Below are 135,886 nucleotides of genomic sequence, written 5' to 3' on the forward strand. Positions count from 1 at the left end.
GCCTTAAGATTTCTCCATCCATACAACACTGATAATAAAACTTCTAGGTTAATGGTGAAAAGATTCGCCACAGTGAGATACATGCGGAGAGACATACATGAAGAAGAGGCGAGGGAGGGAGCAGATAGAGGTGAGCAGGAGGGGAAAAGGGGGGATTCAAGAGGAGAGAGACAGATCTACACAGTACTCTGTTCCCTAAGTGTTCTCCATAGCCCAGAACACCCACAGAGATTCACAGAATTGAATTGAAGAGAGAAGGGGAGGGAGGAAATAGAGGTGATCTGGGGGAGAAAAAGGAGAGTCAAATGGTGAGAGAGTGATCAAACCAGTAATCACACTCCTGAGTAAAAATGGGTACTGAAGGTTGGATTCTTAAATGTCCAAAATTGATATCAAATACTGAAAATCAAAGATTAAAATTCTAGAGTAGAGGTTAGACCCTGAAAAATACAATATTAAAAAAAAAAAAACTCAACAATTTAAGAAATATATATGAAGTTTGTTTTAAAAATAGGGTCTTGTTTTTTTTTGCCAGGTTATAGTGGGTTATAAAAATGAAAATTAAGGAGTAACGACTAAAAGAAAGAAAATTTTTTAATTAAAAAAATAGTAATAGTAAAAGTATATCTAGGAATTTCTCTGGAGCCGTTGCAGGCAGTGTGGGTTTGTGTCAGTTTCACATAGCTCCTTGTTCCAGCTTACACTACTCCATATCTATAGGCCCCTTCCACTGCAGCCAGTGTTAACTACAGGGATTTTGATCTGTTGCACCTGTCACTTCTAAAGTGGTTCTGTTTGTTTATTTGGCTTCTGTTTGCAGGTCTCTTCAGTGTCTAATTTCCGCCCTGAAACAAGTGGGTGGAGGTGGTCTCTTGTTTAGGTTCGCTTGTTCAGTCGTGCTGTGGGGAGGGAGGGGTGCTGCAGACAAATGTCACTGGCGTGTGTGGGGACCACTCGCAGCCTTCCGGCCACACTGGGTTTGCCCCCGCTCACGGCGTGAATGCTTTCCCGTCTACACTGCTCAGGATCCTGGTTGCTCTCCAGGGAGCGGGCCCTGAGTTGCATGCACTTCCCAGGCCCAAGCCGCTCAGGTTCAGGTTCTCGGGTACTCCACGAAGGCGCAGACTCGGTTGGGCCTGCGTTTCATGCCTTCCCCATCTGAGCAGCTCAGGGAACCAGGAGCTTGAGGAGCGCACTCTCCCCAGGTGCAGCGCGCCTTCTCCACTCCGCGGTCCCAGCCTCAGTTTCCAGGCGCGCCCTTGGGTGCGCCTTGGGTCTCTGCTGGGGAGCTGATCTCTGGCTGCGACCCTCCTGGCGGATGTCAACCATCCAGAGTCTCAGGAAGTCTTGGTTAGAAACTGAAGCCGGTTTGCAGTTTGGTAGGGGATGCCGTCTCTGGGGCCGAGTTTGCCCCTTTCCGGCTCTGCCTGGAGCCCCTCTCCCCCTGCCTGCAGCGGGGGATGGGCCGGTCTGCAGCCCAGCTAGTTCTTCTCTGGTACTGCTCAGTCCTTTGTTCTGTGAATGGGCTGGCTGTGCCTTAGGTTGGGGCTTTTCGCAGGTTAATTCTCTCTCTCTCTCTTGCCATCCCACAGTTTAAGTTGCTATCTCACGTTAGCTCCCTGAGATGGCCCTCAGGGCATTAAGGTCTGGTCCTTACCCCAAGCAATGCTGCCAGCTTCTCTCTGTTCAGCCCCCCTTGCTGGTGGCGGATGCGAGCGTCTGGGATACTTTTCTGCTGCGAGTTGCTTTTAGGCATATAATCTGTGGGTTTTGTTTATTTTTCCTCCTGGTTAGGATGCCCTCCGAGATTTGAAAACTTCCCCCAGACCCGCCCTTGATAGGGTTTCCTGTTGTTTGGAGACTTCCTCTATTAAGCCTCCCTTCCCTGGACGGATCCCCATCCCTAACTCTTTTGTCTGTCTTTTTATCTTTTGTCCTACTTCCTTTTAAAGACAGTGGGCTGCTTTTATGGGTGCCTGATGTCCTCTGCTTGCAATCAGAAGTTGTTTTGTGTAGTTTCCTCTGCGTTTAAATGTTCTTTAATGAATTTGTGGGGGAGAAAGTGGCCTCCCCGTCCTATTCCTCTGCCATCGTAGCTCCCTCCCAAGTGCTCAGCCTTCTTTATGGTCCAGCTCTCACATCCATACATGCCTATTGGACAAACCACAGCTTTGACCATGTGGACCTGGCTGGTTTACACATTAGGGGCCTGCCGACTACAGCCGTGGTGCCCTGACCAAGGGAACGTGTGACCCCAGTTAGGGAGGTCTGGGGACTGAGCCTCACCCCATCTGCATGGGCCAGAATCATGTGCAGAGGGAGACCATACACTCGAAGTTTAGAAAAAGGGAAGAACACATGTGAGCGTCACTTGACTTGTGTTTAGGAATCAATGCTTTACAGTATCGTTTTATCCATATCTTTGCCTATTTCCTCTTCACCCCTGAGCGGTTCCCCATCCCTGGGGCTCCTGGAGACTCCTCAGGTGAGCTACCTCGTAATTATTCCAATTCACCAGCAAGAGCATGGGGAGAAGGGAGCAGGTTTATCTGGGCAATTGATTGCAGAGCACATGGAACAGCAAATAGCCACTGAGCAGCAGGTGAGGTTGCAACTGTGTTCTCCTTCCAGTAGACGTCATACTCACTCAGCAGAGACCAGACCTGCCCCGCCTCTTCCAGCCCAGCATCTGGTGTGTTTTCACAGAATCTCAGTGGGATAATAGAAGACCCAGACTGCTAGAACCAAGGTAGTGTGTTCAACATTATTATGATGGCTGTAAAAACAGTTAATATCACACAGAACAGAAGGGAACGTGGGAGAGCAGGAGGGGGAAGCTGGGTCCCCAGTGAGACCCTCTCAGCAGAGTTGGGCCTGGGTCAGGCTTGGAGGGTGTGACCGAGGGTTTGCTGCACAGGACGGCACATTTAGAGGGCCTCCTGCAGTGCAGGATTCAGGGCTACATAACAGCTAAGTGCAGAGCATGGTGGCTGAGCTGACGGCTATAGATCCTGCAGGCTGAACGCTGGGCCCTGAACGTTGGAAGGTTGTCTGGAGTCAGAGGACGTGCTTGGTCTCTCTGCTGAGATGATCTCAGCGGGGACCCAGGTTCCCCCTCCTTCTCTCTAGCAGCCATTGGAGTGCAGCCACTCCCCACAGGAGCCCTGAGGAAACTCGGGAAGGAAAAGACAGGATACTGGCCGCAGATGGCGAGGTGTGTATCAAAAGGAATAATTTCAATGAGAGGACTCTTGCACCTTCCCGTACATTAAAAATGCCAAATTCCTCACCTTTAGATGCTGCCTGCATTTTTGAAGTCCTAAAAGATTCTCACTGAATAAAATTTAACTCTCAACACCTAGATTATAAATATTTTTATGTCTACACATATGAAGTAGACACTTTCCAAAGAGCAACAAAAGACGACAAATCTCAGCATTCAGCACACTGGCACCAATGGTGGACACACCCCAAAAGATGCAACTGATGGAGCGATTAAAACAATCATCACCCCTTTTCCCATAAGACTGTGGAAGGGACACTGAGTCTGGGGTATTATACAGGGAAGAACAAAATCTGACTCCATGTTCAAAAAATATATATTTTTTCAAATTATATCTTTTATTTTAACCTTTGCTTCCTGTTGGTCTGCTTGCTAAGAGGATACTGTCCATACATAATGGCCTGCCTCAGGAAACCCCGCCCCTCTGCCTCTGTCCAGGACCTGTCCACCTGTGGATGGCTACAGGAAGGACAAAGTAATACATCTCCTCCCGAGGCTCGCCATTCCAGGAGAAGTTTGCCAGATTAATGGCCTTTTTACTGTATTTCCTCACCTCCCAGCTCTGTGTTCCATAAAAGACACTGGCATCCAGACCCTAACAAGATGGTTTCTTCGAGATATTAGTCTGCTATCTTCTCAATCTGCTGGCTTTCCAAGGAAAGTCATATTCCTTGCCTCAGCACCTCGCCTCTGATTTATCGGCCTGTTGTGAGGCATGCAGAGCGAGCTTGGACTTGTTAACAATCCCACATGCCTTGCAGTCAAGATATCAAAACATAAAATGGAAGCAATGTTGTAACAGATTCAATAAAGTCTCTGAAAATGGACCATATTAAAAGATCTGAAACCAAAAACCAAAAGGAGCTCAGTGGTTGTCTGAAATTTTTAGAAAGGAGTTCGTGCCCCTCTTGCCCATACCCCCTGAAGCCACACTGACCAGTTAGGCCCTGTCCATTCAGGACACCCTCTCCAAACCCCAGCTGGAGGTGCTCTGCCCCCAATGCCCACCTGGGTCTCAGCAGGTGGCAGGGACCGACCCTGGGGGGTCTCCTCTCTGGTTCAGGGGAGCGTCACACCAGCCACCCTGTCTCCCTGCCCATAATAAATAAGGAGCATTGTCAGCACCTGGGCGAGTGATGCTGTGGGCACCTGGACTGCCTCGTCCTTGTGAGATTTGGTGTGAAGACAACACAGAAGGGGAGCCAGCCAAGAGGGATCCAGGCAGCAGTGAACCCCTCTTCACAGGGACCCTGTGAGACCAGGACTCAGTGCCCACCCTGCTCCCACTTTTGGGAACTGGCCTCTGTCATTCTCTGGGCAGGAGGTGGGAAGGTCAACCCGGTCTCTCTTCCACCTCCTGAGACCCAGGTCGCCACCTGGGGTGCAGAGAGGGTGTCCCGAATGCACAGGGCCTAACCGTTCAGTGAGGCCGGCCCTCGTCCACAGTGCCCTGACCCGCTGCCGGGTCTCGGGTTCCCTGGATCCAGCTCCCCCATCGCCAACCCCAGCTTGGTGTCTTGGGAGCCCCTCACTGGCGGGCACCCCGGAGGTGAAAGCTGCATGCCCAGTGAGAAGGAGGAGAAGCCGGTGGGGCAGGGGTCCAGCATGGAGTGTCCAAGGCCCCTCTGCTCCCCCAGGAACACCCAGCCTTTCTCCTCTTCAGTATGTCTCTTTGTGGCTGATGTTGCCAAACACCTTCCTCTGGAAGAGAAGGCTCCATGACCGTGGAAGGGGTGGAGGTGAGGAGGCGCTGTAGCCCTAAACCCAGGGAGCTTCAGAACTAACTTCCCTGAGACCTGAACATACTGCCTGTTACATCTGTACCAACCGAGGCCAGATCCAGGCAGACTCTCTGTAGAAAAACTTTCCATGTCCAATGAGAGAACCAAACTAGGCCAAGATCTGTGAGATTCTCTGTGGAAACACTTTTCTGTCCAATAAGAGAGGACTTGTTAACCCACAGCTGAACCCCGAGACGTGGGACGTGCTGTAACTCTGGAGACTGCAGGGAAGGCGTTTGAGAGGCTTCTTCCCAGGCGGCTCTCCGAGGCACCTGGAGTTACTGGCCCCAGAGGCGGAGCACTCGCGCTTCTCTCCTCACTGCAGGCCAGACGGTGCCCCCAACCACACAGCCCTGCTCCTCTGCCTCCCTGAGTTCAACAGAAACCCCTCGGTCACGAGGCCAAAGTGCAGTCTTCTTGGTGAGCAGAGCAGAGGTCAGTGGGAAGGTGGGTGGAGGCTGAAAGCTTCTTTGTAGAGGAAAAATACGGACGTGTGTTCCCGTGTGTGGTTTGGCCGGATGCTGCAGTAATTGGTGTTCTCCACACATTTATGGGTGGGTTTTACTTTCTGTATTTTCTAAATTTCTTCTTTTTTAGACAGTTGCATATTATGAGAAACTTTTGCAATCAACCACGAGCACTTGCAAAATAAGATCTTTTGGTTTTTTCTTTTCCTAAAGTGTTGCAGTTTTCTATGATGACAGATGAACAGCCTCCTACTTTTAAGTATTCATTTAATTGGCTGCGCTTGGTCTTAGCTGTGGCATGCAGGGGCTTCAGTTGCCGCATGTGGGAAATAGTGCCCTGATCAGGGATTGAACGTGGCCCCCTCTGTTGGGAACTCAGAGTCCTAGCCTGTGGATCAGCAGAGAATGCTGCGATCTCCCGCTTAAAAAAAGATTATATATTTATTTTTGGCTGTTCTGGGTCTCTGCTGCTGTGCGGGCTTTTCTCTGGGTGTAGGGCGTGGGGGCTACTCTCCCGTTTCTGTGCTGAACTTCTCCCTGTGGAGGCTGCTCTGGTTGGGAAGCAGAGACTCTAGGCTCTTGGGTTGCAGTAGTTGTGAAAGGACTTAGTTGCTCCACGGCACGTGGGGTCTTCCCAGGTCAGGGATGGAACCTGTGTCTCCACGGGTGTGGTTGACCTTAAGAACACCACGGACTTCACTCTGTGTTGGAGCTCAGTTCCGGGTCTGAGCAAGCGTGGGTTCCTGGTGCTGTCCCCACCCTCACTCACCCAGGGTGGGGGGCTTTGTGTCCACCTTGTCCCCTCGTGCAGCCTGGTCACCCCGGGACCCGTGCTGTGTGAGCGTCTGCTCTGCTCACAGCGCACCCCGGGGCCCATCAGACTTCACTCATGAAAGGAAAGTGTAAGGATGAACTATTCCATGGTTAAGAATTTCAAGGTCGCGACAGCGTTGACCAGAGCGCTCAGGCACAGGTACCAGGCCCATGCATAGAGAAGCCGCGGTGTGGGATTCAAGGACCCTCCGTGTGGGGGTGGGATGGGGGCCGGACGGGGATTTCCTGCAAACGCGGCTCCAGGCTCTGTGCTCGGCAGGGGGACGACTGTGGCACTGCCTGTCTGTGGAGGGGCCCTGGGGCTGCCCAGGTCAGCAGGAACGGCAGGGGTGTGAAGCGAGGTCGCCCTCCCTTAGCGCCCCTGACCTAACACCCGCTCATCAGGGCAGCCCAGTGCCTAAACGGCCCCTTCCTCACCTAGCTCTGAAGACCTGGAAGGTGTGGGGGCTGGAGGAGATGCAGAAAACAGATTCTGTAAAGCAATTATCCTTCTATTAAAAATTTAAAAAAAAGACTAAAGAAGAAAACACAAAAGACAGCAAAGATGGGGATTGCGTTTTCAGCCAGACTCTGCCAGATTCCGCCTGTGCTTACGCATCACACCAAAATGCTGGTGCTCCCACCCCGTAAGACAGATGAGAATACAGACAAAGAGAGGTTGAGCATCTTGCCCCAGCTCACACAGCTGCAGGGGGCAGGGCTGAGAACTGGACCCCTGTGGTCGAATCTGGAGTCCAGATGCTGTGATGACCCCGAGGGAGCGGCAGAGACCAGACGGCCCATGCTGAGTCAGGCGCGCGCACACACACACACGCGCATGTGGCCTTCACCTTTGCGGCCACAGAAGTCAGAGGGAAGCAGAGGGCCACCAGGAGAGGCCAAAGGAGAGCCGGGGTCTATAAGGAGGAGAGGCCACACTTCCCAGGAGGCCAGGGAATTCCCTTCCCTGGTGAGTCTGACTCCACTCTGCATTCCTCTCCCTGGACCCAGGACTGACTGTCCAGTGACCTAACTGAGTTGGCTCCAGAATTATGCCTTCCCAGGGGTTAAGCTAACTGGACCCCACTGCTGTCAGTAATAACGGGGAATGAATACATAGTCTGGGATTCAGATTTGTTTGGAGAGAAAATTTATTAGAAAAGGAGACCTAAAAAACCACGAAGACAATTGGCATGAACATCTCCAAAACACTTGAGAAACCCTCTGCTGTTTATCTACCTCCTCTCATGTCATGAAAGTGGAAGGTCTATTTAACAAGTAATTCTGTGCTTATCATACTCTTTCTTTAAAATATTTATTATATACTTATTTATTCGGCTGTGCTGTGTCTTAGTTGCAGCATGTGGGAGCTAGTTCCCCAAGCAAGTATTGAACGTGGGTCTCTGCATTGGAGTTTTGATCCCTGGACCACCTGGGAATTCTCTCCTCATACTCGTGGGGACAGTAACGGGTCACAGGCCTCCTCTGAGGCGCCCTTAGAGCTGAGGCATGGGGTGGCTGCAGAAATCCTCCTGTGGCTAAGGTGTGGTTTGTTGGTCATGACTCACTCACACTCCCTTCAAACATAGGGCTTCTCCCCTGTGTGTGTCCTCTGGTGGGTGATGAGGAGGGCCTTCCGACTGAAGCTTCGCCCACACTCCCCGCAAACATAGGGCTTCTCCCCTGTGTGTGTCCTCTTGTGTGAGATGAGATTTGACTTCTGGCTGAAGCTTCGCCCACACTCCCTGCAAACATGGGGCTTCTCCCCTGTGTGTGTCCTCTGGTGTCTAATGAGGGCGGACTTGTGACTGAACCTTCGCTCACACTCCCTGCAAACATAGGGTTTCTCCCCCGTGTGTGTCTTCTGGTGTGTGATGAGATGGGACTTCTGATGGAAGCTTCGCCCACACTCCCCGCAAGCATAGGGCTTCTCCCCTGTGTGTGTCCTCTTGTGTGAGATGAGGTTTGACTTCTGACTGAACCTTCGCCCACACTCCCCGCAAACACAGGGCTTCTCTCCTGTGTGTGTCCTCTGGTGTCTGATGAGGGCTGACTTCTGACTGAACCTTCGCCCACACTCCCTGCAAACATGGGGCTTCTCCCCTGTGTGTGTCCTCTGGTGTCTAATGAGGACGGACTTGTGACGGAAACTTCGCCCACAGTCCCTGCAAACATAGGGCTTCTCCCCTGTGTGTGTCCTCTGGTGTCTAATGAGGGCGGACTTGTGACTGAACCTTCGCTCACACTCCCTGCAAACATAGGGTTTCTCCCCCGTGTGTGTCCTCTGGTGTGTGATGAGATGGGACTTCTGATGGAAGCTTCGCCCACACTCCCCGCAAGCATAGGGCTTCTCTCCTGTGTGTGTCCTCTGGTGTCTGACGAGGACTGGCTTATGACGGAAGCTTCTCCCACACTCCCCGCAAACATAGGGTTTCTCCCCCGTGTGTGTCCTCTGGTGTCTGATGAGATGGGACTTCCGATGGAAGCTTCTCCCACACTCCCCGCAAGCATAGGGCTTCTCCCCTGTGTGTGTCCTCTCGTGTGTGCTGAGACTTGACCTGTCCTTGGAGCCTTGCCCACACTCTCCGTACGTGACCCTCATAATCCCTGAGACCCCTGCCCCCGTGAGCAATGTGCCTGTGTCCTCTGGATTCAGTTTCTGGCTTGTGCTGGGTTCGTCTTTCATTCTCTCATGCACCCCAGAAGCCCCCATTTGTCCTCCGGGTGAGTAGGAAGAGGCCCTTGAGATCCTCTTCAGCCTTACGCTTTTCAGCAATTGTTGGGGCCTGTCCTTGGCCTCCTGACCCTCAGGTTTGTCGCTCGGGCTGTGTGGATCTGAATATCGCTGATTTTGACTGCCTGGGCAGGGATCCTCTGGTTGGAGGAGGTCTCTTTCAGATGGTCTCAGGAGGGTCTGAGAGGGGTGACTGCGTTGGATGTGTCGGCTGAGGAATTTCTGGCTGGAAAAGGCCAGAGAGCAGGAGGCACATCGGTGGATCTTGGGCTTCGGTTCTGCTGAAAGAGGAAGCTTTTGGTCAGGTAGCTGGTTTGCCGTGATCAGGCCCTCCCCACTCATCATCTAAGTGTTGACAGTGCACGATTTCTGTCCCATCAAGTGTCTTTACAGTCCACTTTTCCATTCCACTGTTATTCTCTACATCTACAGAAATCCAGGAAGCGGGTGTCAAGGGCCTTTTCTACATACCACCCAGATAGGGACCTTCCAGCTGCAACAAGGCAGCGTCTGTCCTGATAGAGATGGATCTGCAGGGACTTTCCCTGCGTGTAAGTGTCTGAAAAGTCACGTCACAGTGGCCCCAGGTATTCACCCTACTGAGGGATAAGACTTGGTGACTTAGGTGAAATGTCCTGAGTGGCTCCCTGTGAGGGGATAGGGTCTATTAAGTTAGGGGTGCCTGGCCTGGAGCTCTCTGCATATGGGAGGCAGCACAGGGGGTGGTTAGAGCAGGTGTGGCTAAATCTGACTTTGTGGCTCCTTGTTCAAAGAGCAGCCTTTGTGCCAATCTCTGCAGGAAGTGGGTTTGAGCCTGGACGAGACCGAGCGGCCCAGGTCCGACTGGCTACAGGTCTGGCTCCTGCTGCCCAAACTGGTTCACAAATTGCTCTTCTTTCAGTTTCCCATAAATCATAAAATAAAGGCATATCCCTTCTCAACCTCACCAGTACTCATACCTCATTTATTTCATTCAGGCTTAATCCACTTAACATGCACTAGGAATCCCTGTTTAAAATGCATGTCCAGCCAGACTCTTCACACCCTCACTCCCAAGCATCTTCAGACAGCCCACTCTCCCCTCATGTCGGGCAATGAACTGACCTCTGAGGGGACTCCCCGCTGCTGTCTCTTCCCAAAAGTGAACCAAAGCATCGTCTTAGCACAGAGAACGTGCTGCTTGCAGCTGAAAGCCTGCGGTTGTTCTGTGTCACCCAGGAGGACCCCTGGGGCCTGCACGTGGACACAGGCCCTGAGTCTTCCGTGTCCCGTCCAGCCCCCATCCTCTGCCTCTGTGCTTCCTCCCGCGACCCCTGGCCTGGCCTCTCTTCCCGGCCCTGGGGCTGAGGCACTGGCTGCTCCCCTGCCTGGAATCCTTCCCCGCAGGTGTTGTCTCTGCAGAGGCCCTGCCGCACCGTCCTGCACCATACCCCACCTACTGCTCACGCTGACCCGAGGCACGTTCCCTGCGCTGGTTTTCCTCAGAGCACCAGCCCCTGTCTGGTGTGAAGCCCCTGCTGCCCTAGGGCAGTGGTTCTGTTTGTTTCGGTGCGTGGAGCCCCGTCTGGCACAGAGCGTGAACTCACATGACAACAGACTGGAACAGTGACTGAATGCGCATCACTGTACACGTGTCGCTTAGAAATGGGAAGAAATGAGGGAGAAACAGGCAAATGGGAGAGAGCTGGTAGGTGCTAGAAATGTTGCTTTTTGCTTCTCAGCCTTTTAGCAGAAGGTGATGTTGCACATTTTTTTGCATGAAATATTAAAAATTAGAACTAACATTTTCAATATAAAATTTCTCCTAACAGTCATATGAAAAGAATCAAATTCTGAGGCATTTTAATTGCAACTCAACTCACTTTGGACTGGATTGTCCTCTGCTTCGAAATCGGACCACGAGGCTCCCAGGATGGGGTGGGGGGCTGGAAGAGGGGAGACACTCACCTCTCCCGGCCGCGAGCTCACTCTTCCCCCTGCTGTTCCGCTTGATGCCAAGGTCCTGACCATACTCGTCCCCGTACCAGACCAGCAGCTCACAGCCCGGCCTGACCACCTGGCAGGTTCGGTAGAAGATCTGCCCGTGATACTGGAAGGCCACCAGGTTCTGCTCCTCGTCGTCCCGGGCACAGTTCACATACCTGGGGTCGAGGCCGGGAAAGGGAAAGAAACCTCAGGGGATGAGTGCTCTCCACTCTCCGCCCATGCCCAGCTCCGTGCATTCCGCCTCTGAGACCGCCCCTCATGTGGACCTTCTGTTCACACCTTCGACCAGGCCATGTGAATTCCCATGCTTTTCTCTCCTTACCTAAGCAGCCATTTCCCAGAGCCCAGTTCCAGACTCATCTCCACCTGGACTGTCCGTGAGGTTGGTGACCTTCAGCTCCTCTAAACTCTGAATTAAGTTCTCTTTCATCCACAGGACTTGGGGCTCCTTGGCTAGCACGCAGCCCTCAGCACTCACCCCAGCCTGCCTTCTCTCCCGAGGCTTTCTCCCATCTCCCCACGTGGATCCAGGGTCTATTAGCTTGCCCACCCCCTCCCACGGAAACTTGGAGAGAGCTATGATATAGCTTGGAACTCGGAACAGTAATAGTCTGTTCACTCTCTGTCTGCCCTGATGAAAGGAGAGGCCCTAAGAGGCTGCTCAGGGCCAAGCTGCCCCCATTCCTTCTGAGGCCTCAGGGCCCGCTTCTCACTGGAACCAAGCCTGAGGAGGTTGTTGCCCAGAGAGAGTCAAGGTCTCCTGTGTTAGGTCATCCTGGCGTGTGCAGTTGCTCAAAGATTGAAAAAATAAGGTTACTGCTCCTAAAATCAATTGGCTAATGTCTGTTTGCAGTACGTTCTCCAACAGGACATGGCCTGTGTGATCTGCTTCAGTACCGATGTTCACTGTCTAAACTGAACCATCAAGGGAGTGGTCAGTGTCCATTAAGTGAGTTAAAGTGTCCCTGGTGAATCTAGACTCCTCAAGTTGTTTTCAAGTCCACCAGTTTTGTTCAGCTTATAGACATGTATCTTGATGGCATATGCCATATTTTTATTTCCTTCTCTCTAGTGTTTTCTGAAATGAAAGGGCATTATATGGAGGGAAAATAGGAAAGGAGATATAAAAGCTGTTGAGGGAGCCGGGTTGAGAAGGAAAGGGGCGTGGGACGGAGGGCGTCTCAATGTCTACACACTGCAGACTCACTGCACTCACCTCATCCAGTTGGCCCAAGACGTGTCCTTTCCATCCACATACTCGTAGCAGTTCCTCCCTTTGGTGATCTGAGGGTCAGAGAAAGAGTTACAAGCTTTCCTCTTTTTTTTTTTTTTTTTGGTAGGAAGCAATAGAAGAGCTATTTCCCTGTGTAGTCATTGGTGCTTTTCAGCCTGCATGGATTCAACTGCCTGTCGGACCACACGGTGAGCTCCTTACTCATCATTCCAAGTCTGAGTCTCTTGGTTCATTGAAGGCAAGGGCTCCACAAGGGAGCAGTCACTTCTGTGTGTCTGTACATTGTGTTCCCACCTCCCCTCTGACCTTAGAGAGAGGTCTAAGTGTCTGTACACTGTGTTCCCACCTCTCCTCTGAGCTTTAGATAGATGACATGAGTGTCTGTACACTGTGGTCCCACCTCTCCTCTGACCTTTAGATGGAAGTCCTCTGTTCACGCCCAGGGCACACAGTACACAGGGCTGACTGTGTCTTTGCCGACCGTGTTATCACCATCTGTGTCCTCCCATGTAGACATGAAGTACCCCCCACCACATACAAGCGGTTAGAGGCCAGAGGACAGGGAAACGGGTGCTTCTCACCAGCCAGGCGTATCCACTGTTGGCGGCCTCTTCATCGTCTGTGATCTGGCCCTCATAGGGGCCAAAGTGCAGGCCCAGTGGCAGATCGGATGCCTCGTTCCACACTCCAAGCCCAGCGTCAGGGATGCCCGACAGTCTGATGCTTAACCCAGGGGGCAGAGTGAGGACTGAGCGATTGGCATGCCCCTTTTCCACTGCACAGTCCTTTACAAAGGTTGGGGGCCCATGGGCAGCACAGCTGTCGATGAAGAAGTTCTGACACTCCTCACAATCTGGAGGTGAGAACAGGGAGTGAGAGGAGGTACAGTGATGTTGCTGGTCACAATGACCTTCAGAAAGAACTGGAGAATTCATGGCATTTGGCCTCGATCTTGTACCCCAAGTCATAGAGGAAGGGGATGATTGGGGGACCAAATAGTTACGTGAGGTTAGTGGATCAAGGGCTTGTAACCCCTTCTCCATGAGTGGGCCAGCGGGGTCACTCACAGAGGTAGTCGTCATCCTGGGGCTCGCTGACCTCTTGGTACACGTGGCCCTTTCTTTCTCGTAGACTGTACCTCTTCACTCCAGTCTCCTTTCCTCTGAGTTCTAAGATGGAGAACAGAAGTTGAGCAAGGCTGGTGGGGTCTGGGGAGTTAGTCCCTGTTTTATCAGAAAGTGTGAGATCTCCTACCTGTCCATCTCTACACTTTGTTAAAACTTTCTTACATGTAGTTTTCAAACTTTACTTTTGTAATTTTATGCTTTTATGATGTAATATTAATTTCTTGGCCAGACTGCATGGCTTGTGGGATCTTAGTTCCCTGACCAGGAATGGAGCCCACACCTCCTGCAGTGGAATCGTGGAGCCTTAACCACTTAACCCGCAGAAAATCCCTCTCTATACTTTGTTTCTTCTCCCTTTAACTACAGGTTCAGGAGACTGAAGCTCCACTGACCACAGATGCCCAGTTCAGTGATAGCATCTTACACTTCCTGTTAGTAGGTTTAATTTCCAAACCATCTTGCTTAGGAAATAGTTCAATGACACCTCTACTCAGAAAATATATGGTAAGGGCACATGATATGGAAGGCACTGAGCAGACGTCTGGGCATAAACACTAACAAAGCTCGGTTCCCATTATCACAGCTGGATTTATTGAACTCCTTGTAGGTGTCAGACTTTTGCATTTAATGTAAGGCATTTAAGCACTGTATGAATTATGTATCCTTATCTTCACTTTACAGATAGCAATCAGGACATCAGAAAATGTATAAGATTTTCCCAAGGCCTCAGTGCTAACTTCATGTCTCAGATTAGTCCAGCTTAAACCCATGCATACCCAAAGTCCATGCCACACACCTAGGCCATACCTATTAGTTTTTCTACAGGGATTAGAGGAATTAATTAGAGGAACTTCCCAAATTTTCTCTTACCGACTTTTTGTCTGGGGTGCTGTCCAGGGGTCCTTGCTTTTCTGGAAGGGGGGACCGGTTTCTGAGCCTGTTTGGAGCCACTTGTCTTCAGCGATTCTGCTGCTCCCAGCAATTCCTTCAAACCAGATTCATTACTTAATGCTGCCCTGGACATTCTCTTCCATGTGAGTAAAAGACAACATGCATTTCTTTAGTTCTTTAAGAATTTATGAAGTGTTTTCACATGCATGACTTCAGTTAATACTTTGACAAATCTTGGAAATACCTGATATGGGGGGAGGGTCTGAACACTGGAGTGTAAAAAAGGGACCTAGGCGGATAGGGAATCAAAACTAGAATTCATATCTTAAGGTTCTTCCCCTTCAACTTTCTGCATAAAAGTGACAGCAAGGCAGGGAGAATAGCTGGAAGCCAGGGAAAGAAGAGGGTAAGGGCTCATAGAGAGATCCGGGGGGTTTCTTTAATTAGTGGCCCTTTGATGGACGAGGAACTATGGTAAATTACAGATGGGACAAAACACATGTGGAAAATAAGGTGACAAAGCAGTGAGATTAAGAGGAGAAAAGACGATCGTCAGAAACACATTTATACAATAAAGAAAATGAGATGAAAGCTGCAGGTTGCCATGTCCTAGCGACAATGCTTGGAATTAAAGTAGCTGGTCTCATCAGTTCTCCTTGAACAAGGCTGTATGACCAGCTGGTTCTACTCAGTTTCCTGATCCATGAATTGGTATACAGGATAATTCTTAATATTACAGTGGACATGAAATTTAATAACCTCCAACAAATTGTTGTGTGTGCTATTTAATACAGTAAGAACATGCGCATACATCCCTGGTATCAATTTATTCCCTAAACGGCATCTATATTTCAAGTGCAGCTCACAGATTCTATCTTCAGCATCCTTTGACCTTTCTACTCCTAGATGAATGCTTAAATTGGAGTCACTCATTCACAAAACATTCATGGGGCCCTCAGGGGCTTTGAGGTGGGCCTGGACTTCTGAGAATGAATGGGTGTGGGCTAGGCTCTTAAAGGTCACAACACAGGGGCAGGCTAAACAAATGATTACAAACAGGAGAGTTGCCTAATTAGAGCTCAGGAAGGAGTTGTTACTCCCTCCTACAAGAATGAGCATTTGAAATGATGCCCAGATGATGAGTTTCTACTCAAAAACAGGTAATCTATGTGAAGTCCTTCTGTTATTTTCTTATTTGTTGCTTTTCAGTCATAACCTGAGGCTTCTCAGGGTTGCGAGTTGCTTCCTCATATTGGAGTGGGAGGCTCTGAGGTAGGGATCCTGTCTCCTTCTTCATCTTGGACTGTCCACTCTACAAACTGCCCAGCATGTCCTTAAGCTTCTTCATCTTGGACCATCCACTCTACAAACTGCCCAGCATGTCCTTAAGCTTCCCTTAGTCAGATGTCTTAGCATATCCCTCCCTAGCAAAGCACAAAAAACTGAGGTTGAAAGCATCTCTCAGATGAATGATATAAAGATGTATGAATAAGCTTCATAGAACTATGGAAGTTTTAATCAGTTTGTCAGGGGTTTAGAGAATGTGCATTGGCTTAGATTACACTATCAGTGATACTGTGATCTCAGGCATATAATCAAATATTTTTACCCCTTTTTTTGAATCTATAATGGTGATAGTTATATACCTACTTTTAGGTACTGTAGGACTGATTTAAGGTTTAAGTAAGTTTATTCACATAAAATGCTTAAAGTCTGAAATATTATGAAAATAATGTAACAACACAACCGCCTACTACTGTTGTTGTTCTTACTAACTGTAAAGATGGTGATATCAGACATTGTGCAAAAGATTCAGGACAGGAAGACCGCAGTTTCCAGGATCTCTGTGTTTTCTCCTATTCTCACCTGTGACTAGATCCATGAGGAGGATATTTTGGCAACAGGATTTGGGCAATACTCACCTTCTGGTGTTTACTGTGCTCCACTCGGAAGGGCATCGAAGAAGGTTTACCTAAAGAATGATGAGATTCAGTGTTTTGGTTGGTAAATGCTTCTAAACTCTGGGTATTCTAATTAAGGACACGTAATTCTAAGCCAGAGAGGGACAAAGACAATGATTACCAAAGGAGGAATGGAGAATGGTTTCTGTATCATCAACTCCCATGGTTCTACTGGTAGCACACATAATTTTCTTAAAATTATAAAAAAATATGAAACTTCATCTGTGCCTCATCTGATGTTCATAAAGTATCTAATAAATTTACTCGTCTTTCATGACAAAAGTACTCAACAATGTAGAAATAGGAGGAAGTGACTGCGATATAATAAAGGTCATATATTGAAAGTCAACCTCTAACATCACCGTCATCAGTGAAAAATATCAAGAAGAAAAGCCAAGGATGCCCATTATCAGCATTTCTGTTCACCATAATATTAGAAGTCCTAGCCAGAGCTTTAGGTTAGAAATGGAAACAAAAGACTTCCTTTTGGAAAGAAAGAAGTAAAATTATGTCTGTTCACAGGGGCATGGTTTGATGTGCAGAGAAATCTTTAAATCCACACACACAAAAATCCTCCGCAGAAAGTTGCACGGTACAAAATCAACATTCAAATATCTTTCCATGAATGAAGAATGACCATTCCACAAATTAAAATAAGAAAATAATCCTATTTATTTTTTATTGTTTTAAATCTACGATCAAGAGTTAAATTAAAAAAAACAATATTTCTTTTTATTTATTTGTTTGTGCCAGCACTTTGTTGCAGCATGTGTGATCTAGTTCCCTGACTAGGGACTGAACCCAAGTTCTCTGCACTGCGAATGTGGAGTCTTAGTCACTGGATAAATAATCTTATTTATAATAGCATTGAAAAGAATGAAGTAATTAGGAATAAACATAAGGAGATGAAAGACTTATATGTTGAAAACTACAAAATATTGCTGAAAGGAATCCGACAGAAATAAATAGATAGGCGTCTCATGTTTATGGATTTGGAGGCTTAATATTATTAAGCTGTTCATACCACCCAAAGCAATTTAAAGATTCAATGCAATTCCTATTAAAATCCCACTGGAATTTTTTTCAGATATAGAAAATCCATCCAACAGTTAACACGTAATCTCGGAGCACCCCAAACAGGCAAAGCAATCTTAGAAAGAACAGCAAAGCTGGAGGCCTCTGATTTCAGAACACACTACAAAGGTACAGGAGCCAAAAGAGTGTGGATTTGGCAAAACATGTGTGCTTAGCCGCTCAGTCTTCTTGACTTTCTGTGACCTTTTGGACTGTAGCCCACCAGGCTCCTCTGTCCAGTGGATTTCTCAGGCAAGAATACTGGACAGGGTTGCCATTTCCTTCTCCAGGGGATCTTCTTAACCCATGGATTGAACCCGCATCTCCTGTGTCTCCTGCACTGAAGGCAGATTCTTCACCTGCTGAGCCACTGAGGAAGCTGGCTGGCATAAAGACAGATATGTCAATCAATGGAACAGAATAGACAGCCAGAAATAAACTCTTTGGATACATGGTCTAATGATCTTCATCTAGGGTGTCAAGATAATGGGGAAAGTTTAATCCCTTTAATGAATGGTGCAGGGGAAACAAAATAACCATATGCAAAATAATGAACATCTTACATCTTGAAGAAAAATCAATTCAGAATGGATGAAAGACCTAAATGCAAGACTTGATAAGACCCTTAGAAGACAACAAGGGTGAAGCTTCACGACACTGATTCAGCAATGATTTCTTAGATATGGTACCAAGTGCACAAGGATTAGTAACAAAGTAAAAATAGACAAATGAGATTAATCTTAAAACCCCTGTGCAGCAAAGGACACTGAACAGACTTGAAAAGGCCACTTACACGATGGTAGAAAATATTTGTAAAATATGCATCTGATAAAGGGTTACTAAGCATACACCAGTATGAAGGCTACCTATAAGCCAGGAAGAGAACCTGATGGACCATGATGGCACCTTGCTATCAAATTTCCAAGTTCCAGGATTGTAAGAAAACAGATTTCTGTGGTTTAAGGAATGCAGTCTGCTTTGTTATGGCAGTCTGAGCTGACTAACAGTGAGAAAAGGAATTGAATAGACATTTCTCCAGAGAAAATACACAAATGGCCAACAAACATATGAAAAGATGCTCAATATTACTAATCAATAGGGAAATGCAAATTGAAACCTTCTGTGATGGGCAATATGTATAAGAAGACAATAGCAAGTTTGGTAAGGATATGGAGAAATTGGAACCCTTATACACTTCTGTTGGCAATGTAAAATGTTGCAAGCTTTCTAGAAACAGTATGGAGTTTCCACAGAAAGTTAGAACTGCTGTATGGTCTAGCAATCCAACTCAAGAGTTTATTTCCATAAAAAAGTGAAAGCAAGATATTGACTAAATAGTGGGCACATGTATGGTCCTTGCCGCATCATTCCCAATGGGCAAGATGTGTGAGCAATCTAAATGTCCATTGGGGATAAAAGATAGAGATTATATATAAGATATATGTTATACTTATTATATCCACATGCACACACGGAATGTTTTGAAGCCTTAAAAAAGAATTCTGTCACATGCTATGTCATGGATGGGCCTTGATGATATTATACTAAGTGAAATGAACCAATCAAAAAAGGCAAAGATTGCCTGATTCCACTTCTCTGAGGTATCTAAATTAATCAAATCTATGGAAACAGAAAATATAATCGTGGTTGCCAAAGGCTATGAGGAGGAATGATTGGAAAATTTTTCCTCAGTGGGTTAGGGCTTCAGTCACGCAAGATGTAACACTTCTACAGATTTGTTGTACAGCAATGTGTATATATATCCCCGGTGGCTCAGCAGTAAAAAATCCACCGGCAATGCAGGAGATGCAACAGATGCAGGCTCAATCCCTGGCTTGGGAAATCACCTGGAGCAGGACATGGCAACCCACTCCAGGATTCTTGCCTAGAGAATCCCATGGACAGAGGAGCCTGGTGGGCTCCAGTCTCTGGGGACGCAGAGTCAGCCATGACTGAGCGATTAGCACTGTGGCCACTAACACTAACGTGTACATAGTTAGCAGCAGTGTGCCATACACTCAGAAACTGATAAAAAGGTAAATAAAGACGAGCAGGCGTATGGTGAACCGAGGCCTATGTATTCCCTATGAAGAGTCTCTCCTTATGTCAAAACCTTTGCAGACAACCAAATGTTTGGTTTTCATGTCCGTTTCGCTAGTTTTAATAACCTAAGGGGACAGAGGGACATCCCTGGTGCACAGTGGATGAGAATCTGCCTGCCAATGCAGAGGACACAGGTTCGATGGCTGGTCCAGGGAGATGCCACTTTCTGCGGGGCAGCTGAGCCTGTGTGTCAGAAACTACAGAGCCTGCACGTGATCTGCAACGAGAAGACACTCACCGCAACCAGAGAAAGCCCGTGCACAGGAACAAAGACCCAGTGCAGCCAAAACTAAATAAGTAATTTTTTAAAATCTGGGAGAACAGAAATCCATATATGGAGAATCATAGATGTACCTAAATTGTTTTCTCCAGTCAGGCAGATTAACTCTTTTAAACTGTTTGAGCAGCAGAAGAGGAAGTGAGCTGCTCACTTCTATTTTATAATAAGAGTACTTCATTCCTGATGCCATCTCTGGCCAGTGAAATGTGGGAAAGATCATGGAGAATAAATAGTTCTCTCCAACCCTTTCCCATAATCAAAATAAAGAATTAGTTTAACCTTAGGCTAAGATGATCACAGGTTTTGTTTTATATACATACATAAATAATGTATCTTGACATAATATGTTAATCATTTCCTCTTTGAAGAGACTTAATACAATAACCAATAACTAATCTGTTTGGTGAATTTATTTCAAAAGTTTGTTTAACTGCCTTTCACTAAGAATGTTTAGCAAGATAATTCTTTTTTAAAAGAGTGATAAATTTTAACCATAAAACTTTTGAGAATTACACTGGAACACCTATACATTCATCTTCATTCAGGATAATGTCAATACTCAGCCACAGCCACTTGGGAATGCTGAAAATTATGTTTTCCTTGCTACTGGCTGAGATGTAGTTGAGACCTAAGCCCAGGCTGGTTTCAGAAAGACACGTCCACATCCTCCTGGCCTCTCACCTTGCTGCCTTGGTGTCCACTCTTCATCAGAATCCTCAGTGTCATCTCCCTGGGGCTTGATGGCCTGCCTGCGGGGATGCATGAAAGTTGGTCGAGTGGCTCTGAAACCTGGAAAGAAGCAAAACATTTGTTCTAAGGAGGGGAAACAAAGCATAGAAGCAATGGAAAGTGTCACAAAGTCAGGGAATCAGTAGGATGTGCTGGGGGAATCTAGAACAAGGCAAAAGGTGAGCTCTGCACTGCAGGTCACCCTCCCTCTGGTATAGAACTGCAAACATTTCCTCCAGGTTAGTCTCCACACAAAAGGGAACTGTGAGCAGGTGAAGCCACCTAAGAGCAGGCCAAGTGAACACTGAGGGTGAAGACTTCTTTCATGTTTCCCAGGCTCACAGGCACCCAGCACTTCCTGTTACCTATAGCAATCAGCGCTTCGTAGTTTCTTTTCACATTCCTATATCGGATTTTTTCCCATTCTCCCATCTCTTCCCATTCCTCCTTGGAGAAGTATACAGAGATGTCTTTGAAAGCATCTTTGGCCTAAGGGAAATAATAGATTTCATCAGTGATTTACTAATTTAAGTCAGACCTTAGAGCTGAGCCTTCTCCTCCACCTTTTGTGCGGGGAGTAGCCTGAAGCTCCTGTATGGTGTGTGTGAGAAAGGGATGAAGACTTTCCTTCCCGACTGCGTCCTGCTTAACTGAACAAACACTGAGCATTTTCCTAACTCTCTCTGGACACAGAGCAGTTGAGAAGCTAGTGTCCTGTTTTGTCCCACTCCACCCCACCATCTCAGACAGGACCAGGCATTGCCATCCTGTGTACGGTCACAGGGAAGTTCACTCAGCTGCCAAGGCAAGCAGTCTGTGGTGCTTCAGGGACCAGCGCCATGTCCTTCCTATAGAGCTGGCTTAGAGCCCACTTTTCTGCCTCCACCTCTCACCATGGGCTTCCGCTCTGTTCTCCCAGCATCTCCCTCAGCGCTCTCCTCTGGAGACCTGTTCGGCCTCATGGCCATTGAAGTGCTCAAGGCCAAGGTGCCTGTGGAAGAAGAAGGTGCTGAGATAGCCCAGACCACTGTCCAGAGCCTGAGCTGCCTGCCTTGGGTGGAGTGTCCAGGGCAGGAAGGTGAGGGGAAAGTTGGGGTGAGGGTGTTTGTGAGATGGATGAATCCTGACTAGATATGACAGATCAGCCTAATGTGAATTAGATTTGGTTTCTTTGGTTCCCCTACAATTCAGCCCCTCTGAGGGAAGGCACTGGTAGGGATGTGTCTGTGGGTGATGGAGGGATTCTTGAGGAGACCCGAAACCCCTACTGCTGGACTGGGGTCAGGCTGAAATCAGGGCTCTGTTCCAGTGAAGCAGAGGGAATGTTTCTCCAAGAAGGGTTTTCAGGATCTCCTCTGGGGGACTCAGAAAAATCTGGGCATAACGTAGGTTCTACGTCTAAGGGAGAAGTCGCTCGGCTTGAGGAGATCTGGGTCCCACGGGCTGCAGTAACTGGGGTCGTCAGACAGAGGGGACTGGGGATCTTTTGTCTGATGCAGAATGCGCAGGGTGAGACAACTTGGGGTCTGTGAGGCTGAGCAAATCGGGGGTTTCTTATTAAGGGACTTTAGGGCTCCGATAGGCAGGACAGTTAGGGTCTTGAGGAGGAAGAGTTTTAAGAGCTCCCAGGCGGAGGTGTTCAGGGTCTCCGAGGTTTAGGAAATTTGGTCTCTCTGCGGGTGTTATTTTTAGGGTGCCTCAGGCTGAGGGGAACTGGGGTTAATCTAGGTATTTGAGGGTCGCAGCACTAGGGGATTGGGTCTTTCTGTGGGTGAAGGGACTTGTAATCCCTGAAGCTGACGAGACGCAAGCCCCCTTCAGATTAGGACTCAGGTTACTCAAAGTTGACGGGATTTCGGGCCTCCCACCCTGGAATTTGAAGCCATCAGACTTATCAGGTTTATGAGGGCTGGGCATGACGCGTTCCCTTCAGCCTCCCCGCTGTCCTGCCGCGCTGCCCACCCTGTCCCCAGGAGCGCTAGATGTTCAGCGAAGTCCAATCCTTCGGCGCTGAGGTGAAGTGAAGGGCCAGCAGCCTGCCTGTACCCTGTCAGGAGCAAGCGACCAATCGGCGTTGTGACTGAGGCGGTCTGGCCAATAGGCGCCCGGGGGGTGGGGAGCGCGATGGAGGCCCCGCCCCACCGCTCGGGGATTGGCTGCTCTGTGGGCGTGTCTGTCAAGCCTCCAGTGCGCAGGCGCAGCTTGGCTGGTCTGTTTGTTTTCAGGCATGGCCTCTGAGGCCTGGATCCTCAGGTGGGCGGGCTGTCCTCAGGCTGAATGTTTCTTTCCAGTGCCCTCAACTGGTATATCGGCTCCACCAGACTGTAACCGCGCTCCCGGAGTTTATCCTAGGCCCCCCTGTGTCCTGCCTTATCAAATCCAGTTTTGGCGAGAACTCTTATGTGGTGAGTACTGCATTATTCAAGGGAAACCGTGCAATTAACTACATTCTGATGAGATGCACGATAAACACCGTATGGTCAAAGATTTAAACACAACGCATGGAATATGTATGTTAGAAAAAACTTGGAGGATTTTTAACGTGAAAGTAGAAGTGGCACTGATGAGCCATCTGTTTATTTAATGTAGGTATGAAAAGCCTTCAGAAATGAGGTATAAGAAAACCTCAAAGCCTTGCAAGTGTTTTCTGTAAGCCAAGGCATCGATCTGGAGGACTGTGGATCCATAGAGCTGAGTTTGCCTGACACCTACTGGCCTCACAAGGTAAAATAGGGACACTGGTTCTGGCCCTTAGCTAGCTTTGCTCACAGAAAAATAATGTGATTTCCATGTGTTGGAAGCAAAGCAACAGATTTTAGAATTAGTACCAAGTGGTGGTTGGGAGTCTGGATGGAGAAATGTTACCAGAAAAGCGAGTTTACCTCTAGGTGGGTGTAGAGCCAAAAGGTACAACGCAGCCAAAGCTCATGGGAAGGAAAAGTGTATTACTTGCAGAACTATGGAGAACACCATGGAACTTTCCAGAACGCTGTCTCTGTAAACCACAAAGTTTGATAAGCTTTAATCCATGAGTACAGGCATGTTCCGGCTTCTGTGGTGACTCAGGTGGTAAACAATCTCTGCATAGCAGAAGACCCGGGTTCAACCCCTAAATGAGGACGATCCCAAGAGGAGGGCGGGGCAGTCCACTCCAGTATTCTTGCCTGGAGAATCCCATGGACAGAGGAGCCTGGTGGTCCACGGGGTTGCAAAGAGTCAGACATGAGTGAGTGACTAACACTTGAACTTTACAGGCATGTTCATTATGGGTCTTGGGTTGTGGGAGACTCCAAGCTTCAGTTGCTTGAAGTCTTGAGAGTCAGAACCAGTCACCATCAGCATCCCTTACATTCCAGCTGGTCTGGTATACATATAGCTATCTATTCTTGATATAGATATAAATATCTATTCTTCTTCATATATTTTCCCCTTATCAGTTCAATTCAGTCACTCAGTCGTGTCTGACTCTTTGCAGCCCCATGGACTGTAGCACGCCAGGCCTCCCTGTCTATCAGTAACTCCCGGAGTTTACCCAAACTTGTGTCAACTGAGTTGGTGATGTCATCCAACCATCTCATCTTCTGTGGTCCCCTTCTCCTCCTGCCCTCAATCTTTCTCAGCATCAGTGTCTTTTCAAATGAGTCAGCTCTTCACATCAGGTGGCCAAAGCATTGGAGTTTCAGCTTCAACATCAGTCTTTCCAATGAACACTCAGGTCTGATCTCGTTTAGAATGGACTGGTTGGATCCCCTTGCAGTGCAAGGGACTCTCGAGTCTCCTCCAAACACCACAGTTCAAAATCTTCCATTCCTCAGTAGTCAGCTTTCTTCACAGTCCAACCCTCCCATCCATCCATGACCACTGGAAAAACCATAGCCTTGAGTAGACAGACCTCCTTTAGCAATGTAAATCTCTGCTTTTTAATATACCCTCTAGGTTGGTAATAACTTATCTTCCAAGGAGTAATTGTCTTTTAATTTCATGGCTACAGTCACCATCTGTAGTGATTTTGGAGCCCCCACAATAAAGTCAGCCACTCTTTCCCCATCTATTTGCCATGAAGTGATCTGACCCGGTGCCATGATCTTAGTTTTCTGAATGTTGAACTTTAAGCCAACATTTTCATTCTCCTCTTTCACTTTCATCAGGAGGCTCTTTAGTTCTTCTTCACTTTCTGCCATAAGGGTTGTGCCACCTGCTTTGCTGATATTTCTCCCGGCAATCTTGAATCTAGCTTGTGCTTCATCCAGCCCGGTATTTCTCATGATGTACTCTGCATAGAAGTTAAATAAGCAATTTTTATAGCCTTGACAATATATAGCCTTGATATGCTCCTCTCCCTATTTGGAACCAGTCTGTTGTTCCATGTCTGGTTCTGACTGTTGTTTCTTGACCTGCATACAGATTTCTCAAGAGGCAGGTCAGGTGGTCTGGTATTCCTATCTTTTGGGAATTTTCCACTGTTTATTGTGACCCACACAGTCAAAGGATTTGGCATAATCTGTAAAGCAGAAATAGATATTCTTTCTGGAACTCTCTTGCTTTTTCAATGATCCAGTGGATGTTGACAATTTGATCTCTGGTTTCTCTGCCTTTTCTAAAACCAGCTTGAAGATCTGGAAGTTTACCGTTCACATATTGGTCAAGCCTGGCTTGGAGAATTTTGGGCATTACTTTGCCAGCGTGTGAGATGAGTGCAATTGTGCAGTAGTTTGAGCATTCTTTGGCATTGGAATGAAAACTGACCTTTTCCAGTCCTGTGGCCACTGCTGAGCTTTCCAAATTTCCTGACAGATTGAGTGCAGCACTTTCACAGCATCATCTTTTAGGATCTGAAATAGCTCCACTGGAGTTCCATCACCTCTACTAGCTTTGTTTGTAGAGATGTCTCCTAAGGCCCACTTGACTTCACATTCCAGGATGTCTGGCTCTAGATGTGTGATCACACCATCATGACTGTCTGGTCCATGAAGATCTTTTTTGTACAGTTCTGCTGTGTTTTCTTGCCACCCCTTCTTAACATCTTCTGCTTCTGTTAGATCCATATCATTAATGTCCTTTACTGAGCCCATCTTTGCATGAAATATTCTCATAAGCATAAGTTTTAAGGTTGCTATTGCAGGGAATGGCCACAAGGCGTCAGGACTTTTTCATGCCCAGTTTTGATTGCCTTGAATGTGAAAACTCAAGTTTTAACTCAAGACTGTAATTCAATATGGAATGTACCTGAAGAAACACACAAAAGCTTGTGTGTTCTTTCTGAACATTTTTATTTATTTATTTTAATAATTTTTTTTTAGTTTACTGGCAGATCCATGTGGCCTGTGGGGTTTTTAGTTCCCCGACCAAGTGTCGAATCCTCACCCCCTGCATTTGAAACACAGGATCTTAACCACTGGACTGCCGGGATGTCCCCCTAAGCTTTGTTTTTTTAAAGTAACCTTTATTTCATATTGTAGTAACATTGACATACCATGTGTTGTTGGTGGCAGGTGAACCAAATGTATTTTCTATTTTGTTGCTGTTCAGTTGCTGAGTCAGGTCTTTTTGTAGGAGCGTTTCCTTTTCTACAGGCCCTGTTATACTGCTAAGACATCTATTTGTATAAACATAAGTGTACATAAATGTAAATATCTAGGTACATAGATATGTAAATTTCCAGAGAGAAATACAAATGTCTAGGTACATAGATATACAAATGTCTATATGCATAGAAATATACATTCTAGGTACATAGATGTATAAATACCTAGCTTCATAGAGACATAAGTATCTATATGCATAGGCATATAAATATGTATGTAGATATAGACATAACTTTCTATGTATATGCAGATATAAATATCTATTATTGATACATATAGGCATAGATATCTATATACATAGACTTGTAAATATCTGTATACTCGGAGGAGGGTTACACAGTGGACAATGAAGGAGACCACCTTATAGACAAAGTAAATGATACAGATAGTGGCACTTATAAGAGCATACTAGGAGAGAGAAACATAAACCATTTCAAACAAAGAGAACACAGCTAAGCAAGATGCATGTGACTAGTTTTAATCTAATGGCAATAAACCAACAAGTCCACAGGGGGTCAGTAGCTGATGGCAAAGTCTGGAAGGGTGAGATAGTGAAAACAAATTAAGTGTTTCATCTTTGTTTACAAAGCATACCTTATAAATTTTTGGATTCATACTTGTTACCTCCTTAAGTATGTATCACCTATATCCTCCTATGCCCACAACCAAACTGTTTCAACTCAAATCAAGCATAACTCCAACTTGATGCAACTCTCATTAGTCAATTGTTGCAATTTCATGAAAAAGACACAGTGTGATTCTTTTGTATAGACCAGTAATGGTTAGGATTTCTGTCTTATTTTATTTTATTTTTTTTAGTGTCCTTAGAGATCATTTAAAATTTCAACACTTCTTGCTTCACCTTGTTCTGATTCAATTTATATTGGAAAAGTTATGGAAAGTGTGTTTAATATAATCTGAACTCACCAAGTATCTATTGTTTGGTGTACATAAAGATCTGAGAAGTAGACTTCGATGGATGTTAAAATAAATATTGTGGATATAGAACATAATTAAGATTGCAAGAGTCATTTGACCAGAGAGCAATCACAATGGATCCACTTCATCTCCCACTCCCATGGGGACAAGTTTATCTTGGTAATAATATCAGCAACTGAAGAGTTAAATTGTTGAAACGTTGTTGCTGAAAGATAAGACGCTGGAATTCTTGGTCTCCAGAGGAGATGAATTCAAGCCAGGGCCAGAGAAGAGGCTGGGTAGCTCAGAGCTTTTGTGTAATAAAGTTTTATTAAAGTGTAAAGGAGAGAGAGAAAGCTTCTGACATAGGCATCAGAAGGGGGCAAATAGTACCCCCCTCCTTGTCTTTAGCTGTATGTTATATAGTCACTCAGTCTGTTAATGAAAAGAAAGTAGTGTCATAAAATTTAGAATGGCACCAGATATTTCATCCCTGGCCATAAAACGATTGACTTGAATCTTGTAGAAGGGCAGAATACTAACAAATAGTTTTGTTTACATAGATTAGGGGAATAATACCTGAGTAAGTAGGTTGGGCCATTTGCCTGAACCAACTTGGAGATAGAATCTGGGATACATTAACATAGCTTAAGACAACATTTCCATAAGAAAAACCAACATATTGGTTAACTCAAGGTTTGAGAGTAGTTAGCTTCAGGTGAAACCAGGTGTCATGGCAACACAGTATTTTAAGAGAAATCTCCTTTTAAATTTGTATAGAGAAGCAAAATATCACTGTTTTTTTTTCCTCCTGCCGCTTAAGAGAGATAAAAATGTCTGGCACTTGCAGCCTCTTTCCTCCATTTGGAGACCCCTGGCCTTCCTGCCTGTTACCCTCTCAGTGTTACCACTGTGAAAAATGATTATGAAAAGAAATCTATGGAATGTTTTCATAGATAGGATGCAACTTTCCAAGAGGCTTTAAATTTCAGGTGAATGTTTTATTATGTGAAATCTTGAGTGGATTACAGACTCTGTAAGTTTTACAGACTGTTCAAAGTTACATTCTGTTCCATCCCGGAATGAATGCATTACCTTTTGGTTCATGCACTTGTGACAGACATAATCAGCTTAGAGACAATCTGTGTTGGAGAGCATACTAAACCAATGTGTGCGTACCAGCTGCAGGTCTGACAAGAAACATTTACTCTAATGTTGTTGTAGTTGCTGTTCAGTGGCTAAGTTGCGTCTGACTCTTTGTGACCCCGTGGACTGCAGCACGCCAGGAATCCCTGTCCGTCACCAACTCCCGAAGCTTGCTCAAATTCATGACAGTTGAGTCAGTGATGCCATCCAACCATCTCTTCCTCAGTCATCCCCTTGTCCATTTCCTTAAACCTTTCCCAGCATCAGGATCTTTTCCAGTGGCTCGGCTCTTTGCATCAGGTGGCCAAAGGATTGGAGCTTTGGTTTCAGCGTCAGTCCTTCCTATGAATGTTCACGACTGACTTCCTTTAGGATTGACTGGTTTGATCTCCTTGCAAACCCTGGGACTCTCAAGAGTCTTCTCTAGCACCACAGATCAAAAGCATTAGTTCTTCAGTGCTCTGCCTTCTTTGTGGTCCTCCTCTCACGTCCGTGCATGACTTCTGCAAAAACCAGTAGCTTTTACTCTCACATATGGGATATCAGATTTGTTTTTACATATTGCCTGCTATATTTAGACCCTTGGTTCATACTTCATGTACCCATGTAGTGTTGTATTTCAATCCAGTTTGAAAGAGAGCTTTGTTTGAAGAACGTTTTGCCCACCAGCAGCGTTCTATTCTCACCAGCACCTCTTGCCTTGGTGTGACATCTCAAAACTCAGAATTTCTTACATGCTATATGAATATCAGTTTCATCTTAGCAGAGTTTAAACAGAGAAGTGACAAAATCAGGGTGCCTATTTTATCAGGTTTCTCCAGGCAGAAAATTGAAGCTTGATGTTGTTCCGTTGCTCAGTCATGTCCAACGCTTTGCAACCCCATAGACTGCAGCATGCTGGGCTTCCCTGTCCTTCACCATCTACCAGAGTTTGCTCAAACTGCTGTTCATTATGTTGGTGATGCTATCCAAATATCTTGTCCTCTGTCATCCCCTTCTCCTCCTGCCCTCAGTCTTTGAAATTGAAACTCTTAGAAGGCAGAGTTCATACAGCTTGTGGGCTACTAGACTCAATTTTTTTTTTCCAAGAATTTTCTTATGTATTTTTTTAAGTATGGCCTTTCATTCATATAATAGCAAATAACAGAATTAGAAGAAACCAATCTGAAACAATGGATTGTTTCTACCCTGACAATGTGAACACAAAGGAACCATAATGAACACTTTGACTTTTCAATCCTGTCTGCACTGATTATGTTTCGACAAGACTGTTTGCTTTCTGCAATGAGAATATTGACACCGACCATGTTCTGTGTGCTCGAGGACGTGGAGACCTGGGTGCGGACTGGGCCTGGCCTCCGTCCTGGAAAACTCCGTGCCTGTTTCTGAATGTCAGTGCTCAGAGGTCTGGGGTCTGGAGCCGAGGTGGGCTTCTCTCGGTAATGTGCCTCCACTGAGAGGGATTCCATGGCCCTCCCAGGGGTCAGTGCTGCAGTAGGGCTCTTAGTCTTTCCTCCTGCCAGGCTGAGCTGCCCTGAGGCTCATGGAGACTCCTCAGGTGGGCTACTTGGTAATTATTCCAGTGTTTCAGCGCATTCAGTTTGAGTAGGGAGGTAGGTTCACGTGGTTCACTGATTCCAGGGTACAAGGATCAGGCAAAAAATCAACGGGCAGCAGGTGAGGTTGCTATGTGATCGCCTTTCCGTCGGCCGTCCCTGCTCAGCAGACACCAGACCTGCCCCCCGTCTTCTAGCCCCGCGCCTGGTGTGTTTTCTCAACACCTCAGTGGGAAAACAAAGAACGGAGCCTGCTGGAACCAAGACAGTGTGTTCAACATTATCGTGACAGCTGTCAAAACAGTTAGTATTAGACAGAACCAAAGGGCAGGAGAGGAGGACTTCTCTGGGACAAGAGAAGCTTTCAGGAACTCAGGAGGTTCCAGAAACCCACTCGTTTCCGCCTTTGGGGCCCAGCCATCAGGGACCTGGTGTCCTAACCAAGAGTCATGCGGCCCCAGATGCAGAGTTTGGGGACCATGTGGGTCTCACCCCATCCACACGGGTCCGGATCCTGTGCCCAGAGACCCCGTGTCTGCTCTTCACTTCTGTGTGTCTTGCCCCTTGGAGATTCCCAACATCTGATTTGAGGGTGTTGACCTGATTAACCTGTGGTCTTTCTTCTCTTCATCTTGGGACATTCACATGAGGTCAGGCACCTTTGAATGGGTTGCTGCTCTGTGTTCTGCTGGGTGAAATCCTTTGGCGGTGTCATATTAAGATCATAGTGTATCACAGACCTAATCTGTAGGGTCGCCACTGTCTAGGGACCCCTATATGGATCTTCTGTAATTTAATTTTTGTTTTCTATTGGAATCAGGTCGATTTCCATTGTTTTACTAGTTTTAGCTGTATAGGAACTTAGTTTGATTTTACATAGAAGTGAATCTATTCTTTTTCCATTTTTCTCCTCATATAGATTATTACAGTCTCTCTAGTAGAGTCCCCTGTTTTCTTCACTAGGTCCTATTTACTTATCAATTTGTTAGATCTTAGTGTGTATATAAATCCTAAACTCTATCCCTTCTTTCCTTCTTTTGATACTCATAATTTGATTTTCGCAGGCTGTGAAGACCGTTTTGTACATTAGGTCATTGGTATGAATTTATAGATTGTGCCCGTAAGTGATATCTCATGATATTTGTCTTTCTATCTCTGAGTTTCCTCACTTGGGGTGATGATTTCTTCGTACACCATACTGCTGACAGCATCCTTGTTTCACTCTGTTTTACGGTTGAATGGTGTTCCAGTTATAGATGTACCGCCTTGTCTTCAGTTTTCTTCCACTGGGCCTTTTGCTGGATTCCGTGTCTTGCCTATTGAAGGAGTGCTGCCCTGAAAATCAAGGTGCACGTGTCATTTTGAATGGTGATTTTCTGTGGACCACGCTTCCCTGATAGCTCAGTAGGTAAAGAATCCGCCTGCAATGCAGGAGACCCCAGTTCAATTCCTGGGACTGGACGATCCGCTGGAGAATGGATGGGCTACCCACTCCAGTATTCTTGGGCTTCCTTTGTGGCTCAGCTGGTAAAGAATCTGCCTGCAATGCGGGAGACCTGGACTTGATCCCTGTGTTGGGAAGATCCCCTGGAGAAGGGAGAGGCTACCCACTCCAGTGTTCTGGCCTAGAGAATTCCATGGACCGTATAGTCCATAGTGTTGCAAAGTGTTGAACACGACTGAATGACTTTCACTTCACATTCTCTGGACCTAGGCCCATGAGTGGGAGTGCCGGGTCGTAGGATACCTCTATGTCTTGTATTTCTTGGAAGCTCCATGCTGTTTTCCATAGTGCCTTCACCATTTACATTCCCAAAATGATTGTAGGAGGATTTCATTTTCCGTATATTGTTTGCAGATGTTTTATTTTATTTATTTGTTTAATCTTTATTCTTTGTAGATCATTTTGATGATGGGCACTGTGACCAGCGTGAGGTGATACCTTATTGTAGCTTTGATTGGCATTGATTTAATAATTATTGGCGTGGAGTATCTTTCTGTGTGCTTTTATTATTTTATACTTTGTGAGTACAGTTTATCTCTTGAAACTGGCCTCTTGAAACTTGATAGAACTTGATAGAAACTTGATAGAAGAAAGGTTCGATGCTATCAAGAGCAATATGGCATAGGAACCTGGAATGTTAAGTCCATGAATCAAGGCAAATTGGAAGTGGTCAAACAGGACATGACAAGAGTGAACATCGACATTCTAGGAATCAGCAAATTAAGGTGGACTGTAATGGGTGAATTGAACACAGATGACCATTATATCTACTACCGTGGGCAGGAATCCCTTCGAAGAAGTGGAGTAGCCATCATAGTCAAAAAACGAGTCTGAGATGCAGTCATTGGATGCAGTCTCAAAAACAACAGAATGATCCCTGTTCGTTTCCAAGGCAAACAATTCAATGCCAGAGTAATCCAAGTCTATGGCCCAACCAGTAATGCTGAAGAAGCTGAAGTTGAACAGTTCTATGAAGACATACAAGACCTTCTAGAACTAACACCCCCAAAACATGTCCTTTTCATTAAAGGGGACTGGAATGCAAAAGTGGGAAGTCAAGAAACACCTGGAGTAACAGGCAAATTTGGCCTTAGAGTACAGAATGAAGCAAGACAAAGGCTAATAGAGTTCTGCCAAGGAAATGCACTGGTCATAGCAAACACCCTCTTCCAACAACACAAGAGAAGACTCTACACATGGACATCAACAGATGGATGACACCGAAATCAGGTTGATTATGTTCTTTGCAGCCAAAGATGGAGAACCTCATACAGTCAGCAAAAACAAGACCAGGAGCCAACTATGGTTCAGATCATGAACTCCTTATTGCCAAATTCAGAGTGAAATGGAAGAAAATAGGGAAAACCACTAGATCATTCAGGTATGACCTAAATCAAATCCCTTATGACTAACAGTGGAAGAGAGAAATAGATTTATGGGACTAGATCTGATAGAGTGCCTGCTGAACTCTGGATGGAGGTTCATGGCATTGTAGAGGAGACATAAATCAAGACCATCCCCAAAAATACAGAAAAGAAAAAGAAATACAAAAAATCAAAATGGCTGTCTGAGGAGGCCTTACAAATAGCTGTAAAAGAGGAGAGTGAAAAGCAAAGGAGAAAAGGAAAGATATCCCCATCTGAATGCAGAGTTCCAAAGAAGAGCAAGAAGAGATAAGAAGGCCTTCTTCAGTGATCAGTGCAAAAAAAAAAGGAGGAAAACAATAGAATGGGAAAGACTAGAGATCTCTTCAAGAAAATTAGAGATACCAAGGGAATATTTTACACAAAGATGGGCTCAATAAAGGACAGAAATGGTAGGGACTTAACAGAAGCAGAAGTTACTAAGAAGAGGTGGCAAGAATACACAGAAGAACTGTGCCCAAAAGATCTTCATGACCCAGATAATCATGATAGTGTGATCACTCACCTAGAGCCAGACATCCTGGAATGAGAAATCAAGTGGGCCTTAGGAAGCATCACTATGAACAAAGCTAGTGGAGGTAATGGAATTCCAGTTGAGCTATTTCAAATCCTAAAAGATGATGCTGTGAAAGTGCTGCACTCAATATGCCAGCAAATCTGGAATACTCAGTAGTGGCCACAGGACTGGAAAGGTCAGTTTTCATTCCAATCCCAAAGAAAGGCAATGTCAAAGAATGCTCAAACCACCCCACAATGCACTCACCTCACACGCTAATAAAGTGATGCTTAAAATTCTCCAAGCTAGGCTTCAGCAAGACGTGAACTGTGAACTTCCAGATGTTCAAACTGGATTTAGAAAAGGCAGAGGAACCAGAGATCCAATTGCCAACGTCCACTGGATCATTAAAAAAGCAAGAGAGTTCCAGAGAAAGATCTATTTCTGTTTTATTGAGTATGACAAAGCCCTTTACTGTGTTGGTCACAATAAACTGTGGAAAATTCTGAAAGAGAAGGGAATACCAGGCCATCTGACCTGTCCCTTGAGAAACCTGTATGCAGGTCAGGAAGCAAGAGTTAGAACTGGACATAGAACAACAGACTGGTTCCAAATAGAAAAAGGAGTACATCAAGGCTGTATATTATCACCCTGCTTTTTTAACTTGTCTGTGGAGTACATCATAAGAAACGCTGGGCTGGAGGAATCACAAGCTGGAATCAAGATTGCCGGGAGCAATATCAATAACCTCAGATATGAAGATGACACCACCCTTATGGGAGAATGAGGAGAAGAACTAAAGAGCCTCTTGATGAAAGTGAAAGAGGAGAGTAAAATATTGGCTTAAAGCTTAACATTCAGAAAACTAAGATCATGGCATCCAGTCCCATCACTCCATGTTAAATAGATGGGGAAAGAGTAAAAACTGTGGTTGACTTTATTTTTGGGGGCTCCAAAATCACTGCAGATGGTGATTGCAGCCTTGAAATTAAAAGACACTTGCTCCTTGAAAGGAACGTTATGAGCAATCTAGACAGCATATTAAAAAGCAGAGACATTACATTGTCAACAAAGGTCTGTCTAGTCAGGTGTATTTTTTTTCCAGTGGTCATGCATGGATGTGAGTATTGGACTATAAAACAAACTGAGCACAGAAGAATTGATGCTTTTGAACTGTGGTCTTGGAGAAGATGCTTGAGAGTCCCTTGGACTGCAAGGAGATCCAACCAGTCCATCCTAATGGAGATGAGTCCTGGATGTTCATTGGAAGGACTGATGATGAGGCTGAAACTCCAATACTTTGGCCACCTGATGCAAAGAGCTGACTTATTTGAAAAGACACTGATGCTGGGAGGGATTTAGGGCAGGAGGATAAGGGGACGACAGAGGATGAGATGGTTGGATGGCATCACCGACTTGGTGGTCATGGGTTTGGGTGGACTCCGGGAGTTGCTGCTGGACTGGGAGGTGTGGTTTGCTGCGGTTCACAGGGTCGCAAAGAGTCAGAAATGACTGAGCGACTGAACTGATCTGAATTAGTGTTAGAAAAATTGTTTGATATAGGTGCCCTGGGATCGCATCTAATTTTCGCCCTAGAGAAGGCACAGCTCATGAGTGTAGCACATCTTCTGTGGAAATTGACATTGGTTTAACTATCGCTATAGGTAAAACAACCCAATCATCTACTTCCAAATACCCTGGCTTTAACTCTGCTGTTGGAATTATATAGGAGTCAAAATTCAAGTCTTCATAATCCGTATATTCATGGCTTCAATATCTTGGGTGAGTGATAGTTTATACCATAAGGCATGGAGTGTTAATTTTGTCTATTTTATATAAAATCTATAGGGATAGAAAGGCAATTAAGACAAAAATAACCGCTGGTAAGATTGTTCGGATAGTCTACTTCTTGCGTGTCTATAGTGCTAGTGTGTGTGAGTTTGTTGCCAGAATAAGTGAGATAATATAAACTTCTAGTGAGCTGATTAGGAAAACAGTTACTAATGTGTTACCATGAAGTGTAAGAATTCTTCTATGATGGCTGGTGTTGCATCTTGAAAGTCTAGTTGTAGAGGATATGCATTGATATATACAGATTTTTCACCTATAACTTAACTTCAACAAAGTGATATAATATTTTACTAATATCTCCTTAATAGAGAAAGAAATCATGGTTATGATTTTGGCTTGAAATCAGTAGTTGGGGGTTCGATTCCTTCCTTATTTATTTTAAAATGATATGCATAGTTTCTCTGGGTGTGTGATATGGTTGGTCTACTGTTAAGACCTCGTCTTGATGGAAATGCTTCTCGGGTAATAAGCATTATTGGTATTACTGTGGTTAAAGAAATCAGTGGGCCTATAGAAGAAATAGTATTTCCTACTGTGTATGCATCTGGGTAGTCAGAATATTGTTGTGGTATTCCAAACAGGCCTAGAAAGTGTTCTTGGAAAAGGTTATGTTAACATCTACAAATACATTTCTGAAGTGAATTTTTGCTCATGTCAAGTTGAGTGTAGCCTGAGAATAATGAGATTCAGTGCAGAAAGCCCCCTATAATAGCAAATCGCCCACTGAAAGTACATAATGCAACTATGTAACTACATAGTGTATATCATGAAGAAAATATCTGAAGATGAATTAGCCAGGAAAATTCCTGTTAACCCTCTGACTGTGAAAAGAAATACAAAACCTAGGACTCACATTATAGCTGGGGATCATTTAATGTTACTGTCAAGAGGCATTGCTAATCAACTGAACATTTGTACTCTTGTTGGCCTAGTAATTATAGTGGCTGATGTGAAATAAGTTTGGGTGTCAACATACATCTTTACTGTGAATATACAATGTTCTCATATAATAAATCCTAAGAATCCAGTTGACACTATAGCTCAGACCATTCCCATGCACCTGAAAGGTTCTTTTCCCCTAAGTAACAGGTTACAATATATGAAATCATCCTAAATCCTGGCAAAATCAAAAGATATACTTCAGAGTGTCCGACAAATCAGATCAATGTTGATACAGTATTGGGTCCCCTCCTCCTTCAGGATCAAAGAAAGCTGTATTTAGATTTCAGTCTGTTAATAGCATGGTAAAAATACCAGCTGCCAATACAGTTAGTGATAGTAATATGGCTGTGATTAGGACTGGTCATATGAATAATAGTGTTTGATATTGGGATATGGCAGGGGTTTATATTAATAGCTGTAGTAATAAAATTGATAACACCTAAGATAGAAGAAACACCTGTTAGTTGTAGAGAAAAAATAGCAAAGTCTACTTAAGCTCCAGCATGAGCTAGATGTCTGACTAAAGGTGTAGACAGCTCAGCCTGTACCAGTGCCTGCTTCAACTCTTGGTGATGCAAGTGGTAAGAGGAAAGAGGGAGGGAGAAGTCAGAAGCTTATTTATTCAGGGAAAACTATGTAATTAGCTCCAGCTGTCAGGGAAACTAATCAGTTACCAAAGCCTCCAATCATAATAGGTAGCACTATAATGAAAATTATTACAAATACGTGAGCTGTTACAATTACATTATACATTTGGTCATCTCCAAGTCGAGTTCCAGGTTGGCCCAAGCCAGCACAGATTAACAACCTTGGGGCTGTGCCTACTATTGCCAGCCAAAATCTTGGCCTTCTTTGCCCACTGACGCTGAACGAAAAATATGGAAACCGGGTTTGGAGGAAATAGAATGTTGACTTTTATTCTTAGGTGGCAGAGAGGAGAAACGCAGTAGGCTTATGCCTCGAGAGCTGTGCCCTGCCCCCCATGAGGAATCTAGGGGCTTACAGAAGGCAAGAGCTCACAGTCAGGAATCAGTGATGAGGAGCAAAGGGAATAGGATCTTGATTTCTTCCTTTTGCATTGTTTCAAAGACAGTAGGAGATTCACGTCTATAACCCCGTAATTGAGTCTGGCATTCGGTGACCCTGTGGCCTTCTTTCTGACACGTAACTACAAGGGGAAGAGTGTTCTGAGGGTAAACACCAGATAGGGGATATATTTAGTGCAGAGTCAAAGGAAAATAGGTGACAAGTGTAGCTTCTGCAGAGTTTAGGGACAGAAAAGCAAACTTAGTCACAGACGTTCAGCGTGAGGAGCAGTTACAGGAAAAAGAAAAGTTAGGGATGTTCAGCCCTGCTGACTCTTCTCTTTATCTTCTTTGTTGTCAGAAAAGAAAGGAGAAAAACTCATTCCTCCTTTCCCCTTTCACTGCAACACTGTCTTCCCGGCTCAGGCACCAAATAGTAATTATATAGTGCCAATATCTTTACGGTTAGTTGAAAACAATAGGCAGTTAGTGAACATAGGCTGAATGGCTGAGCAAGCTTTAGACTGTAAACCTAAAGACAGGGGTTTAATCCACTTTTTCTTTTTACTAAGTCCTGTTTGAATATTTCACGTTCAGTTGCAAATTCAAAGAAGCCGGTTCAATTTTCTGGGACTTATACCGCTTTTTTTTTTTCTTTTTTCCTTTGCAATAGAAGTAGGTTGAAGTCAGTTGACCAGGATATTTAGCTGTTAACTAAAAGTTCATGGGGTTATAGCCCACCAATCTAGAGAGGGTTTAGCTTGAAGTGGCTGGGTTGCATTCAATTGATGTAAGATATTATCTTGCAAACCTTATGAACAGGAATTAAGTAAATTGTACTTGCTTAGGGCTTTAAAGTATAAGGAACACCCTTGTAGTACAGGAAATTTCCTGTAGTTCATACAATAAAGAGTCTGCTTGCAATGCAGGAGACCTGGGTTCCATCCATGGATCGGGAAGATCCCCTGGAGAAGGGAATGGCAATCCACTCCAGGATTCTTGCCTGGAGAATCCCACGGACAGAGGAGCGCGGTGGGCTACAGTCTATGGGATCGCAAAGAGTCGGACATGACTGAGCGACTAAGCACACAGCACACAGGGCATTGAAGCTCTTGGTCTAGTTAACCTAAATTCCTATTTCAGTACTGAGAGAATTGGAGTTATGGGTAGGAGTATTGTGGCTATTACAGTTATTGTGGATAGGAGTGTTATTTGTTTCACAGTTTAGAAACATCATGCTTTCTCTGTTATTTGTGGAGAGGAATAAGGTTAGTGCCATGGAGGCTGTGAGTCATATGTTGAAGTACGGTAGTGCCATGGTTGCTATTACTGTTGGTAAAATGATACTCTCTTTGGTTGTTGTTATTTTTCAATAATTATTCACTTGGGTCTGAATCCTAATAGTGGTGGGAGGCCTCCTACTGATAATAGAATGATGAGAATAAGGGTTCTTATGATTGGTATTTTGTTGCATGTATGTGATAGTGATAATGTGGTGGTGGTGGAGTTGGTTATGAACATTCTGAATATGGTGGAAGTTAAGATAATATAACCAGGTTCAGTGGAGAAGGCAATGGCAACCCACTCCAGTACTCTTGCCTGGAATATCCCATGGATGGAGGAGCCTGGTAGGCTGCAGTCCATGGAGTTGCTAAGAGTCGAATATGACTGAGCAACTTCACTTTCACTTTTCACTTTCATGCATTGGAGAAGGAAATGGCAACCCACTCCAGTGTTCTTGCCTGGAGAATCCCATGGGCATCCTTTGTTCTGGAGGCTGCAGTCCCTGGGGTTGCAAAGAGTCAGACACGGCTGAGCGACTAAGCCCAGCACAGAATACACTATTAAATTAACTGATGGTGAAATTTGGTATAGCACAGACATGGGTGCAAGTTTTTGTCATGGTCATAGGATGAAGCCAGATGTTAGTAAAATGTATTGTATACCTTCTGGTACTCCAATGTGAAATGCAAATATTCCCAGTTTTATTCATAAGGCTATCATTATTAATATGGATGCTGTTGGATTGAATAGTTTTGTGACAGTCCATTGGCCTGAGAAAAATAAACAATGACAGCTATCATGAGTAATGTTGATGTGGTGGATTGTGTCAAGTATTTAGTTGATGCTTCTGTTACTCCTGGGTTGAAATTATTTATTATGATGGGGATCATGCCTAATATATTTCTTTCAAAGCCAAATAGATAAGTAATCAATTGAGATAATTATAATGACAATAAATCCTGAGACAATAGTTGATAGGATAATGATAAATGATGGGACTTGTTAGTACCGAAAGGGTATACATGATCATTTTTGGGGTACAGGCCCAGTAGTTTAATTAGCTGACCTTACTTATAGAATGTTGTGTAATTTGGTAGCACAAAGAACTTTGGATTCTTAGGGGTATGTTCAGTTCCTATAATTCTAGATATAAGAGGATTTAAATATCTATTATTTACTCTCTCAAAGTAACTCTAGTCAGACACATTTTTTATGCTTGTGGAAGAGTACTTGATAATAGGATGGATAAGGATATGTGTCATGTGCATAGGGCTTAGTGTTAGGGATTGAAAATATTTGAGAGTAAATGTATTCACTGGTCATATTGGAATCAGCGGTATAATTCTCAAATTGATAGGAAGGAGACTGTTAATGATAGTGATTTCGTTCAGTTCAGTTGCTCAGTCCTGTCCGACTCTTTGTGACCCCGTGGACTGCAGCATTCCAGGCCTCCCTATCCGTCACCAACTCCTGGTATCCACCCAAACCCATGTCCATTGAGTCGGTGATGCCATTTCACCATCTCATCCTTTGTCATCCCCTTCTCCTCCTGCCTTCAACGTGTCCCAGCTTCAGGGTCTTTTCAAATACGTCAGCTCTTCGCATCTGGTGGCCAAAGTATTAGGGTTTAAGCTTTAGCATCAGTCCTTCCAATGAATATTCAGGACTGATTTCCTTTAGCATGGACTGGTTGAATATCCTTGGAGTCCAAGGGATTCTCAAGACTTCTCCAACACCACAGTCAAAAGCATCCGTTCTTCAGCACTAAACTTTCTTTATAGTCCAACTTTCACATCTACACATGACTACTGGAAAAATCATAGCTTTAACTAGACAGATCTTTGTTGACAAATAATGTCTGTGCTTTTTAATATGCTGTCTAGGTTAGTCATAACTTTTCTTCCAAGGAGCAAGCCTATTTTAATTTCATGACTGCAGTCCCCATCTGCAGTGATTTTCAGTTCAGTTCAGTTCAGTTGTTCAGTCCTATATGACTCTTTGCGACCCCATGAACCGCAGCACACCAGGCCTCTTATCTATCACCAACTCCTGGAGTTTAGCCAAACACACGTCCATCGAGTCGGTGATGCCATCCAACCATCTCATAATCTGTTATCCCATTTTCCTCCTGCCCTCAGTCTTTCCCAGCATCAGGGTCTTTTCAAATGAGTCAGCTTTTCAGATCAGGTGGCCAAAGGATTGGAGTTTCAGCTTCAGCATCAGTCCTTGCAATGAACATTCAGGGCTGATCTCCTTTAGGATGGACTGGTTGGATCTCCTTGCAGTCCAAGGGACTCTCAAGAGTCTTCTCCAACACCACACTTCAAAGACATCCATTCTTCGGTGCTCAGCATTCTTTATAGTCCAACTCTCACATCCATACATGACTACCAGAAAAACCATAGCTTTGCCTAGATTGACCTTTGTTGGCAAAGTAATGTCACTGCTTTTTAATATGCTGCCTAGATGTGTCATAGTTTTTTTTTCCCAAATAATAAGCCTCTTTTAATTTCATGGCTGCAGTCACCATCTGTAGTGATTTTGGAGCCCACCAAAATAGTCTGTCACTGTTTCCACTGTCTTCCTATCTATTTGCCATGTAGTGATGGGACCAGGTGCCATGATCTTAGTTTTCTGAATGTTGAGTTTTAAGCCAGCTTTCTCACTCTCCTCTTTCACATTCATCAAGAGGCTCTTTAGTTCTACTTCACTTTCTGCCATAAGGGTTGTGTCATCTGCGTATCTGAGGTTTTTGATATTGCTCCTGGCAATCTCGATTCCAGTTTGTGCTTCCTCCAGCCCAGCATTTCTCATGATGTATTCTGCATATAAGTTAAATAAGCAGGGTGATAATATACAGCCTTGACATACTCCATTTTATGTTTGGAACCAGTCTATTGTTCTATGTCCAGGTCTAACTGTTGCTTCCTGACCTGCATACAGGTTTCTCAGGAGGCAGGTCAGGTGGCCTGGTATTCCCATCTCTTTCAGAATTTTCCATAGTTTATTGTGATCCACACAGTCAAAGGCTTTGGCATAGTCAATAAAACAGAAATAGATGTTTTTCTGGAACTCTCTTCCTTTTTTGATGATCCAGCGGATGTTGGCAATTTGATTTCTGGATCCTCTGTCTTTTTTAAAACCAGCTTGAACATCTGGAAGTTCACGGTTCATGTATTGCTGAAGCCTGGTGGACCCCCTCCCCTCCAAAAAAAAAAAAAATCTGTCACTGTTTCCGAGTTTTCCCATCTATTTGCAATGAAATGATGGGACTAGATGCCATAACTTTAGTTTTCTGATTGTTGAGTTTTATGTACACATTTCCCAAAGAGGGTGTTTGCTTTCACCAGTGCACTCGCTTGGCAGAACTCTATCAGCCTTTCCTTGCTTCACTCCGTGCTCCAAGGCCCAACCTGCCTGTTACTCCGGGTGTTTCTTGACTTTCTTCTTTTGCATTCCAGTCTTGCAGGTCTTCATAGAGCTGTCCAACTTCAGCCTCTTCAGCAACACTGGTCAGGGCGTAGCCTTGGATTACTGTGATATTGAATGGTTTGCCTTGGAAATGAATAGAAGTCCTTCTGTCGTTTTTGAGACTGCATCCAAGTACTGCATTTCAGACTCACTTGTTGACTATGATGGCTACTCCATTTCTTCTGAGGGACTCTTGCCCACAGTAGTAGATATAATGGTTTCAATAATACGTGAACTGTCAACATCAAAATGTTCATGGTGCTTTTAGAAAAGGTAGAGGAACCAGAGATCAGATTCCCAACATCCACTGGTCACTGAAAAAGCAAGAGAGTTCCAGAAAAATATCTATTTTTGCTGTATTGACTATGCCAAAACCTTTGACTGTGGATCACAATAAACTGTGGAAATTTCTGAAAGAGTTGGGAATGCCAGACCACCTGACCTGTCTCTTGAGAAGCCTGTATGCAGGTCAGGAAGCAACTGTTACAACTGGACATGGAACAACAGACTGGTTCCAAATTCGAAAGGAGCGTGTCAAGGCTGTATATTGTCAGCCTGCTTATTTAACTTATATGCAGAGTACATCATGAGAAATGCTGGGCTGGAGAAAGCACAAGCTGGAATCGAGATTGCTGGGAGCAATATAAATAACCTCAGAGAGGCGAATGACACCACCCTTATGGCAGAAAGTGAAGAACAAATAAAGAGCCTCTTGATGAAACTGAAAGAGGAGCATGAAAAAGCTTGCTTAAAGCTCAATATTTAGAGGAGAAGGTAATGGCACCCACTTCAGTACTCTGGCCTGAAAAATCCCACGATTGGAGAAACCTGGTAGGCTGCATGGGGTCACAAAGAGTCGGACAAGACTGAGCGACTTCACTTTCTGTTTTCACTTTCATTCATTGGAGAAGAAAATGGCAACCCACTCCAGTGTTCTTGCCTGGAGAATCCCAGGGATGGGGGAGCCTGGTAGGCTTTCGTCTATGGGGTTGCACAGAGCTAGACACGACTGAAGCGACTTAGCAGCAGCTGCAGCAACATTCAGAAAACTAAGATCATGGCATCTGGTCCCATCACTTCATGGCAAATAGATGGAGAAACAGTGTAAACAGTGGCTGACTTTATTTTCTTGTGCTCCAAAATCACTGCAGATGGTGATTGCAGCTATGAAATAAAATGACGGTTACTGCTGTTAAGAAAAGCTATGACCAACCTGGCCAGTGTGTTAAAAAGCAGAGACATCACTTTGCCAACAAAGATCTGTCTAGTCAAGGGTATTGTTTTTCCAGTAATCCTGCATGGATGTGAGAGTTGGACTATAAAGAAAGCTGAGTACCGAAGAATTGATTCTTTTGAACCGTGGTTTTGGAGACGACTCTGGAGAGTCCCTTGGACTGCAAGGAGATCCAACCAGTCCATCCTAAACATAATCAGTCCTGAAAGTTCATTGGAGGGACTGATTTTGAAGCTGAAACTCCCATACTTTGACCACCTGATGTGAAGAACTGACTCACTGGAAAAGACCCTGATGCTGGGAAAGATTGAAGGCAGGAGCAGAAGGGGACGACAGAGGATGAGATGGTTGGATGACATCACGACTCAATGGACATGAATTTGAGTAAACTCCGGGAGTTGGTGATGGACAGGGAGGCCTGGTGTGCTGGAGTCCATGGAGTTGCAAAGAGTCGGACACGACTGAACGACTGATCTGACTGACTGATGTTTCTCTCATATGCTGGAGAAGCAATTGCGTCACACTCGTGTGACTCTGAGGAGATACCCCACGTCCAGGGGCCAAGGAGAAGCCCCAGAAAGATGATACGAGGGGCGCAGTCACATTCAGAATCAAACCCCACACCTGCCAGAGACACTCAGGGGGCTCAAACGCACCCTGTGCAAACCAGGACCTAGACCCACACAGAGACTGAGACAGAACTGTGTCTGGGTGTGTCCCGAGGGATACGGGTCAGCAGGGGACTGCCGCAGGAACAGGGACTCTGGGGGCAGCAGACCTGGGTATGGCATAAGCCCTCTTGGAGAAGTTCACCGTTAACCCACCACAGAGCCGCCAGAACGTCCACAGGACTGGGGAAACAGACTCCTGGAGGGCACAGCAGAACCTAGTGCACACCAGGACCCAGGAGAAAGGAGCAGTGACCCGCAGGATGCTGACCAGGACGTGCCGTGAGTGTCCAGGGGTCTCTGCTGGAGGCGTGGGTTGGTGGTGGCCTGCTGCAGGGTTGGGGTGCTGATTGTAGCAGGGCCTGCATGGCATCTTTAGAAGGAGGTCGCCATTCTCTTCATCACCTCCACCATAGTTTGGCCTCAGGTCAAAAAACAGAGGGAACACAACCTCGCCCTTCAACAGAAAATTGGATTTCCATCAGAGGGCAGACAGACTGAAAACCACAATCACAGAAAACTAACCAATCTGATCACACGGAGCACAGCCTTGTCTAACTCAATGAAACTATGAACCATTCTGTGTAGAGCCAGCCAAGACGAGCGGGTCATGGTGGAGATTTCTGACAAAACATGGGCCACTGGAGAAGGGAATGGCAAACCACTTCAGTATTCTTGCTTTGAGAACCCCATGAGCAGTATGAAAAGGCAAAAAGATAGGACGGTGAAAGATAAGCTCCCCAGGTCGGTAGGTGCCCAATATGCTTCTAGAAATCAGTGGAGAAATAACTCGAAAAGAATGAAGAGAGGGAGCCAAAGGAAAAGCAACATCCAGTTGTGGATGTGACTGGTGATGTAAGTAAAGTCCGATGCTGTAAAGAGCAATATAGCATAGGAACCTGGAATGTTAGGTCCATGAATCAAGTCAAATTAGTGGTCAAACAGGAGATGGCAAGAGTAAACATTGATATTTCAGGAATCAGCAAAATAAAATGGACGAGAATGGGTGAATATAATTCAGTTGACCATTATGTCTTTTGGGCAAGAATTCCTTAGAAGAAATGGAGTAACCCTGATAGTCAACTAGAGTCTGATGCAGTACTTGGATGCAATCTCAAAAACAACAGAATGATCCCTGTTCATTTCCAAGGTGAACCATTCAATATCACAGTAATCCAAGTCTGTGCCCCAACCAATCAGGCTGAAGAGCTGAAATTGAATGGTTCTATGAGGACGTACAAGACCTGCAAGAACTAACACCCAAAAAGTTGTCCTTTTCATTAAAGGGGACTGGAGTGCAAACGTAGGAAATCAAGAAATATCTGGAGTAACGGGCAAATTTGACCTTGGAGTACAGAATGAAGCAGGGCAAACCCTAATAGAGTTTTGCCAAAAGAATGCTTTCACCATAGCAAACACCCTCTTCCAACAACACAAGAGAAAACTCTACACATGGCCATCACCAGATGGTCAATACCGAAATCAGGTTGATTATATTCTTTGCAGCCAAAGATGGAGAAGCTCTATACAGTCAGCAAAAAGAAGACTGGGAGCTGACTGTGACTCAGACCATGAACTCCTTATTGCCAAATTCAGACTTAAATAGACGAAAAATGGAAAAATCACTAGACCATTCAGGTATGACCAAAATCAAAACCCTTATGACTATATAGTGGAAGTGACAAATAGATAGAAGGTATTATATATGCTAGACAGAGTGCCTGAATAACTACGGATGGAGCTTTGTGGCATTGTATGGGAGTCAGTGATCAAGACCATCCCCCAAAAAAAGAAATGCAAAAAGGCAAAATGGATGTCTGAGGAGGCCTTACAAATAGCTCTGAAAAGAAGAGTAGTGAAAGGCAAAGGAGAAAAAGAAAGAGATACCCATTTGAATGCAGAGTTGCAAAGAAGAGCAAGGAGAGATAAGAAAGCCTTTCTCAGTGACCAGTGCAAAGAAATAGAGGAAAACAATAGAATAGGAAAGATTAGAGATCTCTCCAAGAAAATTCGAGATACCAAGTAAATATTTCATGCAAAGATGGGCACAATAAAGGACAGGAATGGTAGGGACCTAACAGAAGCAGAAGATATGAAGAAGAGATGGCAAGAATACACAGAAGAACTGTACGAAAAAGATCTTCCTGACCCAGATAATCACGATGGTATGATCACTCACCTAAAGCCAGACATCCTGGGATGTGAAATCAAGTGGGCCTTAGGAAGCATCGCTATGAACAAAGCTAGTGGAGGTGATGAAATTCCAGTTGAGCTATTTCAAGTCTTAAAATGATGATGCTGTGGTAGTGCTGCGCTCAGTGTTCCAGCCAATTTATAAAACTTAGGAGTGGCCACAAGACTGGAAAAGGTCAGTTTTCATTCCAATCCCAAAGAAAGACAATGCCAAAGAATGCTCAAACTACGGTACAGCTGCACTCATCTCACATGCCGGCAAGGTAATGCTCAAAATTCTCCAAGTCAGGCTTCAACAGAGCATGAACCATGAAGTTCTCGATGTTCAAGCTGGATTTAGAAAAGGGAGAGGAGCCAGAGATGAAATTGCCAACAGCCATTGGATCATTGAAAAAGCAAGAGAATTTCAGAAAAACATTTACTTCTGCTTTATTGATTATGCCAAAACTTTTGACTATGTGGATTACAACAAAGTGTGGAAAATTCTTCAAGAGATGGGAATACCAGACCACCTGACCTGCCTCGTGAGAAACCTGTACGCAGGTTAAGAAGCAACAGTTATAACTGGACATGGAATAACAGACTGGTTCCAAATAGGAAAAGGAGTACGTCAAGGCTGTATATTGTCACCCTGCTTATTTAACTTATACGCAGAGTACATCATGAGAAATGCTGGACTGGTTGAAGCACAAGCTGGAATCGAGATTGCTGGGAGAAATTTCAATAACCTCAAATACGCAGATGACACCACCTTTATGGCAGAAAGTGAAGAAGAACTAAAGAACCTCTTGATGAAATTGAAAGAGGAGAGTGAAAAAGTTGGCTTAAAACTCAACATTCAGAAAAGTAAGATCATGGCATCTGATCCTATCACTTCATGGCAAATAGTTGGGGAAACAGTGCAAAAGGGGCTCAAAAATAACTGCAGATGGTGATTGCAGCCATGAAATTAAAAGAAGCTTGCCCCTTGGAAGGAAAGTTATGCACAACCAAGACAGCATATTAAAAAGCAGAGACATCACTTTGCCAAAAAAGGTCCGTCTAATCAAGGCTATGTTTTTTTCGGTAGTCATGTATGGATGTGAGAGTTGGATTATAAAGAAAGCTGAGCACTGAAGAATTGATGCTTTTGAACTGTGGTTTGGAGAAGGCTCTTGAAGAGTCCCTTGGACTGCAAGTAGATCCAACCAGTCCATCTTAAAGGAGATCAGTCCTGAGTGTTCATTGGAAGGAGTCATGGTAAAGCTGAAACTAATACTTTGGCCCCCTGCTGCAAAGAGCTGACTCATTGGAAAAGACCCTGATGCTGGGAGGGATTGTTGGAAGGAGGAGAAGGGAACAGCAAAGAATGAGATGGTTGGATAGCATCACCAACTCAATGGACATGAGTTTGCGTAAACTCCGGGAGCTGGTGATGGATGAGGAGGCCTGGTGTGCTGAGGTTCATGGGTTCGCAAAAAATTGGTCACGACTGAGCAACTGAACTGAGCTGAGAATAAAGATTTGTTGTAAGTGTCATGCACTGAAGCTAAGTAAGAATCATGCTGTTGTTTTAATAAAAGCTGTATCAGCATAGGATTTGGAGAAGGCAATGGCACCCCACTCTAGGACTCTTGCCTGGAAAATCCTATGAATGGAGGAGCCTGGTAAGCTGTGGTCCATGGGGTCGCGAACAATCAGACATGATGGAGTGACTTCACTTTCACTTTTCACTTTCATGCATTGGAGAAGGAAATGGCAACCCACTCCAGTCTGGCCTCTGGTAGAGTTTCTGCTCCCCAAGGACTGGGGATATTGTCTGTCTCCTCACGGTTGTCCCGTGCCTGGAACACGACCTGACCAGAGGCAGGTGCTAAGCAAATATCTGTAAATGAGTGGACGGTCCGAGTGTGGAGATGCACAGGACAGGCGGCGTCAGGCTGCAGAGTGGGGGTTAAGTAGATTAGGAGGCCGAGCCGGGAGAGAGGCGTACAGGATTTCTGAGTCCGGACTCCCAGCCCCTTGGGCTCAGCTCCACCCAAGCCCGTCTGTTCCCCAGATACCCTGTTTTCTACGGCACATTCCCTCTGTCCTTCACTCACCTGTATGTCCTGCCCTGCATGACTTAACAGCAGCTCCAAGGCTGCTCCTACCAGCTGTACCTGAAGCCTCTTTATGCTGAAACTGGGATCCCAAGGGCGCCCCCTGAGAGGGGGCCCCTTCCCTGCCCGGGGCCGGGTGCACCTTGTCTGTGCCGTGGGCTCTGCTCTCTGCAGTTGTCTGCCTGATCGGGTCTCTGCCTGACCCAGGGCCGGGAGTGCTCATGGGTCGGTGTGTCCCCGCTGAGTCTAGCAATCCGCCAGACCGAGTCCTGCTGGCCTGCATCGTGACACTACAATTTACTGGTGACATGGGTCCCACCCTGGAGCACCGCTGACAACGTGCCCACTGGTCTCAGCTAGACCTCGCTGTTGGGCCGGGAGCCAGATGGTCAGTGCTGTTGGTGGCTGTGGGCATGGCTGCCATCACAAGCCTTCTCCTTGGGGCTCAGCGGCTGAGCCGTCAGGGTGTGTGCAGAATGCTCTGCAGACCTGCACAGGGGGTCAGCGCTGGGCCTCAGCCAGAGAGCGGAGACACCGACGTGGGGCGTGCCCTCCATTAGGACACTTTCCGGCCTCCTGGGCTGTTTTGTTCCACCTTCGAGGAACGGGCGGAGCTGCTGCGCTCATTCTGCCCACCCGCTCCAGAGCTGCCCTCACAGACCTCCCCTGCATTGGGATCCGACCAGTACATTCCTGGTCCCAGCACCAAGCCAGGGCGCCCCGGGGCCCCGTCAGTTAAGGGGTCAGGGGAAGCAGAGCCGCTTTGTTTTGAGCTGGAGGGGATTCGTGTGGGTAGATCTCTCATTTCCTCCAGCGACACTTGTGCCTCACGGCGCCCAGGGCTCCCAGCCAGCCTGTGGGCCGCCGTGGGACCCCGTCTGCTGTCGGCCCCTCTTCTGACTGGTTGGTCCATGTTCTGACTGCTCGGGGCTTGGTGCTCCTGGGTTGAGTGTCTATTGTAATTGGCTAGGGTCTGTTCTTTTTTTTTTTTAACCAGTATTTTTTTTTTTTCTTTGAACTATGGCTGGCTTACAATGTGTTAATTTCTGCTGCACTGCTCAGGGATACACTTGTACACATATATACAATCTTTTTAAAAATATTCTTTTATAGTTTATCATTGGATACTGAATATGGTTCTCTGCTATGCAGCAGGGCCTTCTTTATCCATTCTACTTATGAAAGCTACATCTGCTGACCACAGCCTCCCACTCCGTCCCTCCACTGCCCCTCCTTCTCGGAGAGCGCCAGTCTGTCCCCTCTGTCCCCAAGTCCATTTCTGTTTCATGTGTGTGTGCTCGGGTGTTCAGTTGGGTCTGACGCTTTGTGACCCAATGGACTGTAGCCCACCAGGCTCTTCTGTCCATGGGATTCTCCAGGTGAAAATTCACCGCTGGGTGAGTGCATGCCTGTGGTCACTCTGGTCTGTCACAGACCTATCAGAGGCTGTCTGCTGAGTGAATGCATGCTTGTGGTCACTCTGACCTGTCTCAGACCTCTCAGAGGCCATCCACCAGGTGAGTGCAAGCTCGTGGTCACTATGGCCTGTCACAGACCTCTCAAAAGCCATCTGCTGGGTGAGTGAAGGCAACTGGTCACTCTGGTCTGTCACAGACCTGATAGAGGCTGTCTGCTGTGAGTACAGGCTCATGGTTGCTTTAGTCTGTCACAGACCTCTCAGAAGCCATCTGCTGGGTGAGTGCAGGCTCGTGGTCACTCTGACCTGTGTCAGACCTCTCAGAGGCCATCTGCTGGGTGAGTGCAGGCTCATGGTCACTCTGGCCTGTCACAGACCTTTCAGAGGCCGTCCACCAGGTAAGTGCAGGCTCGTGGTTACTCTGGTCTGTCACAGACCTATCAGAGGCCATCCGCTTGTTGAGTGCAGGCTCGTGGTCACTATGGCCTGTCACAGACCTCTCAAAAGCCATCTGCAGGGTGAGTGCAGGCTCGTGGTCACTATGCTCTGTCACAAACCTCTCAGAGCCTGTCCGCCGTGTGTGTTCAGGCTTGTGGTCACTCTGGCCTGTCACAGACCTTTCAGAGGCTGTCCGCTGGATGAGTGCAGGCTCGTGGTCACTCTGGTGCACAGTTTCCACAGGCCTGTCGAGAGGCACCATGTGGCTGCCCCAGCTAGGGGCCACTTATTGCACTCTTGCTGCCCCGAAGTTATGTCTGGAGAAGGCTAATCCCAATGAGAAACTACTTTCAGACTTCAGCTCACATCCCAGGAACTAGTCTTCCAGCCTTAACAGGTCACTCGGGGTTTCCTGTGTTAGTGCTCACAGCTAACAACCCCTAGAGAGTGGCCCGTATCTGGGGACACATGTCCTCTGCTGCTAAAAGTGACATTAGACTGTGTTCCCAGGGATGGACCACAAGGGGTGATGGGAGAACGTCTGCCCTACATGATTGGAGGCACTGTGCCCCCAGCCCCTGCCTTCTCCCCACTCAGGTACGGAATGTGGGATAGCCGGAGGGGGAAGCTGGGTCCCCAGTGAGACCCTCTCAACAGAGCTGGGCCTGTGTCAGGCTTGGAGGGTGTGACCGAGAGTTTGCTGGACAGGACGGCACATTTAGAGGGCTTCCTGCAGTGCAGGTTTCAGGGCTAGATAGCAGCTAAGTGCAGAGCATGGTGGCTGAGCTGATGGCTGTGGATCCTGCAGGCTGAACGCTGAGCCCTGAACGTTGGAAGGTTGTCTGGAGTCACAGGACCTGCTTGCTCTCTCTTCTGAGATGATCTCAATGGGGACCCAGGTTCCCCCCCCCACACACACACACTGTCTAGAAGCAATCAAATTAAAGCCACTTCTCATGGTGAACCTTGAGGAAATTCAGGAAAGAAAAGAATACCTGCTTTCCAGCAGCCATCAGGCTGCAGCCATTCCCCACTGTGATCCCTGAGGAAACTCAGGAAAGAAAAGAATACCTGCTTTCCAGCAGCCATCAGACTACAGCCAGTCCCCACTGTGAGCCTCGAGGAAACTCAGGAAGGAGAAGACAGGATGCTGCTCCCAGGTGATATGGTGTGTGTCAAAGGGATGATTCCAGTGAGATGGCTGGTGCATCTTCCCACACACAGAAAAGTGCTAAGTTCCTTAACTTTAGATGCTGTCCCCTGGTTTTGAAGTCCTAAAAGATGTGTAATGAATAAAGCAACTCTCAACACCTGTATTATAATATTATTATGTCTGTACATAGGAAGTAGAGACTTTCCAAAGAACGACAGAAGACAAATCTCAACTTTCAGCGCACTGGCACCAGTGGTGGGCGCTCCCCAAAAGGTGCAACTAGTGGAGCAATTAGAACACTCGTCACCCTTTTCCCATGAGATTGTGGAATGGACGCTGACACTGGGGAATTGTTACGGGGAAGAACAATATCTGACTCTATGTTGAATGTTTTACTTTAACCTTTGCTTCCTGTTGGTCTTTTTGCTACAGAGATGCTGTCCATACCTAATGGCCTGCCTCAGGAAACCCCGCCCCTCTGCCTCTGTCCAGAACCTGTCCACCTGTGGATGACTACAGCAGGGAGAATGTAACACATCTCCTCCCGAGGCTGGCCATTCCAGATATTTGCCAGATTAATGGCCTTTTTAATTTATTTCCTCACCTCCCAGCTCTGTGTTGTATCAAAGACACTGGCAAATAGACCCTGACAAGATGGTTTCTTCGAGATATAAGTCTGCTATCTTCTCAATCTGCTGGCTTTCCAAGTAAAGTCATATTCCTTGCCTCAGCACCTCGCCTCTGATTTATCGGCCTGTTGGGAGGCATGCAGAGTGAGCTTGGACTTGGTAACTACACCACATGCCTCGAAGTCAAAAAATCAAAACATAAAATTGAAGCAATATTGTAGCAGATTTAATAAAGACTATGAAAATGGACCATATAAAAAGATCTGAAACCAAAAACCAAAAGGAGCACAGTGGATGTCTGAAATATTTAGAAAGGAGTTCGTGCCCCTCTTGCCCATACCCCCTGAAGCCACACTGGACATTTAGGACCTGTCCATTCAGGACACCCTCTCCAGACCCCAGCTGGAGGTGCTCTGCCCCCAGTGCCCACCTGGGTCTCAGGAGGTGGCAGGGACCGACCCTGGGGGATCTCCTCTCTGGTCCAGGGGGGCATCACACCAGCCACCCTGTCTCCCTGCCCATAATAAATAAGGAGGGTTGTCAGCGCCTGGGTGAGTGATGCTGTGGGCACCTGGACTGCCTCGTCCTTGCGAGATTTCGTGTGAAGACAACACAGAAGGCGAACCAGCCAAGAGGGATCCAGGCAGCAGTGAACCCCTCTTTACAGGGACCCTGTGAGACCCAAGACTCACTCTGCCCACCCTGCTCCGACTTTTGGGAACTGGCCTGTGTCATTCTCTGGGCAGGAGGAGGGAAGGACAACTCGGTCTCTCTTCCACCTCCTGAGACCCAGGTCGCCATCTGGGGTCCAGAGAGGGTGTCCTGAATGCACAGGGCCTAACCGTTCAGTGAGGCCGGCCCTCGTCCACAGTGCACTGACCCGCTGCAGGTTCTCGGGTTCCCTGGCATCCAGCTCCCCCGTCGCCAACCCCAGCTTGGTGTCCTGGGAGCCCCTCACTGGCCGGCACTCCGCAGGTGAAAGCTGCATGCCCAGCGAGAAGGAGGAGAAGCCGGTGGGGCAGGGGCCCAGCATGGAGTGTCCAAGGCCCTTCTGCTCCCCCAGGAACACCCAGCCCCGCCTGCCGTGGCCTTTCTCCTCTTCAGTATGTCTCTTTGTGGCTGATGTTGCCAAACACCTTCCTCTGGAACAGAAGGCTCCATGACCATGGAAGGGGTGGAGATGAGGAGGCGCTGTAGCCCTAAACCCAGAGAGCTTCAGAACTAGCTTCCCTGAGCCCTGAATGTACTGCCTGTTACATCTGTACCAACCGAGGCCGAGATCCAGGCAGATTCTCTGTGGAAACACTTTCCATGTCCAATGAGAGAACCAAACTAGGCCAAGATCTGGGCAGATTCTCTGTGGAAACACTTTTCTGTCCAACAAGCGAGGACTTGTTAACCCCCAACTGAACCCCAAGACGTGGGATGTGCGTAACTCTGGAGACTGAAGGGAATGTGTTTGAGAGGCTTCTTCCCGGGCGGCTCCCTGAGGTTCCTGGAGTTACTGGACCCAGAGGGGGAGCACTCTTGCTTCTCTCCTCACTGCAGGCCAGACGGTGCCCCCAACCGCACAGCCCTGCTCCCCTGCCTCCCTGAGTTCAACAGAAACCCCCCGGTCATGAGGCCAAAGCTCAGTCTTCTTGGTGAGTAGAGCAAAGGCCAGTGGGAAGGGGGGTTGAGGCTGAAAGGTTTTTTGTAGAAGAAAGACACGGACGTGTGTTCCCGTGTGTGGTGGCCGGATGCTGCAGTAATTGATGTTCCCCACACATTTATGGGTGGGTTTTACTTTCTGTATTTTCTAAATTTCTTCTTTCTTAAACAGTTGCATATTATGAGAAAATTTTGCAATGAACCATGAGCACTTGCAAAATAAGATCTTTTGTTTTTTTCTTTTCCTAAAATGTTGCAGTTTTCTATGTTGACAGATGAACAGCCTCCTACTTTTAAGTATTCATTTAGTTGGCTGCGCTGGGTCTTAGCTGTGGCATGCAGGGCCTTCAGTTGCAGCATGTGGGAAATAGTGCCCTGGCCAGGGATTGAACATGGCCTCCTGTGTTGGGAGCTCAGAGTCCTAGCCTCTGGATCAGCAGAGAATGCTGCGATCTCCTACTTAAAAAAAGGTTGTTTATTTATTTTTGGCTGTGCTGGGTCTTCGCTGTTGTGCGAGCTTTTCTCTGGTTGTAGGGCGTGGGGGCTGCTCTCTCGTTTCTGTGCTGAACTTCTCCCTATGGTGGCTGCTCTGGTTGGGAAGCAGAGACTCTAGGATCTTGGGGTGCAGTAGTTGTGAACGGACTTAGTTGCTCCACGGCACGTGGGGTCTTCCCAGATCAGGGATTGAACCTGTGTCTCCACGGGTGTGGTCGACCTTAAGAACACCACGGACTTCACTCTGTGTTGGAGCTAGGTTCCGGGTCTCAGCAAGCGTGGCTTCCTGGTGCTGTCCCCACCCTAACTCACCCAGGGTGGGGGGCTTTGTGTCCACCTTGTCCCCTCGTGCAGCCTGGTCACCCCGGGACCCGTGCTGTGTGAGCATCTGCTCTGCTCACAGCGCACCCCGGGGTCCATCAGACTTCACTCATGAAAGGGAAGTGTAAGGATGAACTATTCCATGGTTAAGAATTTCAAGGTCGCGACAGCGTTGACCAGAGAGCTCGGGCACATGTACGAGGCCCATGCATAGAGAAGCCGCGGTGTGGGCTTCAAGGACCCTCCGTGTGGGGGTGGGATGGGGGCCGGACGGGGATTTCCAGCAAACGCGGCTCCAGGTCTATTCTTGTCAGGGGGACGACTGTGTCCCTGCCTGTCTGTGGAGGGGCCCTGGGGCTGCCCAGCTCAGCAGGAACGGCAGGGGTGGGAAGGAAGGTCCCCCTCCTTTAGCATCCCTGACCTCACACCGCCTCATCAGGGCATCCTAGTGCCTGAACGGCCCCTTCCTCATCTATCTGAGTACTTGGAAGGTGTCAGGGCTGGAGGACATGCAGAAAACAAATTCTGTAAAGCAATTATCCTTCTATTAAAAATAAAAAAAAGATTAAAGAAAAAAACACAAAGGGCAGCAAAAGTGGGCTTGCGTTCTCAGCCAACCTCTGCCAGTTTCCGCCTGTGCTTATGCATCAGACAAAAAGGCTGGTGCTTCCACCCTGTATCACAGATGAGAATACAGACACAGAGAGGTTGAGCGTGTTGCCCCAGCTCATGCAGCTACTTGTGGCAGGGCTGAGACCTGGACCCCTGTGGTCGAATCTGGAGTCCAGATGCTGTGATGACCCCGAGGGAGCGGCAGAGACCAGACGGCCCATGCTGAGTTAGGCGCGCGCGCACACACACACGTGCACGTGGCCTTCACCTTTGCGGCTACAGAAGTCAGAGGGAACCAGAGGGCCACCAGGAGAGGCCAAAGGAGAGCCGGGGTCTATAAGGAGGAGAGGCCCCACTTCCCAAGAGGCCGGGGAATTCCCTTCCTTGGTGAGTCTGACTCCACTCTGCATTCCTCTCCCTGGACCCAGGATTGACTGTCCAGTGACCTAACTGAGTTGGCTCCAGAATTATGCCTTCCCAGGGGTTCAGCTAACTGGACTCCACTGCTGTCAGTGATAAGGGGGGAATGAGTACATAGTCTGCGCTTCAGATTTGTGTGGGGACAAAATTTATTAGAAGAGGAGTACTAAGTAACCATGAAGGCAATTGGCATGAACATCTCCAGAACACTTAAGAAACCCTCTGGTCTTTAACTACTTCCTCTCCTGTCATGAAAGTGGAAGGTCTATTTAACAAATAATTCTGTGCTTATCACACTGTTTCTTTAAAATATTTATTATATATTTATTTTTTTGGCTCGGCTGTGTCTTAGTTGCAGCATGTGGGAGCTAGTTCCCCAAGCAAGTATTGAACGTGGGTCTCTGCATTGGAGTTTTGACCCCTGGACAACCTGGGAATTCTCTCCTCATACTCGTGGGGACAGTAACGGGTCACAGGCCTCCTCTGAGGCCCCCTGAGAGCTGAGGCATGGGGTGGCTGCAGAAATCCTCCTGTGGCTAAGGTGTGGTTTGTTGCTCATGACTCACTCACACTCCCTGCAAACATAGGTCTACTCCCCTGTGTGTGTCCTCTGGTGTTTGATGAGGGCGGACTTTTGACTGAAGCTTCGCCCACACTCTCTGCAAACATAGGGCTTCTCCCCTGTGTGTGTCCTCTGGTGTCTGATGAGGGTGGACATCTGACTGAAGCTTTGCCCACACTCCCTGCAAACATAGGGCTTCTCCCCTGTGTGTGTCCTCTGGTGTGTGATGAGGACTGGCTTATGACGGAAGCTTCGCCCACACTCCCCGCAAACATAGGGCTTCTCCGCTGTGTGTGTCCTCTGGTGTCTGATGAGGACTGGTTTATGACGGAAGCTTTGCCCACACTCCCCGCAAACATAGGGCTTCTCCCCTGTGTGTGTCCTCTTGTGTGAGATGAGATTTGACTTATCACTGAAGCTTCGCCCACACTCCCCGCAAACATAGGGCTTATCCCCTGTGTGTGTCCTCTGGTGTCTGATGAGGGCTGACTTCTGACGGAAGCTTCGCCCACACTCCCCGCAAGCATAGGGCTTCTCCCCTGTGTGTGTCCTCTCGTGTGTGCTGAGACTTGACCTGTCCTTGGAGCCTTGCCCACACTCTCCGTATGTGACCCTCATAATCCCTGAGACCCCTGCCCCCGTGAGCAATGTTCCTCTGTCCTCTGAATTCAGTTTTTGGCTTGTGCTGGGCTCGACTGTCATTCTCTCATGCACCCCAGAACCCCCCATTTGCCCTCCGGGTGAGAAGGAAAAGACCCTTGAAATCCTCTTCAGCCTTACGCTTTTCAGCAATTGTTGGGGCCTCTCCTTGGCCTCCTGACCCTCAGGTTTGTCGCTCGGGCTGTGTGGATCTGAATATCGCTGATTTTGACTGCCTGGGCAGGGATCCTCTGGTTGGAGGAGGTCTCTTTCAGATGGTCTCAGGAGGGTCTGAGAGGGGTGACTGCGTTGGATGTGTTGGCTGAGGAATTTCTGGCTGGAGAAGGCCAGAGAGCAGGAGGCACATGGGTGGATCTTGGGCTTCGGTTCTGCTGAAAGAGGAAGCTTTTGTCAGGTAGTTGGTTTGGCGTGGTCAGGCCCTCCCCACTCATCATCTAAGTGTTGACAGTGCACGATCTGTCTCCCATCAAGTGTCTTTACAGTCCACTTTTCCGTTCCACTCTTATTCTCTACATCTACAGAAATCCAGGAAGCGGGTGTCAAGGGCCTTTTCTACATATCACCCGTATAGGGACCTTCCAGCTGCATCAGAGGCAGCGTCTCTCCTGATAGAGATGGATCTGCAAGGACTTTCCCTGCGGGTAAGTGTCTGAAAAATCACGTCACAGTGGCCACAGGTATTTACCCTACTGAGGGATAAGACTTGATGACTTAGGTGGAATCTCCTGAGTGGCTCCCTGTGAGGGGAGAGGGTCTATTAAGTTAGGGGCGCCTGGCCTGGAGCTCTCTGCATATGGGAGGCAGCACAGGGGGTGGTTGGAGCAGGTGTGGGTAAATCTGACTTTGCGGTTCCTTGTTCAAAGAGCAGCCTTTGTGCCAATCTCTGCAGGAAGTGAGTTTGAGCGTGGACGAGACCGAGCGGCCCAGGTCCCACTGACTACAGGTCTGGCTCCTGCTGCCCAAACTGGTTCACAAATTTCTCCTCTTTCAGTTTCCCATAAATCATAAAATAAAGGCATATCCTTTCTCAAACCTCACCAGTACTCATACCTCATTTATTTCATTCAGGCTTAATCCACTTAACATGCACTAGGAAGCCCTGTTTAAAAATATATCTCCAGCCAGACTCTTCACAACCTCAATCCCGAGCACATTAGCCAGCCCACTCTCCCCTCATGTCTGGAAATGAAGTGACCTCTGAGGAGACTCCCCGCTGCTGTCTCTTCGCAAAAGTGAACCAAAGCATCGTCTTAGCACAGAGAGCATGCCGCTTGCAGCTGAAAGCCTCGCGGTTGTTCTGTGTCACCCAGGAGGACCCCGGGGCCTGCACGTGGACACAGGCCCTGAGGCTTCCGTGTCCAGTCCAGCCTCCTTCCTCTCCCTCTGTGCTTCCTCCTGCGACCCCTGGCCTGGCCTCGCTTCCCGGCCCTGGGACTGCGGCACTGGCTGCTCCACTGCCTGGAGTCCTTCCCCGCAGGTGTTATCTCTGCAGAGATCTGCCGCACCGTCCTGCACCGCACCCCACCCTCTGCTCACGCTGACCCGAGGCACGTTCCCTGCGCTGGTTTTCCTCAGAGCACAAGCCGCTGTCTGGTGTGAAGCCCCTGCTGCCCCAGGGCAGTGGTTCTGTCTGTTTCGGTGCGTGGAGCCCCGTCTGGCACAGAGCGTGAGCTCACATGACAACAGACTGGAAGAGTAACTGAATGCGCATCACTGTACACGTGTCGCTTAGAAATGGGAGGAAATGAAGCAGAAACAAATAAAGGGCAGAGAGCTGGTAGGTGCTCGAAATGTTGCTTTTTGCTTCTAAGCCTTTCATCAGAAGGTGATGTTACATATTATTTTGCATGAAATATTAAAAATTAGAACTAGCATTTTTAATATAAAATTTTTTCCTAACAGTCATATGAGAAGAATCAAATTCTGAGGCATTTTAACTGCAACTCAACTTACTTTGGACTGGATTGTCCTCTGCTTCGAAATCGGACCTCGGAGACTCCCAGGATGGGGTGGGGTGCTGGAAGAGGGGAGACACTCACCTCTCCCGGTCGCGAGCTCACTCTTCCCCCTGCTGTTCCACTTGATGCCAAGGTCCTGACCGTACTCGTCCCCGTACCAGACCAGCAGCTCACAGCCCGGCCTGACCACCTGGCAGGTTCGGTAGAAGATCTGCCCGTGATACTGTAAGGCCACCAGGTTCTGCTCCTCGTCGTCCCGGGCACAGTTCACATACCTGGGGGCGAGGCCGGGAAAGGGAAAGAAACCTCAGGGGATGAGTGCTCTCCACTCTCCGACCATGCCCAGCTCCTTGCCTTCCGCCTCTGAGGCCGCCCCTCATGTGGACGTTCTGTTCACACCTTCGACCAGGCCATGTGAATTCCCATGCTTTTCTCTCCTTACCTAAGTAGCCATTTTCCGGAGCCCAGTTCCAGACTCATCTCCACCAGGACTGTCCGTGAGGCTGGTGACCTCCAGCTCCTCTAAACTCTGAATTAAGTTCTCTTTCATCCACAGGACTTCGTACTCCTTGGCTAGCACGCAGCCCTCAGCACTCACCCCAGCCTACCTTCTCTCCCGAGGCTTTCTCCCATCTCCCCACGTGTATCCACGTTCCTATTCGCTTGCCCACCCCCTCCCATGGAAACTTGGAGAGAGCTCTGATATAGCTTTAGACACGGAACAGTAATAGTCTGTTCACTGTCTGCCTGCCCTGATGAAAGGAGAGGCCCTCAGAAAATGGCCCTGCTCAGGGCCAAGCTGCCCCCCATTCCTTCTGAGGCCTCAGGGCCCACTTATCACTGGAACCAAGCCTGAGGAGGATGTTGCCCACAGAGAGTCAAGGTCTCCTCTGTTAGGTCATCCTGGCGTGGGCAGTTACTCAAAGATAGAAAAAGTAAGGTTACTGCTCCTAAAATCAATTGGCTAATGTCTGTTTGCAGTATGTTCTCCAACAGGACATGGGTTGTGTGATCTGCTTCAGTACCGATGTTCACTGTCTAAACTGAAACATAAAGGGCATGGTAAGTGTCCATTAACTGAGTTAAAGTGTCCCTGGTGAACCTAGACTCCTCAAGTTGCTTTCAAGTCCACCAGTTTTGTTCAGCATATAGACTTGTATCTTGACGGCACATGCCATATTTTTATTTCCTTATTTCTAGTGTCTTTTGAAATGAAAGAGAATGATATGGAGGGAAAATAGGAAAGAAAATGTGAAAGCTGTTGAGGGAGCCTGGTTGAGAAGGAAAGGGGCGTGGGATGGAGGGAGTCTCAATGTCTACACACTGCAGACTCACGGCACCCACCTCATCCAGTTGGCCCAAGACGTGTCCTTTCCATCCACATACTCGTAGCAGTTCCTCCCTTTGGTGATCTGAGTGTCAGAGAAAGAGTTACAATCTTTCCTTTTTTTTTTTTTTTGGTAAGAAGCAATAGAAGAGCTATTTCCCTGTGTAGTCATTGGTGCTTTTCAGCCTGCATGGATTCAACTGCCAGTCGGGCCACACGGTAAGCTACTTACTCATCATTCCAAGTCTGAGTCTCTTGGTTCATTGAAGGCAAGGGTTCCACAAGGGAGGAGTCACTTCTGTGTACCTCTACACTCTGCTCCCACCTCTCCTCTGACCTTAGATAGAGATCTAAGTGTCTGTAGACTGTGTTCCCACCTCTCCTCTGACCTTTAGATAGAAGACCTGAGTGTCTCTACACTGTGCTCTCACCTCTCCTCTGACCTTTAGATGGAAGTTCTGTGTTCACGCCCAGGACACACAGTATACAGGGCTGACTCTGTCATTGCCGACCGTGTTATCACCATCTGTGTCCTCCCATGTAGACATGAAGTGCCCCCCACCACATACAAGCGGTTAGAGGCCAGAGGACAGGGAAACGGGTGCTTCTCACCAGCCAGGCGTATCCACTGTTGGCAGCCTCTTCATCGTCTGTGATCTGGCCCTCATAGGGGCCAAAGTACAGACCCAGCGGCAGATCGGACGCCTCGTTCCACACTCCAAGCCCAGCGTCAGGAATGCCCGACAGTCTGATGCTTAACCCAGGGGGCAGAGTGAGGACTGAGCGATTGGCATGCCCCTTTTCCACTGCACAGTCCTTTACAAAGGTTGGGGGCCCATGGGCAGCACAGCTGTCGATGAAGAAGTTCTGACACTCCTCACAATCTGGAGGTGAGAACAGGGAATGAGAGGAGTTATAGTGATGTTGCTGGTCGCAATGACCTTCAGAACGACCTGGGGCATTCATGGCCTTTGGCCTCGATCTTGTACCCCAAGTCATAGAGGAAGGGGATGATCGGGGGGCCAAATGGTGACGTGAGGTTAGTGGACCAAGGCCTCGTAGCCCCTTCTCCATGAGTGGGCCAGCGGGGTCACTCACAGAGGTAGTCGTCATCCTGGGGCTCGCTGACCTCATGGTACACGTGGCCCTTTCTTTCCCGTAGACTGTACCTCTTCACTCCAGTCTCCTTTCCTCTGAGTTCTAAGATGGAGAACAGAAGCTAAGGAAGGCTGGTGGGGTCTGGGGAGTTAGTCCCTGTTTTATCAGAAAGTGTGAAATCTCCTACCTGTCCCTCTATACACTTTGTTAAAACTTTCTTACATGTAGTTTTCAAACTTTACTTTTGGAATTTTATGCTTTTATGATACAATATTAATTTCTTGGCCAGACTGCATGGCTTGTGGGATCTTAGTTCCCTGACTTGGAATGGAGCCCACACCTCCTTCAGTGGAAGGGTGGAGCCTTAACCACTTAAACACCAGGAAGTCCTTTCTCTATGCTTTGTTTTTTGTCCCTTTAACTACAGGTTCAGGAGACTGAGGCTCCACTGACCACAGATGCCCAGTTCAGTGATAGCATCTTGCACTTCCTGTTAGTAGGTTTAACTTCCAAACCATCTTACTTGGGAAATAGTTCAATGACACCTCTACTCAGAAAATATATGGTAAGGGCTCATGATACCTAAGGCACTGAGCAGAGGTCTGGGCATAAACACTAACAAAGCTCGGTTCCCATTATCACAGCTGGATTTATTGAACTACTTGTAGGTGTCAGACTTTTGCATTTAATGTAAGGCTTTCAAGCACTGTATGAGTCATGTACCTTATCCTCACTTTACAGATACCAATCAGGACCTCAGAAAATGTATAAGATTTTCCCAAGTCCCCAGGGCTAACTTCATGTCTCAGATCAGTCCAGCTTTAACCCATGCATACCCAAAGTCCATGCCACACACCTAGTCCATGCTTATTAGTTTTTCTATAGGGTTTAGAGGAACTAATTAGAGGAACTCCCCAAATTTTCTCTTACCGACTTTTTGTCTGGGGTGCTGTCCAGTGTTCCTTGCTTTTCTGGGAGTGGGGACCGGTTTCTGAGCCTGCTTGGAGCCACTTGTCTTCAGTGATTTTGCTGCTCCCGGCATTTCCTTCAAACCAGATTCATTACTTAATGGTGTCCTGGACATTCTCTTCCATGTGAGTAAAAGACAACATGCATTTCTTTAGTTCTTTAGGACTTTATGAAGTGTTTTCACATGCATGACTTGAGTTAATACTTTGACAATTCTTGGAAATACCTGATTTGGGGGGAGGGGGTCTGAACACTGGAGTGTAAAAAAAGGACCTACATGGATAGTGAATCAAAACTAGAATTGATATCTTAAGGTTCTTCCCCTTCAACTTTCTGAATAAAAGTGCGAGCAAGGCAGGGAGAATAGCTGGAGGTCAGGGAAAGAAGAGGGTAAGGGCTGGTAGAGAGATGCGGGGGGTTTCTATTAATTAGTGGCCCTTTGATGGACGAGGAACTATGGTAAATTACAGAGGGGGCAAAACACATCTGGAAAATAAGGTGACAAAACAGTGAGATTAAGAAGAGAAAAGACGATTGGCAGAAACCCATTTAGACAATAAAGAAAATGTGATGAAAGCTGCAGGGTGCCATGTCCTAGCGACAATGTTTGGAATTAAAGTAGCTGGTCTCATCAGTTCTCCTTGAACAAGGCTGTATGACTAGCTGGTTCTACTCAATTTTCTGATCCATGAATTGGTATACAGGCTAATTCTTAATATTATAGTGGACATGAAATTTAATAACCTTCAACAAATTGTTGTGTGAGCTATTTAATACAGTAAGAATGTGAGCGTATATCTCTGGTATCAATTTATTCCCTAAACTGCATCTATATTTGAAATCTAGCTCACAGATACTATCTTCAGCATTCTTTGACCTTTCTACTCCTAGATGAATGCTTAAATGTGGAGTCACTCATTCATAAAGCATTCAGGGGGCCCTCAGGGACTTTGAGCTGGGCTTGGACTTCTGAGAATGAGTGGGTGTGGGCTAGGCTCTCAAAGCTCGCCACACAGGGGCAGGCTAAACACATGATTCCAAACAGGAGATTTGCCTAATTGGAGCTCAGAGGAAGGAGTTGTTACTCCCTCTTATAAAAATGAGCATTTGAAATAATGCCCAGATGATGAGTTTCTACTCAAATGTGGGTAATCTATGTGAAGTCCTTCTGTTATTTTCTTATTTGTTGCTTTTCAGTCATAAACCTGAGGCTTATCAGGGTTGCAATTTGCTTCGTCTTATTGGAGTGGGAAGCTCTGAGATAGGGATCTTCTCTCCTTCTTCATCATGGACTGTCCACTCTACAAGCTGCCCGGCATGTCCTTAAGCTTCTTCATCTTGGACCATCCACTCTACAAACTGCCCAACATGTCCTTAAGCTTCCCTTAGTCAGATGTCTTAGCATATCCCTCCGTAGTACAGAACAAAAGAACTGAGGTTGAAAACATCTCTCAGATAAATGATATAAAGATGTATGAATAAGCTTCAAAGAACTATGGAAGCTTTAATCAGTTTGTAAGGGGTTTAGAGTACGTGCATTGGTTTAGATTGCACTACCAGTGATACTGTGATCCCAGGCATATAATTAAATGTTTTCACCTCATTTGTTTGGGTCTATAATGGTGATAGCTATTTACCTAATTATAGGTACTGTAGGATTGTTTTAAGGTTTAAGTAAGTTTATTCACATAAAATGCTTAAAGTCTGAAATATTTTCAAAATAACATAACAATAGAACAGGATACTATGGTTGTTGCTCTTACTAACTATAAAGGTGGTGATGATATCAGACAGTGTGCTAAAGATTCAGCACAGGATGCTGCAGTCTCCAGGATCTCTGTGTTTTCTCCTATTCTCACCTGTGACTGGATACATGAGGAGGATATTTTGGAAACAGGATTTGGGAAATACGCACCTTGTGGTGTTTACTGTGCTCCACTCTGTAGGGCATCGAAGAAGGTTTACCTAAAAAGTGATGAGAATCAGTGTTTTGGTTGGTAAATGTTTCCAAACTCTGGGTATTCTAATTAAGGACACATAATTCTAAGCCAGAGAGTGACAAAGACAATGATTACCAAAGGAGGAATGGAAAATGATTTCTGTATCATCAACTCCCATGGTTCCACTGAGAGCATTACATAATTTTCTTAAAATTAAAAAAAATATGAAACTTCATCTGTGCCTCATCTGATATTCATAAAGTATCTAATAAATTTACTAGTCTTTCATGACAAAAGTACTCAACAATGTAGACATAGTAGGAAGTGACTGCAATATAATAAAGGTCATATATTGAAAGGCTATCTCTAACATCATAGTCATCAGTGAAAAAGATCAAAGAAAAAAGGCAAGGATGCCCGTTTTCAACATTTCTGTTCACCATAATATTAGAACTCCTAGCCAGCACTGTAGGTTAGAAATGGAAACAAAAGGCTTCCATTTGGAAAGAAAGAAGTAAAATCATATCTGTTCACAGGTGCCGGTTTTATGTGTAGAAAAATCTTTAAATCCACATACACAAAAAACCTGCACAGAAAGTTGCACGATACAAAATCAACATTCAAATATCTTTCCGTGCATGAAGAATGACCATTCCACAAAGGAAAATAAGAAAACAATACTATTTATTTTTTATTTTTTTGAAGCTATAGTCGAGTTAAATTAAAAAAAAAAAAAAAATTTATTTTTATTTATTTGTTTGTGCCAGGTCTTTGTTGTGGCATGTGGGATCTAGTTCCCTGACTAGGGACAGAACCGAAGTTCTCTGCATTGGGCGTGTGGAGTCTTAGGCACTGGACAAATAATCTTATTTATAATAGCATTGAAAAGAATGAAGTAATTAGAAACAAACGTAAGGAGATGAAAGACTTATATGTTGAAAATTACAAAATATTGCTGAAAGGAGTCTGACATAAATAAATAGAAAGGCATCTCATGTTTATGGATTTGGAGGCTTAATATTATTAAGCTGTTCATACTACCCAAAGCAATTTAAAGATTCAATGCAATTCCTATTAAAATCCCAATGGAAGTTTTTTCGGATATAGCAAATCCATCCAACAGTTAACACGGAATCTCAGAGCACCCCAAATAGGCAAAGCAATCTTAGAAAGAACAGCAAAGCTGGAGGCCTCTGATTTCAGAACACACTACAAAGGTACAGGAACCACAAGAGTGTGGATTTGGCAAAACATGTGTGCTTAGTCGCTCAGTCTTCTTGACTTTCTGTGACCTTTTGGACTGTAGCCCACCAGGCTCCTCTGTCCAGGGGATTTCTCAGGCAAGAATACTGGACAGGGTTGGCATTTCCTTCTCCAGGGGATCTTCTTAACCCATGGATTGAACCCGCATCTCCTGTGTCTCCTGCACTGAAGGCAGATTCTTCATCTGCTGAGCCACTGAGGAAGCTGGCTGGCATAAAGACAGATATGTCAATCAATGGAACAGAATAGACAGCCAGAAATCAACTCTTGGATACATGGTCTAATGATCTTCATCTAGGGTGTCAAGATAATGGGGAAAGTTTAATCCCTGTTATGAATGGTGCTGGGGAAACAAAATAACCATATGCAAAATAATGAACATCTTACATCTTGAAGAAAAATCAATTCAGAATGGATGAAACACCTATATGCAAGACTTGATAAGACCCTTAGAAGACAACAAGGGTGAAGCCTCAGGACACTGAATCAGCAATGATTTCTTAGATATGGTGCCAAGTGCACAAGGATTAGGAAAAAAGTAAAAATAGACAAATGAGATTAATCTTAAAACCACTGTGCATCAAAGACACTAAACAGAGTTGAAAAGGCCACCTATAGGATGGTAGAAAATATTTGTAAAATCTGCATCTGATAAGGGATTACTAAGCATACACCAGTTTGAAGGCTACCTATAAGCCAGGAAGAGAACCTGTTTGAACATGATGGCACCTTGATATCAAATTTCCATGTTCCAGCATTGTAAGAAAACAAATTTCTGTGGTTTAAGGAATGCAGTCTGTTTTGTTATGGCAGTCTGCTCTGACTAACAGTGAGAGAAGTATACACAAATGGCCAGCAAATATATGAAAAGATGCTCAATATTACTAATCGATAGGGAAATACAAATTGAAAACTTCTGTGATGGGCAATATGTATAAGAAGACAATAGCAAGTTTGGTAAGGATATAAAGAAATTGGAACCCTTATAAACTATTGTTGGCAATGTAAAATGTTGCAAGCTTTCTAGAAAAGACTATGGAGTTTCCACAGAAAATTAGAAGTGCTGTATGATCTAGCAATCCCACTCAAGAATGTGTTTCTGTAAAAAATTAAAAGCAAAATATTGACTAAATAGTGGGCAAATGTATGGTCATTGCCGTATTCTTCCCAATGGGCAATATGTGTGAGCAATCTAAATGATCATTGGTGGATAAAAGATAAAGATTATATATAAGACATATGTTATAGCTCTTATATCCACATGCACACAACAGAATGTTTTGAAGCCTTAAAAAAGAATTCTGTCATATGCTACATCAAGGATGGGCCTTGATGATATTATACTAAGTGAAATATACCAATCAAAAATGGCAAATATGGCCTGATTCCACTTCTATGGGGTATCTAAATTAATCAAATCCATGGAAACAGAAAATATAATCGTGGTTGCCAAGGGCTGTGAGGAGGAAGGTTTGGAGAATTGTTCCTCAGTGGGTTAGGGCTTCAGTCACGCAAAATGTAACATTTCTATAGATTTGTTGTATAGCAATGCGTTTATATATCCCCAGTGGCTCAGCAGTAAAAAATCCATCTGCAATGCAGGAGATGCAACAGATGCAGGCCCAATCCCTGGGTTGGGAAATCACCTGGAGCAGGACATGGCAACCCACTCCAGGATTCTTGCCTAGAGAATCCCATGGACAGAGGAGCCTGGTGGGCTCCAGTCTATGGGGACGCAGAGTCAGACATGACTGAGCGATTAGCAATGTGGCCACTAACACTAACGTGTACATAGTTAGCAGCGGTGTGCCATAGACTCAGAAACTGCTAAAAAGGTAAATAAAGACGAGTAGGCGTATGGTGAACCGAGGCGTATGTATTCCCCATGAAGATTCTCTCCTTATGTCAAAACCTTTGCAGACAACCAAATGTTTGGTTTTCATGTCCCTTTCACTAGTTTTAATAACATCAGGGAACAGAGAGACTTCCCTAGTGCACAGTGGATGAGAATCTGCCTGCCAGTGCAGAGGACACAGGTTCGATGGCTGGTCCAGGGAGATGCCACTTTCTGCGGGGCAGCTGAGCCTTTGTGTCAGAAACTACAGAGCCTGCACGTGCTCTGCAACGAGAAGACACTCACCGCAACCAGAGAAAGCCCATGGACAGCAATGAAGACCGAGTGTAGCCAACTAAATAAATAATTTTTAAAAATCTGGGAGAACAGAAATCCATAGATGGAGAATCATAGAACTATCTAAATTGTTTTCTCCAGTCAGGCAGTTTAACTCTCATAAACTGTTTTAGCAGCAGAAGAGGAAGTGAGCTGCTCACTTCTATTTTATAATGAGTGTACTTTATTTTATTTACCTGATGCCATCTCTGGTCAGTGAAATGTGGGAGAGATCATAGAGCATAAATAATTCTCTCCAATCCTTTCCGAGAATCAAAATAAAGAATTAGTTTAACCTTAGGGTAAGGAGATCACCGATCTTGTTTTATATACATACATAAATAATGTATCTTGACATAATATGTTAATCATTTCCTCTTTGAAGAGATTTAATCCAATAACCAATAACCAATCTGTTTGGTGAATTTATTTCTAAGGTTTGTTTAACTGCCTTTCACTAAGAATGTTTAGCAAGATAATTCTTTTTTTAAAAGAATGATAAATTTTAACCATAAAACTTTTGAGCGTTACACTGGAAAGCCTATACATTCATCTTCATTCAGGCTAATGTCAATATTCAGCCACAGACACTTGGGAATGCTGAAAATTATGTTTTCCTTGCTAATGGCTGAGATGTAGTTGAGACCTAAGCCCAGGCTGGTTTCAGGAAGACACGTCCACACCCTCCTGGCCTCTCACCTTGCTGCCTTGGTGTCCATTCTTCATCAGAATCCTCAGTGTCATCTACCTGGGGCTTGATGGCCTGCCTGCGGGGATGCATGAAAGTTGGTCGAGTGGCTCTGAAACCTGGAAAGAAGCAAAACATTTGTTCTAAGAAGGGGAAACAAAGCGCAGAAGCAATGGGAAGTGTCACAGAGTCAGGGAATCTGTGGGATGCGCTGGGGGAATCTAGAACAAGGCAAGAGGTGAGCTCTGCACTGCAGGGTCACCCTCCCTCTGGTACAGAACTGTAAACATTTCCTCCAGGTTAGTCTCCACACAAAAGGAAACTGTGAGCAGGTGAAGCCACCTAAGAGCAGGCCAAGTGAACCCTGAGGGTGAAGACCTGTTTCAAGTTTCCCAGGCTCACAGGCGCCCAGCACTTCCTGTTACCTATAGCAATCAGCGCTTCGTAGTTTCTTTTCACATTCCTATATCGGATTTTTTCCCATTCTCCCATCTCTTCCCATTCTTCCTTGGAGAAGTATACGGAGATGTCTTTGAAAGCATCTTTGTCCTAAGGAAAATAATAGATTTCATCAGTGATTTACTAATCTAAGTCAGGCCTTAGAGCTGAGCCTTCTCCTCCACCTTTTGTGCGGGGAGTAGCCTGAAGCTCCTGGATGGTCTATGTGAGACAGGGATGAAGACTTTCCTTCCCGACTGTGTCCTGCTTTACTGAACAACCACTGAGCATTTTCCTAACTCTCCCTGGACACAGAGCAGTTGAGAAGCTAGTGTCCTGTTTTGTCCCACTCCAACCCACCATCTCAGACAGGACCAGGTATTCCCATCCTGTGTACAGTCACAGGGACGTTCACTCAGCTGCCAAGGCAAGCAGTCTGTGGTGCTTCAGGGACCAGCGCCGTGTCCTTCCTATAGAGCTGGCTTCGAGCCCAGCTTTGCTGCCTCCACCTCTCACCGTGGGCTTCCCCTCTGTTCTCCCGGCATTTCCCTCAGTGCTCTCCTCTTGAGACCTGTTCGGCCTCATGGCCACTGGAGTGCTCAAGGCCAAGGTGCCTGTGGAAGAAGAAGGTGCTGAGATAGCCCAGACCGGTGTCCAGAGCCTGAGCTGCCTGCCTTGGGTGGAGTATCCAGGGCAGGAAGATGAGGGGAAAGTCAGGGTGAGGGTATTGGTGGGATGGATGGATCCTGACTAGATATGACAGATCAGCGTAATATGAACTAGATTTGGTTTCTTTGGTTCACCTACAATTCAGCCGCTCTGAGGGAAGGCACTGGGAGGGATGTGTCTGTGGGTGACGGAGGGATTCTCGAGGAGACCCGGAAATCCCTAACTGCTGAACTGGGGTCAGGCTGAAACCAGGGCTCTGTTCCAGTGAAGCAGAGGGAATGTTTTTCCAAGAAGGGTTTCGAGGATCTCCTCCTGGGGACTCAGAAAAATCTGGGCATAACGTAGGTTCTACGTCTAAGGGAGAAGTCGCTCTGCTTGAGGAAATCTGTTTCCCATGGGCTGAAGTAACTGGGGTCCTCAGACAGGGGGACTGGGGATCTTTTTTCTGATGTTGAATGCGCAGGGTGAGAAAACTTGGGATCTGTGAGGCTGAAGGAAATCGTGGGTTTCTTTTTAAGGGACTTTAGGGCTCCGACAGGCAGAACAATTAGGGTCTTGAGGAGGAAGAGTTTTTTTTTTTTTTTTTTTTTTTTTTTTTTTCAGTGTTTTTTTTTTTTTTTTTTTTTTTTTTTCAGTGGGTTTTGTCATACATTGACATGAATCAGCCATATAGTTACATGTATTCCCCATCCCGATCCCCCCTCCCACCTCCCTCCCCACATGGAAGCAACCTAGATGACCATCAGCAGATGAATGGATAAGGAAGCTGTGGTACATATACACCATGGAATATTACTCAGCCGTTAAAAAGAATTCATTTGAATCAGTTCTAATGAGATGGATGAAACTGGAGCCCATTATACAGAGTGAAGTAAGTCAGAAAGATAAAGAACATTACAGTATACTAACACATATATACGGAATTTAGATAGATGGTGGCGATAACCCTATATGCAAAACAGGAGGAAGAGTTTTAAGAGCTCCCAGGCGGAGGTATTCAGGGTCTCCGAGGTTTAGGAAATTGGTCTCTCTGCGGGTGGTATTTTTAGGTTGCCTCAGGCTGAGGGGAACTAGGGTAATCTAGGTATTTGAATGTCGCAGCAGTAGGGGATTCGGTGTTTCTGTGGGTGAAGGGACTTGTAATCCCTGAAGCTGACGAGAGGCAAGCCCGCTTCAGATTAGGACTCAGGTTAGTCAAAGTTGACGGGATTTCGGGCCTCCCAACCTGGAATTTGAAGCCAACAGGCTAAGGGTTTATGAGGGCTGCCCAGGACGCGTTCCCTTCAGCCTCCCTGCTGTCCTGCCGCGCTGCCCACCTTCTCCCCAGGAGCGTTAGAAGTTCAGCGAAGTCCAGTCCTTCGGCGCTGTGGTGAAGTGACGGGCCAGCAGGCTGCCTGTACCCTGTCAGGCACAAGCGACCAATCGGCGTTGTGACTGAGGCGGTCTGGCCAATAGGCGCCCGGAGGGTGCGGAGCGCGATGGAGGCCCCGCCCCACCGCTCGGGGATTGGCTGCTATGTGGGCGTGTCTGTCACGCCTCCAGTGCGCAGGCGCATCTTGGCTGGTCTCTGTTTTCAGGCAAGGCCTCTGAGGCCTGGATCCTCAAGTGGGCGGGTTGTCCTCAGGCTGAATGTTTCTTTCCAGTGCCCTCAACCGGTATATCGGCTCCACCAGACTGTAACCGCGCTCCCGGAGTTTATCCTAGGCCCCCCTGTGCCCTGCCTTATCAAATCCAGTTTTGGCGAGAACTCTTATGTGGTGAGTACTGCATTATTCATGGGAAATGGTGTAATTAACTACATTCTGATGAGATGCACGATAAACACCGTATGCTCAAAGATTTAAACACAACGCGTGGAATATGTATGTTAGAAAAAACTTGGAGGATTTTTAACCTGAAAGTAGAAGTGGCACTGATGAGCCATCTGTTTATTTAATGTGGGTATGAAAAGCCTTCAGAAATGAGGTATAAGTAAAACCTCAAAGCCTTGCAAGTGTTTTCTGTAAGCCAAGGCATCGATCTGGAGGACTGTGGATCCATAGAGCTGAGTTTGCCTGACACCTACTGGCCTCACAAGATAAAATAGGGACACTGGTTCTGGCACTTAGGTAGCTTTGCTCACAGAAAAATAATGTCATTTCCATGCATTGGAAGCAAGGGGACTGATTGTAGAATTGGTATCAAGTGGTGGTTGGGAGTCTGGATGGATTAATGTTACCAGAAAAGCGAGTTTCCCTCTTGGTGGGTGTAGAGCCAGAAGGTACAACCCAGCCAAACCTCATGGGAAGGAAAAGTGTATTACTTGCAGAACTATGGAGAACACCACCGAGCTTTCCAGAGCAGTGTCTCTGTAAACCACAAAGTTGGATAAGCTTTAATCTATGAGTACAGGTATGCTCTGGCTTCTGTGGTGACTCAGATGTTGAACAATCTCTGCATAGCAGAAGACCCGGGTTCAACCCCTAAATGAGGAAGATCCCAAGAGGAGAGCGGGGCATTCATTCCGCTCCAGTTCTTGCCTGGAGAATCCCATAGACAGAGGAGGCTGGTGGTCCATGGGGTTGCTAAGAGTCAGACATGAGTGAATAACACTTTAACTCTACAGGCACGTTCATTAAGGGTCTTGGGCTGTGGGAGACTCCAAGCTTCAGTTGATTGAAGTTTTGAGAGTCAGAACCAGTCACCATCAGCATCCCTTACATTCCAGCTGGTCTGGTATACATATAGCTATCTATTCTTGATATAGATATAGATATCTATTCTTCTTCATATTCTTTCTTCTTATCATTTCAATTCAGTCACTCAGTCGTGTTTGACTCTTTACATCCCCATGGCCTGTAGCTCTCCAGGCCTCCCTGTCTATCAGTAACACCCGGAGTTTACCCAAACTCGTATCCACTGATTCAGTGATGCCATCCAACCATCTTATCCTCTGTGGTCCCCTTCTCCTCCTGCCCTCAATCTTTCTCACCATCAGGGTCTTTTCAAATGAGTCAGTTCTTCACGTCAGGTGGCCAAAGCATTGGAGTTTCAGCTTCAATATCAGTCTTTCCAATGAACACTCAGGTCTGATCTCGTTTAGAATGGACTGGTTGGATCCCCTTGCAGTCCATGGGACTCTAGAGTCTTCTCCAACACCACAGTTCAAAAGCAATCATTCTTCAGCACTCAGTTTTCTTTATAGTCCAACTCTCCCATCCATACATGACCACTGGAAAAACCATAGCTTTGACTAGACAGAGCTTTGTTAGCAAAGTAACATCTCTGCTTTTTAATATACTGTCTAGGTTGGTAATAACTTTTCTTCCAAGGAGTAAGCATCTTTTAATTTGATGGCTGGAGTCACCATCTGCAGTGATTTTGGAGCCCCCCGAAATAAAGTCAGCCAATGTTTCCCCATCTATTTGCCATGAAGTGATCTGACCAGATGCTATGATCTTAGTTTTCTGAATGTTGAGCTTTAGGCCAACATTTTCACTCTCCTCTTTCACTTTCATCAGGAGGCTCTTTAGTTCTTCTTCACTTTCTGCCATAAGGGTTGTGCCATCTGCTTTGCTGATATTTCTCCCGGCAATTTTGTATCTAGCTTGTCCTTCATCCAGCCTGGTATTTCTCATGATGTATTCTGCATAGAAGTTAAATAAGCAGGGTAACAATATATAGCCTTGATATGCTCCTCTCCCAATTTGGAACCAGTCTGTTGTTCCATGTCTGATTCTGACTGTTGCTTCTTGACCTGCATACAGATTTCTCAAGAGGCAGGTCAGGTGATCTGGTATTCCTATCTTTTGGGAATTTTCCACAGTCAAAGGATTTGGCATAATCTATAAAGCAGAAAGAGATACTTTTTCTGGAACTGTCTTGCTTTTTCGTTGATCCAGTGGATGTTGGCAATTTGATCTCTTGTGTCTCTGCCTTTTCTAAAACCAGCTTGAAGATCTGGAAGTTCACAGTTCATGTATTCTTCAAGCCTGACTTGGAGAATTTTGAGCATTAATTGGTAGTGTATGAGATGAGTGCAATTGTGCAGTAGTTTGAGCGTTCGTTGGCATTTTCTTTCTTTGGGATTGGAATGAAAACTGACCTTTTCCTGTCCTGTGACCACTGCTGAGTTTTCCAAATTTGCTGACAGATTGAGTACAGCACTTTCACAGCATCATCTTTTAGGATCTGAAACAGCTCAACTGGAATTCCATCACCTCTACTAGCTTTTTTTTAGTGATGTCTCCTAAGGCCCACTTGACTTCACATTCCAGGATGTCTGGCTCTAGATGAGTGATCACACCATCATGACTGTCTGGTCCATGAAGACCTTTTTGTACAGTTCTTCTGAGTTTTCTTGCCACCCCTTCTTAATATCTTCTGCTTCTGTTAGGTCCATACAATTGATGTCCTTTACTGAGCCCATCTTTGCATGAAATGTTCTCATAAGCATGTTTTAAGTTTGCTATTGCAGGGAATGGCCAAAAGGGCTCAGGACTTTTTCATGCCCAGCTGTGATTTCCTTGAAAGTGAAAACTTTCAAGTTTTAACTCAAGACTGTAATTCAATATGGAATGTAGCTGAAGAAACACCCAAAAGCTTGTGTGTTCTTTCTGAATATTCTTATTTATTTTAATAATTCTTTAAATTTACTGGCAGCGCCATGTGGCATGTGGGATTTTTAGTTCCCCAAACAAGTGTCGAACCCTCGCCCCCTGCATTTGAAGCACAGAATCTTAAGCACTGGACTGCAGGGAAGTCCCCCTAACCGTTAGTTTTTTAAAGTAGCCTTTGTTTCATATTGTAGTAACATTGATATACCATGTGATGTTGGTGGTTGGTGAGCCGAATGTATTTTCTGTTTTGTTGCTGTTCAGTTGCCGAGTCAGGTCTTTTTGTATGAGTATTCCTTTTTCTACAGGACCTGTTATACTGGTAAGACATCTATTTGTATACACATGAGTGGACATAAATGTAAATACCTAGGTACATAGATATGCAAATGTCCAGATAAAGATATAAATGTCTAGATATGTAGATATACAAATGTCTATATGCATAGAAATGTACATTCTAGGTACATAGATGTATAAATATCTAGTTTCATAGAGACATAAATATCTATATACATAAACATATAAATATATGTACATATAGACATAATTATCTATGCAAAACAGAAAAAGAGACAGAGATATACAGAACAGAATTTTGGACTCTGTGGGAGAAGGCGAGGGTTGGATATTTTGAGAGAACAGCTTCGAAACATGTATATTATCTAGAGTGAAGGAGATAACCAGCCCAGGTTGGATGCATGAGACAAGTGCTTGGTCCTCGTGCACTGGGAAGACCCAGAGGGATCGGGTAGAGAGGGAGGCGGGAGGAGGGATCGGGATGGGGAATACTTGTAAATCCATGGCTGATTCATGTCAATGGATGGCAAAAACCACTACAATATTGTAAAGTAATTAGCCTCCAACTAATAAAAATAAATGGAAGAAAAAAAGAATTCAATTTGTTGTAAACCATGGGCCCCACCCAAACCCAATGAATCAGAGAATTTTGAAGTAGGGCCCTGCAATTCACGGTTTTTTTTTTTTTTTTTTTTTTTCAATTCATGTTTTTTAAGCAAGATTTTCAGTTAATTGTGATGCACATGAAATTTGGGAACCTCAGTGGCTGTTTTTTAAAATATCCTTCGAAAGGGAACACTTTTACACTGTTGGTGGGAATGCAAACTAGTATAGCCGCTATGGAGAACAGTGTGGAGATTTCTTAAAAAACTGGTGTTAAAACTGTCACATCACCCAGCAATCCCACTTCTGGGCATACACACCGAGGAAACCAGATCTGAAAGAGACACGTGCACCCCAGTGTTCATCGCAGCACTGTTTTTAATAGCCAGGACATGGAAGCAACCTAGATGCCCATCAGCAGACGAATGGATAAGGAAGCTGTGGTACATATACACCATGGAATATTACTCAGGCATTAAAAAGAATTCATTTGAATCAGTTCTAATGAGATGGATGAAACTGGAGCCCATCATACAGAGTGAAGTAAGCCAGAAAGATAGAGACCAACACAGCATACTAATACATATATATGGAATTTAGAAAGATGGTAATGACAACCCTATATGCAAAACAGAAAAAGAGTCACAGATTTACAGAACAAAATTTTGGACTCTGTGGGAGAAGGCGAGGGTGGGATGTTTCAAGAGAACAGCATCAAAACATGTATATTATCTAGGGTAAAAGAGAATAGCAGCCCAGGTTAGATGCATGAAACAAGTGCTCGGGCCTTGTGCACTGGGAAGACCCAGAGGAATTGGGTGGAGAGGGAGGTGGGAGGGGAAATACGGATGGGGAACACATGTAAATCCATGCCTGATTCTTGTCAATGTATGAAAAAATCACTACAATATTGTAAAGTAATAGCCTCCAACTAATAAAACTAAATGGAAAAAAGAAAGAAATATACATTCTAGGTACATATATGAATAAATACCTCAATTCATAGGGACATAAATATATACATAGACATATAAATGTATATGTACATATAGACATAACTATCTATGTATATACAGATATAAATGTCTATTTTAGATACATATAGACATAGATATCTATATACATAGACATGTAAATATCTGTATACACGGAGGAGGGTTACACAGTGGATAATGAAGGAGACCACCTTGTAGACAAAATAAGTGATACAGATAGTGGCAGTTATAAGAGCATACTAGGAAAGAGAAACATAAACAATTTCAGACAAAGAGAACACAGCTAAGCAAGATGCATGTGACCAGTTTTAATCAGATGGCAATAAATCAACAAGTCCACAGGGGGTCAGTAGATGATGGTAAAGTCTGGAAGGGTGAGGTAGTGAAAACAAGTTAAATGTTTCATCTTTGTTTACAAAGTATACCTTATACATTTTTGGATTCACACTTGTTACCTCTTGAAGTATGCATCATCCTATATATACTCTATGCCAACATCCAAACTGTTTCAACTCAAATCAAGCATAACTCCAACTTGTTGCAACTCTAGTTAGTCAATTGTTGCAGTTTCATGAAAAAGACACATTGTGATTCTTTTGTATAGACCAGTAATGGTTGGGATTTCTGTCTAATTTTTTTTTTTTTTTTTTTAGGGTCCTTAGAAATCAATTAAAATTTCACCACTTCTCCCTGTTTCACCTTGCTCTGGTTCAATTGACATTGGAGAAGTTATGGAAAGAGTGTTTATTATAATCTGAACTCACCAGGTATCTATTGTTTGGTGTACATAAAGATCTGAGAAGTAGACTTTGATGGATGTAAAAATAAATATTGTGGATGTAGAACATAATTAGAAATTGCAAGAGTCATTTGACCAGAGAGCAATCACAATGGATCCACTTCATCTCCCACACCCATGAGGACATCTTGGTAATAATATCAGCAGCTGAAGAGTTAAAGTGTTATCACTGTGAAAAATGATTATGAAAAGAAATCTATGGAATGTTTTCATAGATAGGATGCAACTTTCCAAGAGGCTTTAAATTTCAAGTGAATGTTTTATTGTTTGAAATCTTGAGTGGATTACAGACTCTGTAAGTTCAAAGTTCTGTAACTGTTCAAAGTTACATTCTGTTCCATTCTGGAATGAATGCATTACCTTTTGGTTCATACACTTTTGACAGACTTAAATAGACTTAGAGACAATCTGTGTTGGAGAGTGTTCTAAACCAATGTGTGCGTACCAGCTGCAGGTCTGACATGAAACATTTACTCTCATGTTGTTATAGTTGCTGGTCAGTGGCTAAGCTGTGTCTGACTCTTTGTGACCCCATGGACTGCGGCACTCCAAGAATCCCTGTCCGGAACCAACTCCCGAAGCTTGCTCAAATTTATGACAGTTGAGTCAGTGATGCCATCCAACCATCTCTTCCTCTGTCATCCCCTTCTCCATTTGCCTTCAGTCTTTCCCAGCATCAGGGTGTTTTCTAGTGGGTCGGCTCTTCACATCAGGGGACCAAAGGATTAGAGCTTTGGTTTCTGCGTCAGTCCTTCCTATGAATGTTCAGGACTGATTTCCTTTAGCATTGACTGGTTTGATCTCCTCGCAGACCCAGGGACTCTCAAGAGTCTTCTTTAGCACCACAGTTCAAAAGCATTAGTTCTTCAGTGCTCTGCCTTCTTTGTGGTCCTACTCTCACGTCCGTACATGACTACTGCAAAAACCAGTAGCTTTTACACTCTCATATGGGATATCAAATTTGTTTTTACATATTGCCTGCTATATTTAGGCTCTTGGTTCATACTTCATGTACCCATGTAGTGTTGTATTTCAATCCAGTTTGAAGCAGAGCTTTATTTGAAGAACGTTTTGCCCACCAGCAGCGTTCTATTCTCACTAGCACCTCTTACCTTGATGTGACATCTCAAAACTCAGAAACTCTTACATGTTATGTGAATATCAACTTCATCTTAGCAGAGTTTAAACAGAGAAGTGACAAAATCAGGGTGCCTATTTTATCAGGTTTCTCCAGGCAGAAAATTGAAGCTTGATGTGGTTCAGTTGCTCAGTCATGTCCAACTCTTTGCAACCCCATACATTGCAGTATGCTGGGGTTCCCTGTCCTTCACCATCTACCAGAGTTTGCTCAAACTCATTTTCATTATGTTGGTGATGCTCTCCAACCATTTCGTCCTCTGTCATCTCATCCCCTTCTCCTCTTGCCCTCAGTCTTTGAAACTGAAACTGTTAGAAGGCAGAGTTCATACAGCTTATGGGCTCCTTGACTCAATTATTTTTGCAACAGTTTTCTTATGTATTTTTTCAAGTGTGACCTTTCATTCATATAATAGCAAATAACAGAATTAGAAGAAACCAATTTGAAACAATGGATTGTTTCTACCTTGACAATCTGAACACAAAGGAACCTATGGGAACCGCAAAGATCTGGGGGCCAAGCTTTTAAGAATATTTTAGGTTGGCAAATGCTAACTAGTATGCTTTCCATTTCAACAGTTCTTATTCTGATAAAGAATATCCTTTTCTAGAAGGCTTCCAGTGTGGCTGCTTCCTGCTGGAAGCATGGGAGAAGGAATCAGGGCACTGTCTGTCTGTCTTTACAAGACACTGGACTCAATTCTAAGAAATCCCTGGATCTTCCCTGGATCCTGACCACCACATGGCCAAAGACACTGATAACAGTTTTGTTTTGCCTGTTAAAGTGTTTAATGACAAAGATTCTTTCGATTTCCTGATATGGGTGACAGGTGGGGCCCAGTGATGAGTTTTTCTTTGAGAAACTTACTTGCTAGTTCCCACTTGAGGTTGAGGCCCCTGTCCAAAGATGAGAGACCTGTGCCTCCAGAGAGAGCAAATTTATGCTAGTTTAATCCTGACCAAGTTCTGTCTGCATGGTAGTCTAGGAGTTTCCGTGTTTGCTTAGATGGTAAAGAATCTGCATGCAGTGCAGGAGACCTGGGTTCATCTCTGGATCGGGAAGTTCCCCTGGAGAAGGGAATGACAACTGAATCCACTATGCTTGCCTGCAGAATCCCATGGACAGAGGAGGCTGGAGGGCTACAGTCCATGTGGTCACAGTCAGTCAGACATGTCTGAAGGATGAATACTTTGACTTTTCAATGCTGTCTGCACTGATTATGTTTAGACAAGACTGCTTGCTTTCTGCAATGAGAATATTGACACCTGACCATGTTCTGTGTGCACGAGGACGTGGAGACCTAGGTGCAGACTGGGCCTGGCCTCCGTCCTGGGAAAACTCCATGCCTGTGTCTGAATGTCAGTGCTCAGAGGTCTGGGGTCTGGAGCTGAGGTGGGCCTCTCTGGGTAATGTGCCCTGCTCTGAGAGGGGTTCCATGGCCCTCTCAGGGGTCAGTGCTGCAGTAGGGCTCTTAGTCTTTCCCCCTGCCAGGCTCACCTGCCCTGAGGCTCATGGAGACTCCTCAGGTGGGCTACTTGGTAATTATTCCAGTTTTTCACTGCATTCAGTTTGAGTAGGGAGGCAGGTTCACCTGGCTCATTGATTCCAGGGTACAAGGATCAGGCAAAAACCAACGGGCAGCAGGTGAGGTAGCTATGTGATCACCTTCCCGTCGGCCGTCCCTGCTTAGCAGACACCAGACCTGCCCCCCGTCTTCTAGCCCCGCGCCTGGTGTGTTTTCTCAACACCTCAGTGGGAAAACAAAGAACGGAGCCTGCTGGAACCAAGGCAATGTGTTCAACATTATCGTGAGAGCTGTCAAAACCGTTAGTATCAGACAGAACCAAAGGGCAGGAGAGGAGGACTTCTCTGGTACGAGAGAAGCTTTCAGGAACTCAGGAGTTTCCAGGAACCCACTCATTTCCGCCTTTGGGGCCCAGCCATCAGGGACCTGGTGTCCTAACCAAGAGTCATGCGGCCCCAGATGCAGGGTTTGGGGACTCTGTGGGTCTCACCCCGTCCACACGGGTCCGGATCCTGTGCCCAGAGACCCCGTGTTTGCTCTTCACCTCTGTGTGCATTGCCCCTTGGAGATCGCCAACATCTGAATTGAGGGTGTTGCCCTGATTAACCTGTGGTCTTTCTCTTCTCTTCATCTTGGGACATTCACATGAGGTCAGGCACCTTTGAATGGGTTGCTGCTCTGTGTTCTGTTGGGTGAAACCCCTGGCGGTGTCATATTAACATCACAGTGTATCACAGAACTAATCTGCAGGGTCGCCGCTGGCTGGGGTCCCCTAGATGGATTTTCTGTAATTTAATTTTTATTTTCTATTGGAGTCAGGTTGATTTCCATTGTTTTATTGGTTTTAGCTGTACAGAAACTTAATTTGGTTTTACATAGAAGTGAATCTATTCTTTTTCCATTTTTCCCCTCATATAGATTATTACAGTCTCTTTAGTAGAGTTCCCTTTTCTTTTCACTAGGTCCTATTTGTTTTTCAATTTGTTAGATCTTAATGTGTATATAAATCCTAAAGTCTTTATCCCTTCTTTCCTTCGTTTGATACACATAATTTGATTTTCGCAGGCTGTGGAGTCCGTTTCGTACATTATGTCATTGGTATGAATTTATAGGCTACCCCTGTAAGTGATATCTCATGATATTGTCTTTCTGTCTCTGAGTTTCCTCACTTGGGGTGATGATTTCTTCGAACACCATACTGCTGACAGCATCCTTGTTTCACTCTGTTTTACAGCTGAGTGGCGTTGCAGTTATAGCTGTTCCGCCTTGTCTTCACTTCTTCCACTGGGCCTTTTGCTGGATTCCAGGTCTTGCCTATTGAAGGAGTGCTGCCCTGAAAATCAAGGTGCACGTGTCATTTTGAATGGTGATTTTCTGTGGACCTGCGCTTTCCTTTATAGCTCAGTTGGTTAAGAACCCACCTGCAATGCAGGAGACCCCAGTTCAATTCCTGGGACTGGAAGATCCGCTGCAGAAGGGGCGGGATACCCACTCCAGTATTCTCGGGCTTTCTTTGTGGCTCAGCTGGCAAAGAACGTGCCTGCAATACAGGAGAGCTGGGCTTGATCCCTGGGTTGGGAAGATCCCCTGGAGTAGGGAAAGGCTACCCACTCCAGTGTTCTGGCCTAGAGAATTCCATGGACCGTATAGTCCATAGTGCTGCAAACTGTTGAACACGACAGAGTGACTTTCACTTCACATTCTCTGGACCTAGGCCCATGAGTGGGAGTGCAGGGTCATAGGATACCTCTGTGTCTTGTATTTCTTGGAAGCTCCATGCTGTTTTCCATAGTGCCTTCACCGTTTACATTCCCAAAAAGATTGTAGGAGGATTTCATTTTCTGTATATTCTTTGCAGATGTTTTATTTTATTTATTTATTTAATCTTTATTCTTTGTAGATCATTTTGATGATGGCCACTGGGAGCAGCGTGAGGTGATACCTTAGTGTAGTTTTGATTGGCATTGATTTAGTAATTATTGGTGTGGACTATCTATCCACGTGCTTTTATTATTTTATACTTTGTGAGTACAATTTATCTCTTGAAACTGGCCTCTTGCAACTTGGCCCTGTTTGGAATTCTTTTCTGATGAAGTACCCCAGGACATTTCTTGAGGGCAGATGTCATTTAAAGCCCTGTCAAACTTGTGACTATTTAGAGCCCTTCAGCACCTGTTTTATGGCTTCCCTGCTCACTCAGTGGTAAAAGAATCCACCTGCAATACAGGAGACTTTCAGGAGACCTGAGCTCGATCCCTGGGTTGGGAAGATTCCCTGAAGAAGGAAATGGCAAACCACTCCAGTTTTCTTGCGTGGAGAATCCCATGGGCATCGGACATCCTTTGTCCTGGTAGGCTACAGTACATGGGATTGTAAAGAGTCAGACATGACTGAGCAACTAAACAACAAAAACCGCACCAGTTTTGACATGTAAATATTGACCTGTACCAGCTAATTACTCCCCCCACCCCCTGCCACCTTTCCATTTTGGTAAGCCTAAGTTTCTGAGTCTGTGAATCTGTTTGCATTTTGTAATGATGCTCATTTGTATCCATTTTTAGATTCCACTGAAGTGATACTCTCTAATATTTTCCCTTTCTCAGTTATTTCCCTTAGTTTGATCACCTCTAGTTCCATCCCTATACCTGGGAATGGCATTATTTCATCCTTCTTTATGTCTGAGCCATATTGCATTGTGTATATGTGCCTCATTTTCTGTATCCATTCGTCTGTCCTTGTACACTTAAGTTGCTTCCCTGCTTGGCTATTGTACCTAGTGCTACCATGATCTTTGGAGTGCAGGTGTCTTTTAAAAGTTTGCTTTTTATTCTGAATCTACTTCTAGGTATTGGATTTCTGGGTCACTGGGTACTTCTGTGCTTAGTTTTTAAAAGAACCTCCATAATGTTCTACCTAATGAGTGTACCAATTTACATTCCTACCAACAGTGTAGGAGGGTTTCTTTCTTTCCACACTCTCTGCAGAATTTATTGTTGTAGGTTTTTGATGTGGTCATTCTGACCAACGTGAGGTGATACCTCATGGTATATTTGATTTGCCTTTCTCAAAGAACAAGTGATGCTGAGCATCTTGTCATATGCTTTTATCACCGACTCTATGACCTCTTTAGAGAAACATGCATTTGGTCCTTTGGCTGAATTTTTTTTTTTTTTTTTTTTTTTGTTGAGTTTTATTTTTTAATTCAGCTGTACTAATAATTTGTATGTGTTGAAGAGAAAGTTCTTGTGAAATCAACCCTGAATATTCACTGGAAGGACTGTAGCTCCAATCTTTTAGCCACCTGAAGCAAAGAGTTGACTCATTGGAAAAGACCCTGATGCTGGGAAAGATTGAGGACAGGAAGAGAAGTGGGCAGCAGAGGATGAGATGGTTGGATGGCTTTACCCACTTAACAGACATGAGTTTGAGCAAACTCCCAGACATAGTCAGGGACAGAGAGGCCTGGCATGCTGCAGTCCATGGGGTCACAAAGAGTCAGACAAGACTTAGCAACTGAACAGCTAGAAAAACCTGAATCCTCCTGAATATTAACTGCCTAGCAATTCAGCTGGCATTTAGTATCCAATTGTCCAGTATGAAAAGACAAAAAGAAATGACACTGAAAGATGAACTCCCCTGGTTCGTAGGTGCTCAATATGCTACTGGAGAAGAGTGAAGAAATAAATCCAGAAGGAATGAAAAGGCTAAGTCAAAACGGAAACAGTTGTGGGTGTGTCTGGTGGTATAAGTAAAGTCTGATGCTGTAAAGAGCAATATTGCATAGGAACGTGGAATGTTAGGTCTATGAATCCAGGTAAGTTAGAAGTGGTCAAGAAGACGACAGCAAGAGTGAACACTGACATTTGAGGAATAAGTGAACTAAGATGTGTGGGTTAGGGTTAGTGTTAGAATGTGGTCCACTGGAGAAGGGAAGGGCAAACCACTTCAGTATTCTTGCCTTGAGAACCCCATAAACAGTGTGAAACGGCAAAAAGTTAAGACACTGAAAGAGGAACTCCCCAGGTGGATGGGTGCCCAATATATTACTGGAGATTTGTGGAGAAATACCGCCGGAAAGAATGAAGGAATGGAGCCAAAGCAAAAACAACACCCAGTTGTGAATGGGACTGGTGATAGAAGCAAAGTTCGATGCTATAAAGAGCAATATTGCCTAGTAACCTGGTATGTTCAGTCCATGAATCAGGTCAAATTGGTAGTGGTCAAACAGAAGATGACCAGAGTGAACATCAACATTCTAGGAATCAGCAAACTAAGGTGGACTGGAATGGGTGAATTGAACACAGATGAGCAATTATATCTACTACTGTGGGCAGGAATCCCTCAGAAGAAGTGGAGGAGCCGTCATAGTCAACAAACGAGTCTGAGATGCAGTCATTGGATGCAATCTCAAAATCAACAGGATGATCCCTGTTCGTTTCCAAGACAAACCATTCAATGTCACAGTAATCCAAGTCTATGGCCCAACCAGTAATTCTGAAGAAGCTGAAGTTGAACAGTTCTATGAAGATCTCCATGACCTTCTAGAACTAACACCCACAAAAGGTGTCCTTTTCATTAAATGGGACTGGAATATAAAAGTAGAAAGTCAAGAAACACCTGGAGTAACAGGCAAATTTGGCCTTGGAGTACAGAATGAAACAGGACAAAGGCTAGTAGAGTTTTGCCAAGAAAATGCACTGGTCATAGCAAACACCCTCTTCCAACAACACAAGAGAAGACTATACACATGGACATCAACAGATGGACGACACCGAAATCAGGTTGATTATATTCCTTGCCGCCAAAGATGGAGAGGCTCTATACAGTCAGCAAAAACAAGACCAGGAGCCAACTATGGCTCAGATCATGAACTCCTTATTGCCAAATTCAGAGCGAAAGGGAAGAAATAGGGAAAACCACTAGATCATTCATATATGACCTAAATCAAATCCCTTATGACTATACAGTGGAAGAGCGAAATAGACTTAAGGGACTAGATCTGATAGACAAAGTGCCTGATGAACTAAGAATGGAGGTTCATGGCATTGTAGAGGAGACAGAAATCAAGACCATCCCCAAAAATACAGAAAAGAAAAAGAAATACAAAAATCAAAATGGGTGTCTGAGGAGGCCTTACAAATAGCTGTGAAAAGAGGGAAGTGAAAAGCAAAGGAGAAAAGGAAAGATATCAGCATTTGAAGGCAGAGTTCCAAAGACGAGCAAGGAGAGATAAGAAAGCCTTCCTCAGTGATCAGTGCAAAGAAATGGAGGAAAGCAATAGAATGGGAAGGACTAGAGATCTCTTCAAGAAAATCAGAGATACCAAGGGAACACTTTATGCAAAGATGGGCTCAATAAAGGACAGAAATGGTAGGGACCTAACAGAAGCAGAAGACATTAAGAAGAGGTGGCAAGAGTGCACAGAAGAACTGTAGAAAAAAGACCTTCATGACTCAAATGATCACGATAGTGTGATCACTCACCTAGAGCCAGATATCCTGGAATGTGAAATCAAGTGGGCCTTATGAAGCACCACTATGAACAAAGCTAGTTGAGGTGACGGAATTTCAGTTGAGCTATTTCAAATCCTAAAAGATGATGCTGTGAAAGTGCAGCACTCAATATGCCAGCAAATTTGGAAAACTCAGCAGTGGCCACAGGCCTTGAAAGGTCAGTTTTCATTCCAAACCCGAAGAAAGGCAATGCCAGAGAATGCTCAAACTACCCCACAATTGCACTCATCTCACAGGCTAGTAACGTGATGCTTAAAATTCTCCAAGCCAGGCTTCAGCAAGACGAGAACCTTGAAATTCCAGATGTTGAACCTGGATTTAGAAAAGGGAGACGAACCAAAGATCATATTGCCAATATCCGCTGGATCATCCAAAAAGCAAGAGATTTCCAGAGAAAGATCTATTTCTGTTTTATTGAGTATGCCAAAACTTTGACTGCGTGGGTCACAAGAAACTGTGGAAAATTCTGAAAGAAATGGGAATACCAGACCACCTGATCTGTCTCTTGAGAAACCTATATGCAGGTCAGGAAGCAAGAGTTAGAACTGGATATAGAACAACAGACTTGTTCCAAATAGAAAAGGGGTATGTCAAGGCTGTATATTATCGCCCTGCTTATTTAGCTTATATGCGGAGTACATCATGAGATACGCTGGGCTGGAGGAAGCACAAGCTGGAATCAAGATTGCCGGGAGTAATATCAATACCTTCAGATATGCAGCTGACACCACCCTTATGGCTGAATGAGAAGAAGAAGTAAAGAGCCTGTTGATGAAAGTGAAAGAGGAGAGTGAAAATATTGTCTTAAAGCTTAACGTTCAGAAAACTAAGATCATGTCATCCGGTCCCATCACTTCGTGTTAAATAGATGGGGAAACAGAGGTTGACTTTATTTTTCTGGGCTCCAAAATGACTGCAGATGGTGATTGCAGCCATGAAATTGAAAGACACTTGCTCCTTGGAAGAAAAGTTATGAGCAATCTAGACAGCATATTAAAAAGCAGAGACATTACTTTGTCAACAAAGTTCTGTCTAGTCAAGTGTATTCTTTTTCCAGTGCTCATGTATGGATGTGAGTATTGGATTTTTTTTTTTTTTTTCATTTATTTTTATTAGCTGGAGGCTAATTACTTTACAATGTTGTAGTGGGTTTTGTTATACATTGACATAAATCAGCCATGGATTTACATGTATTCCCCATCTCGATCCCCCCTCCCCACTCCCTCTTTACCCGCTCCCTCTGGGTCTTCCCAGTGTAAGAGGCCTGAGCACTTGTCTCATGCATCTAACCTGGGCTGGTGATCTGTTTCACCCTAGATTATATACATGTTTCAATGCTGTTCTCTTGAAACATCCCACCCTCGCCTTCACCTACAGAGTCCAAAAGTGTGTTCTGTACATCCGTGTGTCTTTTTCTGTTTTGCATATAGGGTTATCATTACCATCTTTCTAAATTTGATATATATGCGTTAGTATACTGTATTGGTCTTTATCTTTCTGGCTTACTTCACTCTGTATAATGGGCTCCAGTTTCATCCATCTCATTAGAACTGATTCAAATGAATTCTTTTTAATGGCTGAGTAATATTCCATGGTGTATATGTACCACAGCTTCCTTATCCATTCATCTGCTGATGGGCATCTAGGTTGCTTCCATGTCCTGGCTATTATAAACAGTGCTGCGATGAACATTGGGGTGCGTGTCTCTTTCAGTTCTGGTTTCCTCGGTGTGTATGCCCAGCAGTGGGATTGCTGGGTCATATGGCAGTTCTATTTCCAGTTTTGAAAGAAATCTCCACACTGTTTTCCATAGTGGCTGTACTAGTTTGCATTCCCACCAAGAGTGTATGAGAGTTCCCTTTTCTCCACACCCTCTCCAGCGTTTATTGCTTGTACACTTTTGAATAGCAGCCATCCTGACTGGCGTGTAATGGTTCCTCATTGTGGTTTTGATTTGCATTTCTCTGATAATGAGTGATGTTGAGCATCTTTTCATGTGTTTGTTAGCCATCTGTATGTCTTTTTGGAGAAATGTATATTTCGTTCTTTGGCCCATTTCTTGTTTGGGTCATTTGTTTTTCTGGAATTGAGCTGCAGGTGTTGCTTGTATACTTTTGAGATTAATCCTTTGTCTGTTGCTTCGTTTACTATTATTTTCTCCCAATCTGAGGGCTGTCTTTTCATCTTGCTTATAGTTTCCTTTGTTGTGCAAAAACTTTTAAGTTTCTTTAGGTCCCATTTGTTTATTTTTGCTTTTATTTCCAATATTCTGGGAGGTGGTTCATAGAGGATCCTGCTGTGATTCATGTCGGAGAGTGTTTTACCTATGTTCTCCTCTAGGAGTTTTATAGTTTCTGGTCTTACATTTAGATCTTTAATCCATTTTGAGTTTATTTTTGTGTATGGTGTTAGAAAGTGTTCTAGTTTCATTTTTTTTACAAGTGGTTGACCAGTTTACCCAGCACCACTAGTTAAAGAGGTTGTCTGTTTTCCATTGCATAACCTTGCCTCCTTTGTCGAAGATAAGGCGTCCGTAGTTTTGTGGGTTTATCTCTGAATTTTCTATTCTGTTCCATTGATCTATATTTCTGTCTTTGTGCCAGTACCATACTGTCTTGATGACCGTGGCTTTGTAGTGTAGCCTGAAGTCAGGCAGGTTGATTCCTCCAGTTCCATTCTTCTTTCTCAAGATTACTTTGACTATTTGAGGTTTTTTGTATTTCCACACAAATTGTGAAATTATTTGTTCTAGTTTTGTGAAAAATACCGTTGGTAGCTTAATAGGGATTGCATTGAATCTGTAGATTGCTTAGGGTAGTATAGCCATTTTGACAATATTGATTCTTCCAATCTATGAATGCAGAATATTTCTCCATCTGTTTGTGTCCTCTTTGATTTCTTTCATCAGTGTTTCATAGTTTTCTATGTATAGGTCTTTTGTTTCTTTAGGTAGGTATACTCCTAAGTATTTTATTCTTTTTGTTGCAATGGTGAATGGTATTGTTTCCTTAATTTCTCTTTCTGTTTTCTCATTGTTAGTGTATATGAATGCAAGGAATTTCTCTGTGTTAATTTTATATCCTTCAACTTTACTATATTCGTTGATTAGCTCTAGTAATTTTCTGGTAGAGTCTTTAGGGTTTTCTTTGTAGAGGATCATGTCATCTGCAAACAGCGAGAGTTTCACTTCTTTTCCTATCTGGATTCCTTTTACTTCTTTATCTGCTCTGACTGCTGTGGCCAAAACTTCCAAAACCATGTTGCCTAATAGTGGTGAGAGTGGGCAACCTTGTCGTGTTCCTGATTTCAGGGGAAATGCTTTCAATTTTTCACCATTGAGGGTAATGCTTGCTGTGGGTTTGTCGTCTATAGCTTTTATTATGTTGAGGTATGTTCCTTCTATTCCTGCTTTCTGGAGAGTTTTAATCATAAATGGGTGCTGTTGGATTCTGTTTGCTCGAATTTTGTTAAGGTTTTTTGCATCTATGTTCATCAATGATATTGGCCTGTAGTTTTCTTTTTTGGTGGCATCCCTGTCTGGTTTTGGAATTAGGGTGAAGTTGGCCTCATAGAATGAGTTTGGAAGTTTACCTTCTTCTGCAATATTGTGGAAGAGTTTGAGTAAGATAGGTGTTAGCTCTTCTCTAAATTTTTGGTAGAATTCAGCTGTGAAGCCAACTGGTCCTGAGCTTTTGTTTGCTGGAAGATTTCTGATTACAGTTTTGATTTCCTTGCTTGTAATGGGTCTGTTAAGATCTTCTATTTCTTCCTGGTTCACTTTTGGAAAGTTATACTTTTCTAAGAATTTGTCCATTTCTTCCAAGTTGTCCATTTTATTGGCATAGAGCTGCTAGTAGTAGTCTCTTATGATCCTTTGGATTTCAGTGTTGTCTGTTGTGATCTCTCCATTTTCATTTTTAATTGTTAATTTCATTCTTCTCCATTTGTTTCTTAATGAGTCTTGCTAATGTCTTGTCAATTTTGTTTATTTAATAAAAACCAGTTTTTAGCTTTGTTGATTTTTGCTATGGTCTCTTTAGTTTCTTTTGCATTGATTTCTGCCCTAATTTTTAAGATATTTTTTCCTCCTACTAACCCTGGAGTTCTTCATTTCTTCCTTCTCTAGTTGCTTTAGGTGTAGATTTAGGTTATTTATTTGACTTTTTTCTTGTTTCTTGAGGTAAGCCTGTAATGCTATGAACCTTCCCCTTAACACTGCTTTTATAGTGTCCCATAGGTTTTGGGTTGTTGTGTTTTCATTTTCATACATTTCTATGCATATTTTGATTTCCTTTTTGATTTCTTCTATGATTTGCTGGTTATTCAGAAGCATGTTATTAGCGTCCATATGTTTGAATTTTTACCATTTTTTCCCCCTGTAATTGAGATCTAATTTCACTGCACTGTGGTCAGAAAAGATGACTGGAATGATTTCAAATTTTTTGAATTTACCAAGAGTAGATTTATGGCCCAGGATGTGATCTATTGTGGAGAAGGTTCCGTGTGTACTTGATAAAAAGGTGAAGTTGATTTGGGGTGAAATGTCCTATAGATATCAATTAGGTTTAGCTGGTCCATTGCGTCATTTAAAGTTTGTGTTTCCTTGTTAATTTTCTGTTTAGTTGATCTATCCATAGTTGTGAATGGGGTTTTAAAGTCTCCCACTATTATCGTGTTGCTATTAATTTCCCTTTTCATACTCGATAGCATTTGCCTTACATATTGTGGTGCTCCTATGTTGGGTGCATATATATAATTATGATTGTTATATCTTCTTCTTGGATTGATACTTTGACCATTATGTAGTGTCCTTCTTTGTCTCTTTTCACATCCTTGATTTGAAAGTCTTTTTGTCTGATATGAGTATTGCGACTCCTGCTTTCTTTTGTTCTCCGTTTGTGTGAAATATTTTCTCCAGTCGTTCACTTTTAGTCTGTATGTGTCTCTTGTTTTGAGGTGGGTCTCTTATAGACAGCATATATAGTGGTCTTGCATTTGTATCCATTCAGTCTTTTTTTTTTTTTTTTTTTTTTTTGGTTGGGACATTCAACCTATTTACATTTAAGGTAATTGTTGATTGGTATGTTACTGTTGCCATTTACTTTGTTGTTTTGGGTTCACGTTTATACAACCTTTCTGTGTTTCCTGTCTAGAGAAGATCCTTTAGCATTTGTTGAAGAGCTGGTTTGGTGGTGATGAATTCTCTCAGCTTTTGCTTGTCTGTAAAGCTTATGAATTCTCCTTCATATCTGAATAAGACCCTTACTGGATACAGTAATCTGGGTTGTAGGTTATTCTCTTTCATTACTTTAAGTATGTTCTGCCATTCCCTTCTGGTCTGGAGAGTTTCTATTGATAGGTCAGCTGTTATCCTTATGGGAATCCCTTTGTGTGTTATTGTTGTTTCTCCCTTACTGCTTTTAATATTTGTTCTTTGTGTTTGATCTTTGTTAATTTGATTAATAGGTGTCTTGGGGTGTTTTGCCTTGGGTTTATCCTGTTTGTGACTCTCTGGGTTTCTTGGACTTGGGTGCCTATTTCCTTCCCCATTTTAGGGAAATTTTCAGCTATTATCTCCTCGAGTATTTTCTCATGGCCTTTCTTTTTGTCTTCTTCTTCTGGGAGTCCTATGATTGGAATGTTGGGGCGTTTCACATTGTCCCAGAGGTCCCTGAGGTTGTCTTCATTTCTTTTGATTCTTTTTTCTTTTTACCTCTCTGCTTCATTTATTTCCACCATTTTATCTTCTACCTCACTTATTGTATCTTCTGTCTCCATTATTCTACTCTTGGTTCCCTCCAGAGTGCTTTTGATCTCATTTATTGCATTATTCATTTTTAATTGACTCTTTTTAAGTTCTTCTAGGTCTTTATTAATCATTTCTTGCATCTTCTCGATCTTTGTCTCCAGGCTATTTATCTGTAACTCCATTTTGTTTTCAAGATTTGGATCATTTTTATTATCGTTATTCTAGATTCTTTTTCAGGTAGATTCCCTATGTCTTCCTCTTTTGTTTGACTTGGTGGGCATTTCTCATGCTCCTTTACCTGTTGGGTATTTCTCTGCCTTTTCATCTTGTTTAGATTGCTGCATCTGGAGGGGGTGTTCTGTATTCTGGAGGTCTGTGGTTCCTTTTTATTGTGGAGGTTTCACCCAGTGGGTGGGGTTGGACGATTGGCTTGTCAAGGTTTCCTGGTTAGGGAAGCTTGTGTCGGTGTTCTGGTGCGTGGAACTGGATTTCTTCTCTCTGGAGTGCAATGGAGTGCCCAGTAATGAGTTTTGAGATGGGTCTGTGTGCTAGGTGTGACTTTGGGCAGCCTGTATGTTGACGCTCAGGGCTATGTTCCTGCGTTGCTGGAGAATTTGCGTGGTATGTCTTGCTCTGAAACTTACTGGCTCTTGGGTGGTGGTTGGTTTCAGTGTAGGTATGGAGGCTTTTGGACGGTCTCTTGTTACTTAATGTTCCGTGTAGTCGGGAGTTTTCTGGTGTTCTCAGGTTTTGGGCTTAAGTCTCCTGCCTCTGGATTTCAGTTTTATTCTTCCAGTAGTCTCAAGTCTTCTCCAACTATACAGCACTGAAGATAAAACTTCTAGGTTATTGGAGAAAAGATTCTCCACCATGAGGGACACCCAGAGAATTTCAAAGAGTTACATGAAGAAAAGTAGAGGGAGGAGGGTGATAGAGATGAGCAGGAGGAGAAAAAGGGGCACTCAAGAGGAGACAGGTCTACACAGTTGTCTGATCCCACAGTGTTCTCCGTAGCCCAGACACCCACAAAGATTCACAGAATTGGATTTGGAAAGGAAGGGGAAAGGAGGAAACAGAGGTGTTCTGAGACAGAATATGGATAGTCAAAAGTGGGAGAGAGTAATCAACATACTCCTGAATAAAAATGGGAACTGAATATTGGATTATTAATTATCCAAAATTGATATCACATACTGAAAAACAAAGATTAAAAATCTAGAGTAGGGGTTTAAGAGTAGACTCTTAAAAATACAAAATTAAAAACAAAAACAAAAAATTTTAGAAATATATATGAAGGTTGGTTTAAAAATAGGGCTTCTCTCTCTCTTTTTTTTTTTTTACAAGGTTATAGTGAAATGAAAATGAAAATTAAGGAGTAGTAGAGGAGTAATAGAGGACTTTAAAAGAAAATAAGAGGAAAAAAAAAAGAAAAGAAAGAAAAACAAGAAAAAAATTTGTTTGGTCCTATCACTTCATTGCAAATAGTTGGGTAAACAGTGGAAACAGGGCTCCAAAATCACTGCAGATGGAGATTGCAGCCATGAAATTAAAAGACGCTTGCTCCTTGGAAGGAAAGTTATGCGCAACCAAGACAGCATATTAAAAAGTAGAGACATCATTTTGCCAACAGAATTCCGTCTAGTCAAGGCTATGGCTTTCTCAGTAGTGTGTATGGATGTGAGAGTTGGACTATAAAAAAAGCTGAGCACCGAAGAATTGATGCTTTTGGACTGTGGTGTTGGAAAAGACTCTTGAAGAGTCCCTTGGACTGGAAGGAGATCCAACCAGTCTATATTAAAGAGATCAGTCCTTGATGTTCATTGGAAGGACTGATGTTGAAGCTGAAACTCCAATACTTTGGCCACCTGCTGCAAAGAGCTGACTCATTGGAAAAGACCCTGATGCTGGGAGGGAATAGGGGCAGGAGGAAAAGGGGACGGCACAGGATGAGATGGTTGGATGGCATCACCAACTCAATGGACATGAGTTTGGGTAAACTCCGGGAGTTGGTGATGGACAAGGAGGCCTGGCGTGCTGAGGTTCGTGGGGTCGCAAAAAGTTGGAGACGACTGAACAACTGAACTAAACTGAGGATAATAATTTGTTGTAGGTGTCATGCACTGAAGTTAAGTAAGAATCAAGCTGTTGTTTTAGTAAAACCTGTGTCAGCATAGGGTTTGGAGAAGGCAATGGCACCCCACTCTAGGACTCTTGCCTGGAAAATCCCATGAATGGAGGAGCCTGGTAGGCTGTGGTCCATGGGATCGCGAAGAATCAGACACGACGGAGTGACTTCACTTTCACTTTTCACTTTCATGCCTTGGAGAAGGAAATGGCAACTCACTCCAGCGTGTTGCCTGAAGAATCCCAGGGACGGAGGAGCCTGGTGGGCTGCCGTCTATGGGGTTGCACAGAGTCAGACACGACTGAAGCAACTTAGCAGAAGCAGCACAGGGTTATACAAAACACGTCCACACCCCCCCGACCCTGCTTTCTCACATCCACGCCCCGTGCCCTGCATCCCCACATCCACGCAGTGCAAGCCAGCAGTCTGCCTCCTCTTTCCATTCAGTCTTTGGTCTTCGCTGAGGTGTTTTGGCCCTGGGGAAGGAAATGGCAACGCACTCAAGTGTGGTTGCCCGAGGAATCCCATGGACTGAGGGGCCTGGGGGGCTACAGTCCATGGGGTCGCAAAGAGTCGGACACAGCTGAGCGACTGAGGTGTTATACAAAATTGCTTCTAGTGCCGCTGTGTTTGCATCTGCCGTCCACACCACCATCCAATGAGCAGGAAGGACATAATCCCTGCTCCTTCTCAGCCAGTAAGTAATTGGAAGAGATTATTAGTGGTAACAAGAATTCGTATTGTAACAAGGAAAAGGAGTGTTTGAAGAATCAGTGAATGTTGCAGCCTGAGTGAACGGATCGTATTGCGAAGTCTCTAATTGATCATATGACAAGTAGGGCCACCAGCACAGATTATTGAGAAATAATCTATTTAGAACTGAATGATAGCTTAAGGGTTTGTAGTGTGATTCAGTACCAGGTTGAGATAATTATCTCTTGGCCTGTATACATGAATATTATTGTTGGAATTAAGCTAATTGTGAAGGCATATGAGATAATCTTACATATAGACGGTATGTGGTGGTTTTTATCAATGTTAGAGCTTGTTGTAACGATAGATGATATACATAGTGAGGCTAGAGTGAAAGAGGAAATTTAATCTATCACTTTTATTTGGAGTTGCACCAATTATTTGGTTCCTAACACAAATGGATAAAAGTTTGAAAAAGCCATGCTGTTAGTCATGGGAGTATAGAAACAGCAATTCTTATATACTTCTGTGGTAAATAAGAAGGTATTGTCTCCTCTTACTAGATTCACAACCAAGTGTTTTTTTCTAAACTATATATACAGTATAGGGGGCCTAGAATGATTTTTGGGTTTAAGGATAGGAGTAGAAGAGGTAGGATGGGTAAAGATATGAGAGCATTTTCTCATGTAAAAGATGGAGAGATACAGTTTAGGTGGTGAGTCTATTTGCCTCACTGTGTTGTAATGAGTATATATAAAGAGTATAGGGCAGCAATTACTATATTAATTTCTATTAAAATAATTGCAATGTTTGATCACGAGAAGGATATTGCTACAGATAGCTCTCCAATCAAGTTAATAGTTGGGGGTAGAGCTAGGTTTGTTTCACTTGCTGATAATCATCAGGTTGCCTTTAGCAGGAGGAACATTTGTAGGCTTTAGGCTAGGATTATCGTTTTGCGATGGACCTGGTAATTAGAATTTGCCAGGGAGAACAATGCAGAGGATGTAAGACCATGGGCAGTTATCAGGGCTGTGGTTCCTGTACAACCCCAAGGTGTTCGGGTGAGGATGGCAAAGTGCTGTGTGGCTGACAGAAGAGTACGCAGTGAGTGACTTCAGGTCTGCCTGGCATAAGCAAATGGAGCTGGCTATAATTATGCCTCATAAGGACAATAGAATGAGTGGATACCCTGTGAAGTCTGTTAGTGGGCTTCAAATTATTGTAATTCGTAACTCATATTATATCATAGCATCCAAATTTTAGTAGTGCTGGCAGCATAGCCAGAACTATGAAGCCTGCATAGGGGCCTCTTCATGTGCTTTAGGTAGTCACAGGTGGAGGCCATAAAATCGTATTTTTACTATAAAGGCAACTATGCATACCAACCGTATGAAACCATTGGATCTAGAGTTGGATACTCATTGGGCTCAGCATTAGAATAATGTAAGGTCCTATAAAAGCTACATCTGCTGACCCCAGCCTCCCATTCCATCCCTCCACCTCCCCCTCCTCCTCGGAGAGCGCCAGTCTGTCCCCTCTGTCCCTGAGTCCATTTCTGTTTCATGTGTGTGTGTTCAAGCGCTCAGTTGTGTCTGACGCTTTGTGACCCCATGGACAGTAGCCCACCAGGCTCTTCTGTCCATGGGATTCTCCAGGCAAGAATTCACCGCTGGGTGAATGCAGGCTCGTAATCATCATGACCCATCACGGACCTCTCAGATGCCATCCGCTGGGTGAGTGCATGCTTGTGGTCACTCTGAGCTGTCACAGACCTCTGAGAGACTGTCTGCTGGGTGAAAACACACTTGTGGTCACTCTGCTCTGTCACAGACCTCTTAAAAGTCATCTGCTGGGTGAATGCAGGTTCGTGGTCACTCTGGTCTGTCACAGACCTCTCAAAGGCTGTCCACTGGGTGAGTGCAGGCTCGTGGTCACTCTGGTCTGTCACAGACCTCTCAGAGGCCATCTGCTGGGTGAATGAATGCTTGTGGTCACTCTGGCCTGTCACAGAGCTCTCAGAGACTGTCTGCTGGGTGTACAGGCTCATGGTTGCTTTAGTCTGTCACTGACCTCTCAGAAGCCATATGCTGGGTGAATGTGGGCTCCTGGTCACTCTGGTGCAGAGTTTCCACAGGCCTGTCAAGAGGCACCATGTGGCTGCCCCAGCTGGGGGCCACTTATTGCACTCTTGCTGCCCCGAAGCTATGTCTGGAGAAGGCTAATCCAATGAGAAGCTACATTCAGACTTCAGCTCACATCCCAGGAACTAGTCTTCCAGCCTTAGCAGGTCACACGGGGTTTCCTGTGTTAGTGCTCACAGCTCACAACCCCTAGAGAGTGGGCCGGATCTGGGGACACATGTCCTCTGCTGCTAAAAGTGACAGTAGACTGTGTTCCCAGGGATGGACCACAAGGGGTGATGGGAGAATGTCTGCCCTACCTGCTTGGAGGCACTGTGCCCCCAGCCCCTGCCTTCTCCCCACTCAGGTGTGGAATGTGGGAGAGCCAGAGGGGGAAGCTGGGTCCCCAGTGAGACCCTCTCAGCAGAGCTGAGCCTGGGTCAGGCTTGGAGGGTGTGACCAAGAGTTTGCTGGACAGGACGGCACATTTAGAGGGCCTCCTGCAGTGCAGGTTTCAGGGCTAGATAGCAACTAAATGCAGAGCATGGTTGCTGAGCTGACGGCTATGGATCCTGCAGGCTGAATGCTGAGCCCTGAACATTGGAAGGTTGTCTGGAGTCACAGGACCTGCTTGCTCTCTCTTCTGAGATCATCTCAATGGGGACCCAGGTTCCCCCCACCCTACTGTCTAGAAGCAATCAAACTAAAGCCACTCCCCACTGTGATCCCTGGGGAAACTCAGGAAAGAAAAGAATACCTGCTTTCCAGCAACCATCAGGTTGCAGCGACTCCCCACTGTGAGCCCTGGGGAAATTCAGGAAAGGAAAGAATACCTGCTTTCCAGCAGCCATCAGGCTGTAGCCACTCCCCACTGTGAGCCCCGAGGAAACTCAGGAAAGAAAAGAATACCTGCTTTCCAGCAGCCATCAGACTCAACCACTCCCCACTGTGAGCCTTGAGGAAACTCAGGAAGGAGAAGACAGGATGCTGGCCCCAGATGGTGAGGTGTGTATCAAAGGGGCTGATTTCAGTGAGATGGCTGGTGCATCTTCCCACACACAGAAAAATGCTAAATTGCTTAACTTTAGATGCTGCCCCCTGGTTTTGGAATCCTAAAAGGTTTGTACTGAATAAAACAACTCTCAACACCTGTATTATAGTATTATGTCTATACATATGAAGTAGAAACTTTCCAAAGAACAACCGAAGACCAATCTGAACATTCAACACACTGGCAGCAGTGGTGGGCACTCCCCTAAAGATGCAACTAGTGGAGCAATTAGAACACTCATCACCCTTTTGCCATAAGATTGTGGAATGGACGCTGACACTGGGGAATTATTAGGGGAAGAACAAAATCTGACTCCATGTTGAATGTTTTACTTCAACTTTTACTTCCTCTTGGTCTGTTTGCTACAGAGATGCTGTCCATATGTAATGGCATGCCTCAGGAAGCCCTGCCCCTCTGCCTCTGTCCAGGACCTGTCCACCTGTGGATGGCTACAGCAGGGAGAAAGTAACACATCTCCTCCCGAGGCTGGCCATTCCAGATATTTGCCAGATTAATGGCCTTTTTACTGTATTTCCTCACCTCCCAGCTCTGTGTTCTATAAAAGACACTGGCATCCAGACCCTGACATGATGGTTTCTTGGAGATATTAGCCTGCTATCTTCTCAGTCTTCTGGCTTTCCAAGTAAAGTTATATTCCTTGCCTCAGCACCTCGCCTCTGGTTTATTGGCCTGTTGTGAGGCATGCAGAGCGAGCTTGGACTTGGTAACAATCCCACATGCCTTGCAGTCAAAAAATCAAAACATAAAACGGAAGCAATATTGTAAGAGATTCAATAAAGCCTCTGAATATGGACCATACAAAAAGATCTGAAACCAAAAACCAAAAGGAACTCAGTGGTTGTCTGAAATATTTAGAAAGGAGTTTGAGCCCCTCTTGCCCATACCCCATGAGGCCAAAATGTACAGTTAGCCCTGTCCATTCAGGACAGCCTCTCCAGACCCCAGGTGGAGGTGCTCTGCACCCACTGTCCACCTGGGTGCCAGGGGTAGAACAGACACAGCCGAGGAGGTGTCTTTTCTGGTCCAGGGGAGCGTCACACCAGCCATCCTGTCTCCCTTCCCATAATAAATAAGGAGGCTTGTCAGCACCTGGGCGAGTGATGCTGTGGGCACCTGGACTGCCTCGTCCTTGCGAGATCTGGTGTGAAGACAACACAGAAGGGGAACCAACCAAGAGGGATCAAGGGAGCAGTAAACCCCTCTTCACATGGACCCTGTGAGACCCAAGACTCACTCTGCCCACCCTGCTCCCACTTTTGGAAACTGGCCTGTGTCATTCTCTGGGCAGGAGGTGGGAAGGACAACCCAGTCTCTTCCACCTCCTGAGACGCAGGTGGGCCCTGGGGGCAGCAGCACCTCCACCTAGGGTCCAGAGAGGGTGTCCCGAATGCACAGGGCCTAACCGGTCAGTGAGGCCGGCCCTCGTCCACAGTGTCCTGACCTGCTGAGGGGTCTCGTGTTCCCTGGCATCCAGCTCCCCCATCGCCAACCCCAGCTTCGTGTCCTGGGAGCCCCTCACTGGCGGGCACCCCGGAGGTGAAAGCTGCATGCCCGGCGAGAAGAAGGAGAAGCCGGTGGGAGAGGGGTCCAGCATGGAGTGTCCAAGGCCCCTCTGCTCCCCCAGGAACACCCAGCCCCGCCTGCCGTGGCCTTTCTCCTCTTCAGTATGTCTCTTTGTGGCTGATGTTGCCAAACACCTTCCTCTGGAACAGAAGGTTCCATGACCATGGAAGGGGTGGAAGTGAGGAGGCGCTGTAGCCCTAAACCCAGAGAGATTCAGAACTAGCTTCCCTGAGCCCTGAACGTACTGCCTGTTACATCTGTACCAACCGAGGCCGAGATCCAGGCAGATTCTCTGTGGAAACACTTTCCATGTCCAATAAGAGAACCAAACTAGGCCAAGATCTGGGCAGATTCTCTGTGGAAACACTTTTCTGTCCAACAAGCGAGGACTTGTTAACCCACAACTGAACCCCGAGACGTGGGATGTGCGTAACTGTGGAGACTGCAAGGAAGGTGCTTGAGAGGTTTCTTCCCGGGCGGCTCCCCGAGGCTCCTAGAGTTGCTGGACCCAGAGGGGGAGCACTCTTGCTTCTCTCCTCACTGCAGGCCAGACGGTGCCCCCAACCACACAGCCCTGCTCCACCACCTCCCTGAGTTCAACAGAAAACCCCTCGGTCACGAGGCCAAAGAGCAGTCTTCTCGGTGAGCAGAGCAGAGGCTGGTGCGAAGGAGGGTGGAGGCTGAAAGCTTCTTTGCAGAAGAAAAACACGGACGTGTGTTCCCGTGTGTGGTGGCCAGATGCTGCAGTAATTGATGTTCCCCACACATTTATGGGTGGGTTTTAGTTTCTGTATTTTCTAAATTTCTTTTTTTCAAACAGCTGCATATTATGAGCAAATTTTTGCAATGAACCATGAGCACTTGCAAAATAAAATCTTTTTTTTTTTCTTTTCCTAAAATGTTGCAGTTTTCTCTGGTGACAGATGAAGAGCCTCCTACTTTTAAGTATTCATTTAATTGGCTGCGCTGGGTCTTAGCTGTGGCATGCAGGGCCTTCAGCTGCAGCATATGGGATCTAGTGCCCTGACCAGGGATTGAACGTGGCCTCCTGTGCTGGGAGCTAAGAGTCCTAGCCTCTGGATCAGCAGAGAATGCTGCGATCTCCTACTTAAAAAAAAGATTAGTTATTTATATTTGGCTGTGCTGGGTCTTCGCTGCTGTGCGGGCTTTTCTCTTGTTGTAGGGCATGGGGGCTGCTCTCTTGTTTCTGTGCTGAACTTCTCCCTGTGGAGTCTGCTCTAGTTGGGAAGCAGAGACTCTAGGCTCTTGGCCTGCAGTAGTTGTGAACGGACTTTTTTGCTCCACGGCACGTGGGGTCTTCCCAGGTCAGGGATTGAACCCGTGTCTCCTGCATTGGCAGGTGGATTCTTAACCACAACACCACCAAGGGAGTCATTTCCCTCCACGGCTCCTGCCAACATCCCCCTGTAAAAAAAGACTAAAAATAACCTGTTTAGTAAGTTTTCAGGAGTCTGAGCTCTGAGGTCCGCGTCTCTGGTGTCATTCTCCCAAAGGCATCTTGGCTTCAGATACTGGCTGGACTCATGAGTCCCGTAAGCAGGGCAGGGCTGGTGGCTGAAGACAGGCTTGGCCTCTGGAGCTCTGCACTCACCGACTCACCCAGGGTCCCCAAGCCCTGACAGCCAAGCAGAGCCGCGCAGGCGGGGCTGGTACAGCCACGGGGCCGCTGTGGTCAGGGTGGAGCGTGCTGCGGAGGCAGCTGGCTGTCCGCACCATGACTGCTGGTGTCCTCTGTGCCCGGGGAGGGCAGTCACGGTGTCAGGTGTGTCCTGGCCGCTGTCCTGGGGACAGGACGGGACCTCACAGAGCTCGCATCCCCACTCCCCATCTCCCAGCTCCTCTTCAGATCACGGCTTGTGGCTGCTGGCAGCTCCCTGGGCTGGGAGGCTGTGTAATGCACCAACCCACTTGCTCAAGGTCAGCTGAGACCTCCAGCTCTGGGGTCACACAGCATCCCTGCCACCATCCAGGTCATCCCACTTCTGTGAGGGAGGGCCTGTGTGGCGCTGTGGGTGATGGGGGGATTGGGCGTGTTGTGGGCTGGCCCCAAGAGTCAGCTTCTTGAGGGGAGGGGAACAGATGGGAGGGGAGGGAGAAGCTTTGACCTGCTCAGCCTTCCCGGGGATTCCAGGCCCAGCTCTGGTGGGAGGTGCAGGTAAGAAGCCCCTGCAGGTTTCTGGGTCCCCACCATTTTCAGTTGAAGACCCTCTGCCTACACCACCCCTAACTCTCCCTCCCGTGGCCCCGGCCTGAAGCCACAGAACATGGGGAGTTTACGTGGCTTCCCTTCCTGTAGGGAAACCAAGCCACAGACAAACACGTTCCTTTAAGAAAGCATAGAAACCGGGAAATAATCGTGGGTGGTTATCACTGACACGGTTCATGTAGAGACGCTTCACAAGCCTGGGACACGGAGGGAACTGAGGGCCGTTGCCGCGAGTCCTGGAGCTCGCACCCTCCGCCCCCCGCCCCGTGGCCCACTCTCCCCTTGGTGTCTTCTGGTGGCTGGGCGGACTTCAGCCTCCTGAACCCCTCTGGAAGGATCAGGCCAGGGCAGAGGTCATTCACAGAGGGGAGGGTGTGGTTGACCTTAAGAACCCCATTGCCCCCACTCTGTGTTGGAGCTCAGTTCCGTGTCTAAGCAAGCGTGGCTTCCTGGTGCTGTCCCCACCCTCACTCACCCAGGGTGGGGGGCTTTGTGTCCACCTTGTCCCCTCGTGCAGCCTGGTCACCCCGGGACCCGTGCTGTGTGAGCATCTGCTCTGCTCACAGCGCACCCCGGGGCCCATCAGACTTCACTCATGAAAGGGAAGTGTAAGGATGAACTATTCCATGGTTAAGAATTTCAAGGTCGCGACAGCATTGACCAGAGCGCACGGGCACACGTACGAGGCCCATGCATAGAGAAGCCGCGGTGTGGGCTTCAAGGACCCTCCGTGTGGGGGTGGGATGGGGGCCGGACGGGGATTTCCTGCAAACGCGGCTCCAGGCTCTGTGCTCGGCAGGGGGACGACTGTGGGCCCTGCCTGTCTGTGGAGGGGCCCTGGGGCTGCCCAGCTCAGCAGGAACGGCAGGGGTGCGAAGGGAGGTCACCTTCCCTTAGCACACCTGACCTCACACCCCCTCATCAGGGCATCCTAGTGCCTGAACAGCCCCTTCTTCGTCTATCTGAGGACCTGGACGGTGTGGGGGCTGGAGGACATGCAAGAAACAAATTCTGTAAAGCAATTATCCTTCTATTAAAAAATAAAAAATATTAAGGAGAAAAACACAAAGGACAGCAAAGATGGGGCTTGCGTTCTCGCCAGCTTCTGCCAGATTCCGCCTGTGCTGACACATCAGACCAAAATGCTGGTGCTCCCACGCCGTATCACAGATGAGAATAGAGACACAGAGAGGTTGAGCATCTTGCCCCAGCTTAGCAGCTGCTGGGTGCAGGGCTGAGACCTGGACCCCTGTGGTTGCATCTGGAGTCCAGATGCTGTGATTACCCCGAGGGAGCGGCAGAGACCAGACGGCTCATGCTGAGTCAGGCTCGCGAGCACACACACACACACACACACACACGCAAATGTGGCCTTCACCTTTGCGGCTACAGAAGTCAGAGGGAACCAGAGGGCCACCAGGAGAGGCCAAAGGAGAGCCGGGGTCTATAAGGAGGAGAGGCCACACTTCCCAGGAGGCCGGGAATTCCCTTCCCTGGTGATTCTGATTCCACTCTGCATTCCTCTCCCTGGACCCAGGATTGACTGTCCAGTGACCTAACTGAGTTGGCTCCAGAATTATGCCTTCCCAGGGGTTCAGCTAACTGGACCCCAATGCTGTCAGTGTTAAGGGGGGAATGAGTACATAGTCTGGGATTCAGATTTGTTTGGAGACAAAATTTGTTAGAAGAGGAGACCTAAAAAACCACGAAGGCAATTGGCATGAACATCTCCAGAACACCTAAGGAACCCTCTGCGGTTTATATCCCTCCTCTCCTGTCATGAAAGTGGAAAGTCTATTTAACAAATAATTCTGTGCTTATCACACGCTTTCTTTAAAATATTTATTATACATTTATTTATTTGACTCGGCTGTGTCTTAGTTGCAACATGTGGGAGCTAGTTCCCCAAGCAAATATTGAACGTAGGCCTCTGCATTGGAGTTTTGACCCCTGGACCACCTGGGAATTCTCTCCTCATACTCGTGGGGACAGTAAGGGGTCACAGGCCTCCTCTGAGGCCCCCTTAGAGTTGAGGCATGGGGTGGCTGCAGAAATCCTCCTGTGGCTAAGGTGTGGTTTGTTGCTCATGACTCACTCACACTCCCTGCAAACAGGGCTTCTCCCCCGTGTGTCCTCTGGTGTCTGATGAGGACGGACTTGTGACTGAAGCTTTGCCCACACTCCCTGCAAACATAGGGCTTCTCCCCTGTGTGTGTCCTCTGCTGTCTGATGAAATCTGACTTCTGAATGAAGCTTTGCCCACACTCACCGCAAACATAGGGCTTCTCCCCTGTGTGTGTTCTCTTGTGTGAGATGAGATGGGTCTTCTGACTGAAGCTTCGCCCACGCTCCCTGCAAACATACGGCTTCTACCCTGTGTGTGTCCTCTGGTGTTTGATGAGGGTTGATTTCTGACAGAAGCTTTGCCCACACTCCACGCAATCATAGGGCTTCTCCCCTGTGTGTGTCCTCTTGTGTGAGATGAGATTGGCCTTATGACTGAAGCTTCGCCCACACTCCCCACAAACATAGGGCTTCTCCCCTGTGTGTATCCTCTGGTGTGTGATGAGGACTGACTTATGACTGAAGCATCGCCCACACTCCCTGCAACCATAGGGCTTCTCCCCTGTGTGTGTCCTCTGGTGGGTTATGAGGAGGGACTTCCGTCTGAAGCTTCGCCCACACTCCCTGCAAACATAGGGCTTCTCCCCTGTGTGTATCCTCTGGTGTGTGATGAGGACTGACTTATCACTGAAGCTTCGCCCACACTCCCTGCAAACAAAGGGCTTCTCCCCCGTGTGTGTCCTCTGGTGTCTGATGAGGACGGACTTCTGACGGAAGCTTCGCCCACACTCCCCGCAAACATAGGGCTTCTCCCCTGTGTGTGTCCTCTGGTGTCTGATGAGGGCTGACTTCCGATGGAAGCTTCTCCCACACTGACCGCAAACATAGGGCTTCTCGCCTGTGTGTGTCCTCTGGTGTGTGATGAGGACTGACTTCTGACGGAAGCTTCGCCCACACTCCCCGCAAACATAGGGCTTCTCCCCTGTATGTGTCCTCTCGTGTGTGGTGAGACTTGACCTGTCCTTGGAGCCTTGCCCACACTCTCCGCATGTGACCCTCATAATCCCTGAGACCCCTGCCCCCGTGAGCAATGTGCCTGTGTCCTCTGGATTCAGTTTCTGGCTTGTGCCGGGCTCGTCTGTCATTCTCTCATGCACCCCAGAATCCCCCATTTGTCCTCCGGGTGAGTTGGAAGAGGCCCTTGAAATCCTCTTCCGCCTTACGCTTTTCAGCAATTGTTGGGGCCTGTCCTTGGCCTCGTGGCCCTCAGATTTGTCGCTCGGGCTGTGTGGATTGGAATATCTCCGATTTTGACTGCCTGGGCAGGGATCCTCTGGTTGGAGGCGGTCTCTTTCAGATGGTCTCAGGAGGGTCTTAGAGGGGTGACTGCGTTGGATGTGTTGGCTGAGGAATTTCTGGCTGGAGAAGGCCAGAGAGCAGGAGGGACATGGGTGCATCTTGGGCTTCGGTTCTGCTGAAAGAGGAAGCTTTTGTCAGGTAGCTGGTTTGCCACGGTCAGGCCTTGCCCACTCATCATCTAAGTGTTGACAGTGCACGATCTGTCGCCCATCAAGTGACTTTACAGTTCACTCTTCCATTCCACTGTTACTCTCTACATCTACAGAAATCCAGGAAGCGGGTGTCAAGGGCCTTTTCTACATATCACCCAGATAGGGACCTTCCAGCTGCATCAGAGGCAGCGTCTCTCCTGATAGAGATGGATCTGCAGGGACTTTCCCCGCGTGTAGGTGTCTGAAAAGTCACGTCACAGTGGCCACAGGTATCTACCCTACTGAGGGATAAGACTTGATGACTTAGGTGGAATTTCCTGAGTGGCTCCCTGTGAGGGGAAAGGGTCTATTAAGTTAGGGGAGCTTGGCCTGGAGCTCTCTGCATATGGGAGGCAGCACGGGGGGGTGGTTAGAGCAGGTGTGGCTAATTCTGACTTTGTGGTTCCTTGTTCAAAGAGCAGCCTTTGTGCCGATCTGTGCAGGAAGTGGGTTTGAGCCTGGATGAGACCGAGCGGCCCAAGTCCCACTGACTACAGGTCTGGCTCCTGCTGCCCAAACTGGTTCACAAATTGCTCCTCTCTCAGTTTCCCATAAATCATAAAATAAAGGCATATCCTTTCTCCAGCCTCACCAGTACTCATACCTCATTTATTTCATTCAGGCTTAATCCACTTAACATGCACTAGGAATCCATGTTTAAAAATACATGTCCAGTCAGACCCTTCACACCCTCACTCCCAAGCATCTTCAGACAGCCCACTCTCCCCTCATGTCTGGCAATGAACTGATCTCTGAGGGGACTCCCCGCTGCTGTCTCTTCCCAAAAGTGAACCAAAGCATCGTCTTAGCACAGAGAACATGCTGCTTGCAGCTGAAAGCCTGGCTGTTGTTCTGTGTAACCCAGGAGGACCCCTGGGGCCTGCACGTGGATACAGGCCCTGAGGCTTCCGTGTCCCGTCCAGCCTCCTTTCTCTCCCTCTGTGCTTCCTCCTGCGACCCCTGGCATGGCCTCGCTTCCCGGTCCTGGGGCTGCGGCACGGGCTGCTCCCCTGCCTGGAATCCTTCCCCGCAGGTCTTATCTCTGCAGAGACCCTGTCGCACCGTCCTGCACTATACCCCACCCTCTGCTCACGCTGATCCGAGGCACGTTCCCTGCGCTGGTTTTCCTCAGCACCAGCCCCTGTCTGGTGTGAAGCCCCTGCTGCCCCAGGGCAGTGGTTCTGTCTGTTTCGGGGCGTGGAGCCCCGTCTGTCACAGAGCGTGAACTCACATGACAAAAGACTGGAACAGGAACTGAATGCGCATCACTGTACACGTGTCGCTTAGAAATGGGAGGAAATGAAGAAGAAACAAATAAAGGGCAGAGAGGTGGTAGGTGCTCGAAATGTTGCTTTTTGCTTCTCAGCCTTTTAGCAGAAGGTGATGTTGCACATTTTTTTGCATGAAATATTAAAAATTAGAACTAACATTTTCAATATAAAATTTCTCCTAACAGTCATATGAAAAGAATCAAATTCTGAGGCATTTTAATTGCAACTCAACTGACTTAGGACTGGATTGTCCTCTGCTTCGAAATCGGACCTCGGAGGCTCCCAGGATGGGGTGGGGTGCTGGAAGAGGGGAGACACTCACCTCTCCCGGCCGCGAGCTCACTCTTCCCCCTGCTGTTCCGCTTGATCCCAAGGTCCTGACCGTACTCGTCCCCGTACCAGACCAGCAGCTCACAGCCCGGCCTGACCACCTGGCAGGTTCGGTAGAAGATCTGCCCGTGATACTGGAAGGCCACCAGGTTCTGCTCCTCGTCGTCCCGGGCACAGTTCACATACCTGGGGTCGAGGCCGGGAAAGGGAAAGAAACCTCAGGTGACGAGTGCCCTCCACTGTCCGCCCATGCCCAGCTCCTTGCCTTCCGCCTCTGAGGCCGCCCCTCATGTGGACCGTCTGTTCACACCTTCGACCAGGCCATGGGAACTCCCATGCTTTTCTCTCCTTACCTAAGTAGCCATTTTCCGGAGCCCAGTTCCAGACTCATCTCCACCTGGACTGTCCGTGAGGCTGGTGACCTCCAGCTCCTCTAAACTCTGAATTAAGTTCTCTTTCATCCACAGGACTTGGTGCTTCTTGGCTAACATGCAGCCCTCAGCACTCACCCCAGCCTGCCTTCTCTGCCGAGTCTTTCTGCCATCTCCCCACGTGTATCCAGGGTCCTATTCGCTTGCCCACCCCCTCCCACGTAAACTTGGAGAGAGCTCTGATATAGCTTGAGACACGGAACAGTAATAGTTTGTTCACTGTCTGCCTGCCCTGATGAAAGGAGAGGCCCTCAGAGAATGGCCCTGCTCAGAGCCAAGCTGCCCCCCATTCCTTCCCAGGCCTCAGGGCCCACCTCTCACTGGAACCAATCCTGAGGAGGTTTTTGCCCACAGAGAGTCAAGGTCTCCTGTGTTAGGTCATCCTGGCGTGTGCACTTACTCAAAGATAGAAAATATAAGGTTACTGCTCCTAAAATCAATTGGCTAATGTCTGTTTGCAGTATGTTCTCCAAAATGACATGGGTTGTGTGATCTGCTTCAGTACCGAAGTTCACTGTCTAAACTGCACCATAAAGGGCGTGAGAAGTGTCCACTAAGTGAGTGTTCCTGGTGAATCTAGATGCTTCAAGTTGTTTTCAAGTCCACCAGTTTTGTTCAGCATATAGACTTGTATCTTGACGGCACATGCCATATTTTTATTTCCTTCTTTTTAGTGTCTTTTGAAATGAAAGAGTATGGTATTGAGGGAAAAGAGGAAGGAAGATGTGAAAGCTTTTGAGGGAGCCGGGTTGAGAAGGAAAGGGGCGTGGGATGGACAGAGTCTCAATGTCTACACACTGCAGACTCACTGCACTCACCTCATCCAGTTGGCCCAAGACGTGTCCTTTCCATCCACATACTCGTAGCAGTTCCTCCCTTTGGTGATCTGAGGGTCAGAGAAAGAGTTACAAGCTTTCCTCTTTTTTTTTTTTTTTTTGGTAGGAAGCAATAGAAGAGCTATTTCCCTGTGTAGTCATTGGTGCTTTTCAGCCTGCATGGATTCAACTGCCAGTCGGACCACACGGTAAGCTCCTTACTCATCATTCCAAGTCTGAGTCCCTTGATTCATTGAAGGCAAGGGCTCCACAAGGGAGGAGTCACTTCTGTGTATCTCTACACTGTGCTCCCACCTCTCCTCTGACCTTAGAGAGAGGTCTAAGTGTCTGTACACTGTGTTCCCACCTCTCCTCTGACCTTTAGATAGATGACATGAGTGTCTGTACACTGTGGTCCCACCTCTCCTCTGTCATTTAGATGGAAGTCCTGTGGTCACGCCCACGTCACACAGTACACAGGGCTGACTGTGTCATTGCCGACCATGTTATCACCATCTGCATCCTCATATGTAGACATGAAGTACCCCCCACCACGTACAAGTGATTAGAGGCCAGAGGACAGGGAAACGGGTGCTTCTCACCAGCCAGGCGTATCCACTGTTGGTGGCCTCTTCATCGTCTGTGATCTGGCCCTCATAGGGGCCAAAGTGCAGGCCCAGCGGCAGATCGGACGCCTCGTTCCACACTCCAAGCCCAGCGTCAGGGATGCCTGACAGTCTGATGCTTAACCCAGGGGGCAGCGTGAGGACTGAGCGGTTGGCATGCCCTTTTTCCACTGCACAGTCCTTTACAAATGTTGGGGGCCCATGGGCAGCACAGCTGTCGATGAAGAAGTTCTGACACTCCTCACAATCTGGAGGTGAGAACAGGGATGAGAGGAGGTACAGTGATGTTTCTGGTCGTAAAGACCTTCATAAAGAACTAGGGCATTCATGGCATTTGGCCTCGATCCTGCACCCCAAGTCATAGAGGAAGGGGATGGCCGGGGGACTAAATGGTGAGGTGAGGTTAGTGGACCAAGGCCTCATTGCCCCTTCTCCGTGAGTGGGCCAGCGGGGTCACTCACAGAGGTAGTCGTCATCCTGAGGCTCGCTGACCTCTTGGTACACGTGGCCCTTTCTTTCCCGTAGACTGTACCTCTTCACTCCAGTCTCCTTTCCTCTGAGTTCTAAGATGGAGAACAGAAGCTAAGCAACGCTGGTGGGGTCTGGGGAGTTAGTCCCTGTTTTATCAGAAAGTGTGAGATCTCCTACCTGTCCATCTCTACACTTTGTTAAAATTTTCTTATATGTATTTTTCAAACTTTTACTTTCGTAATTTTATGTTTTCATGTTCCATTATTTATTTCTCGGCCAGACTGCATTGCTTGTGGGATCTTAGTTCCCTGACCAGGAATGGAGCCCACACCTCCTGCAGTGGAAGCGTGGAGTCTTAACCACTTAACCACCAGGGAGTCCCTTCTCTATATTTTCTTTCTTCTCCCTTTAAATACAGTTTCAAGAGACTGAGGCTCCACTGACCACAGATGCCCAGTTCAGTGATAGCTTCCTGCACTTCCCATTAGTAGGTTTAACTTCCCAACCTTCCGACTTAGGTAATAGTTCATCGACACATCTACTCAGAAAATATGTGTTAAGCGCACATGACAAGTAAGGCATTGAGCAGAAGTCTGGGCATGAATACTAACAAAGCATGGTTCCTCTTATCACAGTTGCATTTATTGAACTACTTGTAGGTGTCAGACTTTTGCATTTAATGTAAGGTTTTCAAGCACTGTATGAGTCATGTATCCTTATCCTCACTTTACAGATAGCATTCAGGATCTCAGAAATTGTATAAGATTTTCCCAAGGCCCCAGAGCTAACTTCATGTCTCAGATCAGTCCAGCTTAAACCCCGCCTACCCAAAGTCCCTGCCACACACTTAGGCCATGCTTATTAGTTTTTCTACAGGAATTAGAGGAACTAATTAGAGGAACTCCCCAAATTTCTCTTACCGACGTTTTGTCTGGGGTGCTGTGCAGGGGTCCTTGCTTTTCTGGGATGGGGCACTGGATTCTGAGCCTGCTTGGAGCCACTTGTCTTCAGCGATTCTGCTGCTCCCGGCAATTCCTTCAAACTAGATTCATTACTTAATGGTGCCCTGGACTTTCTCTTCCATGTGAGTAAAAGACAACATGCATTTCTTTAGTTCTTTAGGACTTTATGAAGTGTTTTCACATGCATGACTTTAGTTAATACTTTGACAATTCTTGGAAATACCTGATATGGGGGGAAGGGGTCTGAACACTGGAGTGTAAAATAAGGACCTACGTGGATAGTGAATCAAAACTAGAATTCATATCTTAAGGTTCTTCCCCTTCAACTTTCTGCATAAAAGTGAGAGCAAGGCAGGGAGAAAAGCTGGAGGTCAGGGAAAGAAGAGGGTAAGGGCTGGTAGAGAGATCCTGAGGGTTTCTCTTAATAGTGGCCCTTTGACGGACGAGGACGTATGGAAAATTACAGAGGGGACAAAACACATGTGGAAAACAAGGTGACAAAGCAGTGAGATTAAGAAGAGAAAAGGCGATCAGCAGAAACATATTTAGACAATAAAGCAAATGAGATGAAAGCTGCAGGTTGCCATGTCCTAGCGACAATGTTTGGAGTTAAAGTAGCCGGTCTCGTCAATTCTCCTCGAACAAGGCTGTATGACCAGCTGGTTCTCCTCAGCTTCCTGATCCATGAATTGGTATACAGGCTAATTCTTAATATTATAGTGGACATGAAATTTAATAACCTTCAACAAATTGTTGTGTGAAGTATTTAATACAGTAAGAACGTCAACGTACATCCCTTACGTATCAATTTATTCCCTAAACTGCCACTATATTTCAAGTGCAGCTCACAGATACTATCTTCAGCATCCTTTGACCTTTCTACTCCTAGATGAATGCTTAAATGTGGAGTCACTCACTCACGAACCATTCAGGGGGCACTTAGGGGCTTTGAGGTGGGCCTGGACTTCTGAGAACTAATGGGTGTGGGCTAGGATCTCAAAGCTCACAACACAGGGGCAGGCTAAACAAATGATTACAAACAGGAGAGTTGCTAATTAGAGCTCAGTGGAAGGAGTTGTTACTCCCTCCTACAAGAATGAGCATTTGAAATGATGCCCAGATGATGAGTTTCTACTCAAAAGCAGGTAATCTATGTGAAGTCCTTCTGTTATTTTCTTATTTGTTGCTTTTCAGTCATAAACCTGAGGCTTATCAGGGTTGCAAGTTGCTTCCTCATATTGGAGTGGGAGGCTCTGAGTTTGGGATCCTGTCTCCTTCTTCATCTTGGACTGTCCACTCTACAAACTGCCCAGCATATCTTTAAGCTTCTTCATCTTGGACTGTCCACTCTACAAACTGCCCAGCATGTCCTTAAGCTTCCCTTATTCAGATGTCTTAGCATATGCCTCCCTAGCAAAGCACAAAAAACTGAGGTTGAAAACATGTCTCAGATGAATGATATAAAGATGTATGAATAAGCTTCATAGAACTATGGAAGTTTTAATCAGTTTGTAAGGTGTTTAGAGAACGTGCATTGGTTTACATTACACTACCAGTGATACTGTGGTCTCAGGTATATAATCAAATGTTTCTTACCTTTTTTTTTTTTTTGTATCTATAATGGTGATAGCTCTATACCTACTTATAGGTACTGTAGGATTGATTTAAGGTTTAAGCAAGTTTATTCACATAAAATACTTGAAGTCTAAAATATTATGAAAATAATGTAACAACAGAACAACCTACTACTGTTGTTGTTCTTACTAACTGCAAAGATGGTGATGATATCAGACATTGTGCTAAAGACTCAGGACAGGGAGGCAGCGGTCTCCAGGATCTCTGTGTTTTCTGCTATTCTCACCTGTGACTGGATCCATGAGGAGGTTATTTTGGCAACAGGATTTGGGAAATACTCACTTTCTGGTGTTTACTGTGCTCCACTCTGAAGGGCATCGAAGAAGGTTTACCTAAAAAACGATGAGAATCAGTGTTTTGGTTGGGAAATGTTTCCAAACTCTGGGTATTCTAATTAAGGACACATAATTCTAAGCCAGAGAGTGACAAAGACAATGATTACCAAAGGAGGAATGGAAAATGATTTCTGTATCATCAACTCCCATGGTTCCACTGGGAGTATTACATAGTTTTCTTAAAATTAAAAAAATATATGAAACTTCATCCATGCCTCATCTGATTTTCATAAAATATCTAATAAATTTAATAGTCTTTCATGACAAAAGTTCTCAACAATGTAGGAATAGGAGGAAGTGACTGCAATATAATAAAGGTCATATATTGAAAGTCTACCTCTAACATCATAGTCATCAGTGATAAAGATCAAGAAGAAAAGCCAAGGATGCCCGTTATCAAATTTGTGTTCACCATAATATTAGAACTCCTAGCCAGCGCTGTAGGTTAGAAATGGAAACAAAAGGCTTCCATTTGGAAAGAAAGAAGTAAAATTATGTCTGCTCACAGGGGCATGGTTTTATGTGCAGAAAAATCTTTAAATCCACACACACAAAATTCCTGCAGAGAAAGTTGCACGGTACAAAATCAACACTCAAATATCTTTCCATGCATAAAGAATGACCATTCCACAAAGGAAAATAAGAAAACAATACTATTTATTTTTTATTTTTTTAAAGCTATATTCAAGAGCTAAATTATAAAAAAATATTTATTTTTATTTCTTTGTTTTTTCCAGGACTTTTGTTGCGGCATGTGGGATCTAGTTCCCTGACTAGGGACTGAACGCAAGTTCTCTGCATTGGGAGTGTGGAGTCCTAGCCACTGGTCAAAGAATCTTATTTATAATAGCATTGAGAAGAATGAAGTAATTAGGAATAAACCTAAGGAGATGAAAGACTCATATGTTGAAAACTACAAAATATTGCTGAAAGGAATCTGACATAAATAATCGATAGGTGTCTCATGTTTATGGATTTAGAGGCTTAATATTATTAAGCTGTTCATACTACCCAAAGCAATTTAAACATTCAATGCAATTCCTATTAAAATCCCAATGGAAGTTTTTTCAGATATAGAAAATCCATCCAACAGTTAACACGGAATCTCAGAGCACCCCAAACTGGCAAAGCAATCTTAGAAAGAACAGCAAAGCTGGAGGCCTCTGATTTCAGAACATAATACAAAGGTACAGGAGCCAAAAGAGTGTGGATTTGGCAAAACATGTGTGCTTAGCTGCTCAGTCATCTTGACTTTCTGTGACCTTTTGGACTGTAGCCCTCCAGGCTCCTCTGTCCAGGGGATTTCTCAGGCAAGAATACTGGACAGGGTTGCCATTTCCTTCTCCAGGGGATCTTCTTAACCCATGGATTGAACCCACATCTCCTGTGTCTCCTGCACTGAAGGCAGATTCTTCACCTGCTGAGCCACTGAGGAAGCTGGCTGGCATAAAGACAGATATGTCAATCAATGGAAAAGAATAGACAGCCAGAAATCAACTCTTGGATACATGGTCTAATGATCTTCATCTAGCGTGTCAAGATAATGGGGAAAGCTTAATCCCTGTAATGAATGGTGCTGGGGAAACAAAATAACCATATGCAAAGTAATGAACATCTTACATCTTGAAGAAAAATCAACTCAGAATGGATTAAAGACATTTATGCAAGACTTGATAAGACCCTTAGAAGACAACAAGGGTGAAGCTTCACGACACTGATTCAGCAATGATTTCTTAGATATGGTGCCAAGTGCACAAGTATTAGTAACAAAGTAAAAATAGAGAAATGAGATTAATCTTAAAACCTCTGTGCAGCAAAGGACACTGAACAGAGTTGAAAAGGCCACCGACATGATGGTAGAAAATATTTATAAAATCTGCACCTGATAAGGGGTTATTAAGCATACACCAGTTTGAAGGCTACCTATAAGCCAGGAAGAAAACCTGATGGACCATGATGGCACCTTGATATCAAATTTCCATGTTCCAACATTGTAAGAAAACAAATTTCTGTGGTTTAAGGAATGCAGTCTGTTTTGTTATGGCAGTCTGCGCTGACTAACAGTGAGAGAAGGAATTGAATAGACAGTTCTCCAGAGAAAATATACAATGGCCAACAAATATATGAAAAGATTCTCAATATTACTAATCAGTATGGAAATACAAATTGAAACCTTCTGGGATGGGCAATATGTATAAGAAGACAATAACAAGTTTGGTAAGGATATGGAGAAATTGGAACCCTTTTACACTATTGTTGGCAATGTAAAATGTTGCAAGCTTTCTAGAAAAGAGTATGGAGTTTCCACAGAAAATTAGAAGTGTTGTATGATCTAGCAATCCAACTCAAGAGTGGGTTTCCATAAAAAATTGAAAACAAGATAATGAGTAAATAGTGGGCACATGTATAATCATTGCCGCATTATTCCCAATGGGCAAGATGTGTGAGCAATCTAAATGTTCATTGGTGGATAAAAGATAAAGATTATATATAAGATATATGTTATAGCTCTTATATCCACATGCACACAACGGAATGTTTTGAAGCCTTAAAAAAGATTTCTGTCATATGCTACATCATGGATGCGCCTTGATGATATTATACTAAGTGAAATGAACCAATCAAAAAAGGCAAATATTGCCTGATTCCACTTCTCTGAGGTATCTAAATTAAATCCATGGAAACAGAAAATATAATCGTGGTTGCCAAGGGCTATGAGGAGGAAGGATTGGAGAATTGTTCCTCAGTGGATTAGGGCTTCAGTCACGAAGATGTAACACTTCTACAGATTTGTTGTACAGCAATATGTATATATAATCCCGGTGGCTCAGCGGTAAAAAATCCACCTGAAATGCAGGAGATGCAACAGATGCAGGCTCAATCCCTGCGTTGGGAAGATCACCTGGAGCAGGAGATGGCAACCCACACCAGGATTCTTGCCTAGAGAATCCCATGGACAGAGGAGCCTGGTGGGCTCCAGTCTATGGGGACGCAGAGTCAGCCATGACTGAGCGATTAGCAATGTGGCCACTAACACTAACGTGTACATAGTTAGCAGCAGGGTGCCATACACTCAGAAACTGTTAAAAAGGTAAATAAAGACGAGCAGGCGTATGGTGAACCGAGGCGTATGTATTCCCTAAGAATCTCTCCTTATGTCAAAACCTTTGCAGACAACCAAATGTTTGGTTTTCATGTCCCTTTCACTAGTTTTAATAACCTAAGGGAACAGAGGGACGTCCCTGGTGCACAGTGGATGAGAATCTGCCTGCCAGTGCAGAGGACAGAGGTTCGATGGCTGGTCCAGGGAGATGCCACTTTCTGCGGGGCAACTAAGCCTGTGTGCCAGAAACTACAGAGCCTGCACGTGCTCTGCAACGAGAAGACACTCACGGCAGCCAGAGAAAGCCTGTCCACAGCAACAAAGACCCAGTGCAGCCCAAACTAAATAAGTAATTTTTAAAAATCTGGGAGAACAGAAATCCATAGATGGAGAATCATAGAACTATCTAAATTGTTTTCTCCAGTCTAGGCAGATTAACTCTTCTAAACTGAGCAGCAGAATAGGAAGTGAGCTGCTTACTTCTATTTTATAATAAGTGTACTTCATTTTATTTACCTGATGCCATCTCTGGTCAGTGAAATGTGGGAAAGATCATGGAAAATAAACAGTTCTCTCAAACCCTTTCCCAGAATCAAAATAAAGAATTAGTTTAACCTTAGGGTAAGAAGATCATGAGTTTTATTTTATATACATATATACATAATGTATCTTGACATAATATGTTAATCATTTTCTCTTTGAAGAGATTTAATCCAATCACCAATAACCAATCTGTTTGGTGAATTTATTTCTAAAGGATCTTTAACTGCCGTTCACTAAGAATGTTTAGCAAAAATAATTCTTTTTTAAAATAATGATAAATTTTTACCATTAAACTTTTGAGAATTACACTGGAAAACCTATACATTCATCTTCATTGAGGCTTATGTAAATATTTGGCCACAACCACTTGGGAATGCTGAAAATTATGTTTTCCTTGCTACTGGCTGAGATGTAGTTGAGACCTAAGCCCAGGCTGGTTTCAGGAAGACACGTCCACATCCTCCTGGCCTCTCACCTTGCTGCCTTGGTGTCCATTCTTCATCAGAATCCTCAGTGTCATTTCCCTGGGGCTTGATGACCTGCCTGCGGGGATGCATGAAATCTGGTCGAGTGGCTCTGAAACCTGGAGAGAAGCAAAACATTTGTTCTAAGAAGGGGAAACAAAGCGCAGAAGCAATGGGAAGTGTCACAGAGTCAGGGAATCTGCAGGATGTGCTGAGGGAATCTAGAACAAGGCAAGAAGTGAGCTCTGCACTGCAGGGTCACCCTCCCTCTGGTACAGAACTGTAAACATTTCTTCCAGGTTAGTCTCCACACAAACGGGAACTGTGAGCAGGTGAGGCCACCTAAGAGCGGGCCAAGTGAACCCTGAGGGTGAAGACCTGTTTCATGTTTCCCAGGCTCACAGGCGCCCAGCACTTCCTGTTACCTATAGCAATCAGTGCTTCGTAGTTTCTTTTCACATTCCTATATCGGATTTTTTCCCATTCTCCCATCTCTTCCCATTCTTCCTTGGAGAAGTATACGGAGATGTCTTTGAAAGCATCTTTGGCCTAAGGGAAATAACAGATTTCATCAGTGATTTACTAATCTAAGTCAGACCTTAGAGCTGAGCCTTCTCCTCCACCTTTTGAGCAGGGAATAGCCTGAAGTTCCTGGATGGTCTGTGTGAGACAGGGATGAAGACTCCTTCCCGACTGTGTCCTGCTTAACTGAACAAACACCGAGCATTTTCCTAACTCCCTGGACACAGAGCTGTTGAGAAGCTAGTGTCCTGTTTTGTCCCACTCCACCCCACCATCTCAGACAGGACCAGGCATTCCCATCCTGTGTACGGTCACAGGGAAGTTCACTCAGCTGCCAAGGCAAGCAGTCTGTGGTGCTTCAGGGGCCAGCGCCGTGTCCTTCCTATAGATCTGGCTTAGACTCTAGCTTTGCTGCCTCCGCCTCTCACCGTGGGCTTCCGCTCTGTACTCCCGGAATCTCCCTCAGTGCTCTCCTCTGGAGACCTGTTCGGCCTCATGGGCATTGGAGTCCTCAAGGCCAAGGTGCCTGTGGAAGAAGAAGGTCCTGAGACAGCCCAGACCTCTGTCCAGAGCCTGAGCTGCCTGCCTTGGGTGGAGTATCCAGGGCAGGAAGGTGAGGGGATAGTCAGGGTGAGGGTATTGGTGGGATGGACAGATCCTGACTAGATATGACAGATCAGCCAAATATGAACTAGATTTGGTTTCTTTGGTTCACCTACAATTCAGTCCCTCTGAGGGAAGGCACTGGGAGGGATGTGACTGTGGGTGACGGAGGGATTCTCGAGGAGACCCGGAAACCCCTAACTGCTGTACTGGGGTCAGGCTGAAATCAGGGCTCTGTTCCAGTGAAGCAGAGGGAATGTTTCTCCAAGAAGGGTTATGAGGATCTCCTCCTGCGGACTCAGAAGTATCTGGGCATAACGTAGGTTCTACGTCTAAGGGAGAAGTCGTTCGGCTTGAGGAGATCTGGGTCCCACGGGCTGAAGTAACTGGGGTCCTGAGACAGGAGGGACTGAGGATCTTTTGTCTGATGTAGAATGCGCAGGGTGAGAAAACTTGGGATCTGTGAGGCTGAGGAAATCGGGGGTTTCTTATTAAGGGACTTTAGGGCTCCGATAGGCAGGACAGTTAGGGTCTTGAGGAGGAAGAGTTTTAAGAGCTCCCAGGCTGAGGTATTCAGGTTCTCCGAGTTTTAGGAAATATGGTGTCTCTGCGGGTGGTATTTTTAGGGTGCCTCAGTCTGAGGGGAACAGGTTAATCTAGGTATTTGAGGGTCCCAGCGTATGGGGTTTGCTGTTTCTGTGGGTGAAGGGACTTGTAATCCCTGAAGCTGACGAGACGCAAGCCCGCTTCAGATTAGGACTCAGGTTACTCAAAGTTGACAGGATTTCGGGTCTCCCGCCCTGGAATTTGAAGCCATCCGGCTAAGAGTTTACCAGTAGTGCGCAGAACGCGTTCCCTTCAGCCTCCCCGCTGTCCTCCCGCGCTGCCCACCCTGTCCCCAGGAGCGCTAGAAGTTCAGCCAAGTCCAGTCTTTCGGCGCTGAGGTGAAGTGAAGGGCCAGCAGCCTGCCTGTACCCTGTCAGGCACAAGCGACCAATCGGCGTTGTGACTGAGACAGTCTGGCCAATAGGCGCCCGGAGGGTGGGGAGCGCGATGGAGGCCCCGCCCCACCGCTCGGGGATTGGCTGCTCTGTGGGCGTGTCTGCCAAGCCTCCAGTGCGCAGGCACAGCTTGGCTGGTCTCTTTGTTTTCAGGCCTGGCCTCTGAGGCCTGGATCCTCAGGTGGGCGGGTTGTCCTCAGGCTGAATGTTTCTTTCCAGTGCCCTCAACTGGTATATCGGCTCCACCAGACTGTAACCGCGCTCCCGGAGTTTATCCTAGGCCCACTGTGCCCTGCCTTATCAAATCCAGTTTTGGCGAGAACTCTTATGTGGTGAGTACTGCATTATTCAAGGGAAACGGTATAATAACTACATTCTGATGAGATGCACGATAAACACCGTCTGGTCAAAGATTTAAGCACAACGCAAGGAATATGTATGTTAGAAAAAACTTGGAGGATTTTTAACCTGAAAGTAGAAGTGGCCCTGATGAGCCATCTGTTTATTTAATGTAGGTATGAAAAGCCTTCAGAAATGAGGTAGAAGTAAAACCTCAAAGCCTTGCAAGTGTTTTCTGTAAGCCAAGGCATCGATCTGGAGGACTGTTGGTCCATAGAGCTGAGTTTGACTGACACCTACTGGCCTCACAAGATAAAATAGGGACACTGTTTCTGGCTCTTAGGTAGAGTTGCTCACAGAAAAATAATGTGATTTCCATGCATTGGAAGCAAAGCGACTGATTGTAGAATTAGTATCAAGTGGTGGATGAGAGTCTGGATGGAATAATGTTACCAGAAAAGCGAGTTTACCTCTTGGTGGGTGTAGAGCCAGAAGGTACAATGCAGCAAAAGCTCATGGGAAGGAAATGTGTATTACTTGCAGAACTATGGAGAACACCATGGAGCTTTCCAGAACACTGTCTCTGTAAACCACAAAGTTGGGGAAGCTTTAATCTATGAGTACAGGCATGTTCTGGCTTCTGTGGTGACTCAGATGGTAAACAATCTCTGCATAGCAGAAGACCCGGGTTCAACCCCTAAATGAGGAAGATCCCAAGAGGAGGGCGGGGCAGTCCACTCCAGTATTCTTGCCTGGAGAATCCCATGGACAGAGGAGGCTGGTGGTCCATGGGGTTGCAAAGAGTCAGACATGAGTGAATGACTAACACTTTAACTTGACAGACATGTTCATTAAGGGTCTTGGGCTGTGGGAGACTCCAAGCTTCAGTTGCTTGAAGTCTTGAGAGTCAGAACCAGTCACCATCAGCATCCCTTACACTCCAGGTGGTCTGGTATTCATATAGCTATCTATTCTTGATATAGATATAGATATCTATTCTTCTTCATATTCTTTCCCCTTTTCAGTTCAATTCAATCACTCAGTCGTGTCTGACTCTCTGCAGCCCCATGGCCTGTAGCACGCCAGGCCTCCCTGTCTATCACTAACTCCCAGAGTTTACCCAAACTCGTGTCAACTGAGTCAGTGATGCCATCCAACCATCTTATCCTCTGTGGTCCCCTTCTCATCCTGCCCTCAATCTTTCTCAGCATCAGTGTCTTTTCAAATGAGTCAGGTCTTCACATCAGGAACCCAAAGCATTGGAGCTTCAGCTTCAACATCAGTCTTTCCAATGAACACTCAGGTCTGATCTCGTTTAGAATGGACTGATTGGATCCCCTTGCAATCCACGGGACTCTCGAGTCTTCTCCAACACCACAGATCAAAATCTTCCATTCTTCAGCACTCAGTTTTCTTTATAGTCCAACTCTCCCATCCATACATGACCACTGGAAAAACCATAGCTTTGACTAGACAGACCTCCTTTAGCAATGTAAATCTCTGCTTTTTAATATACTGTCTAGGTTGGTAATAGCTTTTCTTCCAAGGAGTAAGTGTCTTTTAATTTCATGGCTGCAGTCACCATCTGCAGTGATTTTGGAGCCCCCGAAATAACGTCAGCCACTGTTTCCCCATTTATTTGCCACGAAGTGATCTGACCAGATGCTATGATCTTAGTTTTCTGAATGTTGAGCTTTAGGCCAACATTTTCACTCTCCTCTTTCACTTTCATCAGGAGGCTCTTTAGTTCTTTTTCACTTTCTGCCATAAGGGTTGTGCCATCTGCTTTGCTGATATTTCTCCTGGCAATTTTGAATCTAGCTTGTGCTTAATCCAGCCTGGTATTTCTCATGATGTACTCTGCATAGAAGTTAAATAAGCAGGGTGAGAATATATAACCTTGATATGCTCTTCTCCCGATTTGGAACCAGTCTGTTGTTCCATGTCTGGTTCTGACTGTTGCTTTTTGACCTGCATACAGATTTCTCAAGAGGCAGGTCAGGTGGTCTGGTATTCCTATCTTTTGGGAATTTTCCACAGTTTATTGTGACCCACACAGTCAAAGGATTTGGCATAATCTATAAAGCAGAAATAGATACTTTTTCTGAAACTGTCTTGCTTTTTCATTAATCCAGTGGATGTTGGCAATTTGATCTCTTGTTTCTCTGCCTTTTCTAAAACCAGCTTGACGATCTGGAAGTTCACAGTCCATGTATTCTTCAAGCCTGACTTGGAGAATTTTGAGCATTAATTTGTCGTGTATGAGATGAGTGCAATTGTGCAGTAGTTTGAGCATTCTTTGGCATTTTCTTTCTTTGGGATTGGAATGAAAAATGACCATTTCCAGTCCTGTGGCCACTGCTGAGTTTTCCAAATTTTCAGACAGATTGAGTGCAGCACTTTCACAGCATCATCTTTTAGGATCTGAAATAGCTCAACTGGAATTCCACCACCTCTTCTATCTTTTTTTTTTTTTTTTGATGTCTCCTAAGGCCCACTTGACTTCACATTCTGGGATGTCTGGCTCTAGATGAGTGATCACACCATTGTGATTTTCTGGTTCATGAAGATATTTTTTGTACAGTTCTGCTGTGTTTTCTTGCCACCCCTTCTTAACATCTTCTGCTTCTGTTAGGTCCATACCATTGATGTTCTTTACTGAGCCCGTCTTTGCATGAAATGTTCTCATAAGTTTTAAGGTTGCTATTGCAGGGAATGGCCACAAGGCGTCAGGACTTTTTCATGCCCAGCTGTGATTTCCTTGAAAGTGAAAACTTTCAAGTTTTAACTCAAGACTGTAATTTAATATGGAATGTACCTGAAGAAACACCCAAGAACTTGTGTGTTCTTTCTGAACATTCTTATTTATTTTAATAATTCTTTAAATTTACTGGCAGTGCCATGTGGCATGTGGGATTTTTAGTTCCCCGACCAAGTGTCGAACCCTCGCCCCCTGCATTTGAAGCACAGAATATTAAGCACTGGACTGCAGGGAAGTCCCCCTAACCATTATTTTTTTAAAGTAACCTTTATTTCATATTGTAGTAACATTGATATACCATGTGGTGTTGGTGGCCGGTGAGCCGAATGTATTTTCTATTTTGTTGCTGTTCAGTTGCCAAGTCAGGTCTTTTTGTACGAAAATTCCTTTTTCTACAGGACCTGTTATACTGATAAGACATCTATTTGTATACACATAAGTGGACATAAATGTAAATATCTAGGTACATAGATATGTAAATGTCCAGATAGAGATATAAATGTCTAGGTATGTAGATATACAAATGTCTATATGCATAGAAATGTACATTCTAGGTACATAGATGTATAAATATCTAGGTTCATAGAGACATAAATATCTATATACATAAACATATAAATATATATGTACATATAGACATAATTATCTATGCAAAACAGAAAAAGAGACAGAGATATACAGAACAGAATTTTGGACTCTGTGGGAGAAGGCGAGGGTTGGATATTTTGAGAGAACAGCTTCGAAACATGTATATCATCTAGGGTGAAGGAGATAACCATCCCAGGTTGGATGCATGAGACAAGTGCTTGGGCCTCGTGCACTGGGAAGACCCAGAGGGATCGGGTAGACAGGGAGGCGGGAGGACGGATCGGGATGGGGAATACATGTAAATCCATGGCTGATTCATGTCAATGGATGAAAAAAACCACTACAATATTGTAAAATAATAGCCTCCAATTAATAAAAATGTGAAAAAAAAAATTCAATTTGTTGTAAACCATGGGCCCTACCCAAATCCAATGAATCAGGAAATTTTGAATTGGGGCCCTTCAAATCGTGTTTTTTAAGCAAGATTTTCTCTTTATTGTGATGCACATGAAATTTGGGATCCTCAGTGGCTGTTTTTAAATCACCTTGGAAAGGAAATCCTCTTACACTGTTGGTGGGAATACAAACTAGTATAGCCGCTATGGAGAACAGTGTGGAGATTTCTTAAAAAGCTGGAATTAGAACTGCCATGTGACCCAGCAATCACACTTCTAGGCATAATCACCGAGGAAACCAGATCTGAAAGAGACACGTGCACCCCAATATTCATCGCAGTACTGTTTATAATAGCCAAAACATGGAAGCAACCTAGATGCCCATCGGCAGACGAATGGATAAGGAAGCTGTGGTACATTTTCACCATGGAATATTACTCAGCCATTAAAAAGATTTCGTTTGAGTCAGTTTTAACGGGATGGATGAAACTGGAGCCCATCATACAGAGTGAAGTAAGCCAGAAAGATAAAGAACATTACAGCATACTAAAGCATATATATGGAATTTAGAAAGATGGTAACGATAACCCTATATGCAAAACAGAAAAAGAGACACAGAAGTACAGAACAGACTTTTGAACTCTGTGGGAGAAGGTGAGGGTGGGATGTTTCGAAAGACCAGCATGTATATTATCTATGGTGAAACAGATAACCAGCCCAGGCTGGATGCATGAGACAAGTGCTCAGGCCTGGTGCACTGGGAAGACCCAGAGGAATCGGGTGGAGAGGGAGGTAGGAGGGGGGGTCGGGATGGGGAATACGTGTAACTCTATGGCTGATTCATACCAATGTATGACAAAACCCACTGAAATGTTGTGAAGTAATTAGCCTCCAACTAATTAAAAAAAAGAAAAGACCATTACAGTATACTAACGCATATATATGGAATTTAGAAAGATGGTAATGATAACCCTATATGCAAAACAGAAAAAGAGACACAGATGTACAGAACAAAATTATGGCCTCTGTGGGAGAAGGCGAGGGTGGGATGTTTCGAGAGAACAGCATCAAAACATGTATATTATCTAGGGTGAAACAGATCACCAGCCCAGGTTGGATGCATGAGACAAGTGCTCGGGCCTCGTGCCCTGGGAACACCCAGAGGAATCGGGTAGAGAGGAAGGTGGGAGGAGGGATCGGGATGGGGAATACATGTAAATCCATGGCTGATTCATGTCAATGAATGACAAAAACCACTACAATATTGTAAAGTAATTAGCCTCCAACTAATAAATGGAAGAAAAAAAGAATTCAATTTGTTGTAAACCATGGGTCCCACCCAAACCCAATGAATCAGAGAATTTTGAAGTAGGGCCCTGCAATTCATGTTTTTTAGGCAAGATTTTCAGTTGATTGTGATGCACATGAAATTTGGGAACCTCAGTGGCTGTTTTTTAAAATATCCTTCGAAAGGGAACCCTTTTACACTGTTGGTGGGAATGCAAACTAGTATAGCCGCTATGGAGAACAGTGTGGAGATTTCTTAAAAAACTGGTATTAGAACTGCCATATCACCCAGCAATCCCACTTCTGGGCATACACACCTAGGAAACCTGATCTGAAAGAGACACGTGCACCCCAGTGTTCATCGCAGCACCGTTTATAATAGCCAGGACATGGAAGCAACCTAGATGCCCATCAGCAGACGAATGGATAAGGAAGCTGTGGTACATATACACCATGGAATATTACTCAGCCGTTAAAAAGAATTCATTTCAATCATTCCTAGTGAGATGGATGAAACTGGAGCCCATCATACAGAGTGAAGTAAGCCAGAAAGATAAAGAACATTACAGCATACTAAAGCATATATATGGGATTTAGAAAGATGCTAATGATAACCCTATATGCAAAACAGAAAAAGAGACACAGATTTACAGAACAAAATTTTGGACTCTGTGGGAGAAGGCGAGGGTGGGATGTTTCAAGAGAACAGCATCAAAACATGTATATTATCTAGGTTGAAAGAGAATAGCAGCCCAGGTTAGATGCGTGAGACAAGTGCTCGGGCCTTGTGCACTGGGAAGACCCAGAGGAATTGGGTGGAGAGGGAGGTGGGAGGGGAAATGCGGATGGGGAACACATGTAAATCCATGCCTGATTCTTGTCAATGTATGAAAAAATCACTACAATATTGTAAAGTAATAGCCTCCAACTAATAAAACTAAATGGAAAAAAAGGAAATATACATTCTAGGTACATATATGTATAAATACCTCGATTCATAGGGACATAAATATCTATATACATGGACATATAAATATATATGTACATATAGACATAACTATCTATGTATATACAGATATAAATATCTATTTTAGATACATATAGACATAGATATCTATATACATAGACATGTAAATATCTGTATACACGGAGGAGGGTTACACAGTGGACAATGAAGGAGACCACCTTATAGACAAAATAAGTGATACAGATAGTGGCATTTATAAGAGCATACTAGGAGAGAGAAACATAAACAATTTCAGACAAAGAGAGCAGAGTTAAGCAAGATGCATGTGACTAGTTTTAATCTGAGGGCAATAAATCAACAAGTCCACACGGGTTCAGTAGATGATGGCAAAGTCTGGAAGGGTGAGGTAGTGGAAACAAGTTAAATGTTTCACCTTTGTTTACAAAGTATACCTTATACAATTTTGGATTCATACTTGTTACCTCCTTAAGTATGTATCATCCTATATATACTCCTATGCCCACATCCAAACTGTTTCAACTCAAATCAAGCACAACTCCAACTTGTTGCAACTCTAGTTAGTCAATTGTTGCAGTTTCATGAAAAAGACACATTGTGATTCTTTTGTATAGACCAGTAATGGTTAGGATTTCTGTCTAATTTTTTTTTTTTTTTTTTTTTTTTTTTTTAGGGTCCTTAGAGATCTTTTAAAATTTCAACACTTCTCCCTGCTTCACCTTGTTCTGGTTCAATTGACATTGGAAAAGTCATGGAAGGAGTGTTTAATATAATCTGAACTCACCAGGTATCTATTGTTTGGTGTACATAAAGATCTGAGAAGTAGACTTCGATGGATGTAAAAATAAATATTGTGGATATAAAACATAATTAGAAATTCTGAGAGTCATTTGACCAGAGAGCAATCACAATGGATCCACTTCATCTCCCACAGCCATGAGGACAAGTTTATCTTGGTAATAATATCAGCAACTGAAGAGTTAAAGTGTTGAAAGGTTGTTGCTGAATGGTAAGAAGCCGGAATTCTTGGCCTCAGAAGGAGACAAATTCAATCCAGGGCCAGAGACGAGGCTGGATCACTCAGAGCTTTTGCGTAATAAAGTTTTATTAAAGTATAAAGGAGATAGAGAAAGCTTCTGACATAGGCATCAGAAGGGGGCAAATAGTACCCCCCTCCTTGTCTTTAGCTGTATGTTATGTCGTCACTCACAGTCTGTTAATGAAAAGAAAGGAGTGTTATAAAATTTAGAATGGCACTAGATAATTCATCCCTGGCCATAAAATGATTGACTTGAATCTTGTAGAAGGGCAGAATACCAACAAATAGTTTCGTTTACATAGATTAGGGGAACAATACCTGAGTAAGTAGGTTGGGCCATTTGGCAGAACCAATTTGGAGATAGAATCTGGGATACATTAACATAGCTAAAGACAACATTTCCATAAGAAAAACCAACATATTGGTTAACTCAAGGTTTGAGAGTAGTTAGCTTCAGGTGAAATCAGGTGTCATGGCAACACAGCATTTTAAGGGGATCCTCCTTTGAAATTTGTATAGAGAAGAAAAATATCACTGGTTTTCTTCCTCCTGCCGCTTAAGAGAGATAAAAATGTCTGGCAATTGCAGCCTCTTTCCTCCATTTGGAGACCCCTGGCCTTCCTGCCTGTTACCCTCTCAGTTATCACTGTGAAAAATGATTATGAAAAGAAATCTATGGAATGTTTTCATAGATAGGATGCAACTCTCCAAGAGGCTTTACGTTTCAGGTGAATGTTTTATTATTTGAATCTTGAGTGGATTACAGACTGTAAATTTTACAGACTGTTCGAAGTTACATTCTATTCCATCCCGGAATGAATCCATTACCTTTTGGTTCATGCACTTGTGATGGACTTAATCAGCTCAGAGACAATCTGTGTTGGAGAGTGCTCTGAACCAATGTGTGCGTACCAGCTGCAGGTCTGACAAGAAACATTTACTCTCATGTTGTTGTAGTTGCTGTTCAGTTGCTAAGTTGCCTCTGACTCTTTGTGACCCCATGGACTGCAGCACGCCAGGAATCCCTGTCCGTCACCAACTCCCGAAGCTTGCCCAAATTCATGACAGTTGAGTCAGTGATGCCATCCAACCATCTCTTCTTCTGTCATCCCCTTCTCCATTTGTCTTCAAACTTTCCCAGCATCAGGGTCTTTTCCAGGGGGTCGGCGCTTCACAGGAGGGGGCCAAAGGATTGGAGCTTTGGTTTCAGCGTCAGTCCTTCCTATGAATGTTCAGGACTGACTTCCTTTAGGATTGACTGGTTTGATCTCCTCGCAGACCCAGGGACTCTCAAGAGTCTTCTCTAGCACCACAGTTCAAAAGCATCAGTTCTTCAGTGCTCTGCCTTCTTTGTGGTCCTGCTCTCACGTCCGTGCATGACTACTGCAAAAACCAGTAGCTTTTACTCTGACATATGGGATATCAGATTTGTTTTTTACATGTTGCCTGCTATATTTAGGCTTTTGGTTCATACTTCATGTACCCATGTAGTGTTGTATTTAAATCCAGTTTGAAACAGAGCTTTATTTGAAGAACGTTTTGCCCACCAGCAGCGTTCTATTCTCACCAGCACCTCTTGCCTTGGTGTGACAGCAGAAACTCTTACATGTTATATGAATATCAATTTCATCTTAGCAGAGTTTAAACAGAGAAGTGAAAGAATCAGGGTGCCTATTTTATCAGGTTTCTCCAGGCAGAAAATTGAAGCTTGATGTTGTTCAGTTACTCAGTCGTGTCGAACCCTTTGCAACCCTTAGATTGCAGCATGCTGGGCTTCCCTGTCCTTCACCATCTACCAGAGTTTGCTCAATCTCCTGTTCATTATGTTGGTGATGCCATCCAGCCATCTCATCCTCTGTCATCCCCTTCTCCTCCTGCCCTCACTCTTTGAAATTGAAACTGTTAGAAGGCAGAGTTCATACGACTTATGGGCTCCTTGACTCAATTTTTTTTTTTTTTTGCAACAATTTTCTTATTTATTTTTTCAAGTGTGACCTTTCATTCATATAATAGCAAATAACAGAATTAGAAGAAACCAATTTGAAACGACGGAGTTTTTCTACCCTGACAATCTGAACACAACGGAACCATAATGAACACTTTGACTTTTCTTTTCTTTTTTTTTATGTGTAATAAAGTTTTATTAAAGTATAAGAGAGATAGAGAAAGCTTCTGACATAGGCGTCAGAAGGGGGCAAAAGAGTACCCCTTTGCTAGTGTTAGCAATGGAGTTATATACTCTCCAGTGAATCCAAAGAATGTCTGGAGGTTGCAAAGACCTCACCAGACCCACTCCCATAATTTACATTTTAAGATAACAGAGTTGGCTAGAAGGTTTAATCCAAAGATTGTTGTTATGCCCGATGTCCGAATCCCCCGAGCGGGAAGAGAGAAGGCTTCCAAGGCAATGCAACTCGCAAAAAAGGGAAGTTTATTACTGACTCGAGCCAGGGCCTTCTGCCTCCGCCATCACAGTGGTGCAGGGTCAGAAAAGCCCTGAGCCCACGCTGTTACAGAAATTTATAAGACATGCATAATCAATTAGTAGCTGGCTTAAGCGGATTGGTTACATGTTTACAAAGCAATTCTATTGGTACAGACTTTCGCGGGCTTTTTCAAACCTGGGCTTTCGCGGGCTTTCTCAAACCTGGGCTTTCGCGGGCTTTTCAGCTTTCCCCTTTGTCTCTTACGGGGCGCATATTGATTGGCTGGCTTCAGGTTACCTGATGGGGGTGGGGAATCTTACCATTTCGGGGAAAGCTAAAACTTAGGTCCAGGCTGCCTGTCATGGAATTAACCCTGGCAGCCTCACAATTGTCTTCAGGCAGGATGCATTATTGTTATATAATCCTAAGGAATGTAGAGGGAAAAAAGTAAAAAAGTTTGTCCTTTGTTCCTCCTTGAATATCCCAGACCTCTCTCTCCTTGGGGACCCCTATACTTCTTATCAACCTGCCTAGGAAATGACTCTCTCATTCCCCCCTTTTCTTTTAGGAGAATTATGTTGCCTAGGGAACAGGGGCGTCGTTCTCATTCCATAACTGCTTCAGAGCTGACAAGGGGCGTTGTCCCTAAATTGGTGAGGCAACATATTATCCTAATCTTCATAGTGAGGATGTCTGATCCAGGGGCTCCAAATAATAGTTGGAGGAGGCTGTGGCACTCATAGGAGCTCAGACAACTATTTGTAAATTAAAAGCTTTTAGATGGTTAGGAAACCCCATTATACAGTTACAGATGTAAGGCAAAATAGTCATTAAACCAAGTTAAAATCAAAATGAAAAGTCACATTATGTCCATAGTTAAGGTACAGAGTATTGCACCAGTCCATTCTAGGGTTGTTAGATGTCATCAGACGAAGAAGAGGCATCACATGTTATTGTTGTCAAAGGTATTCGCAGACTTGGAGAAAGTCTTTTCCTTGAAGTGGAGATGTCCACCACGCGAAGCCTTCCACCGATGAAGTGGGGAGTGCTCCGCAGACCCAGCAGTTAGACCGATTGTGGAATGCAACATAAGAGTGAGCCCAGGACAGGAAGGCATTGTCTTGAGGATCAAACGGCAGAGTCAGGATTTCTGGAGTCAGCAGAAGTAGGCTCACATAGATTATCAGGCCCATCTTGTCCTGAAGGATCCCGGACGAGCCCCCAAGATGAAAGGTTGTTGTTGAACGATAAAACGAGGGATTCTTGGCCTCCGGAGGAGATGAATTCAATCCAGGGCCAGAGACAAGGCTGATTCGCTCAAAGCTTTTGTGTAATAAAGATTTATTAAAGTATAAAAGAGATAGAGAAAGCTTCTGACATAGGCATCAGAAGGGGGCAAAAGAGTACCCTTACATTGACTTTTCAATCCTGGCTGCACTGATTATGTTTAGACAAGGCTGCTTGCTTTCTGCAGTGAGAATATTGAAACCTGACCATGTTCTGTGTGCTCGAGGACGTGGAGACCTGGGTGCGGACTGGGCCTGGCCTCCGTCCTGGAACACTCCGTGCCTGTGTCTGAATGTCAGTGCTCAGAGGTCTGGGGTCTGGAGCTGAGGTGGGCTTCTCTGAGTAATGTGTCCTGCTCTGAGAGGGGTTCCATGGCCCTCCCAGGGGTCAGTGCTGCAGTAGGGGTCGTAGTCTTTCCTCCTGCCAGGCTGACCTGCCCTGAGGCTCATGGAGACTCCTCAGGTGGGCTACTTGGTAATTATTCCAGTTTTTCAGCGCATTCAGTTTGAGTAGGGAGGCAGGTTCACCTGGCTCATTGATTCCAGGGTACAAGGATCAGGCAAAAAATCAACGGGCAGCAGGTGAGGTTGCTATGTGATCACCTTCCCGTCGGCCATCCCTGCTCAGCAGACACCAGACCTGCCCCCCGTCTTCTAGCCCCACGCCTGGTGTATTTGCTCAACATCTCAGTGGGAAAACAAAGAACGGAGCTTGCTGGAACCAAGGCAATGTGTTCAACATTATCGTGACAGCTGACAAAAAAGTTAGTATCAGACAGAATCAAAGGGCAGGAGAGGAGAATTTCTCTGGGACGAGAGAAGCTTTCAGGAACCCAGGAGTTTCCAGGAACCTAATCGTTTCCGCCTTTGGGGCCCAGCCATCAGGGACCTGGTGTCCTAACCAAGAGTCATGCGGCCCCAGATGCAGGGTTTGGGGACCGTGTGGGTCTCACCCCACCCACACGGGTCCGGATCCTGTGCCCAGAGACCCCGTGTCTGCTCTTCACCTCTGTGTGCATTGACCCTTGGAGATCCCCAACATCTGAATTGAGTGTCTTGCCCTGACTAACCTGTGGTCCTTTCTCTTCTCTTCATCTTGGGACATTCACATGAGGTCAGGCACCTTTGAATGGGTTGCTGCTCTGTGTTCTGCTGGGTGAAAACCTTTGGCGGTGTCATATTGATATCATAGTGGATCACAGACCTAATCTGTAGGGTCACCACTGTCTGGGGTCCCCTAGATGGATTTTCTGTAATTTAATTTTTATTTTCTATTGGAGTCAGGTTGATTTCCATTGTTTTATTGGTTTTAGCTGTACAGGAACTTAATTTGATTTTCCATAGAAGTGAATCTATTCTTTTTGCATGTTTTTCCTCATATAGATTATTACAGTCTCTCTAGTAGAGTTCCCTGTTCTTTTCACTAGGTCCTATTTGCTTATCAATTTGTTAGATCTTAGTGTGTATATAAATCCTAAAGTCTTTATCCCTTCTTTCTTTCGTTTGATACTCATAATTTGATTTTCGCAGGGTATGAAGTCCGTTTTGTACTTAGGTCATTGGTATGAATTTATAGGCTACTCCTGTAAGTGATATCTCATGATGTTTGTCTTTCTGTCTCTGAGTTTCCTCACTTGGGGTGATGATTTCTTCGTACACCATACTGCTGACAGCATCCTTGTTTCCCTCTGTTTTACCGTTGAGTGGTGTTCCAGTTATAGCTGTTCCGCCTTATCTTCACTTTTCCTCCACTGGGCCTTTTGCTGGATTCCAGGACTTGCCTGTTGAAGGAGTGCTGCCCTGAAAATCAAGGTGCACGTGTCATTTTGAATGGTGATTTTCTGTGGACCTGCGCTTCCCTTTATAGCTCAGTTGGTTAAGAATCCGCCTGCAATGCAGGAGACCCCAATTCGATTCCTGGGACCGGAAGATCTCCTGGAGAAGGGATGGGCTACCCACTCCAGTATTCTCCGGCTTTCTTTGTGGCTCAGCTGGTAAAGAATCTGCCTGCAATGCGGGCGACCTGGGCTTGATCCCTGGGTTGGGAACATCCCCTGGAGAAGGGAGAGGCTACCCACTCCAGTGTTCTGGCCTAGAGAATTCCATGGACTGTATTGGCCATAGTGTTACAAAGTGTTGAACACGACAGAGTGACTTTCACTTCACATTCTCTGGACCTAGGCCCATGAGTGGGAGTGCAGGGTTGTAGGATACCTCTATGTCTTGTATTTCTTGGAAGCTCCATACTCTTTTCCATAGTGCCTTCACCATTTACATTCCCATAAAGATTGTAGGAGGATTTCATTTTCTGTATATTCTTTGCAGATGTTTTATTTTATTTATTTATTTAATATTTATTCGTTGTAGTTTATTTTGATGATGGCCACCATGACCAGTGTGATGTGCTACCTTATTGTAGTTTTGATTGGCATTGATTTAATAATTATTGGTGTGGATTATCTATCCATGTGCTTTCATTATTTTATACTTTGTGAGTACAATTTATCTCTTGAAACTGGCCTCTTGATACTTGGCCCTGTTTGGAATTCATTTCTGTTGAAACACCCCAGGACATTTCTTGAGGGCAGATGTCATTTAAAGCCTTGTCAAACCTGTGACTATTTAGAGCCCTTCAATACCTGGTTGTGGCTTCCCTGCTCACTCGGTGGTAAAAGAATCCACCTGCAATGTAGGAGAGTTTCAGGAGACCTGGGTTCGAGCCCTGGGTTGGGAAGATTCCCTGAAGAAGGAAATGGCAAACCACTCAACTATTCTTGCCTGGAGAATCCCATGGACATCCTTTGCCCTGGCAGGCTACAGTCCATGGGGTTGCAAAGAGTCGGACAGGACTGAGCAACTAAACAACAAAAACCGCACCAGTTTTGACATGTAAATATTGATCTGTACCAGCTGATTACCCCGCCCACCCCCTGCCACCTTTCCAGTTTGGTAAGCATAAGTTTCTGAGTCTGTGAATCTGTTTGCCTTTTGTAATGACGCTCATTTGTATCCATTTTTAGATTCTACAGAAGTGATACTCTCTATTATCTGTCTTTCCCTTTCTCAATTATTTCACTTAGTTTGATCACCTCTTGTTTCTTCCCTATAACTGAAAATGGCATTATTTCATCCTTCTTCATGTGTGAGCCATATTGCATTGTGTATATGTGCCTCATTTTCTGTATCTATTCGTCTGTCCTTGTACACTTAAGTTGCTTCCCTGTCTTGGCTATTGTACCTAGTGCTGCCATGATCTTTGCAGTGCAGGTGTCTTTTAAAATTCTGCTTTTTTTCTGAATCTACTTCTAGGTATTGGATTTCTGGGTCAATGGGTACTTCTGTGCTTAGTTTTTAAAAGAACCTCCATGATGTTCTACCTAATGGGTGTGCCAATTTAATTCCCACCAACAGTGTAGGAGGATTTCTTTCTTTCCACACCCTCTGCAGAATTTATTGTTGTAGGTTTTTGATGTGGCCATTCTGTCCAATGTGAGGTGACACCTCATGGTACACTTGATTTGCCTTTCTCAAAGAAATAGTGATGCTGAGCATCTTTACATGTGCTTCATGACCATCTGTATGACCTCTTTAGAGAAACATGCATTTAGACCTTTGGCTGATTTGTTTTTGTTGTTGTTGAGGTGTTTTTTTTTGTTTTTTTGTTTTTTTTAATTGAGCTGTACTAATTATTTGTATGTGTTGGAGAGAAAGTTCTTGTGGAATCAACCCTGAATATTCTTTGGAAAGACTGAAGCTGAAGCTCCAATCTTTCGGCCACATGATGAAAAGAACTGACTCATTGGAAAAGACCCTGAGACTGGGAAAGATTGAGGACAGGAGAAAAAATAGTCAGCAGAGGATGAGATGTTTGGATGGTTTTACCCACTCAACAGACGTGAGTTTGAGCAAACTCCCAGAGATAGTGAGGGACAGGGAGGCCTGGTGTGCTGCAGTCCATGGGGTCACAAAGAATCAGACAAAACTTAGCAACTGAACAACTACAGAAACCTGAATCCTCCTGAATATTAACTGCCTAATAATTCAGCTGGCATTTAATATTCAGTTGTCCAGTATGAAAAGACAAAAGATATGTCACTGAAAGATGAATTTCCCTGGTTGGTAGGTGCCCAATATGCTACTGGAGTAGAGTGAAGAAATAAATCCAGAAGGAATGAAAAGGCTAAGTCAAAATGGAAACAGTTGGTGTGTCTGGTGATATAAGCAAAGTCTGATTTTGTAAAGAGCAATATTACATTGGATCCTGGAATGTTAGGTCTGTGAATCCAGGTAAATTAGAAGTGGTCAAGAAGAAGATGGCAAGTGTGAACATTGACATTTGAAGAATGAGTGAACTAAGATGTGTGGGTTAGTGTTAGGGTTAGAATGTGGTCCACTGGAGAAGGGACTGGCAAACCACTTCAGTATTCTTGCATTGAGAACCCCATGAACAGTATGAAAAGGCAAAAAGATAAGACACTGAAAGATGAACTCCCTAGGTGGATAGGTACTCAATATGCTACTGGAGATCAGTGGAGAAATAACTCCAGAAAAAATGAAGGGATGGGGCCAAAGCAAAAACAACACCCAGTTGTGGATGGGACTTGTGATAAGAAGCAGGTTTGATGCTGTAAGAGCAATATTGCATAGGAACCTGGAATGTTAGGTCCATGAATCAAGGCAAATTGGAAGTGGTCAAACAGGAGATGACGAGTGAACATTGACATTCTAGGAATCAGCAAACTAAGGTGGACTGGAATGGGTGAATTTAACTCAGATGAGCATTATATCTACTACTGTGGGCAAGAATCCCTTAAAGTGGAGTAGTCATCATAGTCAACAAAGGAGTCTGAGATGCAGTCATTGGATGCAATCTCAAAAACAACAGAATGGTCCCTGTTCGTTTCCAAGGCAAACCATTCAATATCATGGTAATCCAAGTCTATTCCCCAACGAGTAACGATGAAGAAGCTGAAGTTGAAGAGATATATGAAGACCTACAAGACCTTCTAGAACTAACGCCCCCAAAAGATGTCCTTTTCATTATAAGGGACTGGGATGCAAAAGTAGGAAGCTAAGGAATACCTAGAGTAACAGGCAAATTTGGCCTTGGAGTACAGAATGAAGCAGGGCAAAGGCCAATAGAGTTCTTCCAAGAGAATGCACTGGTCATAGCAAACACTGTCTTCCAACAAAACAAGAGAAGGCTCTACACATGGACATCAACAGATGCATGATACCAAAATCAGATTGATTATATTCTTTGCAGCCCAAGATGGAGAACCTCCATACAGTCAGCAAAGACAAGACCGGGAGCCAACGGTGACTCAGATCACGAACTCCTTATTGCTAAAATCAGAGTGAAATTGAAGAAAGTGGAGAAAACCACTAGACCATTCAGGTATGACCTAAATCATACCTTATGACTATACAATGGAAGAGATAAATAGATTTAAGGGATTAGATCTGATAGACAGAGTGCCTGATGAACTATGGATGGAGGTTCATGACATTGTAGAGGAGACACTAATCAAGATCATCCCCCAAAATACAGAAAAGATAAAGAAATACAAAAAAGTGAAATGGCTGTCTGGGGAGGCCTTACAAATAGCTGTGAATAGAGGGAAGTGAAAAGCAAAGGAGAAAAGGAAAGATATATGCATTTGATGCAGAGTTCCAAAGGATAGCAAGGATAGATAAGGAAGCCTTCCTCAGCAATCAGTGCAAAGAAGTAGAGGAAAACAATAGAATGGAAAAGACTAGAGATGTCTTCAAGACAATTAGAGATACCAAGGGAACATTTTATGCAAAAATGAGTTTAATAAAGGACAGAAATGGTAGGGACCTAAGAGAAGCAGAAGATATTAAGAAGAGGTGGCAAGAATACACAGAAGAACTGTACAAAAAAGATCTTCATGACTCAGATAATCATGATGGTGTGATCACTCACCTAGAGCCAGACATCCTGGAATGTGAAGTCAAGTGGGCCTTAGGAAGAATCACTATGAACAAAGCTAGTGGAGGTGATGAAATTCCACTTGAGCTATTTCAAATCCTAAAAGATGATGCTGTGAAGTGCTGTACTCAATATGCCAGCAAATTTGGAAAACTTAGCAGTGGCCACAGGACTGAAAAAGGTCAGTTTTCATTCTAATCCCAAAGAATGGCAATGCTAAGACTGCTAAAACTAGCCCACAACTGCATTCATCTTATATGCTTTCAAAGTAATGCTTAAAATTCTCCAAGCTAGGCTTCAGCAATACATGAACCGTGAACTTCCAGATGTTAAAGCTGGTTTTAGAAAAGGCAGAGGAACTAGAGATCACATCGCCAACATCCGCTGGGTCATGAAAAAAGTAAGAGAGTTCCAGAAAAACATCTATTTCTGTTTTATTGACTATGCCAAAGCCTTTGACTATGTGGGTCACAATAAACTGTGGAAAATTCTGAAAGAGATGGGAATACCAGACCACTGACCTGCCTCTTGAGAAACCTGTATGCAGGTCAGGAAGCAAGAGTTAGAACTGGACATAGAAAAAAGAGACTGGTTCCAAATAGGAAAAGGAGTATGTCAAGGCTGTATATTGTCACCCTGTTTATTTAACTTATATGTAGAGTACATCATGAGAAATGCTGGGCTGAAAGAAGCACAAGCTGGAATCAAGATTGCCAGGAGAAATATCAATAACCTCAGATATGCAGATGACATCACACTTATGGCACATAGAGAAGAACTGAAGAGCCTCTTGATGAAAGTGAAAGAGGAGAGTGAAAAAGTTGGTTTAAAGCTCAACATTCAGAAATCTAAGATCATGGCATCCGGTCCCATCACTTCATGGCAAATAGATGGGGAAACAGTGGAAACAATGGCTGACTTTATTTTTGGGGGCTCCAAAATCACTGCAGATGGTGATTGCAGCCATGAAATTAAAAGACTCTTACTACTTGGAAGGAAAGTTATGAGCAACCAAGACAGCATATAAAAAGCAGACATATTACTTTGCCAACAAAGTTTCATCTAGTCAAGGCTATGGTTTTTCCAGTGGTCATGTATGGATGTGAGTATTGGACTATAAAGAAAGCTGAGCACAGAAGAATTGGTGCTTTTGAATTGTGGTGTTGGAGAAGACTCTTGAGAGTCCCTTGGACTGCAAAGAGATCCAACCAGTCCATCCTAAAGGAGATCAGTCCTGGGTGTTCATTGGAAGGACTGATGTTGAAGCCGAAACTCCAATACTTTGGCCACCTGATGTGAAGAGCTGACTCATTTGAAAAGACCCTGATGCTGGGAGGGATTGAGGGCCGGAGGAGAAGGGGACTACAGAGGATGAGATGGTTGGATGGTATCACTGGCTCGATGGACATGGGTTTGGGTGGACTCCGGGAGTTGGTGATGGACAGGGAGGCCTGGCATGCTGTAGTTCATGGGGTCGCAAAGAGCCAGACATGAATGAGTGACTGAACTGAATTGAACTAGGGTTAGAAGAATTGTTTGATATAGGCGCCCTGGGATCGCATCTGATTTTCGTCCTAGAGAAGGCACAGCTCATGAGTGTAGCACATCTTCTGTGGAAATTGACATTTGTTTAACTATCGCTATAGGTAAAACAACCCGATCATCTACTTCCAAATACCCTGGCTTTAACTCTCATGTTGGAATTGTACAGGAGTCAAAATTCAAGTCTTCATAATCTGTATATTCATAGCTTCAGTATCTTTGGTGACTGATAGCTTATACTGTAAGGCATGCAGTGTTAATTTTGCCTATTTTTAAAAATTTTGCCTATTTATGTATCATATTTATAGGGATAGAAGGGCAATTAAGATGAAAATAATAGCTGGTAAGATTGTTCGGATATTCTACTTCTTGTGTGTCTATAGTGCTAGTGTGTGTGAGTTTTGTTGTCAGAATAAGTGAGATAATATAAACTACTAGTGAGCTGATTAAGAAAACAATTGCTAATGTGTTATCATGAAGTGTAAGAATGCTTCTATGATGGCTGGTGTTGCATCTTGAAAGTCTAGTTGTAGAGGATATGCCATTGACACATACAGATTTTTCACCTATAACTTAACTTCAATAAAGTGATATTTTACTAATATCTCATAAATAGAGAAAGACATCATGGTTATGATGTTGGCTTGAAATCAGTATTTAGGAGTTCGATTCCTTCCTAATTTATTTCAAACTGATGTGCATAGGTTCTTTAAATGTGTGATACCGTTGGTCTACTGTTAAGACCTCGTCTTGATGCAAATGCTTGTCAGATAATAAGAATTATTGGTATTACTGCAGTTAAAGAAATGAATGGGCCTATA

General features: G+C 45.1%; 1 protein-coding gene and 2 pseudogenes across 1 annotated transcript; all 3 read right to left on the bottom strand.

Annotated features, from left to right (window-relative positions):
- Positions 1-7,923: 7,923 nt before the first annotated feature.
- On the bottom strand, positions 7,924-21,425 carry LOC136161845 (histone-lysine N-methyltransferase PRDM9-like). The gene is made up of 10 exons (XM_065926964.1): positions 21,350-21,425; positions 20,829-20,945; positions 20,416-20,523; positions 16,239-16,288; positions 14,296-14,452; positions 13,366-13,467; positions 12,880-13,151; positions 12,281-12,348; positions 11,026-11,219; positions 7,924-9,356 (listed from the first exon to the last, which is right to left on the bottom strand). Exons 1-10 carry the CDS (start codon positions 21,423-21,425, stop codon positions 7,924-7,926), a joined length of 2,577 nt encoding a protein of 858 aa, XP_065783036.1.
- A 34,113-nt stretch (positions 21,426-55,538) lies between these two features.
- LOC136161842 (histone-lysine N-methyltransferase PRDM9-like) lies at positions 55,539-115,357 on the bottom strand (annotated as a pseudogene).
- On the bottom strand, positions 56,362-67,704 carry LOC136159664 (histone-lysine N-methyltransferase PRDM7-like; annotated as a pseudogene).
- Positions 115,358-135,886: the final 20,529 nt, after the last annotated feature.

This window comes from Muntiacus reevesi, chromosome 2, assembly GCF_963930625.1.
Source record: "Muntiacus reevesi chromosome 2, mMunRee1.1, whole genome shotgun sequence".
Lineage (NCBI taxonomy): Eukaryota > Metazoa > Chordata > Mammalia > Artiodactyla > Cervidae > Muntiacus > Muntiacus reevesi.

Excerpts from the sequence above, each read along its gene's own strand:
- LOC136161845 (XM_065926964.1), bottom strand. The coding sequence starts at position 21,425 with ATGAGGCCGAACAGGTCTCCAGAGGAGAGCGCTGAGGGAGATGCTGGG. Across the intron at positions 14,453-16,238 it reads AGCACAGTAAACACCAGAAG|AGAATGTCCAGGGCAGCATT; the intron begins GTGAGTATTGCC and ends CTCACATGGAAG. Across the intron at positions 13,152-13,365 it reads CCAGGATGACGACTACCTCT|ATTGTGAGGAGTGTCAGAAC; the intron begins GTGAGTGACCCC and ends TCTCACCTCCAG.